Source organism: Globicephala melas, chromosome 3 (genome assembly GCF_963455315.2).
Source record: "Globicephala melas chromosome 3, mGloMel1.2, whole genome shotgun sequence".
Classification (NCBI taxonomy): Eukaryota; Metazoa; Chordata; class Mammalia; order Artiodactyla; family Delphinidae; genus Globicephala; species Globicephala melas.
In genome coordinates, this window is record NC_083316.1 from 48,799,149 (window position 1) to 48,921,044 (window position 121,896).

At 37.3% G+C, this 121,896-nt stretch overlaps 2 protein-coding genes and 1 pseudogene across 8 annotated transcripts; 2 read left to right on the top strand and 1 right to left on the bottom strand.

The window, feature by feature from the left end:
- The first annotated feature begins 37,766 nt into the window (after window positions 1-37,766).
- KIF2A (kinesin family member 2A) lies at window positions 37,767-108,212 on the top strand. 4 transcript variants are annotated; one of them, XM_060295807.2, is made up of 21 exons: window positions 37,767-38,068; window positions 72,179-72,273; window positions 72,787-72,906; window positions 80,453-80,507; window positions 81,492-81,557; window positions 82,178-82,278; window positions 84,036-84,131; window positions 85,877-85,931; window positions 86,321-86,483; window positions 88,578-88,668; window positions 88,768-88,831; window positions 89,414-89,505; window positions 89,870-90,012; window positions 90,316-90,520; window positions 91,257-91,367; window positions 92,392-92,459; window positions 95,746-95,859; window positions 96,893-97,043; window positions 100,260-100,361; window positions 102,787-102,922; window positions 105,209-108,212. In XM_060295807.2, exons 1-21 carry the CDS (start codon window positions 38,005-38,007, stop codon window positions 105,292-105,294), a joined length of 2,178 nt encoding a protein of 725 aa, XP_060151790.1. In that variant the 5' UTR covers window positions 37,767-38,004; the 3' UTR covers window positions 105,295-108,212. The 4 variants fall into 4 exon arrangements, with proteins under 4 accessions (XP_060151790.1, XP_030699838.1, XP_030699849.1 ...); XM_030843989.3 differs by having other exon boundaries at window positions 37,768-38,068; window positions 81,492-81,614; XM_030843978.3 differs by lacking the exon at window positions 95,746-95,859.
- On the top strand, window positions 75,521-78,506 carry LOC115845809 (poly(A) polymerase alpha-like; annotated as a pseudogene).
- Window positions 105,864-119,207, bottom strand: DIMT1 (DIM1 rRNA methyltransferase and ribosome maturation factor). Of its 4 annotated transcripts, XM_030844004.3 has the most exons (12): window positions 118,929-119,207; window positions 118,497-118,570; window positions 117,267-117,353; window positions 115,468-115,529; window positions 115,290-115,383; window positions 115,151-115,200; window positions 113,390-113,513; window positions 113,161-113,253; window positions 112,232-112,296; window positions 111,308-111,371; window positions 109,953-110,059; window positions 105,864-108,430 (listed from the first exon to the last, which is right to left on the bottom strand). In XM_030844004.3, the coding sequence occupies exons 1-12, from the start codon at window positions 119,005-119,007 to the stop codon at window positions 108,388-108,390; spliced, it is 942 nt and encodes a 313-aa protein (XP_030699864.1). In that variant the 5' UTR covers window positions 119,008-119,207; the 3' UTR covers window positions 105,864-108,387. The 4 variants fall into 4 exon arrangements, with proteins under 4 accessions (XP_030699864.1, XP_030699871.1, XP_030699876.1 ...); XM_030844011.2 differs by lacking the exon at window positions 118,497-118,570; XM_030843997.2 differs by lacking the exons at window positions 105,864-108,430; window positions 109,953-110,059 and having other exon boundaries at window positions 110,553-111,371.
- Between the last annotated feature and the right edge of the window lie 2,689 nt (window positions 119,208-121,896).

A 121,896-nucleotide genomic window follows, 5' to 3' on the forward strand; every position in this document is an offset into this window, starting at 1 on the left:
GAAAAAGAAAGGGACTGAAAAAATATTTGAAGAGATTATAGTTGAAAACTTCCCTAATATGGGAAAGGAAATAGTTAATCAAGTCCAGGAAGCACAGAGAGTCCCATACAGGATAAATCCAAGGACAATATGCCAAGACACATATTAATCAAACTGTCAAAAATTAAATACAAAGAAAACATATTAAAAGCAGCAAGAGAAAAACACACAAGGGAATCCCCAGAAGGTTAACAGCTGATCTCTCAGCAGAAACTCTACAAGCCAGAAGGGAGTGGCAGGACATATTTAAAGTGATGAAGGAGAAAAATCTGCAACCAAGATTACTCTACCCAGCAAGGATCTCATTCAGATTTGATTGAGAAATTAAAACCTTTACAGACAAGCAAAAGCTGAGAGAGTTCAGCACCACCAAACCAGCTCTACAACAACTGCTAAAGGAACTTCTCTAGGCAAGAAAGACAAGAGAAGGAAAAGACCTACAATAACGAACCCAAAACAATTAAGAAAATGGGCATAGGAACATACATATTGATAATTACCTTAAATGTAAATGGACTAAATGCTCCCACCAAAAGACACAGATTGGCTGAATGGATACAAAAATAAGACCCATGTATTTGCTGTCTACAAGAGACCCACTTCAGACCTAGAGACACATATAGACTGAAAGTAAGGGGATGGAAAAAGATATTTCATACAAATGTAAACCAAAAGAAAGCTGGAGTAGCAATTCTCATATCACACAAAATACATTTAAAATAAAGACTATTATAAGAGACAAAGAAGGACACTACATAATGCTCAAGGGATTGATCCAAGAAGAAGATATAACAATTGTAAATATTTATGCACCCAACATAGGAGCACCTCAATATATAAGGCAAATGCTAACACCCATAAAAGGGGAAATCAACAGTAACACATTCATAGTAGGGGACTTTAACACCCCACTTTCACCAATGGACAGATCATCCAAAATGAAAATAAGGAAACACAAGCTTTAAATGATACATTAAACAAGATGGACTTAACTGATATACATAGGACATTCCATCCAAAAACAACAGAATACACTTTCTTCTCAAGTGCTCATGGATCATTCTCCAGGATAGATCATATCTTGGGTCACAAATCAAGCCTTGGTAAATTTAAGAAAATTTAAATCATATCAAGTACCTTTTCCGACCACAACGCTAGGAGACTAGATATCAATTACAGGAAAAGATCTGTAAAAAATACAAACACATGGAGGCTAAACAATACACTACTTAATAATGAAGTGATCACTGAAGAAATCAAAGAGGAAATCAGAAAATACCTAGAAACAAATGACAATGGAGACACGACGACTCAAAATCCATGGGATGCAGCAAAAGCAGTTCTAAGAGGGAAGTTTATAGCAATACAATCCTACCTTAAGAAACAGGAAACATCTCGAATAAACAACCTAACCTCACACCTAAAACAATTAGAGAAAGAAGAACAAAAAAACCGCAAAGTTAGCAGAAGGAAAGAAATCATAAAAATCAGATCAGAAATAAATGAAAAAGAAATGAAGGAAACGATAGCAAAGATCAATAAAACTAAAAGCTGGTTCTTTGAGAAGATAAACAAAATTGATAAACCATTAGCCAGACCCATCAAGAAAAAAAAGGGAGAAGACTCAAATCAACAGAATTAGAAATGAAAAAGGAGAAGTAACAACTGACACTGCAGAAATACAAAAGATCATGAGAGATTACTACAAGCAACTCTATGCCAATAAAATGGACAACCTGGAAGAAATGGACAAATTCTTAGAAATGCACAACGTGCCAAGACTGAATCAGGAAGAAATACAAAATATGAACAGACCAATCACAAGCACTGAAATTGAAACTGTGATTAAAAATCTTCAAACAAACAAAAGCCCAGGACCAGATGGCTTCACAGGTGAATTCTATCAAACATTTAGAGAATAGCTAACACCTATCCTTCTCAAACTCTTCCAAAATATAGCAGAGGGAGGAACATTCCCAAACTCATTCTACGAGGCCACCATCACCCTGATACCAAAACCAGACAAGGATGTCACAAAGAAAGAAAACTACAGGCCAATATTACTGATGAACATAGATGCTAAAATCCTCAACAAAATACTAGCAAAAAGAATCCAACAGCACATTAATCATCATTAATGATCAAGTGGGGTTTATTCCAGGAATGCAAAGATTCTTTAATATACGCAAATCAATCAACGTGATACACCATATTAACAAATTGAAGGAGAAAAACCATATGATCATCTCAATAGATGCAGATAAAGCTTTCAACAAAATTCAACACCCATTTATGATAAAAACCCTGCAGAAAGTAGGCATAGAGGGAACTTTCCTCAACATAATGAAGGCCATATATGAGAAACCCACAGCCAACATCGTCCTCAATGGTGAAAAACTGAAAGCATTTCCACTAAGATCAGGAACAAGACAAGGTTGCCCACTCTCACCACTCTTATTCAACATAGTTTTGGAAGTTTTAGCCACAGCAATCAGAGATGAAAAGGAAATAAAAGGAATCCATATCGGAAAAGAAGAGGTAAAGCTGTCACTGTTTGCAGATGACATGATACTATACATAGAGAATCCTAAAGATGCTACCAGAAAACTACTAGAGGTAATCAATGAATTTGGTAAAGTAGCAGGATACAAAATTAATGTACAGAAATCTCTGGCATTCCTATACACTAATGATGAAAAATCTGAAAGTGAAATCAAGAAAACACTCCTATTTACCATTGCAACAAAAAGAATAAAATATCTAGGAATAAACCTACCAAAGGAGACAAAAGACCTGTGTGCAGAAGACTATGACACCGATGAAAGAAATTAAAGATGATACAAATAGATGGAGAGATATACCATGTTCTTGGATTGGAAGAATCAACATTGTGAAAATGACTATACTACCCAAAGCAATCTACAGATTCAATGCAATCCCTATCAAACTACCACTGGCATTTTTCACAGAACTAGAACAAAAAATTTCACAATTTGTATGGAAACACAAAAGACCCCGAATAGCCAAAGCAATCTTGAGAACGAAAAATGGAGCTGGAGGAATCAGGCTCCCTGACTTCAGACTTTACTACAAAGCTACAGTAATCAAGACAGTATGGTACTGGCACAAAAACAGAAAGATAGATCAATGGAACAGGATAGAAAGCCCAGAGATAAACCCACGCACATATGGTCACCTTATCTTTGATAAAAGAGGCAGGAATGTACAGTGGAGAAAGGACAGCCTCTTCAATAAGTGGTGCTGGTGAAACTGGTCAGGTACATATAAAAGTATGAGATTAGATCATTCCCTAACACCATACACAAAAATAAGCTCAAAATGGATTAAAGACCTAAATATAAGGCCAGAAACTATCAAACTCTTAGAGGAAAACATAGGCAGGACACTCTATGACATAAATCACAGCAAGATCCTTTTAGACCCACCTCCTAGAGAAATGGAAATAAAAACAAAAATAAACAAATGGGACCTAAGGAAACTTCAAAGCTTTTGCACAGCAAAGGAAACCATAAACAAGACCAAAAGACAACCCTCAGAATGGGAGAAAAAACTTGCAGATGAAGCAACTGACAAATGATTAATCTCCAAAATTTATAAGCAGCTCATGCAGCTTAATAAAAAAAAAAAAACCCAATCCAAAAATGGGCAGAAGACCTAAATAGACATTTCTCCAAAGAAGATATACAGAGTGCCAACAAACACATGAAAGAATGCTCAACATCACTATTCATTAGAGAAATGCAAATCAAAACTACAATGAGGGGGCTTCCCTGGTGGCGCAGTGGTTGAGAGTCCGCCTGCCGATGCAGGGGACACGGGTTCGTGCCCCGGTCCGGGAAGATCCCACATGCCGCGGAGCGGCTGGGCCCGTGAGCCATGGCCGCTGAGCCTGTGCGTCCAGAGCCTGTGCTCCACAACGGGAGAGGCCACAACAGTGAGAGGCCCGCATACTGCAAAAAAAAAAAAACAACAACAACAAACTACTATGAGATATCATCTCACACCAGTCAGAATGTCCATCATCAAAATATCTACAAACAATAAATGCTGGAGAGGGTGTGGAGAAAAAGGAACCCTCTTGCACTGTTGGTGGGAACATAAATTGATACAGCCACTGTGGAGAATAGTATGGAGGTTCCTTAAAAAACTACAAGTAAAACTACCATATGACCCAGCGATGCCACTACTGGGCATATACCCTGAGAAAACCATAATTCAAAAAGAATCATGTACCAAAATATTCATTGCAGCTCTATTTACATTAGCCTGGAGATGGAAACAACCTAAGTGTCCATCATCGGATGAATGGATAAAGAATATGTGGCACATATATACAATGGAATATTACTCACCCATAAAAAGAAATGAAATTGAGCTATTTGTAATGAGGTGGATAGACCTAGAGTCTGTCATACAGAGTGAAGTAAGTCAGAAAGAGAGAGACAAATACCACATGCTAACACATATATATGGAATTTAAGAAAAAAAATGTCATGAAGAACCTCAGGGTAAGACAGGAATAAAGACACAGACCTACTAGAGAATGGACTTGAGGATATGGGGAGGGGGAAGGGTAAGGTGTGACAAAGCGAGAGAGAGGCATGGACATATATACACTACCAAACGTAAGTTAGATAGCTAGTGAGAAGCAGCCACATAGCACAGTGAGATCAGCTCGGTGCTTTTTGACCGCCTGGAGGGGTGGGATAGGGTGGGTGGGTGGGAGGGAGACGCAAGAGGGAGAAGATATGGGGATATATGTATATATATAACTGATTCATTTTGTTGTAAAGCAGAAACTAACACACCATTGTAAAGCAATTATACTCCAATAAAGATGTTAAAAAAATTTAAAAACAAACAAAAAAGATATAGATATAGATGGAAATAGATATGGATTCACAAGATATTTCACTTTACACGGCTTTTATAATAGGTAATTAACATGAATTTGGAATACATAATATTTTTACTCTTGGTAAGAAAATTTAGAATACTGTAACCTTTTTCAGAAATATCTCTTTTTTGATGGGAACTATGAATGTGGACATGTTTACAACTCTTATTAGTGTTTGAGTGTGCATATTTCAGATAAACTCAAGAAAAAGGAAACAAATTCAAAGGACTTTTGATGCATAAAAATTAAAAATAAGTGAACAAAAAAGATATTTCTTTGCTTTTATCATTTCAAAGATTTTTGATTTTCTGAAAGTTATAAAAATGAGTTACACTGTAAGAAAATATTCTCGCCTTAAATACAAATTCAGATGAAATAAAAATAAAATACTAAAAAATATGTGCTAGATATTCCAAAAATCACTGTCATGTTCAATAACAAAGTTTAATTTGCTTCAATGCAAGAAGGAAAACACATAGTTCATCTCATTCTTTAAAACCTGACTAGTAGGCAAGCCACTTGGCCTAATGTAAAGAGAATATAATTTCTCCTACACAGTGTTTTATGTTGAATCCTGAGGATGCCTTACAATATAGACTACCATTTGTGTTTTCCCTAAACCAAAAAATGTTTGAGAGTGCACTTTTACTGTGGTGTTAAAATTCTCGGGGATATTTTAAAACAAGAAAATACCTTTAGTTGAGCATGTTGATTATATTGCTACTACTGGTATTTCCTAATCGTATTTCCCCCCCTCCACATGCTTCTTCAGTGTACATTTTCTGCTAAAATTGAGGGTCAAAAGAGAATCACATTTCTGGTTCCTGCTGATAGTGTGAACCCAAAATAGCAGCCAATGAAGGCAAACATCTGTGAAAGCTTAGTCAGAGCAGTTACTCACTAGAATATCTCCTAAAGTGCCATTGCTTTTACTCTCAGAAAAAAAAAATTGATGTGCTTGTTCAGTGTTTTGACCAACATCCTCTAATAACCAAAGCAATCTTCTAGGGAAAGGATGTGTACAGAAAAATAACTTTCCCACCAAAACTGAAGTGGGAGGTAATGCACACCACCAAAAGTTATGAGAACTTGCTAGTATAGGCATCAATCAATAAAATGGGATATATAAGTCAGTTTTTCAAATTCAAAACATTTTAAAGAAATATTTTAAGGCCAAGTCATAATTTTCATTGAATATAATCAAATGTATTGATACACTTGGTGGCTTTCACTAGGTAAATGTCACTGGTTAAGTGTGACATGTTAATATTTAAATTTATCAATAATCCATCAAATAAAAAGTTTATTTCTTAGTTTTAAGGATACTGATGCAAGGACTGAATGCAAAAGAAATGACACTAATTCTCCCTTGGAGATGACCCATCCAGGAAAAAAAACCTTGGAAAAGCAAAGCTATAAATGGTGTTAGATTTCCTAACATAGATTCCTAGTGGTGTGGCAAAGTTCCTTCTTAAAACACTTTTGCTTACCGCCTTGTAACAGTGAGGGAAAGCACAAACTGTCCCACCACAGCCTCTAGCAATATCACGATACCCATGAAATCCATTCATTCATCCAGCAAATATTTATTGAGCAAAAGCTTCACTGATTATTAAAATATTATTAAGAAAAATGTTGTAGAAAGTCTTTTTGCTGATTTTTCATACATCACTACTGGATCTGACTGCTTTCTTGTACTTCTAGTAGTGTTACAAACATCCATTTCACTACAGCATCTATCTCATCCTGAATCTGAAATTATATATTTGGATTTCATTATCTTGTGAGTAACTAGGGTCACTAGAAGTCAAATGACAGACACTCTTTGCTCCTGGGCCTTGTTTTGATGCATTTTGCATGGCAAGACCTATCGAGGTCAATTTCTTACAGGCTCTCTGCCTCATATGATTGAATCTGCAAAGAAATCTACTAAAAATGTGGATATAACATTCTTGATATATCTCCCATCCCCATTCTGTAGACTGTGTAATTTACACATTATACTGACCCATTTCAAAGAACTCCACCTGCATTTTTCAGAAAGAACTTTTATTAGAAACTGCTCATGAAATTAAGGGAAGTCAAAGAGGGAGTTGGCTGTTGCAAAAGGATATTGTGGTAGGTAAACTCCCTGAAGATTCGTCCACATCCTAATCTCCAGAACCTGTGAATGTTACCTTTAGGTGAGATTACCCTGGATTACATGGGTGGCCTTAATGGTAACACAAGAGAAATACAGAGGGAAATCTGACACAGATACATAGAGGAGAAGGCGATGTGAAGATGGAGGCAAAGCTTGGAGTGATGGGACCACAGACCAAGGAAGCTGAAGAATGCTAACGGCCACCAGAAGCTGGAGGACGCAAGGAAGAAATTGCCCTTAAAGCCTCTAGAGAGAAGTCCTTGATTTTGGAGCTTCTGGCCTCCAGAACTGAGGGAGAATAAATTTCTTTTGCTTTAAGTGACAAAATTTGAGGTAATTTATTACAGAAGCCCTAGGAAGCTAACACAAGTACCTTTACTCAATTCATCAACTCAACTTTGCTGGTCCTGAAAATTCAATTTCATTAGCTCAGTCATACACGCACTGGTTCTGGATGACTACGTCCCACTAGCCAAATTCACAAGAAATGAATTGAAAAGCAGATTATGAATCTATTCACTTACCAAGGAAAATATACATGTTTTAATAACTGGAACTAATGACGTGCTTAGAATATGTTCTATGTTTAGAAGGATCAAGATTCCTCAGACTCAGGCACTAGACTTCATGGGACCTCATCAAATTAGTCTGGGGAGAAGACAGAAAAAACTAGAAACAATGGGAGAGGTTAGGAGGAAAATGATCCTGCTGCAGAGCGGGTGCCGGCAAATGCTGCTGGAAAATAAAATGTCCAATATTCCAAGAAATGGAAAAAATCGTGTTTGGGACAGGCATGTATAGATATTGATGGGGACAGATCCAAATAACATGACAGTGGGAGAAGCCCAAACAAAGAAACAAAACTCAAAGTCAGGGGGTAAACTCATCAAGGTTCAGGACAATGAATCTGTACTCTACAGAGAAATAGAACCATTAGGACGGAAAGAGAGATTTTAAGGAAGTTGCTCACACAACTGTGGAGGCTGGCAAGTATGAAATGTGCAGGGTGGGCCAGCAGGCTAGAGACCCATAAGGCAGTCTAGAGGCAGAACTCCTTCTTCCTCAGTCTTTTCTCTCAAGGCCTTCAACCAATCGGATGAGGCCCACCCATACATAATGGAGGGTAATCTACTTTATTCAAAGTGTACTGATTTAAATTTTAATCACACCTTCAAAACACCTGCACAACAATATCTGGCCTAATGTTGGACTAAACAACTGGATAACATAGGCTAGCCAAGTTGACACATAAAATTAACCATCACACTGTCTATTCATGATAGGACTCCAGCCAACAGAAAGAGATCAAAAAATGCAGGATCCAGCTCTCCAGAGAAGGAAGCAAGGGAGTGGAGTGAAGAACCCAGAGAAACCAGGCCTGGGAATTATTAAAGATTAGGAAGATAAGTAAAGAGTGCTACGGATTGAACCCTGGGAATATCCATAATGTTTAAAGTGGGGTCAAGTCTTAGATAAAACAGTTTATTTTAAGTTTTACTGTAAAATATGTTTGCAACATACTGACCCCTCTGCATTTGGTATTAAGATGTAGGTGGCTGTCCAGTAAGCCTAGAAGCAGCTGGAACCATCATTCCAGCCAGTTGGGTAAGAGCACAACTTCTGGGTTGTGATGTCAGTAAATACAGGGAGAGACAATCAATATAAATTCTAAAATTCTAAAACCAGAATGACTGCAAACAAATCCAAAATAAATAAGATGATGTTGGCATCTAAAGAACTGAAACCACACAGGGTGAAAGACAAAAATCAGAACTATGTCTTTAAGATTTTGTTGATTGGAGGGCAGGCAGGAAGTGGTGAATTAACATTCCTTTACTTGTCTGAAGTATCACCTATTCCTCTGGAGAGGATGGGAATAGGGGAACTTCTGAGGGTTGCTTGCAGGAGATGAAAGGCGAAGAGCAAAAGTCTGAAGGGTCAACTTTCGTGAGAGACTTTCAGAAACTCTGGATACAAATAGGGTTACTTTGGGGCCCAGGTTAGAAAGGACACAGACCCAGAGTCACAGAGTAGATGTCAACAACATCAGGAGATGGCAACTTTAGCACAGACACTGTCACCAATGGAAATTTCAGATATTTTCATACCTCATTACAGTTGTTGCAGATATCTCAAAAAAATCATTATATTCATCATTATGTACTTTGAAATTATGGTAGTTATTGGATACAATCACTTAATTTAATGGATTGATAAAGAAATCCATGTATTATTTTTTCTCAGTTTTCAGAACTACTTCATTTCTCCAATATATTTGATTTCCTTTGTAATCTTATGTATTTTATTTTATACATTAAAAACATTATTCTGAGAAGGGTCCATAGGCTTCATTAGATTGCCGAAGAAATCTAGTCACAAAAATGAAAGAATCTATTATTCTGTCCAATTTATATTCATTCATTTAACAAATATTTATTGGAACTTACTTTGTTCCATGCACAAATTCCTAAGTCAAAAGTGTTTGGGAGGAATTTGGGGGGATGAGTTTAAAAAGGAAACACAGAACATAGTAAAGTATTAATTTAAACCACAACATAAATGCTACAAAAATAATGACATGACAAAAGCCATGAATTTAGGGACAAATCCATCTGAAGGTTTTCTTAGCACTATGTAATTTGTTGCTACTAAGCTTCTGATTACTATATAATCAGGCTGACAGATGACTAATACTGGGCAGGTCCAAACGTGAATTGCAGTTTAGTTTGGGACTCTGTCTCCCCATCTTTGTGCAGAGTCTTACAGAGTATAATGGTCCTACCTCCCTTTGGGTTGTCTGTCTCTCTGTAGGACTGACAAAAGCTTTATAATTTTTCTCATCTAGACTACAGACACTGGATGGATTAATTACCTAGAAGCTGAGAACGCATTTACTTTGTCTGTTATTCACTTAAAAAATTATATTCACGAGTGGAGAGAATGCACAGATTTTACAAAATGTGAGACGTTTTGATAATAAAATACCTGAAAAGAAAGAGAAGACATAAAAAATGTAAATCTGCCAAAATTCATAGAAATCGCTTTCAGGAGTTGATCATTGATTATGTAAAGGAAATAGAATCATAATTATAATGAGCATTAAATGCTGGCATTGATGAGTTTGACTGAGAAGAGCATTACATCAAAATTTGAACCTCAAAGTAGAAACCAAATCAATGAATGACAAGCCTTCACTAGGCCTTAATGGAAAGAGCTAGTGGCATGAATCACAGTCCTGGCAATGTGAAAAAGCCTAAAGTCAGGAAACATGGAAGCCCAGGGAAAAAAATGAGCTAGGTAACTTAATAGGCAGTGGAGGAGGTTGGTATATGCCTCCTCCTCCCTCAGCCCACGCAAAGGCAGGAATGAACAGAGAACACTAATGTTGTGGAGATCATGTTTCCCTGGTTCTAACGCTGACTTCAGTGGTACTACAAAAAGAAAGGGGAGTGTCGTATATGATAAACAATAAAATAGAAAGTGTTGATTTGGGAGCATTGGAGAAAGGATCTAAGAATAGTCTTCATTCTTCCCAGTCCCTCCCCTCATAGCACAACACACACACGCACACACACAATATCCCTGCTGATTAGAAGCCATTCACTTGATAGTAACTGCTATGGTTTAAATGTTTATGTTCCACCCAAATTCATACGTTGAAATCCTAACATCCAAGGTGATGGTATTAGGAGGTAGAGTCTTTGGGAAATGATTATGTCATGAAAGCAAAGCCCTCACCCATGGAATTAGTGCCTTTTTAAAAGAGACCCTGGGCATGCTGTGTGCAACCCACAGCCAACATCATCCTCAATGGTGAAAAACTGAAACCATTTCCTCCAAGATCAGGAAGAAGACAAGGTTGCCCACTCTCATCACTATTATTCAACATAGCTTTGGAAGTTTTAGCCAAGGAATCAGAGAAGAAAAAGAAATGAGGAATCCAAATCGGAAGAGAAGAAATAAAGCTATCACTGTTTGCAGATGACATGATACTACACATAGAGAATCCTAAAGATGCTACCAGAATACTACTAGAGCTAATCAATGAATTTGGTAAAGGAGCAGGATACAAAATTAATGCACAGAAATCTCTTGCATTCCTATACACTAATGATGACAAATTTGAAAGTGAAATTAAGAAAACACTCCCATTTACCATTGCAAAAAAAGAATAAAATACCTAGGAATAAACCTACCTAAGGAGGGCTTCCCTGGTGGCACAGTGGTTGAGAGTCCGCCTGCCAATGCAGGGGACATGGGTTCGTGCCCCAGTCCAGGAAGATGCCACATGCCGCAGAGCGGTTGAGCCCGTGAGCCATGGCCGTTGAACCTGCGCGTCCAGAGCCTGTGCTCCACAACGGGAGAGGCCACAACAGTGAGAGGCCCGTGTACCGAAAAAAAAAAAAAAAAAAAAACCTACCTAAGGAGACAAAAGACCTGTATGCAGAAGATTATGACACCGATGAAAGAAATTAAAGATGATACAAATAGATGGAAAGATATACCATGTTCTTGGATTGGAAGAATCAACATTGTGAAAATGACTATACTACCCAAAGCAATCTACAGATTCAGTGCAATCCCTATCAAACTACCAATGGCATTTTTCACAGAGCTAGAATAAAAAATTTCACAATTTCTATGGACACAAATAAGACCCCGAATAGCCAAAGCAATCTTGAGAAAGAAAAACGGAGCTGGAGGAATCAGGCTCCCTGACTTCAGACTTTACTACAAAGCTACAGTAATCAAGATGGTATGGTACTGGCACAAAAACAGAAACATAGATCAATATAACAGGTTAGAAAGTCCAGAGATAAACCCACGCACATATGGTCACCTTATCTTTGATAAAGGAGGCAAGAATATACAGTGGAGAAAAGACAGTCTCTTCAATAAGTGGTGCTGGGAAAACTGGACAGCTACATATAAAAGAATGAAATTAGAACACTCCCTAACACCATACACAAAAATAAACTCAAAATGGATTAAAGACCTAAATGTAAGGCCAGACACTGTAAAACTCTTAGAGGAAAACATAGGCAGAACATTCTATGACATAAATCACAGCAAGATCCTTTTTGACCCACCTCCTAGATAAATGGAAATAAAAACAAAAATAAACAAATGGGACCTAATGAAAGTTAAAAGCTTTTGCACAGCAAAGGAAAACATAAACAAGACGAAAAGACAACCCTCAGAATGGGAGAAATTATTTGCAAATGAAGCAACTGGCAAAGGATTAATCTCCAAAATTTACCAGCATCTAATGCAGCTCAATATCAAAATCAAACAATCCAATCCTAAAATGGGCAGAAGACCTAAAGAGACATTTCTCCAAAGAAGATATACAGATTGCCAACAAACACATGAAAGGATGCTCAACATCACTAATCATTAGAGAAATGCAAATCAAAACTACAATGAGGTGTCACCTCATACCAGTCAGAATGGCCATCATCAAAAAATCTACAAACAATAAATGCTGGAGAGGGTGTGGAGAAAAGGGACCCTCTTGCACTGTTGGTAGGAATGTAAATTGATACAGCCACTATGGAGAACAGTATGGAGTTCCTTAAAAAACTAAAGATAGAACTACCATATGACCCAGCAATCCCACTACTGGGCATATACCCTGAGAAAACCATAATTCACAAAGAGTCATGTACCAAAATGTTCATTGCAGCTCTATTTACAATAGCCAGGACATGGAAGCAACCTAAGTGTCCATTGACAGATGAATGGATAAAGAAGATGTGGTACATATATACAATGGAATATTATTCAGCCATAAAAAGAAACGAAATTGAGTTATTTGTAGTGAGGTGGATGGACCTAGAGTCTGTCATACAGAGTGAAGTAAGTCAGAAAGAGGCAAAACAAATATTGTATGCTAACACATATATATGGAATCTAAAAAAAAAAAAAAAAGGTCATGAAGAACCTAGGGGCAAGACGGGAATAAAGACGCAGACCTACTAGAGAATGGACTTGAGGATACAGGGAGTGGGAAGGGTAAGCTGGGACAAAGTGAGAGAGTGGCATGGACATATATACGCTACGAAGCGTAAAATAGATAGCTAGTGGGAAGCAGCCGCATAGCACAGGGAGGTTAGCTCGGTGCTTTGTGACCACCTAGAGGTGTGAGATAGGGAGGGTGGGAGGGAGGGAGACGCAAGAGGGAGGAGATATGGGAATATATGTATATGTATAGCTGATTCACTTTGTTATAAAGCAGAAACTAGCACACCATTGTAAAGCAATTATACTCCAATAAAGATGTTAAAAATAAAATAAAAATAGGGCTTCCCTTGCGGCGCAGTGGTTGAGAGTCCGCCTGCCGATGCAGGGGACACGGGTTCGTGCCCCAGTCCGGGAAGATCCTACATGCCGCGGAGCAGCTGGGCCCGTGAGCCATGGCCGCTGAGCCTGCGCGTCCGGAGCCTGTGCTCCGCAACGGAAGAGGTCACAACAGTGAGAGGCCCGCGTACCTCAAAAATAATAATAATAATAATAAAATAAAATAAAAATAAATAAATAAAAGAGACCCTGAAAGCTTCCTTGCCCCTTCTGCCATGTGAGGTTATGACAAAAAGACAGCCATCAAAGACGCCAGCTCTCACCAGACACTGAATCTGCTAGTGCCTTGATCTTGGACTTCCCATCCTTCAGAAATGTGAAATTTCTGTTGTTTATAAGCTACCAGTCTCTGGTATTTTGTTATAACAGTACAAACAGACTAAGAAAGTAATGTATTACAGAGGTAACTTCACTCTGATCATAACTTCTCTTCCTTTTAAAAACTAGATCAAGAACATATTCTTCCATATTTTTCACGTACAATAGCCTTATATTTTCTATTTTTACTATAATAACCACATTTGTAATGGCAGTCTTAAAACCTTTTAGAGACATTTTCTTTTTTGCCAAAGTACACGAAACAAAAAAGACTAGGTAGCATCAAAAAACATTTGCGTTTAAACATAGGCATTAAACTCTCAGATGCTGAAGTCAGTTATTAGCAAATCTACTACTGTTGTCACCAAAATCTTAGAAGGAAGTACGTGTTATAAAAGCCATCTGAATCCTCCATTATGGCTAAATAATGTAGTTAAAGCTGTAATCTATAGTTAATCTCTTCTGACGCCTTCCTCAATACATCAGCAAAGGAAATTAAAATCTTAAACCCTTTTCATTACATGTAGCAATGCAGACAATGCTTTCACCCTGGCCAGGACAATGTTGTAATAATGACCAGAACATGAGAAATGTTACCCTGCCTCAGACCAAGATTCCAGCCAATCATTTCTCACAATGACACTGAAACTATCTTGTGATTTCATATCAAGCTCCAGAGACTGTGTTGGACCTTGAACAAACTTCGTGTTTTAGAATGAATATGTCATCCCTTAACATTTAAATCTTCATGGAACAGATACCTATTGTTTTGTATACCCAGGAGTTATTTTCCAGGAACTGCCCCCACCCCATTGTCCAACCTCTAGGGTTACAGCAGGTTTTGCAATATTTTTATAATGTGACACTGCCCCCCAAGCATGATCAGTTAGTTTTGGGAGTGGTCACTTGAACTTAAATGAGTCTATTGGTCACTTCCCAGGAATTTTAAAACTGGAACCGAGAGGAACAGATCATCTCTCTCTAGTGGCTGCACTATAAATGTTAACTTGAGAATTTTTCCTACTGGCATGTGGTTTGCAAACAAGAAAACTGGTCTACACTGAGAAAGTGAAGCAGATGTAGAGAGAGAGTAGAGATAAGGGTCACAAGGAGAAGAATTTCTGAGTTTCCTTTTGTGCTACAGTTAGTGTTTCTATTCTTGAGAATCTGGTGCCTCTTGGATTCCATTAACTACTCCAGTTACTTTCCAATAAATCCACCCTCTTTTTATTGTTAAGCTAGTTTGAGCTGGCTTCTGTTCCTGGCACCAAGAAATAAAAGTCCCAACTAATGTTCATTTATTCAATAAATTGTATTTATTTAATATTTAACATAAATTATTCATACTTTAGCTGTTCTAGCTTTTGAATATACAAGTTTCAAAATTTTTTGACTCATTTCATCTAAAGAGCATGTCTTTAAAGTCAGGAAATGCCTTCTAATTTGAGATTTGATGTTAATTTTGTGCTCATCCTAACCATATCTTTAATTATTTAAGAACTTTGCTCATGTCCTCATCTGTTTAGTTCAGTTCAGTTCACATATATTTGGTCATCTACTTTGTGCCAGACAACGTACATGGTGATGTAAACTCAAAGATGAAGTAAGAGATCTCATAATCTAGTAGCAAAGAAATATTTGTAAATTCATGATTGGGATGTACTATGCCAAGTGGTACCACAGAGGTGCATTCAAAAACTCTCTTGTTCAAGGGAGTTTTCAACACTGTGACTAGTAATCGACACATCTTTTTCCCAGCATTCTTCCCCCAATTTTTCTAGATATTTCTTCTTCACCTTCTCCATCTACATAGTGCCTCTTTTCTTCCCTCAAAGGAGTTGAATGTTCTCACATGATCTCATATTTTATCTTCACTCTGGCCATATAGACTAGGAACCTAATGCAAGCTGTGAAAATTACAATGCCCTTGGGATCCAGCCCCCCAGATTACCCCCAGTGAATTTCACCTCCTGTCATTCACACACTTGTGTAGTCTCCTCCCACACCGAATGAGGATGACCTATATAACTATTAGGATATTAAGGAAAAACAGAGTATGACTTCTATGTCTAGGTCATAAAAAATATTACAGCTTTATAATATATATTATTATATATATTATACCTCGATAAAAAATAAATTTTAATAAAAAATATATTAAAAAAACGAAAGTGTTACAGTGTCTGTCTTGCTCCTTTAGATCATTAACTCTGGGGGAAACCAGATACCATGTCATGAGAACATATATATACATACATATATATATATATATATATAGAGAGAGAGAGAGAGAGAGAGAAAGTAATAAGATTTTGAAGGATAAAAAGGTTTCCATGAGGTGGAAGAGAGGTGAGGGAGAAAAATGCTCCAATCCAAGGAACTAGCATATTCAAAGACAAAGAAGTATGAATCGGCTTATTAGGAAACATGTGTTTCCTAGACCACAAATGGCAGAGGTAGTGGTAGGACAAAAAAATTAAAGAGACAATAGAAGCCAAATGTTAAAGAGCCTTGTATACCCTGAAAAGGATTTTAGACTTATCTTACAGATTAGCATTCACACAAAAAATTTGTGCATAAAAACCACTTTCTAAAAATACAAGTTAAAAATGCAGACTTCAGGGTTCCATCCCCAGAGATTCTAAGTCTTCAATAAGGCCTAAGAATTTGTATTTCTAATATGCCATCCAAGTGATTCTAGTCAAACGTGTTCTAAGGACCACATTTGATAAACACCATAGTACAGTGGGGAGCTGCTGGAGGGTTTTAGGCAGGAGTATCACTTCATGAGTTCTGAATTTTAGAAAGATTATGCTAGATGCAGTATGCAAAATGGATTTGAGGAAGGTAAATCTGGATATAAAGAGATTTATTAGAAAGTGTTGTAATAATCCAAATAAGAGGTAGTAGTAGCCTCAACTAAAGCAATAGAAATAGGGATGAGATTCTGGAGAGAAGTAAAATCTAAAATATAAAATCTGGTGATTGGGACAGTGGGGAGGCCAAGGAGAATCCAAGATGATTCCCAGATTTTTTTTCCCTGAGTAATTAGGTGGATTAGATTAAAAAAAAATACATTTGGAAATACAGATTATGAGATTGGAATGTATTTGAAAATAATGAGTTCAGTATGATAGATTTTTAAGTCCAATATGCCTATGTGGGCTTCCCTGGGGGCGCAGTGGTTGAGAGTCCACCTGCTGATGCAGGGGACACGGGTTCGTGCCCCGGTCTGGGAAGATTCCACATGCCGTGGAGTGGCTGGGCCTGTGAGTCATGGCCGCTGAGCCTGCGCGTCCGGAGCCTGTGCTCCGCAACAGGAGAGGCCACAACAGTGAGAGGCCCGCGTACCGAAAAAAAAAAAAGAGTCAAGAATGGGAAGAAGAGCCAGTAAAGAAGATTGAAAAGTCAGGAGAGGCAAGCCAAGGGAGGGGATCCAGAATGAATTAGTTCTATAGTAATTTATGCTGTATTAATACCTCCCGACTGAACCCAAGCCCCACCAGCCTACGGATACAAATCTTTTCACATTCATTCCCAGACTTCACAGGCCTGATCCTTTATCTGTATAGCTGCTATCACCCTTGTCCCTTAAAGTCTTCTTTTCTATGAGCTCTTCAAGATAATATTGTCTCTTTGCTGCCTCTCAATTCCCCAATACCCCAAATCATGAAATCCCGAATAAGCTAAAAGGACTACATTTCATTTATTCTTCCATGAGGTGAAGCCACATTCTCTTCCCTACAAAAATGGGGAGTATGATAGTAGCAGAGACTGCTAATTGTACTTTGATATCCCTTTTGCCTGTTTGTTTGCTGTCCTAGTCCACCAAGAATAAAGGCTACATAACCTAGCTTTCCTTGAAGCTAGATATGGCAATGTGTTTAGATTCTTTCAACAGACTGAGCAGAAGTAGCACATGCAACTACCGGGATATCTCCTTTTCATTCTCTCCCTTTTTCCAGCTGGTTGGAATACTGGAATTACATCAGCCGTCATGGACCACAGGTGGCCTTGGGAATGAGGAGGCCACGGAGACTGATACTGAGATGTACCTCGCAGCAACTTCTTCAATGAATGCTGCTAGGAGTGATGGCAGTAGATAGCCCACAACTCTCAGCCCCCTCAGCTGCAGAGAGCCACCTTGCTCAAGGTCACAGCCATTCCAGGGTAGCCCACATCCATTGACAGATCACCGTGGGAGTATAAAGGCCTGACCATTTTGGCCTAACTCAAGACATCTCTGAGGGATTGGCCACAGCTGCATCACAGCTGGACTTGTTCCTCTGCTCACTCCTGCTCTTCCTCAAACCAACCAGACAGGCCTTCATGTGGCTGCTCCCTCAGGCTGCGGTGCTCTTCGCCCACGTAGTCACAGAGCTAAATTCCTTCATGTCTTTCTGGTCTTTGTTCACAACCCACTATCCCAATGCGCCTTGCCCTGACTCTCCTACTTAATCCTGTAGACTATGTGCCCCACCAACACTTCTGATCCTTTTCATCCTGCTCTACTTTTTCTTTTTTCCATATACCTATCACCCTCTAATATACTATATCACTTAGTTATTTATTATGTTCTTATCTATTTTCTTTACAGTAGGATGTAAGATCCCAACAGCATGAGGACAAGGATCTTGGTTTTGTACAATAATGTGTCCCATGCACCTACAATAATGCCTGGCACAGAGCAGGCATTCAGTAAATATTTGTTGAATGAGTGAATAATTCTCAAGGAGAATTTTTGAGAATTCACTCTTCAGGACCCCCAATTCCAGAAATAGTTTGAAAAGAATTCCTTGGCAGCAGATTCACTAATATTATATATTCTATACAATCCAATAAGAAAAAATTGGTCATGTATTTTTATGGAGTACCCTAAATCACTCCTTTTATAGTTTACATTCATTAGCATTTCATATACACACACATACACTATCTCTCTCTCAACACACACACACACACACACACACATCTATAAAGATTATAATGCTTTATTTAATATGTAAGCCCTGTGATTTCTGTTCCAATGAGATGACCATTGAAAAAGATTGATTTTCCCGAGAATAGGAAACTTAGAAAAAGCAAACCTGAATTTCTCAAGTGTGGTAATCCAGGACAGTTTGCTGGGCTACATGATAGGGTATAGTTACTTCTAACAGGAACCGTCTGTTCTCAAGTACAATTCATTGCAGCTGAGTTTGGAAACTTTGTTTTGCTTCATATTACCAGCTTCTGAAAGAGGTCAGTATTTGTGAGGTTTCAGGAAGTTTACTTTGAAGTCAGCACTCCAATAGAAACATGAACTAGATCAACTGAGCACCCATGGAGTTGGCCTGAGGATTTATTTCTGTAGCTCTGAACTCTTAGGGGGCTTTCCTCTCATGGGCAAGTTCCCTCTTTTTCATTTGTCTTAACAGTTAGCAAAGGTTATCTAAATGTCATTGTGTGAATTAGAAAGATAGTAATGGGGTTATGATTGAGTATAATTTAAACCAATCATTTTTATAAAAAATAAAGAACAATTTTAAAACATTTGCAAGTAAAAAAGATCTTTGACTATGAATAAAATACTAATTATTATTTACTAACTAATTATTAGTTATTAATAAGTGGTGGTGAGTGTTAATTATATTCTCTTTTTGTTTGGGGTGGGTATGTTAATAACTGAGGAGAAAGGTAGATACTCCAACACGGCAGTTCTTTTGTTACCCCTGGAGTAATGTTGCCCTTGATCAATCTACCCCTCACTCATTCTGGCTTTGTGAAGCAAGTAGAGATTGTAATTTTAAAACATTAGACTTAACGCTCTAAATGGAGTTTATCTTTGGGCAACTTTTCTACCCTTTCTGTTCTGCAACAAATAATAAAGATTCATTAAGAGAAAGATTGCCTTCTTTAAAAATGTATTATGAATCAAGATTTAAAGACCTCACTGAACCCCTGTTTTGATCATTTTAATAGCCTCCAACTGGTTTTCAATGAGACTTGATAATTATCATCAAATAGATAATCAGAAAGTCAGTGGAGGGTAACAGTTAGAAGCTGTATTTTAGTTCATGCAGTTATCTTTAGCCTGGTCTCTCTCTTGGTTAAAACCTCCAGGAAGATTCTCTTACTTCCTCCATCTACCATCTTCTCGCGTCTTATTTTCTCAAACTCCTTGGCATTCAATACAGACTTTACTAATCCCTTGGCCTCAGTAGGCAGTCTTCTTCATAAACAATAAATAGCTCCTTGGCCTACTCATTAAAAGCATATTGCAGGGCTTCCCTGGTGGCGCAGTGGTTAAGAATCTGCCTGCCAATGCGGGAGACACGGGTTCGAGCCCTGGTCTGGGAAGATCCCACATGCCGCGGAGCAACTAAGCCCGCGTGCCACAATTACTGAAGCCCGTGAGCCTAGAGCCTGTGCTCTGCAAAAGACAAGCCACTGCAATGAGAAGCCCGCACACCGCAACAAAGAGTAGCCCACACTCTCCACGACTAGAGAAGGCCCGTGCACACCAACGAAGACACAACGTAGCTAAAAATAAATAAATAATTTTTAAGAAAAAGCATATTGCTACTCACAAACCAGCTCCTGGAATATTCCTGAAGTGGGCATGTGTTGCACTGCCCAGACGCATCTTTAAAACCAAGGCATTGGGCTTCCCCGGTGGCGCAGTGGTTGAGAGTCTGCCTGCCGATGCAGGGGATGCGGGTTCGTGCCCCGGTCCGGGAAGATCCCACATGCCGTGGAGCGGCTGGGCCTGTGAGCCATGGCTGCTGAGCCTGCGCGTCCGGAGCCTGTGCTCCAAAAACCAAGGCATTAATTTCCCCATTTATAGGAGTGTTGGCTACTGAGGACTCACAGCTGAATTCCTCGTCAGGCGCTGCCTCATCTAACATCTACTCCCCTCCCCCAGGAGTACCCATAGGCAAAAATTGGCCCACGTAAAGGGGTACAATTGCTCCCTCATTTCAACTTCAGAAACTTTGAAAGACTATCCTAGCTCTAAAGCTATCCATGCAATTGCAGTGGCCTTTGTCACCGCATCACAGTTCAACTCTCCTTCCACCCAGTCCCGTTTCTTTCACTCTCCCAAAGGTATTGATCCCTAAGCCACTTCCCAGTAAATTTCCTACATGCTAATATCTATTTCAGAGTCTGCTTCCTAGTAAACCTGTGACCTGTGAGAATTCTCTTGGTCATAATCAAACCACCACTTTTAGTTATCATTTAATAAAATAAAATTTTGATGGTGACTTGTGTATTAGTCATAGCAGACTAACTTCTGTAATAAACAATCTCAAAATGTTAGTGGCTTAACCCAATAAAAATTTGCTTCTTACTCATCCCATGGTGCATTGCAGTTCAGTGGGGAGAGGGACAGTCATTCAGGGATCCAGACTCCTTCCAGCTTTTGGCTCCACCCTTTTCTAGGAGTTCTGTCCTTCAGCTGACAGATGAGGAAAGAAAATGAGAAAAAGGCATAGAAGGTTTGATGGCTTGAAAGAGTGCACATCAATTCTACTAACATTCCATTGGCCAGAACTCTGTCGTACGGCCACACTAAGACAAGGAAGGCTGAGGATCACTAGCAGCCTCTGCTACTCATTTAAAGAACACCTGTGACTTTCAAATCTTCCATTTTCCATGACATGTGACATTCTTGTACCAACCTTCAACCTGCAAGGACTGAAAATTCCATCTTTATTAAAGATCTTAAAAGATTCATGGTCTCTCCGCTTTAATAAAAGTCTCTGGGGCTTCCCTGGTGGCGCAGTGGTTGAGAGTCCGCCTGCCGATGCGGGGAACACGGGTTCGTGCCCTGGTCCGGGGGCGTCCCACATGCCGCGGAGCGGCTGGGTGCGTGAGCCATGGCCGCTGGGCCTGCACGTCCAGAGCCTGTGGTCTGCAACGGGAGAGGCCACAACAGTGAGAGGCCCGCATACCGCAAAAAAAAAAAAAGTCTCTGTAGGGTGTGTGTGTGTGTGTGCGTGTGCATGTGCGTGTGTGTATGTATCTTTAGCAAATAAGGGATTTTTTAAATATAGCATTTTTAAAAAAACAGAACAGTGATATCATTCTCATACCCAATAAAATTAATGACAATTCTTTAATATATCTAATATCCAGTATGTATACACATTCTGATTGTTCCTCAAAAGTCTCTTTCTGAAGTTCTTTTAATTCCTGGACAGGTACTGATAGTTATGTCATAGTTCCAGCAACTGACCATGACAACACTCCACCTAAACGTTCCTAAAACTCCTGAAGGATCCACTTACTTTTTCTCTTTGAACTGCTCTGACTGCCTTTGTCACAATCACAGCCATGCCTGTTTCAAAACCATAAACTAAACCTTCATGGATTCTCTGACATCAACTGATGTTTTATCAATACTTGTATTTTCTTTTCTTTTCTTCAGATAGTCTTCATTTTCTTAGTTATCACTCGTTTAACCATGGCGCTGGCTAGCCCTTCAACAGCAACTCTTACAAATACCACAAGGCTTGGGGCCACTCCTGCTATCGTTTCTTCAGGACTAACATGATTTATAGGAAACTGCTCCTACATTCTGAGAAAAATCATTTCTTTAAAAAGATTTCCCAAATCTTCAAGTTCAATAATAAGGACATATGTTTACTCAATGACTGGTTCAAATAGCACCTTATATCTTCAGATTGTAGTTGGGATCTTATGTAAAACCAAGTGAGTTGATTTCAAAACGAAACCTTAAATTTCTCATTTTTTTACATCTTTTAATGTAGCGCAAATACTTCTTATCAAGAGATTAGAAAATAAACTAAAATTACCCAAACTGCTTTACATCTTTAGCCCCACCTCTTCTAGTACTTGTTTAAATGGTAAGCTGAAGCTTGATAGGAGATTTCTGAAAATAATTTCTAGAAGCCGACTGGTAATATATCTACTGAGACTATTTTAACTTCTGCTAAAGATTCTATATCCCTTTGGAAATGTGCACCTTAGTGACTTCTGCTTCTGCTATAAACTCTGTCAAAGCACAAATTCAAACCCTAACCTGACATTCATTTCCTGTACATAAGACATGATATTGACAATGTCCTACAGAGCTCAGAACAAGTACCCAGTTTCTCTCCCTCAAAAGTTTGGCTCTGCTTCGTCAACGTTGACTCCATTTTTACCAGGTCCTCACTTTCTGGTCACAAAGATGGTTGCTAACAACTTTGGAGCTACTTTCTTCAGGTCCATTTTCTAGCAGAAAAGTGAGAGTTTGCTTCCCCAATTACTCAAACCAATTCTGAGAAAGGAGACTCTTTGCACCTTATTGGAATGTTTTCATCTATGAACCAATCATTGAGTCAGGGGGATGAAATACACTGACAGGCTTATGCTAATCAGGCCCTACCCTTGGAACTGTTGGAGGAGGGGTCAATCCCACTCAAACCATATAATTGAGAAATTCAAGGTATTACTAGGAAGAAAGAAGAGATTATTGAGAAGGAAGCAATAAATGTTCACTGCAGTACTGAATCTAAAGTGACTGACTTGGACATTCTATCAAAATAAAATATAAAGTAAATTGTAGCTTTAAATAAATTGGTTTTTGCTTTGTCATACCTGTCCTCAAAGGAATTCCCACCGATGTCCCTACCAAGGGTGAATGTCTCTGCATGGTGTTCAAAGCCCAGTATAATGATATCCACCTAAAGATTTTTTTAGTTACTTTCAAGCTGTACATCTCTTATCAGATATGTACCTTCAGTCTCCCTCCCATAAACGTTTGTGATCCTACATTTTTGCGAAAAAAATCTTGATTATAAAAACAGTACATATTGGGACTTCCCTGGTGGCACAGTGGTTAAGAATCTGCCTGCCAATGCAGGAGACACGGGTTTGAGCCCTGATCCAGGAAGACCCCACATGTCGCGGAGCAACTAAGCCCACGAGCCACAACTACTGAAGCCCATGCACCTAGAGCCTGTGCTCCACAAGAACAGAAGCCACCACAATGAGAAGCGTGCGCACTGCAATGAAGAGTAACCCCTGCTCACCGCAACTAGAGAAAGCCTGAACGCAGAAACGAAGATCCAATGCAGCCAAACTTAATTAATTAATTAATTTTTTTAAAAGTCTGAAAAAAAAGAGCAGTACTTGCTAACTTAAAGGTCAAGCAATATAAAAGTGACTAAAGTAGAAAATGGAAGGCCACCATATTTAGAGTGAACATTAGAGGTAGAATACAGGTTATAGATGTCTGGTTGCACACATTACTTGGATTTAAAAAGGAAATCGTGACTTTTACATTTTAACTGGGCTGTCCTACCTGGCATCAAAATGGCTTCATCAAAGTGGTCATGTGAAAAATTCCCTACTTCTGTTTTTTTGTTTGTTTGTTTGCCATGTTTGCTTTCTTCTCTGCTAGCTGTCTATTTAGATCTCAGTCATCTTTCAGGGCCTACCTGAAATCACACCTGTTGATCCCTACTCTCTTTTTAAAACTGAACTTCTTCAATGCTCATAAACAAAACATAAAAACAAAAAGAGCATTTAAAAAATCTTTCCTAACTGCTCTAGTTCTCATTGACTTTCTTCTCTACTTGGAGCCTACACCACACAATTAGCACATAACTACAAATTGTTAATATTGTTTGTTATTGTTCCATATGTATAAGAGTAGGTGAGAAGGATGTAGGTGGAATTGTTTTATGGAGTCCTGGACTGGGGTGGGGACTTACAGAATCATGATATAGCAATGAGTGCAAGGGAGGCATGGAAACAGCTAGTCCTGGAAAATTACAGAAAATTGGGCTGTGAATTTAGAGCAGGGGTCTGGAGCAACTCCTGAGGCAGGCTTTGTACAAAAGCTAGAAGTCAAAACAAGGAAGTATGTCAAAGCCAAGAATTCAGTTAGAGATCTACAGGAATGAGAGAGGGTATATCAGGGCATGGATTAACAATAAAAATGATGATATACTATGCTTAGTTCAAATAATGTATGAAATATAATTGATGTGTAACATCAAAAACATCAAAATAACATCAAAACAACAAAAAAATTGCTCAATTTTACCAAAATTGTAAACGTGACTATCCTTTGGCTCAGCAATTCCACTTCTAGGATGTTACCCTAAAGAAATATTCACACAACTGTACAAAGTGAATGTACTAAACACTGTTGAAAAGAGCAAGAGATAAAAATGGAAACAACCAAAATAGCTATCTAAATGCCAGTTTGCTTACACTTTCCTCTACTATTCACATATACAGTAGAATAATAACCAGCTATTAAAAGAGAGATAGATCTATGAACACTGGCATGGAAAGAGGTCCAAAATACATTTTAAAAGAAACGTTCAAAATAGTATATACAGCATGATTTCTTTAAAATATAAATTACACAGGTATTATTACATATATTTAATGACATTTTAAAAGAATTTTTTCGAAGCATTATCATCTGACTATTTGTATAAAAATCACCTAGAGTACATGTTAAAAATACATATTCCTGGACTTCATACTAGATCTACTGATCTACTACATCATACAAGATCTGCTACTGAACTAGTATACTAAACCTTACAGAATCACAATCTCTGGTGATTGAACCCCAGACTCTTCATAACAATCAGCCCACATGAATCTTGTGCCCAATACAGTTTGAGGATTATTGGATTAATACAGTATTAACAGGGGTTCCACCCAGGCCAGGGAAATTGGAGGGCAAGCAAGGGTGGGGGAGTGTGTGAGGGGTGGGTTGGTGGAGGACCAGGAGTTTTCCCTTTCATTTTACTTTATACTCTTCTGCATTTTAAAACTCTTTATGAGGGAGAGACCTTCAAGATGGTGGAGGAGTAAGACATGGAGATCACCTTCCTCCCTACAAATACACCAGAAATACATCTACATGTGGAACAACTCCTACAGAAAACGTACTGAACGCTGGCAGAAGAACTCAGACTTCCCAAAAGGCAAGAAACTCCACACATACCTGGCCGTGTGGCTGACAGGGTCTTGGTGCTCTGGCAGGGTGTCAGGCCGGTGCCTCTGAGGTGGGAGAGCCGAGTTCAGGACATTGGTCCACCAGAGACCTCCCGGCTCCACATAATATCAAACAGCGAAAGCTCTCCAAGAGATCTCCATCTCAAAGATATGATCCAGCTCCACTCAACGAACAGGAAGCTACAGTGCTGGACACCCAATGCCAAAGAACTACCAAGACAGGAACACAATCCCACCCATTAGCAGAGAGGCTGTCTAAAATCATAATAAGGTCACAGACACCCCAAAACACAACACTGGACGTGGTCCCACCCACCAGAAAGACAAGATCCAGCCTCATCCACCAGAACACAGTTACCAGTCCACTCCATCAGAAAGCCTACACAACCAACAGAACCAACCTTAGCCACTAAGGCAGACACCAAAAACAATGGGAACTACAAACCTGCAGCCTGCGAAACGAAGACCTCAAACACAGTAAGTTAAGCAAAATGAGAAGACAGAGAAACACAGAGCAGATGAGGGAGCAAAGTAAAACCCCACCAGACCAAAGAAATGAAGAGGAAATAGGCAGTCTACCTGAAAAAGAATTCAGGGTAATGATAGTAAAAATGATCCAAAATCTTGGAAGTAGAATGGAGAAAATACAAGAAACGTTTCACAAGGAGCTAGAAGAACTGAAGAGCAAACAAACAATGATGAACAACAAAATAAATGAAATTTAGATTCTCTAGAAGGAAACAATAGCAGAATAACTGAGGCAGAAGAATGGATAAGTGACCTGGAAGATAAAATAGTGGAAATAACTACTGCAGAGCAGAATAAAGAGAAAAGAATGAAAAGAATAGAGGACAGTCTCAGAGACTTCTGGGACAACACTAAATGCACCAACATTCGAATTATAGGGGTCCCAGCAGAGGAAGAGAAAAAGAAAGGGGCTGAGAAAATATTTGAAGAGAATACAGTTGAAAACTTTCCTAATATGGGAAAGGAAATAGTCAATCAAGTCCAGGAAGCACAGCGTCCCATACAGGATAAATCCAAGGAGAATACGCCAAGACACATATTAATCAAACTATCAAAAATTAAATACAAAGAAAGAATATTAAAAGCAGCAAGGGAAAAACAACAAATAATATACAAGGGAATCCCCATAAGGTAAACAGCTGATCTTTCAGCAGAAACTCTGCAAGCCAGAGGGAGTGGTAAGACATATTTAAAGTGATGAAAGGGAAAAACCTACAACCAAGATTACTGTACCCAGCAAGGATCTCATTCAGATTTGATGGAGAAATTAAAATCTTTACAGACAAGCAAAAGCTAAGAGAATTCAGCACCACCAAACCACCTTTACAACAAATGCTAAAGGAACTTCTCTAGGCAGGAAATACAGAGGAGGAAAACACCTACAACAACAAACTCAAAACAATTAAGAAAATGGTAATAGGAACATACACATTGATAACTACCTTAAATGTAAATGGATTAAATTCTCCAACCAAAAGACATAGACTGGCTGAAGGTATATAAAAACAAGACGCATATATATGCTGTCTACAAGAGACCCACTTCAGACATAGGGACACATACAGACTGAAAGTGAGGGGATGGAAAAAGATATTCCATGCAAATAGAAATCAAAAGAAAGCTGGAGTAGCAATTCTCATATCAGACAAAATAGACTTTAAAATAAAGACTATTATAAGAGATAAGGAAGGACACTACATAACGATCAAGGGATCAATCCAAGAAGAAGATATAACAATTTTAAATATTTATGCACCCAAAATAGGAGCACCTCAATACATAAGGCAAATGTTAACAGCCATAAAAGGGGAAATTGACAGTAATACAATAAGAGTAGGGGACTTTAACACACCACTTTCACCAATGGACAGATCATCCAAAATGAAAATAAATAAGGAAACACAAGTTTGAAATGATACATTAAACAAGATGGACTTAATTGATATTTATAGGATATTCCATCCAAAAACGGCAGATCACACTTTCTTCTCAAGTGTTCATGGAACGTTCTCCAGGATAGAGCATTTCTTGGGTCAGAAATCAAGCCTTGGTAAATTTAAGAAAATTCAAATCATATCAAGTACCTTTTCTGACCACAACGCTATGAGACTAGATATCAATTACAGGAAAAAATCTGTGAAAAATACAAATACAAACATGGAGGCTAAACAGTACACTACTTAATAACCAAGAAATCACTAAAGAAATCAAAGAGGAAATCAAAGAATACCTAGAAACAAATGACAATGAAAAACAAGATGACCTAAAACCTATGGGATTCAGCAAAAGCCGTTCTAAGAAGGAAGTTTATAGTATTACAATCCTACCTCAAGAAATAAGAAATATCTCAAATAAACAACCTAGCCTTACACCAAAAGCAATCAGAGAAAGAACAAAAAAATCCCAAAGTTAGCAGAAGGAAAGAAATCATAAAGATCAGATCAGAAATAAATAAAAAAGAAATGAAGGAAACAATAGCAAGGACCAATAAAACTAAAACCTGTTTCTTTGAGAAGATAAACAAAATTAATAAACCATTAGCCAGACTCATCAAGAAAAAAAAGGGAGAGGACTCAATTCAATAGAATTAGAAATGAAAAAGGAGAAGTAAGAATTGACACTGCAGAAATACAAAGGATCATGAGAGATTACTACGAGCAACTATATGCCAATAAAATGTACAACCTGGAAGAAATGGACAAATTCTTAGAAATGCACAACCTTCTGAGATTGAACCAGGAAGAAAGAGAAAATATAAACAGACCAATAACAAGCACTGAAATTGAGACTGTGATTAAAAAATCTTCCAACAAACAAAAACCCAGGACCAGATGGCTTCACAGGTGAATTCTATCAAACATTTAGAGAAGAGCTAACACGTATCCTTCTCAAACTCTTCCAAAATATAGCAGAGGGAGGAACACCCGCAAACTCATTCTACGAGGCCACTATCACCCTGATACCAAAACCAGACAAAGATGTCACAAAGAAAGAAAACTACAGACCAATATCACTGATGAACACAGAAGCAAAAATACTCAACAAAATACTAGCAAAAAGAATCCAACAGCACATTAAAAGGATCATACACCATGATCATGTAGGATTTATCCCAGGGATGCAAGGATTCTTCAGTATACACAAATCAATCAATGTGATAAACCATATTAACAAATTGAAGGAGGAAAACAATATGATCATCTCAATAGATGCAGAAAAAATTTTCAACAAAATTCAACACCCATTTATAATAAAAACCCTCCAGAAATAGGCATAGAGGGAACTTACCTCAACATAATAAAGGCCATATATGACAAACCCACAGCCAGCATCATTCTCAATGGCAAAACACTGAAACCATTTCTTCCAAGATCAGAAACAACACAACTTTGTCCACTCTCACCACTATTATTCAACACAGTTTTGGATGTTTTAGCCACAGCAATCAGAGAAGAAAAAAAATGAAAGGATTCCAAATCGGAAAAGAAGAAGTAAAGCTGTCACTGTTTGCAGATGACATACTATAGAAAATCTTAAAGATGCTACCAGAAAAATACTAGAGGTAATCAATGAATTTGGTAAAGTAGCAGGATACAAAATTAATGCACAGAAATCTCTTGCATTCCTATACATTAATGATGAAAAATCTGAAAGAGAAATTAAGAAAACACTCTCATTTACCATTGCAACAAAAAGAATAAAATACCTAGGAATAAACCTACCTAAGGAGACAAAAGACCTGTATGCAGAAAACTATAAGACCATGATGAAAGATGATACAAACAGTTGGAGAGATATACCATGTTCTTGGATTGGAAGAATCAACATTGTGAAAATGACTCTACTACCCAAAGCAATCTACAAATTCAATGCAATCCCTATCAAACTACCAATGGCATTTTTCACAGAGCTAGAATAAAAAATTTCACAATTTCTATGGACACACAAAAGATCCTGAATAGCCAAAGCAATCTTGAGAAAGAAAAACGGAGCTGGAGGAATCAGGCTCCTGGACATCAGACTATACTACAAAGCTACAGTAATCAAGACAGTATGGTACTGGCACAAAAACAGAAATATAGATCAATGGAACAGGATAGAAAGCCCAGTGATAAGCCACGCACATATGGTCACCTTATGTTTGATAAAAGAGGCAAGAATATACAATGGAGAAGAGACAGCCTCTTCAATAAGTGGTGCTGGGAAAATTGGACAGCTACATGTAAAAGAATGAAATTAGAACACTCCCTAACACCATACACAAAAATAAACTCAAAATGGATTAAAGACCTAAATGTAAGTCCAGATACTATAAAACTCTTAGAGGGAAACATAGGCAGAACACACTATGACATAAATCACAGCAAGATCCTTTTTGAGTCACCTCCTAGAGAAATGGAAATAAGAACAAAAATAAACAAATGGGACCTAATGAAAGTTAAAAGCTTTTGCAAAACAAAGGAAACCATAAACAAGATGAAAAGACAACCCTCAGAATGGGAGAAAATATTTGCAAATGAAGCAAGTGACAAAGGATTAATCTCCAAAATTTTACAAGCAGCTCATGCAGCTCAATAACAAAAAACAAACAACCCAATCGAAAAATGGGCAGAAGACCTAAATAGACATTTCTCCAAAGAAGATACACAGACTGCCAACAAACACATGAAAGGATCCTCAACATCACTAATCGTTAGAGAAATGCAAATCAAAACTACAATGAGGTATCACCTCACACCGTCAGAATGGCCATCATTAAAAAATGTACAAACAATAAATGCTGGAGAGGGTGTGGAGAAAAAGGAACCCTCTTGCACTCTTGGTAGGAATGTAAATTGATACAGCCACTATGGAGAACAGTATGGAGGTTCCTTAAAAAACTAAAAACAGAACTACCATATGACCCAGCAATCCCACTTCTGGGCATATACCTGGAGAAAACCATATTTCAATAAGAGTCATGTACCACAATGTTCATCGCAGTTCTATTTACAATAGCCAGGACATGGAAGCAACCTAAATATCCATCGACAGATGAATGGATAAAGATGTGGCACATATATACAATGGAATATTACTCAGCCATAAAAATAAATGAAATTGAGTTACTTGTAGTGAGGTGGATGGATCTAGAGTCTGTCATTCAGAGAGAAGTAAGTCAGAAAGAGAAAAACAAATACCGTATGCTAACACATACATATGGAATCTAAAAAAAAAAAAGGTTCTGAAGAACCTAGGGGCAGGACAGGAATAACGATGAAGACATAGAGAATGCACTTGAGGACACAGGGAGTGGGAAGGGCAAGCTGGGACAAAGTGAGAGAGTAGCATGGACATATATATGCTACCAAATGTAAAATAGATAGCTAGTGGGAAGCAGTCATATAGCACAGGGAGATTAGCTCAGTGCTTTGTGACCATCTAGAGGGTGGAATAGGGAGGATGGGAGGGAGATGCAAGAGGGAGGAGATATGGGGATATATGTATATGTATAGCTGATTCACTTTGTTATAAAGCAGAAACTAACACACCATTGTAAAGCAATTATACTCCAATGAAGATGTTAAAAAATAAAAAAATAAAATGAAAATAATAAAAAAAGGAAATCAGCTATATTTTAAAATGAAATAAAAATTAAATTAAAAATAAAATAAAATGCTTTATGAGAATTTATTACTTATGTAATAATCTATACCTAGTAGAGATTTTGAGATTTAGAAGATGGAAACATTAAATTTTGATTTTCTAGGTCATGTAAATGAGGAAATACATTACCAGTTTACCTCATTCAAGAAAAGACTATCAAATCAAAGAGTATAAATTTGACAATATAAAACAGAGTTAAACTTCCTTAATTTATTCAACAAATATTTGCTGAGCATCTGTGTTCCAAGTACTGTTCTATGTGCTGAAGATGTAACAAAGAACATTAGACAAGTTTCCTACCCTCAGGGAGCTTACTTAGAATGGGGGAGGAGACAGATGAAAAAGTAAATAATGGAGCAAGGTAATTGCAGGTGGTGTTAAGTTACAGAGTGATAGAGAGTAAAGTGGGGGTGAGGTGGAGGGTAAGGGAAGACATTTTTCAGGAGGTGCTTTTTGACTAAGACTTGAAAGATAACAAGAAACAATCCTATGAAAAGTTGAGCAAGAGCCACAATGTTGATCTGGGGAAGAGCTTGACATATTTAAGGGAAAGAAAAGAACTCAGTGAGGCTAGAGCAGAATGAGCAGGAGTGTGGTACCAGACAAGGGTGGAGAGGTAGCCAAAGCTAGATCATGTATAGCTCTGTAAAGAATTTAGATTTTATTCTAGGAAGCTGGTGATTGATTTTAAGAAGGAAGTGATGTTATCTCTTTTATATTTTAAGTATAACTTTCATATCCTTTGACCTGATATTTTCATTTAGAGGAATTTTCCCACAAAAAAGGTTTACAAAGATGTTCATAATTAGAATTTTATATTGAAGATAACCCAAGAATACAGTGAATGTGTAAGCAAAAAATGATTTAGAAATATATCAAATAGTATGGGAATTCCCTGGAGGTCCAGTGGTTAGGAATCTGTGCTTCCACTGTAAGGGACATGTTTGGATCCCTGGTTGGGGAACTAAGATTCCGCATGCCATGAAGCAATGTCAAAAATATACATATATATGGAATAGTATATGGCTATTAAAAATTATAAGTATATGGACATATGGACTATAAAAACACACTGAAATAGTCATAAGAAGTGAAGTCAAGCAAAACAATTATTTTAAGAGACTAAATCTATAATGAAAAATGTCTTTATTTCCACTGTTGTAAAATGTATTTACTATGGCCTAGCTAGGCTCCACTCACAGTATATAACATATATTTTCAATTTAAAGAAGGAATTCAAACGCCATAAAAGTAAGTATGCATATTAACAAAGATTAGGGAAATAAGGTATGTTTGGGACCTTAATATTTACTGGAAAATTTGCTTTCTGTTAAGTTGATTACATCAAAACAGCAACCAAAAAATCAAGTGCTATCCTTTAACAACAAGAAATATTTCAGGGAAACGTGTTCTCTCTAGTTATACTTGACTTAGACTGAATACATTGAAAAAACTAACACCGGCCGTAGTTTTTTAAAATAATGAGAATGTGTAGCACACCATCAATCATTTTGTTTTACATCGCTGATGCTCCATGACAACTCTATAAGAGTTTACTAAGCTCCCGAATTAATAAGAACTATGTAAGAATATATAAATCATTTTCAACTTGGATATATTACTACAAATGGTGAAAAGACCACCTCCTGTTACTTATGAGCTCATACTCATCAAATTACTGAAAATCTGGTGTAAGGGGAAACCTCTACACTTCCTATACTTGAGAGGAATTCGTTATGTAAATGAAAATTAAGGCAAATATTTGATTAATAAGTATAAAGATTAGGAATACCTCAATGTAGACAATGATGGAATATGACACCACATTATTTGGTATTTCTATATAGATCTAAATTCAATATGGACCCTAAAAGGCTTTGTAAATTAGCTTTGTACCAAAAGCTTACTGTTAATACAATCCAATACACTATCAAAAGGTATAAGTGAAAGTATACTATCAAAATAAGTTTGATAAGTAGACTATCAAAAAGTATACATGAGGACTTCATGAGGGGACACGGGTATACATGAGGGGACACGGGTTCGTGCCCCGGTCCGGGAAGATCCCATATGCCGCGGAGGGGCTGGGCCCGTGACCCATGGCCGCTGAGCCTGCGCGTCCGGAGCCTGTGCTCCGCAACGGCAGAGGCCACAACAGTGAGAGGCCCGCGTACCGCAAAAAAAAAAAAAAAAAAAAAGTATACATGAAAGAATTATAATGAAGAAGATGGACTAGGTAAATAACCAATCAGTGTCTATTCAGTACTCAGTCCCTACGTGGGCAATGTATAGAAAATATCAAATTATGGAAATTCAAGGGTAATCAACTGGTTCTCAACCAGTTATATATACACCTCAGAATCTCCTGATGAGTTTTTAAAAAACAGACCACATGGGCTTCCCTGGTGTCGCAGTGGTTGAGTCTGCCTGCCAATGCAGGGGACACAGGTTCGAGCCCTGGTCTGGGAAGATCCCACATGCCGCGGAGCAACTGGGCCCGTGAGCCACAAGTACTGAGCCTGTGCGTCTGGAGCCTGTGCTCCGCAACAAGAGAGGCCGCGACAGTGAGAGGCCTGCGCACCGCAATGAAGAGTGGCCCCTGCTCGACGCAACTAGATAGAGCCCTCGCACAGAAACGAAGACCCAACACAGCCAAAAAAAAACAAAAAAACAAAACAAAAAAAACAGACCACATTAAATTCCTCCCTGGAAATTTTAAACTGTTAGGCCTGGAGTAGAGTTTGTGCTTACATATTTTTATTAAAATATTTCTTAAGTGCTTCTGATGATCATGGCTGGGGGGAGAATCACCCGGATAGGACCGTCATTATAAATTAGATTGGGTGGAGAAAGCACCATAAAGAAGGGAGACTACAGCTGTGCCTTGCCACATAGAAAGGCTTTAAATAGAGCAGAGTAAGGGACTTCCCTGGTTGTCTAGTGGTTAGGACTCTGTGCTTCCACTGCAGGGGGCATGGATTCAATCCCTGGTCAGGGAACTAATACCCCCCAAGCCATGTGGCACAGCCAAAAATAAAAATAGAGGTGAGTAAATCACTTACTATATGAGCAGAAACTGAGGCAGGAACGGTATTGTTTGGGAGAGAGCAGGTAGGCCATTCTTCAATGAATTCAAGGAAAATAAAGATGGTAGTGTAGCGGGAAAAGCAGGGCGGGGGGTGGTGGTGATGGTGGTAGTTGTGGGATGAATTGGGAGATTGGGATTGGCATATATACACTAATGTGTATAAAATAGATAAGAATCTGCTGTATAAAAAATAAATAAATAAAATTCAAAAATAAGATGGTAGTGTATACTGAATGAGGTAATTACAAGTAAATGTTGACTTAAAAAAATATAATTCAGTAGAGGATTAAATCCAGATTTAGGGGTTAGGAAATGAATGAGTGATGGGGAATCAAGGTAGTGGGTATTTAAAGCAGTCATTTGAGAATTTGGCAGGGGAAGGAAAGTAAAAAATAGAATGGAATTTAAATAGGAAGAGAAGGATCAAAAGATTTTTTTTCCAAGACAAAGGAGCCTGAAAATGTTTGCAGGCAGGAAGAGAAATCCAACAGAGAAGAAAAGAACAAATATTCAGAGCGGGTAAAATTGGGATTTATATCTCCCAGGTGTTTTTAATGTATTTGTTTAAGGACTAAAATATATTACAATAAAATTACACCAGTTTAATTAGAATTAAAATTTAAGTAAATTTAATGGGAATTGGAAACACTGACAACCGAAAAGTCTCCAAAACAGCACAGGACAGAAAGGAGACAACAAAGTCGAAGAGTTTCTGTCAACTGCATCCATTTTCTTCATTTGATCCTAGATCCACAAACTTTGTGTAATTGAGAATAGATGCAAACACTGAATGGAAAACTTCAAGTAAGAAGATGTAGACACGTATGTATAATTTGAGCTAGAACTGGAGCCAAGTCATGCCTCTGCTCTTCCCCAGAGAAGCAGGTAACTGGTTAAGGTGAGTGTTGGCTTCTGCTTCAAATCCTGCTCACTGGCTTAACAGCCTCTTCCTTGGAATAATCTCTTAACGTTTATGTACTAATGACCCCAAAGTAGAGAAAAAATTTTTTTAATCTAGGCCTTATAAAGAGATTGGCTTGGCTCGATGACAATAACTATGATTTTTTTGAAATGGTTTATCAACTCAGGATAGGGTAGGACAACAGCAGCCACTATTAATAGGATATGACTTGATGGAAATTATCCTTAAGCAAGATTATTCTGTCAGTTAAGTTAGGATGGACTCGAGTGGGTAAAAGAATATAGACAGGTCTGTAAAGCTCTTGCTATCCTCTTAAGTGTGAGGTGATGAGGGCCAGAGGCAAATTGCAAAGTGTGTTTAATTTTACATCATTGGATATAAAATTTGAATTAATGATTTGAAGATTACAGTAGAGTACTAGGTTATTTTTTGTAGGGTGGTTTACTTTGTTTTTTAACTTGATTATAAATACAAAGTACTATCACATTTTATTTCACTTGACCCTCATGAAAACTTCCCACAGGGTGCAAAGTATGTGTCAGCAACCGTGATAAAACATAATATTTTATGAAGCAATTTTAAATTTAATAGGTGTATAGCTTGATTTCTTTGTATTCTTTAAAGAATTTGCAAGCAAATAGATGCTGTATACCTCAGTCATCGAGACATCAGGGAATGAGTTCTACTAGACAGAAGCTCAAAGAGTTCAGATAAAACTCTCAAGATTATTAAAAAAAAAAAACCCTGAATCTTGATTTGGTCAAATCTTATTTTGAAACAGAGGTCCTGAATTGAGATTTACAGTAATGTCATTTCTGGAATGTAAAAGCCGGTTATTTTCTAACTTGTCTACCCAGTGTTTTGTTTTGTTTTGTTTTGTTTTGTTTTTGTGGTACGCGGGCCTCTCACTGTTGTGGCCTCTCCCCTTGCAGAGCACAGGCTCCGGGCGCGCAAGCTCAGCGGCCATGGCTCAGGGGCCCAGCCGCTCCGCGGCATATGGGATCTTCCCGGACCGGGGCACGAACCCGTGTCCCCTGCATCGACAGGCGGACTCTCAACCACTGCGCCACCAGGGAATCCCTACCCAGTGTTTTTTTCATAGACATTATTTTTACTTTAGATTGGATCTAAGAAACTTTCTTCTTTTGACAACTATGCCTTTAATATATTCAAGTTACAAACGTAGTCTGAATCTTTCAACAATTCTTTTAGGATCTATTTGACTTGATTACTTATATTAGGTTGAAAACTCTAGCCATTTGCATATATCCACACACGCACTTAACACACATGTATCCAGTTTCCAATTTTTAAATTTTAAAACTGTTTTTAGTTAATATTACAGGGAGATTAACAATGACTAGAGAAAGCAGAGCACGATAAGTGTGTTTCCTCCATATCAAGTCCTAATACTAGAAGCAAAAGTCACACGTTTGGAGGTTTGTTTTACAGTCCTGTAAACATAGTTTCTATGGTCCCTGTCCACATGGCCTTCCTGCTCTGCCAGGATGAAGAATCCCGCTCTCCACATGCTGATGTGGTCAGACTAATCAAGTGACTGCAGGAAAGACACCTTCCTTAGTCAACCTTGTGTCTGCCCTCTGTCCTTGAATCATAGTTACTGGTTTTATGGTCCAGTGCAAATAGTCTTGAACCCTACAGCAGAGACAAGACACCAGCATCGGATGCATCATAAACCGAGCAGCCAAGCCCCCCTCCCCGCCCCCATACCACAGGGTTTCTTTTTGAGTGGTGATGAGCTAAGTCAAAGCCATGAAAAGAGGACCTTCATTCTGACCTAGGGTGGGTGACTCCTCAAAGGTGTTTCTTCTTTTCTTCCACAACTGGATGGGAAACCTTGGGACGGTTACTTGGACAGGCCACCTCTAAGTAGCAACAGAGGTGACACTCTCAGATGAAACACTGAACCCATGCTGTCAATGGCCGACCCCTAAATTCATCCCTCAGCCACGCGCTCCAGCCGGAACGCCCAGAAACCACAGGGTCCTTAATCCATTCCAGCAAGAGCGCCAATTTTTGGGTGCCAGAGAGGCCGGATGGCACCGGGGCGCGGGTTCCTGCCTCTTCCAGGCCGCACGCCGAAATCAACCGAGACGCAGGCTCGCTGCGACCCGTAGAGCCAGCGTTCCGCTCCCTCTGCCGACCTCACTGCGGGCGGGGCCCCCTCGAGGCAGCGGGGAAAGGCAGGCAGACGAGGAAGAGACGCGGGAGGAGCGCTCTGCGCAGGCGCGCGGCGCCCCGCCTCCCCAGCGTCTGCTCCAGGGCGGGCGGCGCGGGCCCTCCCACTTTCGCCCGCGCCGCCTCACGGCCCCGGCCCTCGCTTCACCCCGACGCCCCGGCGTGCGCGTCCTCCCGCCGGCCTGCAGGCCCGGGGCCTCCGCCTGCCAGCCCGCCGCTGCTCTTCGCGGCCCCGGCTCGCGTTCACGCTGTCGCCCGGGCCGGCGCGGCCGCGGGCAACCGCTCCCCCTCCCACACCTACCCCGTCCCCTCCCCGCCTTTTCCGCCCTCGCGTCCCCCTCCCTCGGCCAGCCGCCGCTGCTCCAGATGAGGTGATGGCAACGGCCAACTTCGGCAAGATCCAGATCGGGATTTACGTGGAGATCAAGCGGAGCGATGGTGAGTCTCGCCGCCGCCCCTGCCGCCCGGGCCCCGCATTCGGGCGTGCACGGAGGAGACGCGGGCGCCGGCTGCCTCATTGATTACTCCGCCGCGCAGTGGGGGCGGGAAGGCGGCGGCGGCGGCGCTTTTGTGTGTGGCGTGTGTGCGAGTGAGGCCAGCTTGGGGTCCGCCCCGGGTGCCGCTGCAGTGCCGGGGCGGGGAGGGGCCCTTCGGGGGGCTGGGCCGGGGGAGGCCGGCGGGGAAGGGCCCGGGTGTAGCGGGCTGCGTCTCTGGGGGCGTCGGGCGGGCGCGCTGGCGGGTCCCGGGCCGGGAGCCCTCGCTCCTCCCGCGATCTCCATCCTCCCCGGGACGGCAGCCCGGAGGGTGGGGGCAGCGGGCTCCGTTAGGGTTGACCCAGCCTTGCGTCTCACCCCGGCCTTTTCATTTTCCGGCCTCATCTCTGCGGGGGTGGGGAGAGCGTGAAGACCAGAGATTTCAGTATTTAGGGAACCGACTGCTGGTTCCAGGCTGAGGTGGGGGAGAAAGGCCAACCCCGCTGGTTTAAAGTGTCTGGCTGTCACGTTTCTTCGTCAGTCGTTTCTCGAGCATGCCTCTTTCTTTTTTGCTAGTCCCTTCCTTGGAAGAAGGATGCGGAGCTTGTCGTGCTCAGGCATGAATAAGGGTGCGGGTATAAATGGGGAGAAGTATTCGATAAGCTTCTCAAAGGTGATGAGGCTGAAAGGGAAGGAGCGGGATGAACCTAGTCAGTGCGAGGCACTACTGGGAGGGTGGGGCTGGGGGACCGTCTGTTGATATTTTCATACCCTCCGGAGAGGTTACCTAGAGGAAAGTGTAAGACGAGGCACGGGCTTAATTAAAAAAGCCTAGAAAGCCCTAGGCTTCTGTATCTTTCTGTAGGTTTCTCTTGGGGAAAATGTTTTATGTCACTAGCCAGCCAGGCTTGGAAATAATTTATATTGTAAAGGAGAAACCGCATGGAGGGGGATAAATTATTTTCTTTCAATCCACGCATTGAAGAAAGTAGAGGTGTGTAATATCGAGAGGTGTGCGGTGTTCCTTATACCTTACCTTTAATTTGTGGCTTATTATCATTTAGCCTAGTCGGTGGTAACTGTCGCTGGTACATCCACACCCTCTTGGTTTCTACCAGGTTTGACCAAGTTATGTGAAGCTGAGATTGACTTTCATGTTATCTATGTGATGTATTGGAAGACCTTGTATAGCTGATGATTTTTTCCCCTTCGTTATATTTGACATAATTTGTGTTAACAACTGGAAGCATTATTATCTTGTATGTGAAAAGATGAATTATACCACTTAGAGCTTTAGAAGTTACCAGCAACACTAGTGGGAAAGAGATGTCTCTTTTACTTGGGTTGGGGTTACTTTATATTTTCTCTTCAAATAACTTTTCTTAAGCAGTGCTGTTAACTGCAGTTTCTTTTTGAGGTAAATGCACGTTCACCGTATACTAGCAAAAGCAGGGTTTATATGTTATTTTAAATTTGGGGGAAGGGCATAAAAATGTGTAAGTTCTTTACATTCTAAGCCTTTAACTATGATTATAGGTGTTACTGTAGAATCTATCAGAAGTATGATGATATTTGAAAGGTTTGGATAATTTTATATTTTCTGGGGTAACACCTTTTTATTTAAATGTATTGGACTGGAAACAATTTTGGTTTGGGTGGGTGGTTCTAGGATAGAGGCTTTTAATACTCTTTCTGCCTTAACCTTCTGCCTGTACTAGAAACCCAGACATTTAAGAGCTTTGTGTTCTTACATAAGTGCAAGTAACCTAAAATCACATTTCAAAGCAGTTTGTCCTTGAGAAATAATGGAAATCATTACAATGTATATCATCTCAACTTATAGTACATATTTATGCTCCTCAGATGCATGGTAGAGTTGAAGGTAACAGATAAGCAGAGAGCTTGAAAAGAAGGGAATGATCATTTGCATTGGGTGGTGGTGTTTCACAGTAGAAATTGATGTCTGGGAGACGCTCCCCCAAGCTTTCCCTTTTTCACTTTAAAGAAGCTGTTTTGTTTCTTCCCATTTCTATAGCGTAAGTGTTTTAGATAAAACAGTAGTGGTCATTGTAACAGAAATAAACTTTGTAGTTGGTTGAGCATGAATGTAATGCCTGAGACAGTGGAAACCACAGGATGAAGAAGGGCTGCTAGACTGCTGTTAACTGGTGACTTGATGTTTTTCTGCATGCTTGCTAATGGTGATCCTTGTCCTTGTTTCCGAGCATGCTTCTCCCATCCGTTATGTTATATTAAAAAATATATATTCCCAGGTAACTAAAGTAGACTTGTTACTCTCTTTCAATACCCTACTCAAAACTAATCCCTGCTAAGTCTTCATTGATTACTAAAGCTGGATGGCCAGTCAGCCACTGAATTCCTAAGTCATTAGGAGACTCGTGAGACAGCATATTTCCTTAAGCATTAATATTTGGGTACATTTTTCTTAATATTGTATTTTCAAACTGACCAGACAAGGGGTAGTGTGGAGAACACAATTGAGGGATGGCAGCCTCCCTGTGCCCACTTCAACCAGAGCCAGAGCATTAAGGAATTTTAAATTCCCTGAATTCATCTGCGTATCCAATCATGTTCCTAGCTGAGTTCCTTGTATTTAGTTTTTGAGCAAATCATTCATTATTGGATTTTGGTTTTCGAACATTATTTTAATTAACCATTAAGATGAAGTCTTATCTGGAAGGGAGACCCTTGCCTCTGTGGTCATCCTGTGAGCCACTTCCCTCTCTACCCCCCATGCCCACCACACCTCCTACAGGCCTCTTATTCAAGACTCCCAGAGTTGATTGAAACTGAGTGATCTGTGAAAGCTTGCTGACTTTTTTGGTATTCTAAGATTAGAAGTGACAGAGGTTAGGCTTGGACTCCTCAGATTATCCCTAGCCACAGGAGATAACCTGGTGTGAAATTGGACTGGTTTCTGGATGTTTATTTTCTTGCATGTGCCTTCCTATTATCTTTCTGATTCAGTTTCTTTTTGGAATCTAATGACCCTGAAAACTGCAGTCTTAACTGTTGTGTAACTAGGTAGTTTTCACTGGGAGATGCCCCCCCCAAAAAAAACACAACAAAACACCATGCACTGTTAAAACATTCCTTATTCGTTCTACAGTAGCTGTGACTATTGTTTGGGGGCTGGGGGAGTGACGAGATATGTTTTGCATATTTCGAAGCTGCAGCTATGATGGGATTGTTCTTTGGGGTCTCTTAGTTGCAGGATTGATAAATGTGATCTGAAGAGAATCATACACTATTTCAACCAGACAGATCCTTGGAGATGATCTAGTTCTCATTCTTATAGATGTGGAAACTGAGTCCCAAGTCACTATAAGTGACCTGTCTAGATTCATACACCTTCATACAGTGGCAGCCAGGAACCTGGCTTACATAGCATAGAAACCATACTATCAAGAACTGTGACAGTAGAGGAAGAATTCTCTATTATTTGGGAACCATATCCAGCTTTCTACAGCCCAGTCAAGACGTGGGAAATTGCGTCTCACTCATGGGAAAGCCACTAGAGAGCAGTATTATATGGCCCAATTGTAATGATCCAGTAAAAACTGTTATGGTATGTTTACTAGAAGGTCACAAAACTCAGAATTGTGGGAGAAAAAATATTCCTGTGTCTTAATTAAATGCTGAAAAGAGTGCTTTAATTGAGCATCTGAAATCCAGAGGAAAGTGAAGATTTCAAAGGACCCATCAGGAGTCTTTGAGTTTGGGGCAGGCAATCTTTAGAAAAGATTTCAATGACTTAATTCTCTACGTACTTTGCCACATATATTCTTCTGCTAGTTCATCTTTACATGTCGTTATATAGGCTTTTGGAGAACAGACTGAATTTAGGTAATAAAAATGAACCACATAGCAATATAGTTCCTTTTGGTACAGTTATGTGATTTTGATTATGAAGTGGGTAGAATGGAGGAAATTGTGGACTAGTGATTTCTTTTTACATGGTGATTAGCATGATGGTGGTTCCATATATATATATATATATATATATATATATATATATATATATTTTAGGTCTTCATAGTTTTCCAAATAGGTTATCTAATTGGATCCTCACAGAAACTCTGTGAGGTAAGTAGGGTAGGTGGTGGCAGATTCATTGTTTTATAGGTGAAGAATCTGAGGTTGGATTACTTGCAAGATCACATGGTTAATAAGAGGCATAGCCTGGACCAAAACCGAAGTCCTTTTACTCCTAGCTCTCTTCAAATGCTGGCACATGTTTGCTGATGATGGTATGAAGTTGATCACTTTGTGTACTTTGATTTTCTTTTTTTTTCTTTTTTGAGATATGAAAGCCCCTTTTGCTCAGATAACCTACAATTAATAATGTTGCTTAAATTTGCCCTATTGGTGAGATCAAATTGATGTCTGATATTTTATTAACTATAAGCATTAAGATTCAGCAATCTAAGGCTTTAAAGCCCTTTCCAATAGTCAATCACTTGTTGCTTCCAGAACTACCACAGAAAGAAATCTATATTCATTGCCTAGTCACTTGATTCTTATGACAGAAATTTTGGAACTGTGGGGAAAGGCACGTTAACAAGGTTAACTTGTTTGTGTGTCAAAAATCTAGAGAAAATAGCAAAGAGCCAGTTAAGCTTGTGTCCCTTCAAATAGGGAAGGAGGCACAAGTGTGGAAAATCCAGAAAAAGATTCCTTGAGAGATCATCCAGACCCATTCTTTCTAGTCACAAGTATACTTGTCGTTAATATTACATTAATTTTTTGCAAGGCTTAATTTTTGGAATAAACCACCAACTTTGCTTTTAACACTTCTATCCTGTAACCTAAAATAATCTTTTAAGGTGTTTATTTGTTTTGATATTGTAGTTTTGAGCTTGAGAATAGATAAAACTTTTAAGCCCTGAGTAAAACCAATTTTCGCTCTTCTGGTCCAATTGTGGAGCAATTGTGGGAAGGTTGCTCTTCTATCACACAATAGCTCTTTTAATTAAAGTAGTACTAATGGTATTGTAGTTCCTAAGTGAAAATAGACATTAGAACCTCACCATATTAAATATTTAAGTGCTTGATTACACATAGTGGATATTGTGCCATGTACGAGAACTAAATACAAGTCATGGTGATTGGGATTTGTCTAGTGAAAACTTATGCAAAATGAAATGGAGTATCATTTCACTGTTGGTTTAACTTTTTGCTTCTATCTCCCAAGAGTAAAATGAGGGGAGAGGTGTCCCTTTTAAAAGTTGTGCTTCTAAATCTAGTCCTGGGCTTTCCCATTTTGGGTACTGCTTGTTTTTCTCACCACCTACCTACTGCAATCAAGCTTGTAGTTCAAATGGGCATTTATTAGGGTGTGAGAGTATTTTGGTGTATAGACCTTACGTGATTATGTCATATCACAAAATAATGTGATCTTATAATTCTCTGTTTTCTTATTACAGAGTTAATTAAGTATACTTTTGTTAACAGTCTGTTAAATATAGGTCATTCTGATGCATGTTGGAGATAAAAAAAAGAATAAGATACACATACTTCCTGCCCTCAGAAACAAATGATTGATAACATAGTGTGATTAGTATTGATAGAACTATGCCATTCTGTGTGTACATCATTACCACTTACCTTTTTAGGTTTAGACTTTTTAGACTCTTGAAGTTATGAGTCTGCTGGATGGAAAATACATGTCATACATGCTGTCCTTTTCACCTCCTCTTCCCATGACCAATATCCATTATCTCTCGTGGCATGCTTTCCTGATAAACACATATATTCAGTCTCAGAATTCTTCTTAAAAGACAGCACCACCAGTCCTGGTAGCCCTTGTCAGTCAATCGAAATTGGCATTATTTGTCATTACTGGCCTATTTTCTGTTCTCTAATACTCATTTGAGTTTTGATTTTATAACTTTTAACCTTTGTTTTGATACTTAAAGGAATAAGGTTTATTCCATTTTAAATTTCCGGCAGAACAGTCTCTGGCAGCAGATTCCTCTCTAGATATCCTGTGTTGGGGTGCTTGTAAACGCAGGGACCAAGGAAGCAGACAGAGCCAGCTGATGGTGCTTCTGTGTAATTTGGGAACAGCCTCTTCACACAGTGTGGCCAAGGGACTATGAGAATCAGGCACCTCCCTGGGCTATATTTTACTTACTTTCAAAGACTTTTTCTCCAGGTTTCTATTGGTTTTGGCATTAATTTTAACCAGATTTCACCTATATAAATTTTTTTAAAGGAAGGGTTGGATCAGGATGGGATACACTTCTGGTGAAATTTGTTGAGTGTCTACATTATGCAAAGAATGACCCCTTTGATTAGAACTCTTGGCCAGGAGGTATCTACTCAGCCTCATCCAGATAGCTTGTATCTTCCATACTGCCACTTGAGTTTTGTTTCTTTCTTAAAAAGTGAATCCAGGTGTTAATCTTGATACCTGAAGGGATTTAACATTTGTGCCCTTTATAAGTCAGTTGCTTTGCTAAATCCAGTATCTTGTTTGACTTTCATGACAACCCTATAATGTAGACAGTATCTTCCCATCTTACAAGAGAAACCCTGTGCTCAAGTGTATAAACTACTGTAAGTGTTTAAGCCTCATGAAGGAGAATTTTAGATATTTACAGTATATATATTGGTCAAGGCTATGTGGTAAGTGTATTTTTGGGATGTGGGATATGGATATATTTAGAGAACATATTGGATAAATGTTATGGGAGTTCTGTTTCTAGCCTGGGTAGGATTAGTGTAGTGGTTCACAGCCCTGACTGCTTATCAAAATCACCTGTGGGGCTTTGGAAACAAACAAACAAACATAAACAACTCCCCACCTATCACTACTGGTATCTGGGTCCTTTGCCTAGAGATTCTATTTTAATTGGTCTGATATGGAGCCAGGGCCTCAGTATTTTATTTTAAAACATCCCATACGCTGGTGAAACTTAACTTCACACACTGGTGATTTCAGTATGCACCCAGGGTTGTGATCCATTATTTTAGAAAAAGTAGCATCTCCTAACAGTAATCTGACAAAACCTCATGGCAAGTGAAGTTTTAATGATGGGAGGAAGATGACCAGTAGATTGCCTTGGGGGGAAGGAGGCATTCTAGGCCTGTGGCACAACATGTGAGCTGCAAATGGAGGGCTGTCAGGTAAAGGGCATTTAAAGCAGGCATACCAGAGGGTGATAGATGAGGAAAGGTAGGAAGGAGGAGTAATCTGGGACACCTTATTAAAGACTTGGCAACGAAGGTAAGGTAAGGCATCTTGGAATTAATTTCTAGGACACTTGGAAACTACTGTAGGACTTAATCTCCTAAGAGCAGTAATAGGAGTTAGCTAGTGATTAGTGATAGATTAGAGGGAGAGTAGTACTGAAAATGAGAGCTAGCAAGGATAAGATTGCATTAGTCAAGGAGGGTAAACAGTGGTTAAGGAACAGATGAAATACAGAACACTGTAAAAAGAATTGGTGCTATAGTCAATATATCACTTGTGCTGAATAAAGGGCAGATGTGTTGAAAGGAATGGACTTAACATTTGGGAAGGCTGAGTGTCGGTTATAAAATTTCTTCAATCTGTTTAATCAAGCTAATCCTATTCATGAATACAGCCTAGAGGACTGCAGAGCCAGTGTACAATGTGCTATCAAAGAGCATCCAACTCAAGACTGTTCATAGTTTTTGCTATTAGTATCTTAAAAATAAGTGAGTCTAAGGTATGAGTCACTTCCAATAAATGTTTATATGTAGATCAGGAATTTACTTAAGCTGTAACGCTTTGCCTACTTAAGAAGACTCAGTTATAGTATATTAGCCAAGACCCTCTCAGAACTCCTAGAAGAGATTGGGAAGGAAAAACAGTACTTAAAGGATCTGGCTTCCCGTCTTTAAGGGATGGAGTGTTTTGATTCTTAAAATGCAGCTGCTCTCCTTTACTTCTCCTTTGCTCTTATTTTTGGCCTATTTTTTTTCTGCCCTGGCTTTTGCTTTCCCTTTTCATCCTCAAGGTTCTGAATGTCATTTCAGCATTTAGAATCTCTTAAGTACTATTTGCAATTTAGGGCTTAAAAATGGGTAAGCAAAGGATGAGTAGACAGAGCCTAGTGGATTTTTAGGGCAGTGAAATTATTCTTTATGATACTGTAATGGTGAATACATGTTGTAAATTTGTCAAAACTCAAAGGAGATACACCACCAAGAATGCACTGTAATGTAAAATATGTACTTTGAGTATTAATGACGTGTCAGTATAGGTTCGTTGATTGTAATAAGTGTACCCCGTGTGGGATGTTGATAGTATGGGAGGCTGTGGGTATGTGGGGACAAGGGATATATGGGAAATTTCTGTACCTTCTGTCTAATTTTGACACAAACCTAAAACTGCTCTTTAAAAAAAATCTACTTTTAAAAGGGAGGGAGGTACGCAAACTTCGGGCGTTAAAAGTCAGAGCTAGTCTCGAAATAATGGACCAACTAGTGACAAGAATTTGTAATATTTTAAGAATCAGGATCAACCCAGTAGGGTTGCAGTTAAGGTAAATTTTTGCTCTTCATTTTTGTTATGCTTAGTCTGTTGGCCAATATGAGATACTCAGGGTTTGCTGACAAAATTTTTAAATGAGCTGAAGTGCAATGAGAGGATTCAGATAAGCTTAGCAACTTTACCTCCATCTCTTTACTTTGGCCCATGGACATTTTGAGTTTATAGCTCAAATAGCATGACAAATGTCCAAGCATTGTATTAGAAGCTTCATCCTTGAAATTGGTCAGGGTTTAATTTAAACAAGAGTTTACCTGTTCTAGTTAAACTATAGGTAATTCTTGATGTAAGATATGCATATGAAATCTAATTATGTCATCCTATGAAAAGTGAGTTGGGAATGCAAACAGCATTAAATTTTGCGGGGTGGGGAAGGTAGTTTTTTAAGCCTGTAGTTTACTATGGACTGCTAAAGAGAAATGGATATAGTGATTTATCTATATGGTTTTTAGGAAATTAGAACCAATTTGAGGCCCTAATTAATGAGGTAAGTCTTAGAATTTAGCCACAGACAGGTCTCTGATGAAATACTGCTATTGGTCAAAACTTGCTTATATTTCTACAGTGAAGAAATTGACTTGTCCAGGGTCATACATAAAGTAGCAAATATGAGATCAGAACATAGATTATCTGCCTCTAAAGTCCTGTACATTCTAATTCCTTTAGAGTTCTTTGTGTACTACGAATGTTCCAGGCATTGGAAGTCAGGTCATTAATTACTTTCTTTTTTTCTATAGTATAGATTGCCTTCAGGTGTTTTTATTAATCATTTGCAGCATGACCATTATTATGAGTCCCTTCATCTGATGCCTTTGAGGGAATAGGTACAGGACTTTCCCCTAGAAAAGGCTACTTTGTCAGTTACAACGGAATATTAAATAGCTATTGTACTCAGTGCAAGTACTCTGGCTATATAATTTCTTTTGAAAAAAAAAGTTCTAGGGGGCTTCCCTGGTGGTGCAGTGGTTGGGAGTCTGCCTGCCGATGCAGGGGACACAGGTTCGTGCCCTGGTTCGGGAAGATCCCACATGCCGCGGAGCGACTGGGCCCGTGAGCCATGGCCGCTCAGCCTGCGCGTCCGGAGCCTGTACTCCACAATGGGAGAGGCCACAACAGTGAGAGGCCCGCGTACCGCAAAAAAAAAAAAAAAAAAAGTTCTAGGGACTTTCTTGGCGGTCCAATGGTTAAGATGCTGTGCTTCCAGTGCAAGGGGCATGGGTTTGATCCCTGGTCGGGGGACTAACATCCTACATGCCGCGTGGCCAAAGAAAAAAAAGTTCTAGACTATTCGAGTCTGTCTGCATTGCCTAAGTTTAGGTCCTCACTCCCAGATTTTCCAGAGTTTGGACAAGTACGTACGCTAGCATGTGAAAGAATGCTTCTTATTAGGTGAGCAACTTTATTGTCAGGAAAATACAATATTAGACCTACTTGCTAGGAGTCCACTGGTATTATTGATTAATTGGGGGGCCTGTCTAAGTTCAGTGATCTTTATTTTTATGAAACTGTTCTTTGAAATTGTTTTGGGATAATATGTGTGTTGCATTTTTACAAATTGTTTTCCAGTTATAGGTGATATTGAGAGTTGATTACGACATGGCCCTAGACGTTGGGATGTAGTTTTATTGAGTGATACACATCAGAAAGTCTACAAACAATAAATGCTGGAGAGGGTGTGGAGAAAATGGAACCCTCCTACACTATTGGTGGGAATGTAAATTGGTGCAGCCACTATGGAAAACAGTATGGAGGTTCCTTAAAAACTAAAAATTAACACAACATTGTAAATCAACTGTACTTCATTTTTAAAAAAACAAAACGAAACTGAAAGTAGAGTTACCATATGACTCAGCAACCCCACTCCTGTGCCTATATCCAGAAAAGGCAAAAACTCTAATTTGATGCATCCCAGTGTTCATAGCAGCACTATTTACAATAGCCAAGACATGATCTAAATGTCCATAAACAGACGAATGGTTAAAGAAGGTGTGTGTGTGTGTGTGTGTGTGTGTGTGTACACACAATGGAATATTAATCAGCCATAAAAGAGAATGAAATATTGCCATTTGCAGCAACTTGGATGGATCTAGAAATTAACATACTGGGGAATTCCCTGATGGTCCAGTGGTTGGGACTCAGTGCTTTCACTGTGGTGTCCTGGGTTCAATCCCTGGTTGGGGAACTAAGATCCCACAAACAATGTAGCGCAGCCAAAAAAAGAAATTATCATACTAAGTGAAGTAAGTCAGGCAGAGAAAGACAAATATTATATGATATCACTTATATGTGGAATCTAAAAACCAATACAAATGAACTTATTTACAGACTCACAGACATAGAAAAAACTTATGGTTACCACAGGGGAAGGTAGGGGGAGGATAAATTAGGTGTATAGGATTAACAGAAACACATCACTATATATAAAATAGGTAAACAACAAGGATTTACTGTATAGCACAACGAACTATATTCAGTGTCTTGTAATAAGCTATGATGGAAAAGAATCTGAAAAAGAATATATATGTATGTATAATGGAATCACTTTGCTGTATACCTGAAACTAGCACAATGTTGTAAATCACCTATAGTTCAGTTAACAAGAAAAGAAAAATTCTTGGTGTAAAACTAAAATGTCACTATGGTTTAAAAAAAAGAGATACATTTCTTTTAACCTTACATGCTCTTTTGGGTTTAATTAAGAGCCATTTCTTAACTAAATTAAAATTAAATAAAACTTATTTTCCTCCTACCCCTCATACCTTTCCTTCTTAATCTATGCAGTTGCATCCTTATCTCTCCATTTTCTAAATGTTGGTGTTCTTCAGGGCTTGGTCCTAGCCCTGCAGTACTTCTTGCACAGTATTCTCTCTGGGTGAACTAAATGCTTCTCTTCACTTAAGGCTAGTTGAAGACACATACTGTTTGTATGTCTAATGTATTACTAATTATCTCCACTTGGATAGCTCATAAATACCTCAAATACAGCATGTCCAAAATTGAACCCATTCCCCATTCCCCAAATCTATTTCTTCAGTACCTCTCATTACTTTCATTCACCCTGTTACCCCAGTTAGAAACCTAGATGTCTTCCTTGACTCCTTGTTCTGTCTTGACCTCGTTTCCTATCATCAGGTTCTCTTCACTGCTCAAGTACCTCTTCAGTCCTTACATTTTTCCATCCCTCTACTATACTTTGGTCAGGCTAGCATTATGTCTCATCTGTATTGCTGCAACAAATTCCTAATAAATTCTTAAGGTCTCTCTACCTTTGGTTGGTTACTCTTTCAGAATAACCTTTCAAACATGATCACCTGCTTAAAACTTTCTGATAACTTCCTTTACCTCTCTTACCCTTTGGATAAAAAAACCCAGCTCTGTAACATAGGTTACTGTAGACCCTGAACAATCTGACTTTCCTCTCCAGTCTCATTTCTTGCCACTTACCTGAGGCACTCCAGACACTGAGCTCTTAGAACTTGTACCTAACCTGTCTAACTGCTGTTGCACTTTTTTGTGTCTGTTAAACACTTCATCCTTCTTTGATTCCTAGACCAGGATGGGTCCCCTGCTTTCTGTTCTCTGCGTCCCCTCTATTTACTCTGTCAGAACACTCATGGGACAGTATGATGTGTTTAATTGTCTCTGGTCAGACTCAAGTTTCATCATATCCCCAGTGCCTAGCAGAGGATCTCTACACCCTTAATAAATTATCTGTTTGCTGAACCAGTGATTAAATGAATATGTAGCTGTGCTGTTCTTTCACCACTCTGTCTGTTCAAATTTTGACATTCTGGTAAAAATTGATTAGTGTTCATCCTCCAGGCATCAAGAGTATGACATAACAAAGTATGTGTCATTGCTTTTAACATATACTTTCTTTTTAAAATTTAATTACCTGTTTTGAATAGCAACGTGTGTAAATGTGTACCTTTTCCCTACAGACGGCATATTGTACACACTGGTGCTTCTTAATTTCATTTTCACTTAATAATAACAACAATATCTTGGAGAACCTTTGAGTACATAAATAACAGTCTCATTCTTTTTCTTTTTTTTAATTTTTATTTTATATTGGGAGTATAGTTGATTAACAATATTGTGTTAGTTTCAGGTGTACAGCAGAGTGTTTCAGTTATACATGTACATGTATTATTCTTTTTCAAATTCTTTCCCCATTTAGGTTATTACAGAATATTAAACAGAGTTCCTTGTACTATACAGTAGGTCCTTGTTGGTTATCTGTTTTAAGTATAGCAGTGTGTACATATCAATCCCAAACTCCCAATCTGTCCCTCCGCCCGTTCCTCCCTGGTAACCGTAAATTCGCTCTCTAAGTCTGTGAGTTTATTTCTGTTTTGTAAATAAGTTCATTTCTATCATTTTTTTAGATTCTGCATATAAACGATATCATATGATATTTGTCTGTATCTGACTTACTTCACTTATTCTTTTTCATAGCTGCATTTTATTAGTGATTATATATACCACAATTAAGATTATGCCCATTCTGTAGCTACTGTACAGCTAGTACTGTACTGAATAATCTTGAGCTTATGTCATTTTTTACATACATGATTACATCTGTAGGATAAAGTCCTAGAAGGAGAATTGCTGGGTCAGAGAATTGTACATTTTAAATTTTGATAGATCTTGCCAGTTTGCTTCCATAGAGAGTGTGTGAATTTACTGTCCTATCTGCAGAAGTGCCTGTTTCCTCATACACTTGTCCATACAGTGTACAAACATACGTTTTTGAGGTTTGTTAGCTTGGATTATGAAGTTCATACTGTGCCTATAGAATGTTTTTTTTTTTTGTTCTGAAGCTAAATGGCCCTTAAAAGATAACAGGTTTGGGGTTCCCTGGTGGCACAGTGGTTAAGAATCTGCCTGCCGGGCTTCCCTGGTGGCGCAGTGGTTGAGAGTCCGCCTGCAGATGCAGGGGACGCGGGTTCGTGCTCCGGTCTGGGAGGATCCCACATGCCGCGGAGCAGCTAGGCCCGTGAGCCATGGCCGCTGAGCCTGCGCGTCCAGAGCCTGTGCTCCACAACGGGAGAGGCCACAACAGTGAGAGGCCCGCGTACCGCAAAAAAAAATAAGAAATCTGCCTGCCAGTGCAGGGGACACGGGTTCGAGCCCTGGTCCGGGAAGATCCTATGTGCTGCGGGGCAACTAAGCCCCTGCGCCACAGCTACTGAGGCTACTAGGGCCCACGTGCTGCAACTACTGAAGCCCTCGTGCCTAAAGCCCGTGCTCCGCAACAAAGAGAAGCCACCACATTGAGAAGCCCGTGCACTGCAGCGAAGAGGAGCCCCAGCTCGCCGCTACTAGAGAAAGCCTGCATGCAGCAACGAAGACCCAACGCAGCCAAAAATAAATAAGTAAATTTATTAAAAAAAAAAAAAAGATAACAGGTTTAATTTTTAAAGTGTTTATGAGGTCTGGACATATAATGAAAAACATTCAAGTTCTTGTGTGTGATTATGAGAAGAAAGTGATTTTTTTAATTAAAAAATTTGAAAAATGGACATTATAGTTTTTAACCTAATAAACGAACAGCCTTACTAAATAATAGTTTAGATTGGGAGCTGAATTTAACTGAATACAGTTAAATAGTTTATGCTAATGAAGTACTTGCCTGTATTTCTATCAGTTTGTACTTAGTTAACTCCCTTAAGTAAATTGTCTCGCTATTGAGGGCAGAATCAATAAACTTAATCTCTATAGAGACAGAAAGTAGATTAGTGATTGCTTATGATTGTTAGTGATTATTGGAGGAACGGGAGGGTAATAGCTCAAGGATAACAGGGTGTCTTTTTGAGGTGATTAAAATGTTATAAAATTGACTATGGTAATATTGTAAATATCTGAATATGCTAAAAACATTAAATTGTATGCTTTAAGTGATGAATTGTATGTTATGTGAATTATACCTCAATAAAGTTTTTTTTTTTAAACCTTTTCTTAGGTCAAAATGGTGAATTGTTACTTAAATTTGCATTATTACTGGTAAAGGTGAAGTTGTTTGTTTTTTTTTTTTTGCAAATTGTAATCTCCTCTTTCTAAAATGGTTTTCTTGGGCTTGATTATATGAGTTCTCTTCTTTTTGAACTATTCTTCTTAATCTCCTAAATTCATGCTCCTATCAACTTCTTAAATGTTAATGTTTCCCAGAGTTCTGTCATTGATCATCTCCTATTTCCCTGTGTTCTTTTTAGTTACCTACTTTTGCAAAAAATTGAAGTGTAATTCACATATCGTAAAATTCACCCTTTTTAGGCAACAAAACAAAAGTAAACAAGTGGGACTACATCAAACTAAAAACCTTCTGCACAGCAAAAGAAACGATCAACAAAATGAAATGACAACCTACGGAATGGGAGAAAATATTTACAAACCATATATCTGATAAGGATTTAATATCCAAAATATTTAAAGAATTTAATAGCAAAAAAGAAATCTGTTTAAAAAATGAGCCAAGGATTTGAACAGACGTTTTCCTAAAGAAGACATCTGTATAGATGGCCAACAGGTACATGAAAAGATGTTCAGTATCACTAATTATTAGGGAAATGCAAATCAAAACTACAGTGAGATATCACCTCACCTGTTAGCATGACTGTTATCAAAAAGTCAAGAAATAAGTGTTGGTGAGGATGTAGAGAAAAGGAAACCCTCGTGTACTGTTGGTGGGAATGTAAATTGGTGTGGCCACTATGAAAACAGTATGGAGGTTCCTTAAAAAATTAAAAATAAAACTACCATATGATCTAGCAATTCTACTTCTGTGTATTTGTCTGAAGGAAACAAAATTCTATCTCGAAAAAAAATCTGTATCCCTATGTTCATTGCAACATTTTACAATAGCCAAGATATGGAATCAACTAAAGTGTCCATCAGTGGTTGGATGGATAAAGAAGATACAAGGTGTGTGTGTGTATATATACATAATACACAATGGAATATTACTCCACCGTAAAAAAAGAATGAAGTCTTGCCTTTTGCAACAACATGGATGGACCTTGAGGGTGCTATGCAAAGTGAAATAAGACAGTGAAAGACAAATACCATATAACTCACTTATATGTGAAATCTAAAAACAAAACAAAGCAAAAAACCAAACTTGGGTGCCTAAAACAGATTGGTAGTTGCTAGAAGTGGGAGGTGGTGGAGTATGAGGGGGTAGGTGAAATGGGAGAAGGGGATCAAAAGGTACAAACTTACAGTTATTCAATAAATGTCATAGGATATAATGTACAGCATGGTGACTGTAGTTAATAATACTGTATTGTATATTTGAAAGTTGCTAAGACTGTAGATTTAAAAGTTCTCATCACAAGAAAAAAAATTTGTAGCTGTGTGTGGTGGTGGATGTCAACTTATTGTGGTGATCATATCACAATATATACAGATCATTATGTTGTACACCTGAAACTAATATAGTGTTATATATCAATTATATCTCTGTAAAGAAAAGGAAAAAAATAAAATTCCAGATGAGGGGAAAAAATTCGCCTTTTTAAAGGGTACAATTCAGTGATTTTAAGTATATTCCCAAAGTTGTGTGACTATTATCACTGATCTCAGAACATTTGCATCGCTCCAAAAAGAAACCCATACCCATTAGCAGTCACTCTGCATTCCTCCTTCACTCCAGCCCCTAACATCTACTAATCAACTTTGCCTGTTCTGGACATTACATATAGGTGGAACCATACGATATGTTACCTTTAATGTCTAACTTCTTTCACTTAGCATAGTCTGTGCTCAGAGTTTATCCATGTTGTAGCATGTTTCAGTATTTTATTCTTTTCTGTGCCTGAATAACAATCCATTTTACTTATTCATTCATCAGTTGATATTTGAGTCGTTTACAGTTTTTTTGCTATTGTGAGTAGCATTCACCTACAAATTTTTGTCTGGGCATATGTTTTTTAGTTTCCTTGGGTGTGTATATATATACCTAGGAGTGGAATTGCTGGGTCATGTAACTCTATGTTTAACATTTTGAGGAACTGTCATACTGTTTTCCATGGCTACACCATTTTACCCTCTAACCAATAATATGTGAGGGTTCCAGTTTCTCCACATCCTTGTCAAAACTTGTTACTGTCTTTTATTATAGCTATTCTCATGGGTGTGAATGTGCTTACTAGCCATTTGTATATCTTCCTTAGAGAAACGTCTCTTCAAATTCTTTGCCCATTTAAAAAATTAGGTTATTTATCTTTTTATTGTTGAGCTGTAAAAATTCTTTAAATATTCTGGAAACTGTTTTATATGCATTGCAGATATTTTCACCCATTGCATGGGTTGTCTTTTCTCTTTCTTGATTAGTATCCTTTGAAGCACAACAGTTTTTAATTTTGATGAAGTCCAATTTATCTTTCTTTTCGTTTGTTGCTCTGCTTTTGTTATATCTAAGAAACCATTGCCTAATTCAAAATGTGATCTACTTTTATGTCCTTTTACTTCTGTAGTCCTTTCCATGACCTATATCACCTAAAATATTTACATATGTTCTTCCTTGATCCTAACACCCATTCTTGACCTTTGAACATAGAGAGCAGATTATTTTAGCATTGTTAGCAAGTATACTGCAGTTTTTTGATAACAGGATTAATAAGGCTTTGGGATGTATTGGAATCCTAGTTGTGAAGTCATCTGTCTTTGTCACAAGAGTTGAAGGGTTCCTATTATATGTGTAGGTGTGCATATGTAGTATATGTCTGGGATTTAGAGGAACCATAGTAAGACAGCACAAAATCAAGCATAGAGAGCTACGTGGGAAGTAGAGTTTAAACTTGAATTATGGTAAAGATGATTTATTTTGGTTTGGTTTCTTTCATGATCATATCCTCAATATTATTTTAAAACAGATCAATGGCATGTAGTTCAGTTTATTAAGAACCCTTCCAGCTATACTAAATTGGGAAAAGAGGAAAATAAATTCATAAGAAGGTATTTCTTCTTAAAAAGAGAATGTAAAAACCCTGTAAAATTACATCTGCATACATACTGAAAAATATGGATGAATTGATATATCTGGGATTTGCTTCAAAGTAATACAGTCGTGGTGGGAGGAATGGCAATAAGATTGGCCATGTGTTAAAATTAATGAAACTAAATGAAGAGTATTTGGTATTTATAGTATGTTTGTAATTTTCATAATAGATTTAAAATTTTTAAATAAAAACTTTTTTAAATGCCCCCTCAAACCTAATCTTTCTGTTTAGTTTCAGATCCACCTTCTAGATATTACCACATGGATTTCCTGCTGGTATTTATAATTAAACTCATCAAAATGGAATCCATTGCCTTTATCTCCAGATTTCTATGTTTTCTGTGTTCCTTATATTGGTTAATGGAAGCACCATATACCTGGTTTCCCAAGATAGAAACTTCAGACATTGCCAACTTCCCTAATTCCTTGAAGATTTTTGCTCCTGACTCACTGTTATTCTCTCCTACCCTATTCCTATCATATTTTTTGGTAATTGCATCATTCATATATAGATGATTTTCTAGTACCCTCTCCTCTCAGTTCTTTGAACTGCTTTTCTCCCTCCCTCCTTCACTCCCTCCCTCCTTCCCTCCCTCCCTCCTTCACTCCCTCCCTCCTTCACTCCCTCTCTCCTTCACTCCCTCCCTCCTTCACTCCCTCCCCCTTCCCCCCTCCCTCCCTCCCTCCCTTCCTTCCTGCCAGTGATCTTACCCTTGGCCTTAATTAGCTCACTATATTCCTGACATCTTCATAATCTCAGTTTCAAGCATCCCAGTTTTCCGTCACCATTTTGTCTTTCCAGCATATTCCCTCTAGTATCCTGACTCCACTAATCTTTTAACTCCACCAGGATTTATAATCCTACTACTTTTTATTGTTCCTATTTTTCCCTCATGAACTCACTTTCTAATAAACCCTCCCTTTATATGTGTAACTTAAACTCCTTTGCCCCCTCTCTTGATCGGCAAAACCTTAGATCACTCCCTTCTACATTTTTTAAACCTCATTTCCCTTTCTAGGTTGTCTGAAAATGACTGGAGGGAAAAAATCATAATTATGCTTACTGGTCACAATTTAAATTCATGGCTCCTTTCCTTGAATGAGCAATCATATCTCTAGCCCATTCATTCTTTCCTAGCTGACTTTTGTCATAAAAGCCTTAGTGTTTATTTACTCACCCACACTCTCAGCAGATGACCTTGCTTCCCTTTTCCCCACTGAGAAATATAAGCAATCAGAAAAGAACTTTTACAACTTTTCTGTATCTAACCAAGTACCAGTATCCGCACCTGTAAATCTGCCTGCCTTACTTTGCCATGGATAAACTTTTTCTGTTCCCATTTTAGGCCAATTTCCTTTACTTGTTCACTAGATCCTATGCCTTTTCACCTGTCCAAAATTACTACTTCATCAGTTCTCTCTTTGTGCTGTATCAATATTTTCTTTTTTACTGAATTATTTCCATTGGCATATTGGAATGTTATTTCTCTCATCTGAAAAAGTGATAACTCTTAATCGCACTTTCACTTTTAGACATTGCTTTTATTATACTTGATCTGTTAACAGCATTTGACACAGTTGATTCATTCTCTCTTCCTTGAAATACCTTCTTCATTTGACTTTTAGGACTTTACTCTTTGGATTTTTCTTATTTTTCTCTGGCAAGTTCTTGATCTTCTTTGCTGGTATCTCATTAACTCCCTGACTCTATACATTGAAGACCAGGATGTCTACCCTCATTCTCTTGGTGATCACATCCACTCTCCTTGCCTTAAGTACTGTCTATATCAGTGTTTTTCAAACTTTTTTCATTATTGCCCTTCTCCAAAGAGCTGTTTTAAATTTTTTCCCCTAATCACACTGCCCCATGAAACTTTGATACTACATATACTCTGTATTTGTTTATGTTTAGAGTCTATGACTCTACTTTTCTTTGTATACCTTTTGCTCTAGCCACACTGAATTTGCTATTTCACATTTTACCTTAGTGGTAAAAGGGTTTAAAGGAGTGATTATCTGTTCTCTTAATCCACACTGACCAGGCATTAAAAGTAGAAATTTCTCTGGGTTAGAGCCACTGCCATCATAGGTTTCCATAGTAGAGTGGAGCAGAGATTGGTTGTGATGACAGATTCCTGGGAGAAGTAGTGACATTGCAATCATGGACTGAGATTTTGGCACAGGACGGGGAATGTGCCCTGTTTATCTTTGTATTCCTACTTCCTGATTATGTCCTCTACTATTTGAAAGAGGACATATTAGTCTGCATAGGCTGCTATAACAAATAATGTTATAATGCTTTATAATGTTATAATGTTAAATAATGTTATAATGTTTTTGGCAGCTTTCTGAGTTATGTTTAAATTTTGTTAATAAATATATGCACAGATCTACATTACCTGGGTTACTGCTGTTGGAAATGGTTGAAAAACATTCCAAAATACCCCTAGCTCTTGTTAGGATGTATTTAAGCATAACAGAAGAGGATATGTACATGTAGATATAAAAAGTTCACAGAATAATGCAGCTATATTGGTATGGAATTCCCTTTTGAGTAAATAGGAATTTAAGCCAGAGAGCAATTAGATAGCATTGCTCAATATATGCAGCAGGTTTCTGTGAAAAGTAGTTCTTCAAAACATTGGATTAGTGCTTGCTTCGGGAGCATGTATCCTAAAAGACTTTGGACTGTCAGCAACATGTTATTTTAACACCACCACTATAAAACTTTGCAAATCTTTTATCGTTAAACAGATGAATAAAGGTGTATTTGGGATATTGTGTCACCTAGGAGAATGATCTTTTAATTAAAATGTATTGAGATTTATTTAGTTATTAAACTTTAGTTAATAAACTTAATGAAGTTTTTTTAAGTGCTGTTTTCAAATGTTGGTTGGTTTGTTTACATTTTCACTAGTTAAGCTAGAACCCTAATCAGATAACTTATGATTTTAGAAATTCAGTTTTTATGTTTTCTTTACTAGTGGTTTTGGACACTTTTTAAATCCTCTCTTCCCCCAACCCCAAATATGCATAATAATATCAGGAAACTACAGTGATTTAAAACTTTTTAATGGGATCATGGCCCCTTTGTGACTTTTTTTAAATTATCCGTGTAGGTAAATAAGGATGGAAATTTTCTTAAAAGCTGCATGATGGGCCCTTCTAAATGATAATTTTACCCAAATTGTTAGCGTGCAGTGTGGTTCAATCATTGCTGTAAAAACCCAACAAGATCTGAAATTCCCTGTCGGCCCGGAGAAGCTGGGCAGTATTGAATTTTCACATCCTTTTTCAAAACAATGGACATACGAGTTAAGACTTTGAAAATGTGTAGTTTGTTTACAGTATTAATGACGTTTGTCCCATTTTTAAGTTGTATTTTCTTCGTGAAAATTCTTAGCCGTACCATTCCCATTTTTCAGAATTCCAGCTTTGTATTTAAAGTGTAAGAAAGGAAATGCTAAAACTTTTAAATTTAGTTATAAACAGTAACATCTTAAATGTGATAAACCAAAACAAAAAGGTCTCTATGTTTGGCAAAGTCACATTCCCCAGGGATTTACTAAACAGCAACAGCACTGTTAACCACTGTCAGCTGAGGCATTATTTGTGCCCTTCTCTAATGGCTCCTTGTTCCACCAGAGCTGTTGAAGAAGGTGTGACGCTTACATAGTCCTCGTTAAGGATTCTTTTCATCACTGCTTAGATTAGCTAACAAAACCTGGATATCAGAGTTCGGGAGTGTGACTTCTACTGGATCTGCTGTAATGATCTCTGAAAAATCACTAGATTATTGTCTGTCCTCATTTATTGGTCAGTGGCATCTAGGAACATTGACATTTACTGTTGTAGAGAATATAAATAATAAATTATAAACAGCTTTGAGGTAACTGGCAAGACAAAATGTATGAATATTACTGTGTATTTAAAATTTTTCATTTTCCAAAGAATGCTCATAGTAACATCCTTTGATTGTCATATTCTACTTTAAAGCAGCATTGTGGAAATCTCCATTTTTCCCAGTTTTTTTCCATTGGAATATCTTCATGTTCCTGAATGAGCATCCTTTTAATAAGTTGAAGAAAGAAATTGTATGTTTTAAAAGACAGCTTTAAAACAAACCTCCTTAGACAACAAAAGTTAATTAACGTAACACATTTTGCTATGACTCTACTTGGAAAGATGCACTCAAATTTGCATTCTACACTGGCACTGGTTCTTATAACTATACAGTTGATTTATTTTACTGGAATCAATATTTTATACAAAATTTAAGAAATAATAAGCCTATTTAAGATGGATTTTAATCACATGAAATGAAGTTTTAAGAGTTTTGAGGTTAGTGTGTTTTAAGAAAATTTATCAGGATTCTCTTCTGGTAGGAACTGACTTGGAAGAAAGTGCTTCTTTCAGATATTTATTTACCAACTACTTTGACTTGAGTAAGCATATGTATTTTACTCACCCTCTGGAAGCAACATCATGCCAAGCACTTCTTCTGAATGTGTGATTTTATAATTCAGAGTAATATTTAATTTTTTGTTCTTCCTAGTATGGGTGTTTATACTTTTCCTCTTAGTCCCTGTTTGCAGAGAGGAGAAAACTAGTTTTTATTACCGTTTTTTAAAAAGTCAGTAAAAAAAAAAAAAAAAGCCTTTCAAATTATGCAGTGGTATTCTGATTGAAAACTGAGGTTACTAAATGTTTTATCAAGAATAGATATACTAGGGCTTCCCTGGTGGCACAGTGGTTAAGAGTCCGCCTGCCGATGCAGGGGACACGGGTTCGTACCACGGTCCAGGAAGATCCCACATGCCTGGAGCGGCTAGGCCCGTGAGCCATGGCCGCTGAGCCTGCATGTCCAGAGCCTGTGCTCCGCAACGGGAGAGGCCACAACAGTGAGAGGCCCACGTACTGCAAAAAACAAAAAATAGATATACTAGAGAACTATTTATTAGCATATAATCTAGATTTGTTTTCCTTGCATGACTATATGCACATGAATGACCAGGGACTACTGGTTTATCCAAAGTTTGTGTAAAAAATTTTTAATATTTTTAGCTAATGATATTTATAAAGCATTGATTTTTGTCAGTGTCTTTAAATTTATCAAACTTTAAACAAAAATAGATATTAACTTCTAAGGGTTTGTAAATTGCCATTATAAACAATCACAATTCAAGTTTTATTTTCACTAATCATTTTAATTGTGTTATTCTTTCATGTTTCAGTTTTGAAAACTTTATTTGCATCTTACTATTTTAGAAATATGAAAAGAAAATTTCATGGAAACAGCTCAAGAGGGACTGATAAAAATAATGTTTACTTTTTAAGAAGACTTGTTGCACGTATGCTTATGTATACCTCAACTCTAGGGTAATCAGAAATAGAAAAAAAACATGGAGTTTGTAATCCTAGGTATGTAACAAACAGCTGCAACCTCTGTAAAAACAGCGTGGGTCTGAAAAGAATTGATTGTCACTTTTTCATATTTTTCCTTACCTTCTACCACTATATCCTTTTAATAATGTACATATATTTGTTAGCATTTTAAATATTCCAACTTTTAAATACTTGTAATGATATTTTATTAGTATTCTTGACTGCTTTATTTTAGCTCTTGCCTTCTGCATTTGCAGCCAAATTATACTTTATATGCTAGACAAGGTTTATGCCAGCCTAATTGGTTGCTGGCATTTCTTAGCCTCACAGCTGCTGTGAATTCAGCTGTGAACTAGGAAACATATAATAGGATCCTGTTTTCAAAGACCAAAGGCAATTGTCAACATGTAAAAGTGTTTTTGACAGCTAAATAAATAGATGAGATTTTATGGCAAGTTAAATAGCACCAATAGCAATCTTAAGTAGCCGTCTTAATTTTAAAGATTAGAAAGTCCTGAAATATAGAATGCATATATTTGTTATTTTTGTTCACTGGGGCAAAGGTGGCTTGAATTCAGGTGTTTGTTCTTCTGTTCAATCATTTGTGGGGATTTTTCTTTTTAAAAAATCACTCGTCTTAATATTTACTAACAGATTTTTAAAATTTGAGATACGAACTTTCTCTCTTTGATTTCACCATAACGAAAAGTTGAGGCTTAAATGATGTAAAGATATTTCTTAAAGTGAACTAAACATAAATGGCTTTGAAATAAAGATTATGATTTCAAAATATTTTATATATTTACATTATTTGATTTAGTAGATATTATTTTTATAAATTATCCTGACATCTAAATTTGGGGTGAAATTTACATTTCTCTTAGGTTTAACCATATGAAATTGTATTTTTTTAGGTTAAAAATGGTCAAATATAGACTCTTGATTTTTTTCTTATAGTTACGGTGGTTCTCATATGATTTAATTATATGTAAAAGTCTGTTAGTTCTCAATAGTAGAAACCAAGAGGATCCTGTTTTTAAACAATACATTCATCTCCCACTGAGGTCAGGAATCTGTTCCTAAAAATCAGATGTTTTATGTGGAAAATGCTGCCTGGGAATCTGTTTGCCTTTATTTTAAATAGGAAAAAATTGAAACAGTAGTCATCAACCCAAACTTCCTAACCAATTTCAAAAATGTAACAGACACTATAAATTCACCTACATATAAGTAAAATATTGTAATGTTTAACAAACAAAAAATAAGGGTAACAAATCCATTTCATATACAGTAAAATCTTTCTTCCATTATAATTGCTTTTTACCCATCCTCAATATTTTCCTTCAACATTTTCTTAAATATTTTGGGACTCATTCAACACTGGGGAAAACAGGATGAAATAAATATAAAAGGCTGTGGAAATACATTTAGGACAAGTACACGCTCTCAGCAAGTGGCTGACACTGAGTATTATGCCTGTGTTTTGTATCACTTTGATACTTGGCATGCTTTTTTAATTGTGATTCTGACCATCTATCAGTTATATTTGGAATGTAACTCAGAACTTTTCTTTGCACACTCTTCTTTAAAATGCGAATTGAGTTTTGGCATGGACAAATATAAATCTTTTCCTATTTAAATATTGGCCAAAATATCTTACATTGAGAAATAATTTTTATGAAGTTTGTGTATTAAAAACCAAGAGATGTTCTACTGGGAAAATGATTGGGAGGATGTTCTGCAGGATTTCTCTGTATTTCTCAAAACTCTTTGCAACTGTTTTTTTATTTCACTCTCAACAGATGACATTTTCTACACTAATTTATCTTTACAAGTAGGTTGAAGTAAAGCTGAAAACTTTTAAATCTGTCTCTAGATTTAAGTTTTAAAAAATAGAGTTTTGAAACTAACAGTTATCATTAATTTATATAATAGTGTTGATTTTATATTATAGTGTGAACTTAACAGTTTTCAAATCTCACTTTCATTTTCTGTGAACATGAAATAGGACTTAAAGATGAATTGGCACTTCTGGTCAAAATAGTATAATAAAGTTCATGTATTGGCATCCATCTGCCCCAGACATATAAGAGAAAACCTTTAAAAAGGAATAGTGAGCTCAAGAACAAGATATCACCATGGAGCAGAAATGGATCAGAAATACTGAGGGATGAGTGAAGCTGAGCAGGCAAGGTTTGACTCCTGAAGGATGACTCCTGAAAAATTTGACTCCTGAAGGATGATGGGGGACTAAAAAACAAAAAGAACCAGAGTCAGGTTCACTGTTTGAAGACAAAGACTTGTGGCTCCTCTTTAAAGATGCTGACCAAAAATTCCTGCTGATTTGCTTCCCAGAGGTAAGTTTATAGGAAATTTTCCTCCAAAGGAGGCAGTCCAGTGTCATTAAGGTAGAAATACAGGGGTGATACTCAGCCACTGTGCACTGGGTAAGTCATACCAATTATCTGTGGCTTTATCTGTTCTGATTGGTGATGTATCTCACCTTTAGAAACCAGTAACAGGATACCGAGAGTCAAAGAATAATAAAGAAAATTAGAAAAGAATTTGAACTGCACAATAACAAAAATACTACCTATGAAAATGTTTAAGATGCTACTAAAGCTGTTCTTGGAGAGAAATGTGTAGCTTTAATTGCTTATAAGGAAAAAGATAAAGATGAATGAGCTAAAGCATTCACCTTAAGAATTTAAGAACTAGCAAAATGTGCCCATAGTAAGTTGAAAGAAATAAGAAGGACTAAATGCAGTAATTAAGTATTTAATAACATATAGTAAAGGGGCTCAACAAACCCTTGTTGTTCTTGGAAAAGACAAAATTGACAAATCTCAGGTGAGATTTTATCAAGGAAAAAAAGTTGAAAAATTAGGAATAAGAAGTGATTATCATTACAGATGCCACAGGCATTCAACATAATTATGAAAAACTTTATGCCCCAAATGTGAAAACTTAATATAAATCTTCTAGAAAAATATAATTATCAAAACAGTAAAGAATAGAAAACTACAATAATCCTATATTAAGGAAATTGAATCATCTCACAAATAAAACCCTAAGCCAAGATGGTTTTAGCCAGTGTCTGCCAAACACTCAAGTTTCAAATAATTCTTATTTTATACCAACTATTCCAGAATAAGGTTGGTATGAGAAAGAAAAACTGCTGGCTAGTATTACTCTTGATAATGATGTAAAAATCTAAAACAAAATATTCAATGCAATTCTAATCAGAATCCTAACAGGTAGGGTTTTTTTATTGTTATTTTGTTTTTGGAACTTGACAAGCTGATTCTAAAATTTATACAGATCTGCAAAAGACTAAGAAGATCAAAGAAAATCTTAAAGAACAATAAGGCGAGGCAGATAAGCAGAAGGAAGGGCTTTTCAGGAAGTGGTGCTGGAAAAATTTGTTTTCCATGGAGAAAAAATGGAAATTGTGTTACCATACACAAAGATCAAAATGACAGTGGGTTACAGTCCTGAATATAAAAGGCTTTGTAAAACTTTATTAAAAAAAAACTTTTTATTAGACTATAGTTGATTTACAATGTTGCATTAGTTTCTGCTGTATAGCAAAGTGTATCATTTATACTTATACATATAGCCACTGTTTTTCAGATTCTTTTCTCATACAGGTCATTACACAGGGTATTGAGAACAGTTCCATGTGCTATACAGTAAGTCCTGTAAAACTTTAGAAGAAAATATAAGAAACTGTCTTAATGACCTGAGTCTCAGGAAGAATTTTATGACATAAAAAGCCATAATTGAGAAATATATATATGTATTTGACTACATTAAAATTAAAAACTCGGTTCTTCCCTGGTGGCGCAGTGGTTGAGAATCTGCCTGCTAATGCAGGGGACACCGGTTTGAGCCCTGGTCTGGGAGGATCCCACATGCCGCGGAGCAGCTAGGCCCGTGAGCCGCAACTACTGAGCCTGCGCGTCTGGAGCCTGTGCTCTGCAACAAGAGAGGCCGCGATAGTGAGAGACCCGTGCACCGCGATGAAGAGTGGCCCCCGCTTGCCACAACTAGAGAAAGCCCTCGCACAGAAACGAAGACCCAACACAGCAAAAATAAATAAATAAATTACTAAACTCCTACCCCCAACGTCTTAAAAAAACAAACAAACAAAAACCATCAAAGTCATCAAAAGACACCATAAAGAAACTGAAAAGATAAGCCACAACTTTGGAGAAAGTATTTGGTACAACATATAACAGAAGATTATTAGCAAGAATACATAGAGAATTTTTGTAGAGAAGTAGTAAAAAAATTAAAAAACACATGAAAGGCCCAAATGGCCAAAGGAACTCAAAATAGGCATAACCTCATTTAGTCAGAGAAATTAGAACCACAATATGATATATTAAATCTGACAGATACTAAGTATTATTGTGAATGTGAAGTAATTGCTAGTTGTATTGCAAATCTTTGCAGTTACAGTTACTATAGGAGACATCATAACGCTAACTAGAAAAGTTATAGATGTTCCTACTCTGTATTTCTTCTCATTGTATATTCCAGAAATACTTGTGTATTTGTATCAGTACACATGTATAGGAATGCCTACAGCACCATTTTCCTAACAGCAAAAACATAAAAACAGATGTCCATCAACAGTAGTAGAATAGATAAATTTTGGCATATTCGTATGTAGTGAAAATGAGTGAACATAAATGAGTAAACATAAATGAGTGAACAGCAACTTAAGTGAATCTCGGAAAAATAGTGTCGTCCGAAAGAAAGGTCTTACAAGTAGTGTCTATTTATGTACAGTTTAAAAATAGGCAAACTTTAAATTTTTGTGTGTGTTACATTTATAAATGAAAAAACTATAGAGAAAAGCCACAGTATGATTATCTCAACTATCAGGGTGTTGGTTACTTCTGGTGGAGGGGAAAAGGAGAGGGAGTGGGAGGTTCACTTAGGGAGGGGGACATACGGGGTTTCAAAGGTATTGTTTCTTAACCTGGCTCATGGTGGGTACACAGGTGTTTGCTCTGTTGTTTTTTAAAGTGTAGATGTGTGTATGATATAACTTACAATAAAGTCGATGGGGAATCAGAGTCAAAGGACAACAAATTAGGATGGAGTATAAGAATTTTCTCAAATCAGAGAAATAGGATAGTATTTGGAGGGCCACATGGAAAGATTGTCACAGGTTCTAGGGAAAGGTATTTCTAACACTGATTAGAAATATTTCTAACTCTGAGCTTGTAATTCTGTATCTGTAGTTGTCTTAATAACACCAGTGCATGATTGTAATTAACAGCATAGACTCAGGAGAAAGTATATCATTGTTCCACCACTAGTAGCATCATTTTCCCAGTCATCCAGGCTCAGAATTTTCCTATAATACCTATATGTTATTTATCACTAAATCATAATGATTTTTTTCCTTTGAAAAATCTCATATCTGTCCCTTTTTTTATTTTATTAACACCTTTGTTAACAGGTGATTACCATTTGACTTTTGAAAAAATCAAATTGTAAATTTTTACTACAATTAAAAATGAGATATTTGAGTATCTCAACAGAGCCATATATAAAACAAACAAACAGAAACCTTTAAAAGCATATTGGGAAAATTCAGTCTTAGAAATTTTTTTTCAGAGACATCATTTGGTAAAAATAATAAAGCCTCCCATGCTGCATAGGTACTCCAGATATTTCTAGTTACCTGATCCCCTGGCAAAAAGCAAACACTTAACACTTCATTTGTTCATTCAGATCCAGTCTTTTTATTCATTTCTTATTGCTGGAATTTCACACTCATTTCTTTTTTTAACATCTTTATTGGAGTATAATTGCTTTACAGTGGTGTGTTAGTTTCTGCTTTATAACAAAGTGAATCAGTTATACATATACATATGTTCCCATATCTCTTCCCTCTTGCGTCTCCCTCTCTCCCACCCTCCCTATACCACCCCTCTAGGTGGTCACAAACCACCTAGCTGATCTCCCTGTGCTATGCAGCTGCTTCCCACTAGCTATCTATTTTACGTTTGGTAGTGTATATATGTCCATGCCACTCTCTCACTTTGTCACAGCTTACCCTTCCTCCTCCCCATATCCTCAAGTCCATGCTCTAGTAGGTCTGTGTCTTTATTCCCGTCTTACCCCTAGGTACTTAATGACCTTTTTTTTTTTTTAGATTCTATATATATGTGTGTTAGCATATGGTATTTGTTTTTCTCTTTCTGACTTACTTCACTCTGTATGACAGACTCTAGGTCCATCCACCTCAATTTCACAATTTGTATGGAAACACAAAAGACCCCGAATAGCCAAAGCAATCTTGAGAACGAAAAATGGAGCTGGAGGAATCAGGCTCCCTGACTTCAGACTATACTACAAAGCTACAGTAATCAAGACAGTATGGTACTGGCACAAAAACAGAAATATAGACCAATGGAACAGGTTAGAAAGCCCAGAGATAAACCCATGCACATATGGTCACCTTATCTTTGATAAAGGAGGCAAGAATATACAGTGGAGAAAAGACAGCCTCTTCAATAAGTGGTGCTGGGAAAACTGGACAGCTACATGTAAAAGAATGAAATTAGAACACTCCCTAACACCGTACACAAAAATAAACTCAAAATGGATTAGAGACCTAAATGTAAGGCCAGACACTATCAAACTCTTGGAGGAAAACATAGGGAGAACTCTCTATGACATAAATCACAGCAAGATCCTTTTTGACCCACCTCCTAGAGAAATGGAAATAAAAACAAAAATAAACAAATGGGACCTAATGAAACTTAAAAGCTTTTGCACAACAAAGGAAACCATAAACAACACACTCATTTCTTGTTGGTTGAGTAAACTGGACTATGGTAGAGATAAGCCAACATTTTCTCAGTCCTGCCCTACTAGATGTCTAGAGCTTCATCTTAACTGGGGGATCAGCTGCTTTTGACTCTCCTGACTTGTGGCTTAAGGCTTTCTGGGTGTTTGCATTAGTAATGGAAGTTGTGGAGGTACCATTGTTGAGAAGACTGCTGATACTGGGTGTTATCTCCGTGATTTTCTTTATCCTTTTCCTTACTGATCTCTCTAAGGCTGTCCTTTGAGATTAAAGTCCCTGTGAAATCGTAATCTGTGATCCTAATACAGACATTGTCCCACTGGTCTGCCTCTCCTCACACACTTAGTATCAGTACACTAAGTCACTTCTCCCTCCTTAGGAATGTTGGAATATTGTGTTAGATGCTTAACAATAAGAATGGTGGTGTTGGTCTTGCCTTTTGAAACATGCATGTGCTTTTCTCTATTCTCATTATTGTGGTAGTTCTGTTGGGAATTGCATGGAGACCTCTATCTGTACTCTTCAACAACCTCAACCACAGCCTCTCCATTTCCTACTGGAAGTTATTCTTTATGGTAGTCCATTGTTCAAATGCATCTTCTTTGGAGTCGTTTCCTATTGATGAAATCGTGTCAATGTGTTATATTAAACCACTTCACTTTTCCCAAAACCTTTGTAGCAATAATCTTCTTGTCCCCACTAGTGGGTGTTACTGTTGTGAGGCTGCCAAGGGCGGTGCGGTGGGGGGGGAGTGGCTGTTGGGTCTCAGCCTCACTACTCGTGTTATGGAGATGGTAGCTCCTCTTAGATTGTAATGCTGGATAGCAGGGCAGCTCATGGCTCTCTGGGGTCTACTCTCTGCTTCCATTACCAGTTAAACTCAATCTTTCTCTTGTTCACATCCTGTGGCAATCATAGATACACTGCTTGGATCCCCCTTTGAAAAAAACTTATTCAGCTTCAGGGAGTACATTTAGCTGACAGCCTCAGCTGTTAATATCTTCAAGGCTCCATAGTTTTTGAGCTGAGGCCTTGTGTTTCCTGGGAAACCTCCAGCTAGTGACTGAGCATGGTGTGAGTACTAGGCCCAGTGTGGCACTCCTCTAATGGTCAGTCTTTGCTCTGGAGCTCCCTGATGGGTTGGCCAAGACTGTCAGATCCACATCAAGGTCTGAGGCTTTCTTTGCTCAATCCTGCTTTATGTCCCCTTTCTTTCAGAGGTTTCAGATAGGCATCATGGTCTGAAAGTTTTCCATGACCAGTCCTGTTTCCTTCTCCTTTTATCTTTCACAATAAACCTCTTGTCCTCATAGCTGTCTCAACATCTGCTTCCCAGAGGACCCAACTGACATATACTATTTGTACTGGTTATTTACCTGATTTCTGTCCAAATCAAATTTCAGTGAGCATTATCTGATTTCCCTTTTTTTAATCCTCTTCCTTGAATCCTCTCAGTCTTTTCCAGCTCATCGTTTCCCCACCCCCGACACTTGCTTCTCCTCTAAGGTACACTTAATCTGAGTAAATGGCACCGCGAGTTACTCAGTTGCTTTTACATTTGTCTTTCACATTTTAGTCCTTGACCCACTTAGAACTGTTTTGGAGGGAGGGAGAATACTGTGTGAGATAGGGATCAGTCAGTAAAACTGGAGAATTACCATAGTCAGGGATGAACGAGGTCACAGAGGTAATGAGGGGTCAGATCATGTAGGTCTTTGTTATATGACATTAAAAGGCCTTTGGAAGGACTTTGGCTTTTACTCTGTGTGAGATGGGGAGCCACTGGGAAGTTTTGAGCAAAGGAGTAATCTGACTTAGTTTTTACCAGGAATGTTTAGGCTGTTCTATGGAGAATAGGCAGTAGGGCAAATCTGGTAGAAGAGAGAGAGTAGATGGGAGAGAATTGCAATAATCCAAGATCAAGGCCTTGGTGGCTTGCAGCAAGGTGATTTCCGTGGAACTGGTAAGAAATGACAGTATCTGGGGGTAAAACTCGGGCATCATCATTTTATTTTGTAAAAAATCTCCCTAGGAGTTTCTGGTGCACAGTGAGGGTTGAGAGTCTATGCTACAGTTTATGAATTTTTACAGGGATATTTGGAATTTAAGCCACACAGGCTTCTTCCCCATCAGCTTGATTTAGGAGAGAAGAGAAGCATAGTAATACTAGCAAGTGCTTTTGCATCTGACTGAGGTTCAAATCCGTGTTAGTTACTAGCTGTATAACCATGAGCTTCAGTTTCTTCATTTTAAAAAGGGAGGTAGCCACTTCATAGGTATGTTTGTTATGTTGAATGAACCAATGTAGATTAAATGAGCCAGTCTCTGACATATATGTGCTCACAAAGTAGTAGCTTAAAGAAAGATCTAGTCTATCATGTTGGTAAAAGTATTTTAAACTGATGATGCTCAGTGTTGATAGGGTATGGAGGAATAGGTCCCATTGTTGATGGGAATATAAATGGAGAGCAATTTTCAAATATCTATCAAAATTTCAATCTCCTTAACCCAGTATGCTTCTAGAAATTTTATTTATGAAAACAGTCACACCTATGTACATATACTCAGTGTAGCATCTTGTAATGGCAAACAATTGGAAACAATTTAAATTACTTCTAGTAAAGGAATAAATTATGATGCATTCCTTTTATAGAATGCTATGAAATTGTTAAAATTAATGTTGATCTGTCATGGAAAGGTTGCCAGTACATATTTTAGCTTTTAAAAAAGCACCAGGGCTTCCCTGGTGGCACTGTGGTTAAGAATCTGCCTGCCAATGCAGGGGACATGGGTTCGATCCCTGGTCCGGGAAGATCCCACATGCTGCAGAGCAACTAAGCCCGTGCACCACACCTACTGAGCCTGCACTCTAGAGCCCACGAGCCACAACTACTGAGCCCATGCACCACAACTACTGAAGCTCGCATGCCTAGAGCCCGTGCAAGAGAAGCCACTGCAGTGAGAAGCCCGTGCACCGCAATGAAGAGTAGCCCCCGCTCACTGCAACTAGAGAAAGCCCACATGCAGCCACGAAGATCCAACTCAGCCAAAACTAACTAACTAAATAAATAAAATTTATAACAAAACAAACAAAAAACATAAAAAAGCACCAGTATTAAAGCTGAGAGTATGTACTTAAATCTTCAAAGTTTGAATTTTTAACAAGATTATATTTATTTCTTCTTCAAATTTTTATATGAGCCCATATAGAAAAAATATTGATTGACAGTAACTTCATACATAGTAATACTTATAAACTTATTAGTATTCATATTTTCTTTAAAGATACCGTATGCCTTGTTATTACAATAACATTGTTTTATATACTATATATCTGGATTTTAAAAAGATTTTAGAGCTGTAAATTATTCTAAGATAAATTATAGATGCCTCAAAGATTTAATTTAGGAAATACATATGAAAATTCCATATGTTCAGCATTTTATTACATAATATTGAAGATGCAGATATATAACAAATAATTCCCATTCTTACTTGACTAATAATCAAATGGGTGGGTAAGATGAAAACAGATGAAATAAGTGAAAAAATACACATACACACGCAGTACTCATACTCCTGTGTGTGTGTGTGTGTGTGTATATATATATATATCTGTTGATCTGTGCGATGACAAGTGCATGACAGCATGTGCAATAGTATTTTTTGCAATGTTTATGATAGTAAAAAAAGTTGCACAAACCTAACTGACCATCAATAGGTATTAAATAAGTTGTGATAAACATAATGGAATATTATGTAAAAATGTAAAATATTTAAATCTATAGTTATTAACAGGTAAGATCCACAGTCTATTAGGAGAGGGAAAACAAGTTTAATACATAATATATAACATCTTCTCTGTATAGATGGTAAATACTGTAGTCGTCAAAGAAAGTAAGGGGTGGAATGGATTTAGAGAACATTTTTAATTAGTATTTCCCAAACTTTTTGGATTCAGATTCCTTTTCTTAATAATTTTAAAACAATTTGATCAATTGTACAGTATATGATAGTGAAATTTAAAAGTATTTGTATCTACATAGTATTAAAAAATTGCTTCATTAATTTTTGTTCTGTGTTCTTCAGAATCACTGTTGGCTCATAGTGAGTTCCTGGTCTTGACAATTGGCAAATTGATTTATGGTCCCATAGATAAAATTCATTCCCTAATCCTGAGAATCTGTGGAAATCCCTTGTAAGGAAAGTAGTATCATAGTTTTGTAAGTTTGTAAATTATAAAATTGTTTTTGACAGTATTTAGGAATACCATAATTTGTGGCATTTTAAAAGTGTATATTTTATTCTCACTTAGGCCGAATACATCAAGCAATGGTAACATCTTTAAATGAAGATAATGAAAGTGTAACTGTTGAATGGATAGAAAATGGAGATACAAAAGGCAAAGAGGTATGATCACTGGGTTGAATTTTATTTCTAGTCTTATAATCAAGATTCTGAATATGAAACAAAACAGAAAACTGTATAGTTTAATATAGTGCATGTATCCTTTATCATTCTTGAAAAACTTTCAAGTGATTAAAAAATTTCACTGATAAAAAGGTAGATTCGGGGCTTCCATGGTGGCACAGTGGTTGAGAGTCCGCCTGCCAATGCAGGGGACACGGGTTCGTGCCCCGGTCCGGGAAGATCCCACATGCCGCGAAGCGGCTGGGCCTGCGAGCCATGGCCGCTGGGCCTGCGTGTCTGGAGCCTGTGCTCCGCAATGGGAGAGGCCACAACAGTGAGAGGCCTGCGTACCGCAAAAAAAAAAAAAAAAAGAAAAGAAAAAAAAAAAAAAAGGTAGATTCCTCCTGCATATCTTATGTGATTGGACATTTATTCTCTGTGTATAAATTTATTTGAAAATGAGAGGTTAATTGTCCAAATTCACTCTCAAAATATATGCATTTTATCAAACAGATTGACCTGGAGAGCATCTTTTCACTTAACCCTGACCTTGTACCAGATGAAGAAATTGAGCCCAGTCCAGAGACACCCCCACCTCCAGCATCCTCAGCCAAAGTAAACAAAATTGTAAAGGTTAGTGATGCAAATTCAGAGCAGGGTGTGTGTGTATTTTGGTTTGAAATGGGACTGTGAAGAGTATGTTTAAGTATTTGTTTGCTTTTTTAGAAAAACCTTAATTCTTTCTGCCATCTACATGCGTGTATATACACACATACTTTCAAGGATCGAACAGTTATCTAATTCACAATTATGACGATCATTAGGTAAGATCCTAGAAATTCCATGCCTGATTAGGATTTTTCCTAAGACTAATTGTTTCTTAGGAGACATGGGTCGAAACCATTTGCTTGCTAATATTTGTTGAGTGAATACATATGACTTTGATAAAAAAAAAATGAGTTTCTTATTCATAATAAATTCCCATTTTAATAGTCTTTTGAAATAGTAATTCTGCTATTTACATTTATTAAAAAAATGGGAAATGACAGATTGTAGTGTAACTATTTCTGTATTATCTGTGAAGAATAATTTATCTATAAATTTTAAAACCATGCTATGCCCCCTAACAGTTTTATCTTCACAAAAATAAAAGGCGTGTGATTTTTATTATTTTAAAAGATAATTCCTCTTCCTCTCTATTGAAATGTCTCTGTGTTAAAACTTTGTATCAGAATACAACTCTTTAAATCAGATAGTCCCTCGCAGTTGTTAAATGTGCAATTCTTTGTGTTCAAAATTCTTACTTCATGGACTTCCCTGGTGGCACAGTGATTAAGAATTCGCCTGCCAATGCAGGGGACATGGATTCGAGCCCTGGTCTGCGAAGATCCCACATGCTGCGGGGCAACTAAGCCCTTGCACCACAACTCCTGAGTTTGCGCTCTAGAGCCCGAGAGCCGCAACTACTGAATCCACATGCCACTACTGAAGCCCGCGCACCTAGAGCTTGTGCTCTGAAACAAGAGAAGCCACCGCAATGAGAAGCCCACACACTACAACGAAGGGTAACCCCCACTTGCTGCAACTAGAGAAAGCCCGGGTGCAGCAACAAAGACTCAATGCAGCCAAAAATAAATAAAATGAATTAATCAAAAGTTCTTACTACATTGTTGATTTTATCTTCTACAAAGATTAATATGACATGACTTTAGCCCTATAGGAACTCACTATCTTGCAGGGAAGACATACATAAGCATCCACATATAATATGATATAAACTCAACAATATCAACAAAACATTGTGCTTTTTAAACCATGCATATGACCATAAGACAGATTTTCAATTTATATAAATTCAACATATTGAGAGTCACTGCTTACAGGTCATTAGTTAGTTACCCCTTGTTAGTGGACTGTTTTTCATACTTGGCTTCACAACCTTGAATGATCATCATAGTTTATCCTTCTTGGAATATAATTAGCAACTTTTGGTGTGCATTAGAATCACCTGGAAATTTTTTAGAATATATTGATTCCTAGACCCACTCGCAGAGATTCAGTTTTATTTTATCTAAAGGGTGGCTCTGGGATTTCCCTGGTGGCTCAGTGGTTAAGAATCCACCTGCCAATGCAGGGGACACGGGTTCGAGCCCTGGTCCGGGAAGATCCCACATGCTGCGGAGCAGCTAAGCCCATGCACCACAACTACTGAGCCTACGCTCTAGAGCCCATGAGCCACAACTACTGAGCCCATGTGCCACAACTACTGAAGCCCACGTTGCTAGAGCCTATGCTGTACAAGAGAAGCCACCACAATGAGAAGCCCTGCAGCGAAGAGTAGCCCCCACTCTCTGCAGCTAGAGAAAGCCCACCTGTGCACAGCAATGAAGGCCCAATGCAGCCATAAAATAGATAGATAGATAGTTTTAAAAAAAAAAAGGGTGGCCCTAGCATCAATATCCTTTTAGCAGTACCCATCTGATTTGAACGTGCAGTTAGCACTGAGACCCACTGCATTATTTGATATCTTTTTTTTAGGTGAATAAAATAAAGTCTTGGTAAATAAATAATCGGACCAAAAACTTGCTGCCCTATCTATGCAATGTTGAAGTCTTTGAAAGTCTAATGAAACCTTTTAGTAAAAACCGACAGTGTGCATTTCATAGTATTTTGATGTTTCAGTTTAACAATGGGCTGTAAGTTGTCTAAAACTAGTATTTTGTTATTTACCCCTGACATCCGGAGATGAAGTGTATTACATGATTTTGGCAGGATAGCATGATGATTAAAAAACACACACTTTAATGAAATTACTTAATCCTTCTTTGCTTCACTTTCCTCATCTGTGAAACCAGAATAGCAATAATAATGATGTCACAGGGTTGTTGTGAAGATTAAATGGATTAATACATATAAGGTCCTTAGAACAGTGCCTGGCTCGTTTTCATTCCTGAATATTTTGGGGCAGTGGCAGGATACTCATATAAAAAAAACTTGAATATTGATGACATTAGTGATAGTTTATCAGAAGATAATTTTAGTTTTTCGTCATTAATTTTTTCCCTTTTTTTCATTTAGTTTTATATTATTGTATGTCTACCCACTTATGTTTAATTAAAGGAAGCTGAGGCCATGTTAGGATGAAGGGGAAGGAGGAGAAGTGCTTAAACATCCCCCCACCCCCCAGCCCCACCTCAGTGGATCTTGCCCAGGATGGCAGCGGTTTCAGGGGGGTGGGGTGGGGAGTGACTGGGCGTTGCCACCTCAGGAGACATGCCAGTTCCAGTTACAACGCAGGGATCACCGCAAACACAGCCGCCACAGAAGCACTGTGGCATTACCTCTCCCATCAGCTTAGCAGCCCCCAAGGAGATTGACTCCCTACTTACACAGAAACTGTTTGAGACTCTGAAGCCCTCTAGCGTTTTTGAAGAGGAAGAGGAGCTTTCTTTTTGAAGAGGAAGAGGACTTTAATTTTGGGAAAATTAAATAACCTGGTAAAAGAGTGGATATGAGAAATCAGTGAAAGCAAGACTCTTCCACGATCTGTAGTTGAAAAGGTTGGTGGAAAATTTTTTGCATTTGGATCTTATAGATTAGGAGTACATACAGAAGGTGCCGATATTGTTGCATTGTGTGTTGCACCAAGACATGTTGATCGAAGTGACTTTTTCACCTCATTCTATAAGTTGAAATTACAGGAAGAAGTACAAGATTTAAGAGCTGTTGAAGAGGCACTTGTACCAGTTATCAAACTGTGTTTTGATGGGATAGAGATTGATATTTTGTTTGCAAGATTATCACTGCAGACTATTCCAGAAGACTTGGACTTAAGAGATGACAGTCTGCTTAAAAATTTAGATATAAGATGCATAGGAAGTCTTAACGGTTGCAGGGTAACCGATGAAATTTTGCATCTAGTACCAAACACTGACAACTTCAGGTTAACCCTGAGAGCTATCAAACTGTGGGCCAAATGCCACAACACCTATTTCAATATATTAGGTTTCCTCAGTGGTGTTTCCTGGGCTATGCTAGTAGCAGGAACTTGCCAGCTTTATCCAAATGCAATAGCATCAACTCTTGTACATAAACTTTTCTTGATATTTTCTAAATGGGAATGGCCAAATCCAGTCCTATTGAAACAGCCTGAAGAATGCAGTCTTAATTTGCCTGTATGGGACCCAAGGGTAAATCCCAGTGATAGGTACCATCTTCTGCCTATAATTACACCACCATACCCACAACAGAACTCCACGTACAATGTATGCGTTTCAACACGGATGGTCATGGTTGAGGAATTTAAACAAGGTCTTGCTATCACAGATTAAATATTGCTGAGTAAGGCAGAGTGGTCTAAACTTTTTGAAGCTCCAACTTCTTTCAAAAGAACAAGCATTATATTGTACTTTAGCAAGTGCACCAACTGAAAAACAACGCCTAAAATGGGTGGGCTTGGTGGAATCAAAAATCCAAATCCTGGGTTTCCCTGGTGGCCCAGTGGTTGAGAGTCCACCTGCCGATGCAGGGGACATGGGTTCGTGCCCCGGTCCAGGAAGATCCCACATGCCACGGAGCTGCTAGGCCCGTGAGCCATGGTCGCTGAGCCTGCGCGTCCGGAGCCTGTGCTCTGCAATGGGAGAGGCCACAGCAGTGAGAGGCCCGCGTACCGCAAAAAAAAAAAAAAAAAAATCTGAATCCTGGTTGGAAGTTTGGAGAAGAATAAATTTATTACACTGGCTCATGTGAATCCCCAGTCACTTCCAGCACCCAAAGAAAATCCTGACGAGGAAGAATTTCGCCCAATGTGGGTGATTGGGTTAGTGTTGTAAAAAAACAGAAAACTCTGAAAATCTCAGTGTTGGTCTCACCTACGATATTCAGTCTTTATAGGCAAGCAATAAACAGCAAGATGTTTGAGGTGGACATGAAAATTGCTGCAATGCATGTAAGAAGAAAGCAACTCCATCAACTACTGTCTAATCATGTGCTTCAGAAAAAGAAAAAGTGTTCAACAAAAGGTGTCCGGTTGACACCTCTGAATGACAGCAGGCTCGACTTGTCTGTGGACAGTGATAACAGCATGTCTGTGTCTTCACCTACCAGTGCTATGAAGACCAGTACATTGAACAGTTCTGGCAGTTCTCAGGGCAGAAACAGTCCTGCTCCAGTTGTAACAGCAGCATCTATGACCAACATACAGGCTACTGAAGTTTCTGTGCCACAGGTAAATTCCCGTGAAAGCTCAGGGGGTACATCAAGTGAAAGCATTCCTCAGACTGCCACACAGCCAGCCATTTCTTCACCACCAAAGCCTACGGTCTCCAGAGTTGTTTCTTCAACACGTCTGATAAACCCACCACCAAGACCTTCAGAAAATGCAGCAACAAAGACACCTAATCCTATAGTAGGAGTCAAAAGGACATTCTCATCTCATAAAGAAGAGAGTCCCAAGAAAACCAAAACAGAAGAGGATGAGACAAGTGAAGATGCTGTCTTGCTTTGAGTGGGCATGATAAAACAGAAACAAAGGAGGAACTTGATACAGAGACAAGTACAACTCAATCAGAAACCATTCAGATTGGGCTTCCCTGGTGGCGCAGTGCTTAAGAATCTGCCTGCCAATGCAGGGGACACCAATTCGAGCCCTGGTCTGGGAAGATCCCACATGCGCAGAGCAACTAAGCCCGTGCGCCACAACTACTGAGCCTGCGCTGTAGAGTCCACGAGCCGCAACTACTAAAGCCTGTGCACCTAGAGCCCATGCTCCGCAACAAGAGAAGCCACCTCAATGAGAAGCCCACGCACTGCAATGAAGAGTAGCCCCCACTCACTGCAACTAGAGAAAGCCTGTGCACAACAACAAAGACCCAACGCAGCCAAAAATAAAAAATAAATTTATTAAAAAAAAAAAAAGGAAACCATTCAGACAGCGGCTTCTCTGTTGGCCTCTCAGAAAACATCCAGTACAGACCTTTCTGATAGGCCTGCTCTCCCTGCAAATCCTATTTCTGTTATCAGGAATTCAATAAAACTGAGACTGAATCGGTAAAAACAACCTCAGGGGCCCATAAACAATATCTGCCAACTCAACCTGTTGTCTTCAAATGCTAAGAAAGGAGAATGGAGGGTACAAGACTAGACATGACTGAAAATGGATTTAGGTTTTTTTTGTGACCTCCCTTACTGGACTAATCAGCGCTTGATCGGAAGTCCAGGTTAGTATGTGAAGCCAGGAGTACTGTGATAATTGTGTTAGCAACAGGTGCATTAACTATTTCAAAAAATTACTGCCTTTAAAAAAAAAAAACCTCAAGCTGTGTTTGTATTCATAATTGACATGTGGACTGGGTTTATGTTTGCTGCATTGTTTGGAAAATTTGCAATACAAGCTGGCATAAGAATTCCTTATTCTGATGATGCACTTTTATGTATTTTTTTTTATTAGAAAGTAGAACTAATTTTAGATTTTAAGCTTGATAGATTTTCATTTTTTCCTGAAGAATTTCCTTTACCATTAGTTTTCAAATTGGATGCCATTGTGCAGTGGTGTACTGTTGTACTTCAGAGAAAGGATAAGAGTACATCTAGTTCAGTCCCTATGAAGTAGCTGTAACCTTTAAAAATGAAATGTCAACTCTAGGGTATATATTTGACATTGAAAGAATAATTAGGAGATACTTCGTTTTGATGGGGTCATGATTAAGAAATGCTATATTGGTTTTGTTTATAGAATTGTTTAGAGTGCATCCAAATCAGCGATCAGCCAGCGAATATTTTTCTTTGAGCTTGTTAAAGCTCCACATTCTTTTGCCTTCAGTATCTTGTCTTTGAAAAAAAGGTTTTGCTCCCTCCCCGTTCTTTTTCTTTTCCCCTTTTTGCTTGTATGCATAAGGTAGGACTTCATTCATAAAAAACGAAATGCCAGTATTTTCTTAAGCCATGATGTGAAAGCAGTGACCCTGTGGCCACATGGCACAGAACACTAACTTTTGGTCCCATGGCTGAAATTTTAGGGTGACTAAAAATAATGCCTGTGAAACATGATACCTATCTTGGATGGCCATTTGATCTCTAAATATGAGGAATTTTGTACGCTCCACAAAACTCCTGTCTATAGTAAAGTTGATTTTCAATTTTAAACATGTGGGCAAAAAGGCATTTTCTCCAAGAATTTTAAACAAATTTTGATTTTTAAATGGTTGACTAAAATTTGTCAGTAAATTTTACATGTAGAAACGTTTAAAAATCATTTCTAGCAAGCACTTGACATCTAGTCAGCTCTCTACTCCTTTTTTCATTTTGTTTTATCCTGTCAATAAATAATTCCACATAAGTAAGCAGCAGTGCATTCATCTTTACAGAATATGAGGGATGCCAGATGTTGATAAGCTTAGTTATTCTTTCTTAATCTGGACAAAGCAAACCCAACAGATTTTTCTGATGAGCATGTTTTATGAATCCTCTATTGTGTTCCATTCTATCACACGTACATTTTTCATGTTAAACTGTAATTACTTAAACTCTTCCCCTATCCTTCTAAATTAACTTTCCAAAGTTGGAGTGTAGTCTTTTCCCCCTTAGACTATGCATTAATTGAGGCTTTCTTTTCACCATACTTTGTAATGTCTAGTATACAGTACTTCTACGTCCCATATCTTTGCTCTGCACAGTCACCTTGCCTTTCCTCCTACCACCTAAGAAGAAAAGATGGTCAGACTAACAGGTGAAGTCTACAAGGTGTCTGTGTGTTCTGTGTAGCTTCAGAGTTAAGATTGAAATTGCCAGGTACAGACTTAGTCTTGTCATTTTGTTCACACATTGGGGAAAAAGAATTCAGTTTATTAAACATTTCATGTAACCGCACCCAAGTTTTGCCAAGCTGGGAACTTGGACCTTTTCTGTGTAGTGACTTTTTAATTCTAGTTTTCATAACCTGGAGATCAGACTGTTGGTTTCGCATGATGTACGTAGTGTCTCATGACTAGAGTTTGCTTTGTGTTATAGTATCTGTACTTGTATTTTTCAAGAGCTATTTTGTGAGTGGATGATGTATTTCTCTATTGAAACCACAATAAAAAAAAAAGCAAAAAATAAATAAATAAAGGAAGCTGATTATGATAGACATATATATGAGGAGTAAAGAGAGAAAGTAAAATGAACATTTTCTTTTCTATAGAATCGACGGACTGTGGCTTCTATTAAGAATGATCCTCCTCCAAGAGATAATAGAGGTAAAAATTTACCTATTAATTTTGCCTATTGCCCTGACAAGGTAAATCAAAAGTAAATATTACCCTTGATGTTGTTATTCATTTAAACGTTACATGGCTAATTTTAAGATTGATATCGTCTTGATTTCCCAACACAATAATGTCAGTGATATAAAAAAAATGATTTATAAAGGTATGTGATGAATGTGAAACTCCGTGATATATGCCATTTTGAGGCATCTTATTTACCCAATAATTTTTCAGATTTGAGGAGAGTATTATGAGAAAGAAAGGAATGGGGTAGTAGTTAATTGATTCACAAGGGTAAGTTTAGTCATTGTGATATTTTTACATTATTTTCTGGCTAACAAACTTTCAAAAAATGTCATGGGTAACTTTGAAGACAAGTCGAACAGGTATCAATTGCAGTTAATTTCAGATCTCTCATATGTTTTCAGCTAGGTGATATAAAGCACAGTTAATTTCTTTTCTACTATTCAGCAGTACAGAATGGTCCTTTCTCATAGTGATGTTTCCTCTGTATGTATGGATGCTGAGGCAGGACAGGTGTAGGTATTAGAGGAAAGATTGGAGGTAGAGGGAAAGTCCTGCACTTTCAGCACTATTCTTTGAGTCTTGTGAAAATTTATATTTCTTTGTAAAATGTGATATTTATATTTAACTTAATACTGCTTTTTCCACTTTTGTAACATCCACAGTGGGAAATTCTCTGTTGAGGATTTGCGTATTTGACAAGCAAAGAGTGGGATTTAGAACAAAAGGAGGGTTGCAGGACTTTTATGTTTTTACTTGCTGTATTTCTGAATTGTGTAAGTTTTTCAAAATGAGAATGCGTATAAAATCTGTATTTTGCACACTTACTTTTTAAAAATTACTATTTAAAATCAAGCTTGGCTTGTTTTTTTATAAATTATTCAGATTGAGTTTTATTTATTGAACAGAATTGATTATTACATATATTTTGAAATTTTGTTTCACTTTCAGTGGTTGGTTCTGCACGCGCGCGGCCTAGTCAACTTCCTGAACAGTCTTCCTCTGCACAACAGAATGGTAGTGTTTCAGATATATCTCCAGTTCAAGCTGCAAAAAAGGAATTTGGACCCCCTTGTATGTAAATCATGTATCAAGGATTCAGTCATTTTAGGCATACATGTATTTTCTCTTGGTCAACTTTATAAGTCGCCAAATTACAAACTTAATTGCAGATTTTATTTTTACCATTGTGGAAAAATTTTTTTGTTGTTAGTTTAGTCTGTTAATTGGGTTTTTAAATGTATATTTTGGAGGAAACAATTTATAAATATAAAAATATAACAATGTTTCAGTTGCTTTGAATTTAAAATTATGGCCAGATAATTTTGACAGATGTTATAAAAGAAATACTTATGCTTTTTGATCCTTTCCAATTCAAAGATCTTTGATTCTAAACCAAGAGATGACACGTATCAATATGTTAGAGTCATTTTTCATGACTCTTATTTGTATATTGTCCTGTTCCTAGCTTTGTTAAAGCAGCTCATAAGTAAAGTTCACATTTGTCATAGGCATGTTTTGTCACTGTGTACCTTATTTTGGTGTGTGTGGTAAAATTTCATACATAAAATTTTTGTGTATAAGTATGGTACTCTAAAAAGAAAACTAGGCTTCTACAGCTCATCTGTTTCTTCCAGCACGTAGAAAATCTAATTGTGTGAAAGAAGTAGAGAAATTGCAAGAAAAACGGGAAAAAAGGAGACTACAACAGCAAGAACTTAGAGAAAAAAGAGCCCAGGTTTGTAACAGAAACATATTTTGTTTATGCACCAACCAAGGATTAGACTGTGTCAGTGAAAGTGATTGGCTTATGAAAAAATAATTGAGGCATTCATTTAAAGATTTCAATATAGTTCCTTAAATTGATATTGAGGAATAATATAAACTCTTGGGGAAATAAGTTATCGTAACAGATTTTTTACTACATAAACTTTTCAAGTTTTAGTGGGTATGTGTTAGTCTTAAAGCTTGTTCCATTTTGAATAGTAAGCCATTGTGTTACAGAACTCTAATGGATGTATAACATTGAGAATAATAGGATTTTGGCTTTTTAAAAGGACTAAAAATACATTCAGAAAAACATCAAGTTAAGGTATATGGTTATACTATCCATTTTATTGTTTTTCCATGGTTAATAAGTTCAGCATATCACAATGAAAGGGTGGAAATTCGTTGTGTGTTGATTTATACTAGATGTTGAGAGTATCTCTGATGTGCCCCTCTTCTCACATTTCCTTTAGATAGTAGCAAAACTTTACTAGCAATGGAAAAGTTGCTTAGAAGACTGGTCTTTTATCTCTCTACAGGTCTTCACATATTAGAAATTATGCTATTGTACAAATAATTCCTCCATTGTGCTTGCATAGTATCTATTATATTCTCAGAACTTGTTTCCTGTAATACCAGGATTGTTTCCTTATTTAGGAGTATGTTCAAATGCCCTTAACCATAAAGATGTTGTGTTGTGGAATTGTGGAATCAGTATAATACTCAACCTGAATAAATCAACTTATATCTGAAAGTGACCTGAGAATGACCAGTTGGGTTTTGAATAATGCTTGTATCTACTGATACTTAGTACAGATGCCACCTGGTGTTTCCTGTGGGTACTTCATAATACTTTTACATCTCTTTGTGACCTCTTCTTTACATTCTGCTTCTCAGTTGACATAGTTGGTGTTATTTCCCAAAAGGTTAATTGACAGTATGTTACATTAACAGTTTTGAAATTTAGTTGTACTCAAAGCAAGTCTGCATATAGTATATGGGAAAAAGAACCTGACCTAAAATGTTTAACAATTTATACTCATAGCTAGGAGAGGCTGTTAACTGTTGCTATTTGTATCTTAATCTGAATTTTCTCAGTTTTGAAGCAAAATAGTAAATTGCAGTTAGCATGCAGTAGTTTGAATTTTAAAGATTGAAAAAATTATCTTGGCTTTTGATTCCTTTAAATTCTATGTCCTATTGATTTGGGGCTGTATTATACCATGCCTTAGTTTTTTTTAGAGAGTCATTAATAATAGGAAATAAACATAAATGAATCCATAGTTCTACTTTGCTGAAACACTGAATTAGGAATTAGGAAGAAGAATCTGATTAAATGCATTTTTCTAAGAATTTCGGCTTTTCTAGAGTTCTTTATTGATGTTTAGGATGAACACTGTTTTTGTTTTGCTCAGTTTTCTAGGAGAATTAAGGTATACGTATAACATATTTGAAATAGGTCAAAGGTGGTTTTAATAAGGAGTATTTTGTTTGGAGTTAACAGAAGGCATGTAGACTAACAGAATTGTGTTTTTTAATATGAAAGTGATTCCTAGGCATACTATTAATCTTGAACTCTGAAACTATATCACATCTCAGGTTTGAGTTTGGGCTTGGCTGTTATAAATGACGCAACCTATTTAATTTTCAAACCATATATAACATAAACGCAACAAATACTACATTATTGTAATTATAATAAATGATGAATTCTCTGTCTTCTTACAGGATGTTGACGCTACAAACCCAAATTATGAAATTATGTGTATGATCAGAGACTTTAGAGGAAGTTTGGATTATAGACCATTAACAACAGCAGATCCTGTAAGATTCTTTATTAACAGTTGTTCTGGAACTTTTTATGCTGTAAATAAAAACATGTTTGATACCCCCTAAGTTAATACTGTATTTAGTTCTGTAATTTTTTCTCTCTTTATGGGTGCTTCTTCTCCTTCTCTATTTTAAGAAGATCAAGAAACCGTTGGGAATTCCCTGGCGGTCCAGTGGTTAGGGCTCTGCGCTCTTACTGCCAAAGGCCCGGGTTCAGTCGCTGGTCTGGGAACTAAGATCCCACAAGCCACGTGATGCATCCAAAAAAAAAAAAAGAAAGAAAGAAAGAAACCACTCGCACTTACCCTTATTTTCTCATTATTTCCCATAATTTGATACGTTAGACATGCATCTCACAAAGATAATCCACTTCAAAGCAAGCCTCTGTGTCCTTGGTAGGACAGAGCAACAGTCAAGGATGATGTCAGAAGACCCACTTTCCTTTCTGACCATCACTTATACTTTTATCTCAATTCCAAGTTTGTTTCCTCTTGGCTTGGGCCGTAGATCCCACCATCATTCCAACTTACTACTAATTTATTTTAAAATAAATGTTACTCTGGCTTTTAACAATAAGTGATGGCTGTTGAGGACTGCTGTAAACTAGAAATCTAGTGCTTGAAGAATGTTCTGTCTTATGCACCTCCTTTCCTATTGAAGAATGGGAATTTATTGAACAGGGAATACTTTTGTGAGTAACTTGTATTTATGAAAAATGATCCATCTGACCTAGTGTATACAGAATGAATTGGGTACACAAAATACATCTGACTTAGTGTATACGGAATGTATTGGGTACACAAAATACATCTGACCTAGTGTATACGGAATGTATTGGGTACACAAAATACATATAATACACCTGTGTTAAGGCAGGTGTATTACATATGATTTAATAGAGTAGTTCATAACATTTGCATCTCATATATTTTACTCCTTGCTACCCTTTCATTTGTTTAACCTACATCTGAGCTCATACTTTATGACAGTGACTGGAAAACTTTTTCTGAAAAGGGCCTGATATTTTTGGCTTTGAACCATATGGTCTTTGTTACAACTACTCAATTCTGCCTTTGTAGTATGAAAAGCAGCCATAGACAATACATAAATAAATAGGTATGGCTGTTTCAGTAAAACTTTACAAAAGTGGGTAGTGGCTTGGATTAGGCTTTCAGGCCGTACTTTGCCAATTCCTGCTTTATACTAAATATCATTAGAAGGCAAGTATTGGGAACATTAATTTTATGAAAAAATTTAATGTCTAAGAATTGGCATATTATAAAATTGTTCAAATTATTTTGGCCAATAATCTTCTGAGAACTGTGTTTCTTGTCTACAGCTAGTTATCTTTGCCTATAATTTTCCCTATAATCAATCTGAAAATATGCCACTTGGTAGGAAATTTTACTTTTGTCGTATACAGCACATCTTGAAGTGAATAAGGTAGTTTCTTAACGTGAACCTATTGCTACTAAGAGTGGTGGTGTCCTCTACAAAGTTATTTCCTAGTGGTTTACCAAATGACAAAATAAGCGAGTTTCCATTATACTTAGAATTTTTGAAATAATTGTGTCTGATGGCTATTAAAATTTCTTCAAGCTAATTTGTTTTTTAAGCTTACTTATCCTATTTATGCTATGCATAAATTTCTAAAACCTCGGGAGGAAATATTACATAATTAACTTTTCAGTGTTTTATATACCATTGATAATCACTGGAAAAAAATATTTTATTTCTAGATTGATGAACATAGGATATGTGTTTGTGTAAGAAAACGACCACTCAATAAAAAAGGTATGCTTATTGAGTTCTAATCAAGGGTTCAGTTTTGTCCTGTTTGCAATTTATTTTGATAATAGCAGAAATCAGATTGGTTTGGAAGAGTTAAATGTAAATCATTTCATTTGTACATAACCATTATACAGATTTCTGTGGTTAGGTCTGTTGATGTGATACTGTTCTAAGAATTTTTGCCATTCCTGGCTTTACAGAAATCTTGATTTTTTTTTTTTTTTTACTCTGTTGTTGAAATATTCTGTTTACTTGAATGGCATATTTATGGGATATTTATATTTACAGGACTTACTACTTTTATCGAAATTCTTACTACTTAAAATAATTTTTGTGCATTAATTCAAATACTGTGAAAATTACTGGGTACTGATTTTCATTTATTCTTTTAGAAACTCAAATGAAAGATCTTGATGTAATCACAATCCCTAGTAAAGATGTTGTGATGGTACATGAACCAAAACAAAAAGTAGATTTAACAAGGTACCTAGAAAACCAAACATTTCGTTTTGATTATGCCTTTGATGACTCTGCTCCTAATGAAATGGTTTACAGGTAGGTAAATTTGTTTTAAATCAGAATTTTGTTCTTATACTGTGTGTTTACCACCACCACTGAAACTTATGTTGATCTTGGCATATCTCTCCAGAGGTGTAATATCCTTTTCTTTCCCCCTGAGTTTAAACAAATAAGAATATTTAATAAACATGATCATGAATTTTAACACTTGTTTTCTTTAATGCTCCCCAAATCAGTTTTCATTAATGATTAACTTTATACACTATATAACATACCATATGTATGGATAAGGAATTTCTAGAAAACATTTTCTGTACCTCTAGAGATGGGATGTGGCTATTTTTTACTTTTTGATCTCTGCAGTAGTGAAGAAATTTGAAATAACTGTTATACATCCGTCACTTATTTGTCTGAATCTTTATTTAGCACATATGGCCACTTAAGGAAAAAAAAGTTCTGTAAATCTACTTGCATTTCCCTAGTTTTATCATTTCTAAGCTTTGGAGTAGTTTTAGTACATGAAATTCTTGCATGTTCACATTTTCAACTTACAAACAACTCAAACTTACATGTATTGTGCATTGATATCCCACATTTTTATCCAAATTTAGATTTTTATACATAGTTTGTAAACATTTACTTCTTATTATTTAATAGGTCAGTTTTAGCAGCATTGTTATTTCAGTCTATATTAAATTGTCTTGAGTTACTTGAATGCTATGTTTCATTGCCCTTTTATTTTATAAATTTGACTGGAAAACAGAAAGTTAAAGGGTTAATAAGAATCCTAAGAATTGAAGATGTTATAAATGAGATAAGACCAACTCCACTGGTCTTAAGCCAGTAAACTGGGAGTTCAGCTGTAAAGAAAGAGGACAAAACTAAAGAACATGTGAATGCTAGATAGAGGTATTGTGAAAAATTTGTTTTGAAAGGGAATTATAATTATAAATTGTGTATTTTTTACTTTTTTGAGAACTGAGTCCTGTCCTCCCCCCTCACTCCCTTCTCTGCTTCCATTCCTGTCTCATAAAATATGTCTGTCTGACTTTTGTAATCATTTTCAAGAAATCGCTATAAATAAAAGTATGTTTCTGTGTATGTGCTAGATTTAGTAAACATTTTGTGTTTCACCCTGTATTTATGCTTCTTAATTTTACCAGTATTGATTCTCTCCCCTTTCTCTTATCCTTAACTTTTATGGATTGAGAAGTTAGCCTTTTTTTTTCTTTTTTTTTTTGGTCTGATCACTCTTCAGACTCATTTCCAGTTCTTTTTGCTTAGAACATTTTTCTGCTCCTTTTGTTCTGTACTTTCTCCAGTTGTGCCTTTAAAAAAAAATCAATAGAGCTGTATAAAGTGTTCTACATATATTCTTTTGAAGACTGTGTAAAAAGTAGATTTGTTTTCTATCATGCTTTTAGGGCTCTGCTCATTGAAGTATTTTTTTGTCCCTCCCTACCTTTTTATTTTAACTCCAGCAATGATTATACCAATACATAATATTTGGGCATCCTTTTCCTGAATCAAGACTATCAACTCAGAATTCATTGTCTTATAAGCATAATTTATATTTACTTACTCACATTCAAGGAAATTTTACCACTTTTATACTTGTTTAGATAATGTTTTTGTATTTTTTCCCCTCTAGCTTTTCTGTATTGAGATTACCACTCTTGATTCTGTTTCTGTTGAAACCATTGATACTTTTTTTGGGTTGGGTTGGGGTTTTTAGTTTTGGTTTTGGTTTTCATATCTGTCCTACTTGTCTGGCTGATATTACCATATTTTGTTGTTATTTTTTAAAACTTTCCTACTGTCTTCTATATATTATGTCTTTAGCTCAGTTACTATCATGTTTTTTCCCCTGTCCATTATTATTGTGGCCCTTGTTTATTTCGGAATTATTGCTTGAAAATATGCCTTAAAGAGCTTTAAGCAATCCTAGGACATGGGTATTTAAAATTTTAAATCAGTGGTCAATTGTGGCCTCGCAGTTGATCCCACTGATTTGTTAAAAATCTTGGTATATAAGATTTGCTTATAATAACACTTGATATTAGTTTTATTGTTTATTTGTTTAATTTAAATATTAACTGTATGTTCTGACTGGTACATTTTATTTTTAAGGTTTACAGCTAGACCACTAGTGGAAACTATATTTGAAAGGGGAATGGCTACATGCTTTGCTTATGGGCAGACTGGAAGTGGAAAGACTCATGTAAGTAATTCATTACAGTTACATCCTGGTATGAAGCCAGTTTATTTTCCTTATAGCTTAATTCTAAGACCTAAATTCTATTTTCTTTTTAACATATAGACAATGGGAGGTGACTTTTCAGGAAAGAACCAAGACTGTTCTAAAGGAATTTATGCATTAGCAGGTAACTTCCCTTTTTGCATATTATTTATAATATTCTTCTTGAATATTATTCAGGTGGCTTGGAAATAAGATTTGGAAGTACTGTCCAGAATTTTAAGGGTAACTAATGCTATACTTACTATATATTATGTCAGTTTTAGATTAGCGGACTGTTTTGAAAAGAACTGTGCTTTGGGGGCAAAAATCTTGATTATGTTTGTGTTGTAATCTGGCATATTGTTGGAGCTTAGCGTTTGTTGTTGAATAACTGCTTTGTGAAAAGTTTCCATTTGGTATGATTATGAAAGTAACCTTATTATGACCGCCTATAATTTTATGCTATTTATAAAGATAAGTAGTAGCATTCTCTTCTTGAATATGAAGGAGAGTGGCCTCTAAACTTTAAATGTAGAAAAACTATTGCTACTGTTTTCTTTTGAAAATTAATATCCACTTTAATCTTCATTTTTCTTATTGATACTATCATTCTAGGTAAACATTAGTTGATTAGAATTGCTTTTTAAAAACGGAAAATTTGAATTGCTTTTTTAAAACAATATTTATTGCATCTTAATAAATTTTCTCCATATGCAATTATTGACAGCTCGAGATGTTTTTTTAATGCTAAAGAAGCCAAACTATAAGAAGTTAGAACTTCAAGTGTATGCAACCTTTTTTGAAATTTATAGTGGTAAGGTAAGTGGAAACTTAAAAAAATAATTTTTTGTTTTTTAGTTTTTTAAATTATGGTTAAAAAATGCATAACATAAAATTTACCATTCTAACCATTTTTAAGCATAGAAGTTCAGCAATATTCACATTGTTGGGCAGTCATTGCCACCACATAATTGTTATATGTATTTGGAATATTATGTTAAAGTTCTGTGATGAGATTTTTAAAAATTCCCTTTGAAACTCTTTAATTTCAGTATCGATCATTATTATTCTAATAACATTATTACTAGAATTCTTTGAAATAATTTTCAGACTCTGAATGACTCATTTTTATAGAACTATTCTTTTTTTATTTTTAAAGCTAGCTTTCTTTCTTTTTTTTTAGGTTTTTGACTTGCTAAACAGGAAAACAAAATTAAGAGTGCTCGAAGATGGAAAACAGCAGGTTCAAGTGGTGGGATTACAGGAACGGGAGGTCAAATGTGTTGAAGATGTACTGAAACTCATTGACATAGGCAACAGTTGCAGGTAGCTCTCATTTTAATTAAGAAAGGGAAACAGTTTCATGATCAGTTTTAGATACTTTCAAAAGCAAAGCAAGGATGTTATTCAGCGCATTTTGGACGTAAAATCATTACTCATAAAAACTTTTGAAGTATGCCAGATTAAATTGTATTAATCTGGTTATGTTTGTGTTGTTAATTCAAAATGTCTCTTTTGTATTTAAATAATAAAAACTGAATAGTTTTTTCTTTTTTTAATGAAAATATTGTGGTTTGCACATATAAATTGAACTTTTTACATATCAGAGTGTTCTTAATTACATTGTAGAACATCCGGTCAAACATCTGCAAATGCACATTCATCTCGGAGCCATGCAGTGTTTCAGATTATTCTTAGAAGGAAAGGAAAACTACATGGCAAATTTTCTCTCATCGATTTGGCTGGAAATGAAAGAGGAGCTGATACTTCCAGTGCAGACAGGCAAACTAGGCTTGAAGGTGCTGAAATTAATAAAAGCCTTTTAGCACTCAAGGTAAATAAAGTGCATTTAATTGTGAAAAATCTTTTACTTTTGACTTCATTTTTGTTTACTCAGTTACAAAATTATACTATTTGTTTTTTCTAATAAGTAAGAGAGGTATCAAAATTTAGTTGTTTATGTTTGCAGTTACAGATTTATATTGTACCCAGAAATTTTCTTTACACATATTATTTATTCTTTTTAAGGTAGATAAAGATCTGTTAGTCAGCAGGCCAATTCCATTGCTGCTTAGGGAGATTCCAGAGGGCCTTAATCATTAATCAGTCTTTTTTCTTGAAGGAGGGCAAGGAACCATAAAACTGAGCTAAGAAAGTTTCTCAGAAAAATGTGGAATTTCAAAAGTTAGGCCACTATTATATATCTTCCTTGACTAGCAAAGCAAAGAAAGCATTCTATTTTTTTCTTTTGTAGTACCACTTTAAAAGTTTAACTTTTTACAGTTATCCTACTGCCTGTTACTTCTAAACACTAATCATAGTCTCCAGAAGAATCTTTTGGAATTAATAAAGTAGTCTTTTGGATTGGGTTTTTTTGTTTTCCAAATTTCATTTTCTTGAATTAGGATTTATGGGAACATTTCTACTATGCTGTAAATCTCTTAATAGAATTTTCAGAGCTGATCAGATCTTAAATGTTAGGGTTATGGTAAGAGATGTTTTAAATATGTTCATTAAGATTACTGTTTATAAGAAGTAAAATCTATGAAATTTGCTTTCTTAATTTTCAGGAGTGCATCAGAGCCTTAGGTAGAAATAAACCTCATACTCCTTTCCGAGCAAGTAAACTCACTCAGGTGTTAAGAGATTCATTCATAGGTGAAAACTCTCGTACCTGCATGGTAAGTTTGTTTGTTTTGTTTTAATCGTAAATGAATAATTATGTAGTATATATGGGAAAATTATAAAATACATTAATGACAGTCATTTAAAGTCTATTGTGAGAGATACAGCGATACTTGGAAATGTGGTCCCTGCCCGTCTGATAGGATTATATTGTAGTTATAATGCATTCTACTAATTCCAACATCTGAGTCTCTGTGAGATTGGTTTTCATTGATTTCTGTTTTCCTTGCATATTGGTCACACTTTTCTATTTCTTCATATATCTAGAATTTTGGATTATATAATTTTCATTATGAATGAATATTTTATGGACACTCAGGATTCTGTTATGTTCTTCTAAAGATTATTGATTTTGTTATTGTTGTTGTTGTTATTTTAGCTGGCAGTTAACTTAGCTGAACTCAACTCTTGTCTCCCCAGCTGTGGGCATCAACTGACCTTGAAATCTCTGTTTAGCTCTTTTAGACTTAGCTATGTTTCTTGCAGTCAACCTTGTGTTCAGGGGTCAGCCAGAGATTTGGGTAGTATAAATATATATGTAGAATATGAGTTTCTTCCTCTGTGGTTATTTCTCTTCTGGGACAAACTTCACTTCCCAGCTGCTATGGTGCCTACCTCCAAACTCCATCCTTTAGTTTAACCAGTGAAACTCCAGATTTCTATTGAAGTTTTAGTTGTCCTGTGTGACAGCAGCAGAGTTTGCCCTTAGGCAAAAAAAGTTATCAAAAGTAGGGGCGGACAGTCACTCAATGTTACTCCCTTCTTCTAGGTGTTGACCTCCATTTTCTGCCTGATATTTGATCATTTTGTGGTGCCATCAGAGTTGTTTATATTTTAACTGGAGTTTATAATTATTCTTTGATTATGGGTATGAGATAGTGAATTATCTTGGAGCTAAGGTATCATTAATAACTCTTTTTTTAGATGACCATATTAAAATTAGACCTGACTGAGCCATATGTCAGTATTATTTGTCATCATTTATAACATTTTCTTTACCTTTGCATTTTTCCCCCATAGATTGCCACAATCTCTCCAGGCATGGCATCCTGTGAAAATACTCTCAATACATTAAGATATGCAAATAGGTATGAGAAATGGTTATTTATTTTGAAATTTGAAGGGAATAGAACAATATATGGTTCGATTTAATATCTGATAGGGTAAATCTTACTGCATTGCTCTTTACATTTTCAAAAAAAATTTGCATGTTATTCATTGAAATGATGTCTAGAATCATTTTGTCATATTCTAAAAATAATTGGAAATGTGTTGTGTAATTTGGGAAGACATATTTTTAGTAGAATAGGTCTTAAAATCATAGAACATGATTGTATTTTTCCATTAACCAAGTTATATTTCATAATATTTTACTATATTTAAATCATGAAAATTCTTATTATTATATTAAGACTCAAAAGTAAGTGAGTATCAGGAGCCAGTCCGTATTTCTTAAATTGTTTTGCATATGCTGAAAATTATTTCTGATAATCTTAAATATTATACATGGGGAAGCTAGGGTTTAAGTAGGGATAGCACAGTTCTTTCTGGTGTTCTGTATGGGTTACATTTTATTATTTATGGCAATAGTGTTACAGACGTTAATAGACAATTGCATTATTACAAATGAGAGGACAAAAAGCGTTACACATTATTAAAGCAGTTTATTCCTTATAGTCACAAAATGCCCTTGGAATTTTGGATTGTAATAGGCATGTTTATATTTGTTCCAGAGATTTGTTCCCATTGCTCTTGTTTTGAATGACTATATATATAGTTTTAAATTTGTATTATCACATATTGCATTTGTGATTTTAACCTAGAGATAAAATTCCTCTTTGTATTCCATTTCTAGTGTGGAGAATCTCTTAATTTTGCTAAACATGAGTATTTGTACTATTTTTTTGTTTTAATCACTATGGAAATTTTATTTTTAATCTTTCATTAAAGTATGAAATACATATGCATACAGAAAAGTACCCAAAACACAAGTGAATAATTTAATGAATATTTACAAAGTGAAAATTCCTGTCATCAGACCAAGAAATAAAACATTTCCAGTCCCCCAGAAAATTCCCCATGTGTCCCTTTCTAATCACGAATCCTGAATAACATGCCTAAATCCATTAATTTCTACCCCAAGGTAGCCATTGTCCTGACTTTTGTGGAATAAATTTCTCAATTTTCTTTCCCTCTTTTTAAAAATAGTTTTACTACCTATGAATGTATCCCTGAACAATATAGGTAGCTGTATTTGAACTTCACATAAATGAGATCATACGCTTTGTTCTTTGGTATTTTGCTTTTGCTTCAACTAAAGAGATTTTTAAAAATCATCAGTAAAAACTGTTGGAAAGTATAAACTTATTGACCTTTTGTAAAGATATTAAAAATAATAACTTTTAAAAATAATTGAACTTTATTTTTAAATTTAATACCCTTTAAACTTTGAATTATAAGATTCTAGCTATGAACCTTTATAGTACTTTTTTTTTTTTTTTTTTTTTTTTGTGCGGTACGCGGGCCTCTCACTGTTGTGGCCTCTCCCGTTGCGGAGCAAGCAGGCTCAGCGGCATGGCTCACGGGCCCAGCCGCTCCGCAGCATGTGGGATCTTCCCAGACCAGGGCATGAACCCACGTCCCCTGCATCAGCAGGCGGACTCCCAACCACTGCGACACCAGGGAAGCCCCTATAGTACTTTTAATCATTCTTTGTAGTGAACATTTTTGGTATTGTGGGGTTTTTTTCATTAATTTAAAATGCTTCTTGTTTCAGAATTGTTCATGGGAGAGATGAGGAACAGCTTAGTGTAGTAAAATGATTGCCGTGTTGTAGAATTAAAACCCTCCATGTCTTCAGACTTCTGGCTGCAAAGGAATCCCCCTGATGTGAAAATGCTGTATCTGGTTATTCCTCTAGTTCATTTAGGTCCAAGTAAAATATTTTAATTTATTATCACGTAATGTGATTCATTTGCAACCATTACTAACCATCTAGGACAAATAATTCTGTCTTCTATTTCCATATCTCTAGGAATAAAGATTTTCAACCTCATTTGATAGCTCATTTGAGGAATATAATTACTGCATATAGAATAGTTTAGGTTGGGCAAGAGAGCTTTGAATAGAGGAAAAATGTGTGGTTAGGGGCTAATAGGTATCTAAATTAGGAGATTCTGAAAGAATAAGTAATGGGGTTGGGAGTAAAAAGAGTTATTAAGTCAGTATTAGAAATTTAGGTTTGTCAGCACGTGTGTAAATAAGCTTTCCAAAAGGATAAAGGCAAAGGAATCTGGTATTCAACCTTTCAGAGTAGATATTACCAATAGGTCAAATAAAGATTCTAAATAAAAGGAATTATTAGTTTGATCTATGTGACTATTTTTGATGTATACCAATAGTAATTTCATTTAGTTCAACCTAAGAGAAGTAATGAGAAAAACAGAGAATATGGTTAGTATATTGAAGTGTTTAAACATAAGGTTCGTACTCACAGCTAGGTTTGAGCCTCAGTTATGCCACATTCTCATTGAATGAACTTGGGTAAGATACTTTATTGCTCTGAACCTATTTCTCATCTGTAAAGTGGTGATAATAATATCACAATATTGTCGTAATGATTAAATAATATAATGTCTTAAAATATTAATCATAATATCTGATATATAGGAAGTAATTAATAAATATTGCCTACTGTTATGAAATGGGATTGGCCTAAAGAGGACATAGGGAGTCACAAAAATTGGATCATAAAAGCCATGATTTAGTTAAATATAACTGTCAGAGACATTAGCAAAAGCAATTTAAATTCCATTGCTAAAGGATTTTTTTCACCATTGTTCATCACCTGAATCACCAAACACAGGAAATTATCTGAGTGACTGTTTTCTCAGTTTGTTCAAGGATTGCTTTATAGCTAATACCATTCTAGGTGCATAGGAAAGAAGTTAATTAATTATAAATGGCGTATGCCATTAGGACTTAATTCTCTTGTGTCCTGTTTGAAAAGACTGCAAGAGTGTTGAGGACTCATTAATGCTAATAAAATATTCATGGTATTGACTACACAAGGAAATTAGACATGAGTGGTCATGTAGCTAAATACAGGGCATTTCAAATTTAGGTGATGGACTCGTTAAACTTCTAGAAAGATCATGAGAAAAGGAAGGACTATGGAGTAGGGAGTCAATAGAACAGAGGGGTTCAAAATCCTCTTCACATTGATTATTTTTAAGATAGTGTAAATATATTGTCATAACAACGTTGATCCTTTTCTAAACAAATTAAACTGAGTACTAAATGCAAACTTGAAATGTGCATTGCTGTCTTTACAAGAGCATTTTCTTTTAATTTGTTGCTGTTTTGGTGCTGCAGAGTAAAGGAGTTTGGAATTAGTCCATCAGACATTCCCTTCTCACAGGGTAGTGGCAGTCGCCCTGATCTCTCTCCTTCTTATGAGTATGACGACTTTTCTCCTTCAATTACCAGGTCTACTTCATTCTATACATAAGATGTTTATTTTAATAGTTTCTTTTGGATTGTGCTATGTATACATGTTTTATAGCATTTACTTTCATAGCATATACTTTTGTCCTGAGCCATTTTATTTTTCATTTTCATTTTGTTTGGCAGGTGGTGGTTATACTGCATGATCTTCATTTTTATGTACTTTATTAATTTGCTTTAAAATGTTGATTTAGAATTCAGGCTTCCTTTTCCCCTCTCATCTTTTTAAGGATGATGTCATCTTTGCATATTTACCATTGAAGGATAAACTGTCTTATTTAAAATGAATAGTTTACATTCTTTCTGTCTGCAAGGAAATCACAAGGCTCCTCTTGACTTAAAAAGTGTACCCTCTCCCAAATATGTAAATTGAAGTTTAAGGGGTAAACTTTTTTTAATGATAGAACTTTACAGCTTATAATCTTTATAGATTAGAAATATTTCACATGTAGCTATTTTAATTGAGCCTTCTAACTACCAAATCTGCAAAGTGTATTAAATTCTTTGATTTTGGGGGACTTCCCTGGCGGTCCAGTGGTTAAGACTCCACGCTTCCACTGCTGGGTGTGCAGGTTCAATCCCTGGTCAGGGAACTGAGATCCCGTGTGACACACGGTGCGGCCAAAAAACAAAAAAATCCCTGATTTTTGACTGTGATTTATTTATTGATCTAAGTGCCACTGTTAGCATTTTTCTATTCAGCAATTTAGTTGCAACAAGTGTCTCTTATTTATTTTGAAATACTGAATCTGCATACTTTGTTGATTCTCAATTTGTAATGCACAGTAATTATGTTTGAAGTAATTGTAAAGTTATATACCTAAGTAAATTCCTAAAGCTTCACAGCTAAACATACCTTTAGTATTTCAACAGATTTCAGTTAGATTTGATCTGGAAAGCTGACATCATCAATATTAATATGTTTATTGAATTGCTTTTATATTAAATAGGTTGATATTTCTTGTTCCTCTGCATGAATCTTTGTTAATTATAGATACCTCTTATGTGTTTATAGGGTGAAAGAATTGACTGTGGATCCAACTGCTGCTAGTGATGTCCGTCCAATAATGCACCATCCACCAAATCAGATTGATGATTTAGAGGCACAGTGGGGTGTGGGGAGTTCCCCTCAGAGGGATGATCTAAAACTTCTTTGTGAACAAAATGTAAGTTACATAATATAGTTGTAATTATCTAAGTCATTTCATCCATAGCAGAATAAGTGAAAACTATCATCTAAGTCAGGGATCAGCAAACTACAGCCTATGGGCCTGCCATCTGTTTTTACAAATAAAGTTTTGTTGAAACATGGCCCTGCTCATTAAGACCAGAGGTGACAAAGATTGTATGGCTCACAACCCCAAAATATGTACTAAAGTTCACTGACCCCTGATCTAACTATTCTTTTTTCCAGATTTTATACTGATGTTAAAATTGGGGGATTTTTAAAGTAATACAGGGAAAAAACAAGTTTAAGAATTGTACATACAATATATCACATGTATAAAGCTTAGAACAAGATTATGGACACATGCACATGCATTAAAAGGATTCATGAACTGTATCAAAAATGGAAAAAATCTGACATTTGTTAAATCTGGTTGCTTTCTGTATTTTTGAATGTTTGGTGACATTTCATAAATTTAAAATTCTGATTCCCCTGTTACTTAAAAATAATAATATGTGCCCACTGTATAAGGACAATGAGGTATAAAGAAAGAACAAAAAAGCACAAACACATTTTCACATAGTTATTTAACTTCATTTTTTAAATGTATAATCTATATAGTTTTGTATCATTCTTTTCCCACTAAGAATCCTATAGTGGCATTTTCTTATAATGATAAAGGTAGCATTTATTAGTTGCTTACTTCATGACATATATTTGCTAGGCATCTTATGATCTGGTATAGTCCTCACAATTCAGTGTGGTAGATACTATAATTATCCCTGTTTTTAACTTGACTAAGATCATACAAGTAGTAAGTACTGAAGCCCAGCAGGATTGAAATCTGGGTCTTTCTTATACCAGAGTGAAATCTTAGGTCAGCTAAATTGATTGCTTGCTGCAATAAGATATTCTTTGGAAACAGTATAACTTAAGTTAATGTTTTTGTACTTTCCAGCAGGTATTTTAAAGTCCAAAATATTCTAGAGTAAACAAACGGATATCCTACTTTTTGTTATCATGTTTCAAAATACTCTACAAAGTAGGACTCAATGCAGCAGTTCTCAACCAAGAGTGACTTGGCCCCTCTCCAGGGAAAAATGTATGGAGATATTTTTTGGTCGTCACAGGTGGGATGGTGTTGCTAACATCCAGTGGGTTGAGGCCAGGGATGATGCTAAACATACAATGCACAGGGACAGCCTTCCTCCTCCCCCCAAAAATGTCTGTAGTGTCGAAGTTAAGAAACCTGGTTTAAAATAAGAGTTCTGGGCTTCCCTGGTGGTGCAGTGGTTGAGAGTCCGCCTGCCGATGCAGGGGACACGGGTTCGTGCCCCGGTCCGGGAAGATCCCACATGCCGCGGAGCGGCTGGGCCCGTGAGCCGTGGCCGCTGAGCCTGCGCGACGGGAGCCTATGCTCCGCAACGGGAGAGGCCACAACAGTGAGAGGCCCGCGTACCGCAAAAAATAAAATGAAATAAAATAAAAAAATAAAATAAGAGTTCTGAACTTTGAACCATAGAGGATAAAGACCTAAAAATGAAATCCTGGCGTTAGTCTATCCCCTGTCCCCAAAACGTTTGAAAGAGACTGCAGTTGCTTTTTAAATCCTTAAAGCAAAAAAAAAAATTCCTTAAAGCAAACCCTGCATTGCTCCTAGATACGGTGCTTCCAGAGATATGGAAAACCAGAACAAGATAGGCACTCCCTATAGCAGATCTCTCACATTTTATTCTTGCATCTATTTGGTCTTTGCAGGACCTTAATTTGGAGAGGTTGGCTAGGTGACCAGAACTAATCCAGAGGCTTTAAGCATGACATCATGGGTTCTTGCAACCTCCCTTATATATGAAAGAGTGTGGATTTCTTTCAACTTTGCCTTCCCCAAGGAACTGTCTTGAGATGGTTCAGCATTAGCCTTTAGTTAAGTATTGGTGCATGTGTACATATTCTTATTGCTATATTAAATTTTAACAAGGTAGATTAAAATGGGATAGTGTCCAGGACATGCCCTGGAGATAAAAGTAATACAGGTAGACAAACTAGAGGATAATCAAGTGCATTAGAATTCCATAAGTAGTTGTATAGACAAAAAGTATTCTGAGTGGGCTGCATGGAAGTGATAGGAGTTTGCATAATATCTTGAAGCAGAGAAAAGACAGGACATTCTTGGCTTGGCAGGGAAGTGGGCAGATAAAATGAGTAAAGGTGGTTGACTGTGTATTTACCAGAAGGACAGAGAATATGAGAGAATCATGCCTGCATGTCCTGATTAAAAGCAGATGGCTCTTTTCCCAAAGAAAAAATAAAAAATTCTTTAGCCAACTTGATTATGTAAACTTTTAGGGATGGCAGCTTATTGATGAAAGAGTCAAATAAGTCAAAGTCTACTTATAATATTTAATTTAATGAAAATACACATATATTTAGAATTGTGTATTTTATTTGAAAAATGTTGCTTTACCTACTGACATTTTATAAAACAATTTTAAGGGTACTTCTCAATCACTACAGCCACATTTTGAGGAAATAAATCATTAGATGTTAGAGTTGGGAAGGAAGCTCAAAAAAGAAAGCAAGGCCAGAGAAGTTTGACTTGATGTAGGACCAAAATATATGTTGCATATACATATGTGAGTTTTTGTTGATAAAGTTGTGAATTGTCCATTAAAATTTCTGTAAAAACCAGTAAGTAAATTGTAGAATGCAATTCAGAAATTAAAATTTAGTAAGAGTTGGATCCTTCAGAATACCAATTTGATAGTCACAGTCATGAAAGATACTATGTTTACGTCTCTCTTCTAGTGAAAAGAAATTTAAGACATATATGTGAATTAAATTGTTAGGGAAAGTAAACAACACTGAGGAAATATTTCAGTATATTTCTAGCCTGTGATAAATGTATATTTGAAAAGTTGCACTCCAAAAGAGATTGCTTTTTTACAGTAATTCTGCAGTAAAGCTTGGGATAAGTGAAAACTGTCTCTTACTGATGTGTTTAAGTTTGTCTTACTGAGTGTTATGTTAAATATTTTTGACCCATAAAAAGAAATTGTGGCTTTGCCTTTCATGTTTTGTTTTAGTTGTCTTTAACATTCAAGCATCCTCAATTTCTAAGTTGCATTTTTGTAGATGACACAGAAAAACTACTTTTTTATTATAACATTTAAAATATAAACTTATGTCATAATTTTTAAACTATTTTTATTTTAAGGAAGAAGAGGTTTCTCCACAATTGTTTACTTTCCACGAAGCTGTCTCACAAATGGTAGAAATGGAAGAACAAGTTGTAGAAGATCACAGGGCAGTCTTCCAGGTAAAGTAAGACAGAATCTTTAATCAAATGTTTCTCTAGAAAAATTAACTACCAACTTTTGTAATTCTTTGAGTATCACACTAATCTAAAAATAATACTTGTTTATGTGTAAGTATATGTGTATTTGTAGGGCATATGCCACAGTACGTTTTGAATAGAATGAATGATCACTACAAACTTTCTTTGCAGCTGTGATGGAAAGATCTACTTTATTTCTTCTGTTCTCCCACTTCATTTGCTTTTGTCAGTTGTCCGTTTATAGAGGAGTTGAACTTCTACCCTCCACTACCCCTTTCTTCATGGTAGGCCAGTTTGTTTGACAGCAGTAGGAAAAACTCTGCTAAAGGGTATCAGAACAATTGAGGAAGAGTCAGTCTTTGTAGAAAAGGAGGAGTATTTCAGGAGAGTTACTGTACTGACTGAGCTGTCAGTGGCAGATGACTGAGGGGTATTATATCCCTTCCTATAGCAGTAACTCCTTAGGTATTTATCCCATTGTGTGTTAAACCTATTTTAAAAAACCTTTTACCATACGATCCTCCCCTCTCCCTTTTTATAAACAAGAAAATATTCTGGGGACTTCGCTGGTGGCACAGTGGTTAAGAAAGCGCCTGCCAATGCAGGGGACATGGGTTTGAGCCCTGTCTGGGAAGATCCCACATGCCGTGGAGCAACTAAGCCCATGCGCCACAACTACTGAGCCTGCACTCTAGAACCCGTGAGCCACAACTACTGAGCCCACGTGCCACAACTACTGAGCCTGCACAAATAGAGCCCGTGCTCCCCAACAGGAGAAGCCACTGCAATGAGAAGCCCACGCACTGCAACAAAGAGTAGCCCCTGCTCACCCACGCATGCAGCAACGAACACCCAATGCAGCCAAAAATTAAAATAAAATAAATAAATTTATTTTTTTAAAAAAAGGAAATATTCTGGAGGGTGATACCTTTGAGGAAGTGAAGATAATTTTGAACATATTTATGGAGACTGTACAGTCAGGTTGCCCCCCACCCCCTTCCCACAGTATATAAATCCTTTGTCCTGTTAACCTATATTCCTTCTCTGATGTTGAAGAAATCTTCATTTATCTGTAAACAGACATTAACATTCCTCAGCTCTCGCCATTCAAGCACTTGGATGAAGGTCTCAAAAACATAAGAGAACTGTTTATAACTTCAGAATAGCGTATACATTAAAACTGTTACAGTTTTAGTCAAATCCATATTATGGGAATCTCTTCAGAGGCCTAGGTATTTAGATTAAATCAAAAAAGGACACTTGTAATTTAAGAAAATTGCTAGAACAATATGGACACCCATAAAACTCAGTCAGGTGAGGCTTTCAAACTCAAATTTATACTTGATGTGTCAGAACTAAATTGGTACATTTATAGAACAGTTGTGTGTGCAGCACAATTGAATTGTCTTGGAATCCAGCAGTAGACTTGTGAATGCCTTGTTACAATGAGGTATGCGCCACAACTACTGAGCCTGTGTGCTGCAACTACTGAAGCCCGCGCACCTAGAGCCCATGCTCCGCAACAAGAGAAGCCACCGCAATGAGAAGCCCGGGCACTGCAATGAAGAGTAGCCCCCGCTCCCCGCAACTAGAGAAAGCCCGCACACAGCAACAAAGACCCGACGTAGCCAAACATAACTAATTAATTATTTTTTTAAAAAAGGAATGGTTTCCTTGAAGCATTTATGAATAGTAGTAAGTAGCTACTGTTTAGTGGTTCATTTGACTCTTCTAAAACGGGCTATCCTGGGAATTCCCTGGCTGTCCAGTGGTTAGGACTCTGCGCTTTCACTGTGGAGGGCGCGGGTTCAATACCTGGTCAGGGAGCTAAGATTCTGCAAGCCACACGGTGCGGCCAAAAAAAAAAGGGCTATCCAGTGTTCCCTTACAGTCGATAATATTGAAGAGCTAGTGCGTAGAATTTAGGATTACCTCTTGGCTCAACCACTGTGAGGCCCCAAATAGATACGTTAATTCCAGATGATTTACAAGTTCTGGGCTCCCATAGGCCTCATCAGATTGATCAGTAACTTTATTATTACACCCGTTGTCTCTATTTTAGGGACAGCTGTTGAAGTTTGAGATTTACTATGCTCATTTTGTGTGTGTGTGTGTGTGTGTGTGTGTGTGTGTGTGTGTGTGATTCATTCCCTCCCCCAAACCCCACTCAAAGTAGAGTAATAATAGGAAAATGAAGTCATCTTACTTGGCCTGTCACAGTGGTGTTTGTGTTCAAATTTAAGGAAATATTTCTTAGTTTTACTCTATAATAAAGATGTTTTATGGTTATTAATATTTTAGAGAATACTATCTTGAGTATGTTTGATTAACATGAAATTTATTAATTGGTTTCTGTCTTATAAATAGCCTCATTGGATTATTGATTTTTTTTTCTTGGTCATTTCAGGAATCTATTCGATGGTTAGAAGATGAAAAGGCTCTCCTAGAGATGACTGAAGAAGTAGACTATGATGTAGATTCATATGCTACACAACTTGAAGCTATTCTTGAGCAAAAAATAGACATTTTAACTGAGCTGCGGGGTAATTCTTTTTTCATTTTAGTGTTTGAAATCTGCCTAATATTTGTATGTAATTAGTGGGAGGATTTCATATTGTAAGAAGATATCTGAAGTGAAAATTATGGGTACATTTAACATCTTTCTAGAGGTATTGAAGACCAACGAACCATTCTGATTTTTCTAAAAATGAAACATGAAAAATCATTTCAAGTGCTCTCTAGTCATCTTTTTTTTTAGTCTTTGGAGAAGGTAAAGACATCTTTTGATTAAAGAGGGACAATATATTTTAACAAGTTTGTAAATTTTGTATACCCATTCAGAGTTTTAGTTTGGTGGGCTCATGCTTTTCAGAATTATTTTTCTTGGTTTAGGTCTTTTACGGGTCATCTTTCTTTAGCCTCCTATGTGCATCTCCTTTCTGTGCATATTGTCATGTTTTTCCTTTGAACACTTGTTTTAAAAAATGAAGGGGAAGGTTTCAAAACAACTCTTTCTACTTTGCTTATGAAGGGAGGCATGTGGTTTACCTACATGCCATGGCTTCTTTCTCGGCTTTTTAATTAGCTTATCTCTGCAGTTTCAGATAAGCATGTATTGTATGTGCTTTCTTAGGTTTTGGCAAATTAGCTATCTTCATTTATATGCAAGTAGGTTTCTTTGTGTGTGCATGCAGTGCAACATGAAACCAGACTGAAGTTGCTAGTTTTTAGCATCAGACAAGCTGCTTCAAATTTTTTAAACTAGGTTCTTTGTAAAGTTGGTTATTTGAAATCATATCTTATAGAGTCAGCAGTGACCATTTTGCCAATTTAGAATTGTTTGTGCAGATGTAGGGTTTCTAAAATTTGCTGTTTTTCATGTTCTTCATATTCAAGCCTTGATTTAAAGTGTTTTGATCATTTTTCTAATCTGTCATAATGCACAAGCAGCTTTTTCGGTATGCATTTTATTCAGAAGACAGATCACAATGCATCCTAATTTTTTTTCTTTGTAAGATGTAGCTTTCAACTTAGTTCCTTTCCTTAATTTTCTCAGGATTCATGTATAAGCAAGCAAACTTTGAAGAAATTACTACCTAGATATTATATTATTCAGTCCTTCCTTAGAAAAAATTTTTTTTACCATCCAGAGATAATTTTATTAACATAAGAAGTTTGAGAGCTATTATCTTGTATTACCAGGCATCAAATCCAGAAGTCCTTAAATTCCTTTCTTATTTTTTATTATTTTTGGCTGTGCTGGGTCTTCATTGCGGCATGCGGGCTTCTCTCTAGTTGCGGTGCAGGCTTAGTTGCCCTATGGCATGTGGGATCTTAGTTCCCCAACCAGAGATCTAACCCGTGTCCCCTGCATTGGAAGCCAGATTCTTAGCCACTGGACCACTGGGGAAGTCCCCTTAAATTCCTTTCTAAATTTCAGAAAAGTCAACTTTTTCAACATCGTTTTACTTAGGAAGAGGGGAAAGAAATTGAGATACCAACTTTATATCTCTCCTTTTTTCTGAAAGCCATAATCTTTGCACATTTTAAGTTGGGAAACTGTTGGAAGGTGCTGTCTCTTGTGCATTGTGCGATGCTTACAAATATCGCTGGTCTCTATTGACTAGATGACAGTAGTACCACCCCAATGTGACAGTCAAAAATGTCTGTAGATGTTACCAAATGTCCCCGGGAGGGGAGCGAAAATCACTCCCAAATTGAGAACCACTGTTACAAAAAGATTTCTCATCCTCACACAGCTGTTATTTGCCTCCTCCAATTTCTACTTATGTATTTCTTACTCTTAAGTGACTGAATCAGTACACGATAGACAGTAGGACAGAATTGTAAGGCCAAGAAATGTATGTCCTGTAATTTCCCTTCCCCATCATGCCCTTTTGCAATCCCTGATAAGGAAAAAATGACATGTCTTCTTAAAAACTCAAATAATCTTAAAATTTCATAGTTTAAAAAGGTAAAATAGGAATTGGGAATAGACATTTTCCAATATTGAGAGAAGAAATGTCTACTTTACACACATATATAGCCTCTTTACACTGCAAAAAGGAATTAAAATAAATTAAAATTGAATGCTGTAAAATGTGCCAAATAGAACAGAAATCTGTTGAAGATAACAAAAAAAACCCACAAGTATTTCCAGGAATCTAATGAGTCTGTTGCTATAGTTGAGCACTGTTCTGAGTTTCTGGACAACAAAGAAGGAAAAATCCTGAGTTAATTAAGAGAGCTGATTTGATAGGACCCATAAAGTTGCGTGCTGCATTGCATGTAATGCAAAACTTATTCCCTTGTTCTTTTCTTTTTCCAAGATAAAGTGAAATCTTTTCGTGCAGCTCTACAAGAGGAAGAACAGGCCAGCAAGCAAATCAACCCGAAGAGACCCCGTGCCCTTTAAATCAGCATTTGCTGCTAAAGGATTCCCAGAACCCTCGCTACTGTAACATACAATGGTTCAGCTGTAAGGGCCATTCGAAAGTTTGAAATTTTAAGTGTCTGTGGAAAATGTCTTGTCCCTTCAACCTGAATGACATTTCAATTTTGTGAAACACTCCTTTGTCTACAAGATGCTTCTAGTCCAGGAGGCACAACCAAGGTTTGGGAATAGTGAAGCATTTTGTTTCATTTACCCACATAGTGATTTACTTTTGAAGATCCTTGCCAATTTTATTTTCTGTATGATGAAGTAAGATTGTGGACTTGATCCAGAGGTGAATAGTAGGGGGAAGCCACAGCATTTCCTTTTAACTCAGTTCAATTTTCATAGCAAGACTGAGCAGTTTTAAATCCTTTGCGTGCATGCATACCTCATCAGTGATTGTACATACCTTGCCCACTTCTAGAAACAGCTGTGCTCACCTCTTCCTGCTTTGTGCCTTGACTAAGGCTACTGACCCTAAATTTCTGAAGCACAGCCAAGATAAATTACATTCCTTATTTGTCATTGTAAATTACCTTTATTGTGTGTACATTTTTACTGTAATTGAGACATTTTTTGTGTGTGACTAGATTTGCAGGATGTGCCATATCAATGAATGGAACTAAAGTCTGTGACAGTGGACATAGCTGCTGGACCATTCCATCTTATATGTAAAAAAATCTGGAATTATGATTTTAAAACCATATAACATGTGGTTATAATTTTCTTAGCATTTTCTTTGTAAAGAACTAAAATATAAACTAGTTGGTGTATAATAAAAAGTAATGAAATTCTGAAAAGAGTTTTATCTTAGGATAATACATATATATGCAGTGTGTGTTCCAGTGTGGTATTAACAAGACTAATAGTGCAATTTGATCTTTACCAATACCATTACTTAAGTTGAAGTGTCCATTAGCACCCCAAAATGAACCTTTTAAATGGTACTGTTAAAGGAAATTGGCTTCTGATGCATGAATATGTACATGTACATTGAAAGTAGTCCATAATAGAACTGTTAGTTTAAGCCAAGAATAGACAGTACATAACTCTCTTGAAAAAGAATTTAAGCTAAGAAAGAGATGACTGTGCCTTGAAAGGCACATCTGACCCAAGCTCCAGCCATTACCTAATGTATGAGTTTCACCATGATTTGATGAGCATCGCTGAATTCTCACCAATCAGCTCATCTAGGGCATGCTGCTTTTTAAATGGTGGCACTTATTTTTACAGATTGCTATTCCAAGGAAGAAAACTGGCCACTTTTCATGTAAATATTTTGTTAGAAGATTTATATATCTCTCTAGGAGTTTTCCCTCAGTTCCCAGGATAGTGTCTAGGAGTACGTTAACAAAAAAAAAGTCTCCCAAGGGTGTCTTGTTTTGATTTACTCTAGGGAACTACCAGCTCATTCATATGGGCTAATGGGAAGCTATGAATAGAGTCACATGAGCCAGATTCCCTACTTCACTGTCCACAGAACTCAGAAGGTCGCTGTGGGAATCCTAACACCATGGTGAAAAGCTCCTCTGTAAACTTGAAATCTAGAACAAGTGTAGATTTTCACAGTGTGCTTATTATTAAATCTATGGAATGATCTTCAAAGGACATAGAGATATGTGAATTTACTCATTTTAAAGCACAACAGATAAGTCTTAATTTATTATTTAAATTAGAAGGGTACTATCTCTGGAAGGTCTCCTCAATTTGAAATGTACTGCCTTATACTATAATGGCTTCATTCTGATTAGTATTCAAGGTGTATTAAATATCAGTAGCAGAAAAGATCTTGGTAGTATAATCCATTCCCTCAGTTTTACAGATAGGGAAATCTGAAGGTTATAAAAGGGACTGAAACTCAGCAGTCCATAGGAGGACAGGAAAATAAGAGGGAAAGCTGAATTAAATCTTAAATTTAAATTTTCCTTTAAGGATAGAGATGGTACAAGTGAACTTTGCTAATTAAGTAGTTTTGTGAGATTAAAAAAACCTACTCTTAATTATGTAGTATTTATGTAACAAAAGTGGCTTTGTGCAGTTATTTAAAGAATAACTTAAACTTTTTGGATCTGGATTAAACATTCTTTACTTTCTCAGACTTGAAAGCTGATATCCCTATTAATAATTAACTAAAAATATACATTATTTTAGTTATATAGGAATGTTTTAATATATCACTTTGAAGCCAGATTTCTAAAAAATCTGTTTATGCAAACAACCTATCTTTTCCTTCTAGGTTCACTCAGTGTACCTCTGTTAAAATTTGGATTTTAACTTTAAAGCCAGTGTTGATTTATAAAACCCTTTGAAATTTTAAATCTATGACTATCTCGCCAAGAAAAAACATATAATCTTATAGTTCATTTCATTCTAGTTGAGCATCCTCATTTACAAGTAAGGAATGCCCAGAAGTAATATGCCTGGCATCATGTGGTGGCAGTAGCAGACTCAGGCTTGCCTAGAACCCTAGCCTATTATGCTGCAGGATTGCTAAAGGGGTAGGCAGTGATAGAAATTATATAGGATAAACAGAGAAAGAATGAGAGAAGCAAAACAACATTTTAGGAAACAAGGAAACAATTGCTTTACTGTACACATGAATAACAAGAAAAAATGGTATGGGGAATATGTGACTAAATTAAGCATACTTTAACTTTCTTATGACTTGAAGAACAAAGGCCTAAAGAGCTAAAATCCTAAAAAAAGGTTCTCATAGTAATATGTAACATAGAAAATATTAGTGTAACATCTTTATATAATACACTGTTAGAAATAACTTTTTTAAGTGTAAAGTTGTGCGTGTCTGCGGCTCTTAAACTTGAAGAGTATCATGTATAAATTGGACCCTGCCCTATGTTGTGTATTAAAATCAAACCAAATCCAAAAAAAAAAAAAAACCTGTATAGTTAGAATTGACTTACTTCCTTAAAAATTCAGAGTAATAAATGGTGACAACAGTAGTAAATCAAAAATAGTCAAGCACATAGTGTCCAAGCATAGTTCATCTTCTCAAATTATTAAGAATATATAATTCTACTTTGTTGAGTTTGGAAACTTCTCTTCTGCAGATACCTAAGAAAAATGGATACCTTCTGCATTGAATCCATGTAGCAATCTGAAAAAAGAAACCAAAATGGGATGGTATTGAAATGCTAGTTTGTAGCAAGTAACAGTGCATACATAGTCCCTATACCATGAATTCTAAAACACAAATACATCAGCAAACCTGTGAAGCCCACCCACTCCTAACACTAGTCATTAAAGAAACTTTATTCTTCAACTAAATTTATGAGATGTATATTGGTTAAAACCACATCATTTTGGTGCCTCTTCTGTCATAGCCTGTATGTCTTAAGGCATGATGAATTTAAAATGATCTTAGACCTACACTGTCCCTGGCCTAAGAGGACACTGGCCCTTGTTCCATTTCAACCTGGTAAGTGGATGTGAAGCTGTTTGGAATTAGAGGCAGGAGAGAGATGAATGGCTAATCTCATGTGTCCATTCTTCCTCTCTGAGTTCGCTGTTACTGAGTTTCAAATTAAATACTGCTTCTCTCTGGATACCTGTGTACTTATTAGATCCTAGTTAGCAAACTGCATGTTTAGTAACCTTGAAGAAGATTAATAAGAATGAAGGAAAATAAGATGAAATATTTCTACTTAGACCTGCCCGAGATTATTTTCAGAATGGCCCATAAGAACCATCGAGATGGGTTAAGATATCTGAAAAAGGAAGATAGGTACTTATGAATAATGTTCAACTCCTAGGATTAACATCTAATAAAGACTCAGTAGTACTGCTAGCCTGCCAATAAAATATAAGCGCCATTTGTCTCAATTACATACAACTGTGTTTCTAGCATAGAAAAGTCAAACCAATGACTTTTATAACAATCTACCCTCTTTTTTTATCAGCCTCTAGACCATGGAAGCTTTAAAAATGAATTGGATAAACAGGAAAAAAATTATGGTTTATTAGTTAGGAAATCAGAGTGTTAGTGATTAAAAACAATGAATACAGGTTAATAATTACCTGGGTAATTTGACGCCTTACTCTGCTTTGCTAAGACTTACTTTCTTAATCCAAGGAAAACAAATTTCAGTCTATATTGCCCAGTTAATTATGACACCCTTCTTTTGCTTCAGGTGTGTGGAACTTGCCTCAGTCCACAAAATAAGTTACTGAACCAGTTAGAAATGATAACCAGATATGATTGTAACTAATATTATTTCATACTTAAAAGCTATTCTCAATAAAGAAAAAAGACCCAACTATATATATTTTGATTCTTTTACCTTACAGGCTACTTTGAAGAGACAAACTGTTAAGACTAACTGTGAATGGGAGTTGGGGGAGGGGGCTAGAGGGGAGGAGCATGCACACCACCACACACATTGCCACAGAGGTTATCTCCAGGCTCGGACTGTTCCCCACCACTGTTCTTACAGAAGTGTTCACTCTGCTGCAGCTAACTAGCCTCCGTCTTCTACACCAAATACTATTCCATACCATGGAAGTGCTATGCAATAACTCCCAGGTAGCACCTTATACCACTTAAAAGCCTTTAAATTTCTAAATCTGAAGGTGTCACAGTAAAGATATGTAAAAATGTAGGAAAAGGAAAATGTAGTTACCTAATGAAATCATCTATGTCCATGGAACGGGCCCGCTTGTCACTAAAACCTGTGCTGGTTAGGATTTGCTGTATTTTATCTGCTATGCTGAAATCTTCTGGTATTATCTATCAATATAAGATTCAGAATAAATGAACAACATATCTTTAATGAAGTCACTTTGACTCTTTTTTTTTTTTTTAGTTCAGTAAGTCATAAACAGTCACCTTATCAGTTCATGATAGTTTTGGAAAGCCTGTTTGTGCAGATTAAGACTTGGATCTCTCATTAGTTAAGTGGTTGATTTTTTAGCATATACCAAATACACAGAAGACCTTGAATGAGTTAAATCAAGTGTATTGCCCTTTTTCTTCTTAGAAATTCTGAAATAGTTGTTTCAGGCGTCACAAAGTACTTCATAACACATAAAATAATTAAAACTATAACATAAATTTTACAGCAATTGTTACTTCTTTAAAAGTAACATATTCTTGGTACAAATTTCATTTTACCAGCTAGTTAAGTTTTTCTCATAGATGGCCTCTCCAGCCCTTGAAAATATTTCATACTTTACATCTTTCATCTAAAAACTTGTCTTAATCCAGCATAATATTTCCTATGTAGGTAGATGTACAATGACTTTATTCATAAAATGGAGGTAGCAATGTGGTACATTAAACCATGTAAGATCTGAGTAAAAAAAAACAAAAGAAATTTGCTTTTATCTGTCCGCTCCGTTTAATTAGCTTGAAAGAACTAAAAAGTTATCAAACATCACAGTCATTATATATATGGATATGTCTATGTGTGCTCACACACACAACTAGTTAAAGAAAATGTTGCACAGATAATGTAATACAGAGACATGAGGTTCACAACCAGAAATCTGCTATTTATCTCATACTTTGTTCTAATTATTTCAATTTCTGGGTATTAAAAAAAAGTCACTGAGAAAATAGTAACTTTAAATTTGTAATTGCTACGTAAGCAACAAGCAAGAAGGGACGGCCACAATTCAAAGGCTAGCAAATGGTACACAATTATTTTACGCTGAGTAAGTTACACAAGCTTAAAACTTTGAGAAAATTATGATTCAACTGAATCTTTTTATGGCAAAAAAAAAAAAAACCGTCAGTAAAAGTGGATGGAGTGGAGTATTCAAGGGTGTTCAGATATGTTCTGCAAAATACATAGCAGCAATGACCTGTTAGAATTCAAGTTCTAGTGCTAGTTAGACATGACATACTGTCTTTTAAGGATCCTATGGAATGTTCAAAATTAAGAATCTTGTAATGATATATGAAACAGAATAGGAAATAGAGGGACATTTTAAAACAGAACAAATTATTGAAACAACAGAAACATTTTCTGCTTACGATATTATGGACCGAACAGTGAATTCTGTAGTTTTTTTCCAGTAGCTGTTGCACTGCACTTGACCTGTATTACATAAAGACATGATATCACTATTATTCCCAAGTCAGATTATAAATAATTTCCTTTAAGTTTATTATAAGATTAAATTTACGTTCCATATGGCGAAATTAAGGAACTAAAAAAGGTGTTGAATATTTAAACTTCTGAAATAATCGCAACTACTAATATTTAAAAAGTAAGTCCTGATAAACATCTCTCACATTCTTAAAGAAGTTCTAGACTCCACAAAACATCATCTACAAACATTTTTTTTTCATTGTGGCTTTCACCTTTCTTTTGACCTTGGGCCCCAAATTGCTGCTATATTTTTCCAAGTTAAAATGCCATAAATCTTTTAAAAATGTGGAAGGGGTCCATCATACCTCATCTTTCCAAGGAAAAACTAGGCAGGATGTGTGGTCAGTTTTTGGTTATTTCCCATTTTGCAAACAAAAACCTGATCTAATTCCCAAGTCCAGGAACTTTTCTTCATTAAGTTCTCCTGCCTCACAAAGTACAAAATTAAAAAGATAGGGCTTCCCTGGTGGCGCAGTGGTTGAGAGTCTGCCTGCCAATGCAGGGGACACGGGTTCGTGCCCCGGTCCGGGAAGATCCCACATGCTGCGGAGCAGCTGGGCCCGTGAGCCATGGCCGCTGAGCCTGTGCGTCCAGAGCCTGTGCTCCGCAACGGGAGAGGCCACAACAGTGAGAGGCCCGCGTACCACAAAAAAAAAAAAAAAAATTAAAAAGATAAAAATGTGTCTGGACATGGATCATGTTTATGCTTTAGGGTATCTGTTCAGGAAAAAGGACCAAATTCTAGCACTTAGCACAGTATCTGAAGCACTGATCCCTCATATATCATAAATTAGTAAAATACTTACTTAAATGCAGCAGACAGTGTCTTGTTTTTCCTAACAAAGGTGATCCTTACTAGGCCATCCCATTCCTGAAACAGTAGATGAATATTTTCTTACAGAATATTAAACCTGCCTATACCTACTAGGTATTATTTTGTGTTAATATATAAAAATGAAAGGAGTGATGGAGTGATGAAAATGTTCTATATCTGGAGTGATGAAAATGTTCTATATCTTGATTTGGCTGGCACACATATGCAAAAGTAAGATGCATACTTGATTTTCACACTTCTGTGCACCTCACTGAATATTTTACCCTCAATTTTAAAAATAGAAGAAAAATACATATTTGTTCCACATCTGAACAAAGAACATGGCATTTATTTAAATCGAAGTATCATTTTCAAAAAACTCAAAACAGACATGATTTAGAATATAGCCTGTACAACACACCTAAGTAAACCTTGCAGGAATAACTGACAACCACTCCACTGCCACCAGTTACTGACCACATAAGCAATCACGTTTTTATCCCATGTGATTGCAGTAAGGTTTTACATCACATCATCTGGCTTTCTTCTCTTTTTAAATGGCAGAAATTAGAATTTTGATTAAAAAGTGTTATACTATTTAACACAACTATTTTCATTTTATCTTGTTTTCCATGTCTTATTCAAATAGATACATGTTTTCCATAGCTATAAGCTTCAGCAAATTGCAGTGGCATTCTAATCTTTTTACCTTTTGCAAACATTTTCCATGCTCTTGAGGTCCTCAACAACTATCTTGTGTCAAATAATTCCATCTACTCCATCACAGGGATGTATCATAATTAACACTCTCCTGTTTAGACATTTAGGTTGACTCGTTACCTTTCTGCTGCTACAGACACACATCTTCCAAGTTGGACTTTTTTTTCCCTTTACTGAATGACCTAGTTATTTTAACCTCACCTGAAAATTGATAGGTGGTGGTGGATTCTTAGGTTCTATCCTTACGACACTGGATTCCACCTTGGGCGGTGGTCTGAAGTTATTCTTTCCAACCTATTAATCAGAAAATGTTTAAGGAGTCCTCTCAAAAACAACTTTAAATAGTAATCAAATACGCTTTCCTCCCAGAAGGCACAGCTAGATGCTCAAGGATGAGTTAAGCCACATTACTTCAACAACAGTCACGTACTTTCATTAGATGGTCCACACGTGCTAATAGCTGTGTATTAATTGACAGTCTGCAGTATAACTTATCTCCAGGTTTTGCAACCAGTCGGAGAGCAAATTCTCTTTGAAACATAAGTACAGCACATCTGAAAAGACAGAAGAAAGGAATAAGGAACAAGGTCATTTTCAACTATAAATGTATTTTAACTGCAATGACTTTTCTTAAGTGGGAAATAGAGCAAAGCAATATCTGGGGTTAATAATTAGTCCAGCTGGCCAGAAGGGAGGAGAACACTTTCAACCTGAGCTTTATTACCACAAAATGATCCAGCTGCCTTTGTTTTTCATTGTGTAATGGCCGTAGCTCCAACCCCTTGCAAATGTAAGCCCTCAATGATGAGAAAGTATTTCAGATCAGCACTAGTCGATAAGCCCCTCTAGGAAAACAAAACCCAGGGACTTCCCTGGTGGTCCAGTGGTTAAGAATCTGCCTTCCAACGCAGGGGATGCAGGTTCAATCCCTGGCTGGGGAACTAAGATCCCACTATGCCACAGGGCAACACTACTAAGCCTGCACACTCTGGTGCCCAGGTGCCACAACAAAAGATCCCATGTGCCTCAACTAGGACCCAACACAGCCAAATAAATAAATAAATATTTTAAAAAACAAAACCCAAACGAGCAAAATTGGTTCAGTAGCTGAACTGTATTCATGGGGTGGTAAACATCCCTGTGGAAGAGCTGAGGCAGCTTGTGACATCAGTGTCCTCCTGGTTTAACAGGTTAAGGAAAGTGGACTTTTTATTCAGCAAGGAAGGGGGAAGCTCCTGAACAGGAGAAGAGCATCTTCAAAGCTGGGATTTGACTTTCAAACTTTTTTGACAATAAGTCACACTAAGAAGTACATTTGACGTTGCAACACCTGCCACAAATCTCTCTATATATATATGTTTAGGGAACTCAAACAAAAAGTTTCACGAAACTATAATCACCTCGATGACATGCACTGAATGCCCTCTGATATATTCTATTCCATGTCATTTTTTTCTAAATGACAGTCATGGGGCTTCCCTAGTGGCGCAGTGGTTAAGAGTCCTCCTGCCAATACAGGGGAAATGGGTTCGAGCCCTGATCTGGGAAGATCCCACATGCCATGGAGCAACTGGGCCCGTGAGCCATGGCCCCTGAGCCTGCGTGTCCAGAGCCTGTGCTCCTCAACAAGAGAAACCACCGCAATGAGAGGTACTCGCACCACAACGAAGAGTGGCCCCCGCTCACCACGATTAGAGAAAGTCCACATGCAGCAACGAAGACCCAACGCAGCCAAAAATAAATAAATATTTTAAAAATGACAGTCATGGCTCACTATTTTATAAGTACTAAGGAGTTTTTGACTTGCGATTCAAAAACTACTGGTACAGACTGTACTAGAAACCACTTAGGAGGCCACTGTAAGAATCTAGACATAAGGTAATAAAAAGTTTGACCTGGGCTAATGGCAAGAGCATGAGAAAATAGGGAAAGGCCACCTGGTCTCAGGAGCAGGACTTAGACCACACCTCCCCCAAATAACTCTGGCAATTGAAAAAGAAAGAGAGAGAAAGAGAGAGAGAGAGAGAAGAAGAGAGAGAGAAAGCAGCACACAAATTGGTATTTTCTACAAAACAAATTCTCCAGTAGTTTTTCAACTGAATTAACCTTAATCTTTGGCTGTCTGTGTTCATGGCCTAAACTGTCAATTTTCCTAAGATTTGGCAGTGACTTTGCTCTTCTTGTCACAAACCTGAAGAAAGGTCGGTGCAGCAACAGCTTGAAGACAAAAGGAGAAGAGATCTGTAAGAGAATTAACTAGTTAGTTCTGGGAAAGACACACCAGGAAACAATTTAGGATATATACTGTTCCCTACATTTTGAAAACATACCTGATAAGGCAAATTTGCCACACAAGCATCAAAAAATGGCAAATCTGTTTTCAACACATCACCCACCATTACTTGAAGTTTGCTGGCCAGAGGCCTGATAATAAGAAAAAAAAAGCAATTAAAAAGAATACTGTTTCATGAGACTGAAATGCACTTTAATTCTATTATGTATACTCACGTGCCCTGAACTCTTTTGTGAAGTTCAGCTACTAGCCTTACGTCAAGTTCACAGGCTATTACCTAAATTTAAAAAAAAATTTTTTTTAGGTTAATTATAGAGTATAAATCTTTTCCTGTTATCTCAATGGAAACTCTTACATGATTTAAATGAATTAAACTCCTTTTCCCAATTCTACCATCAATATTCCTTCAATTGTACTCTACCAGCATATTTTAAAGAACTTATTTAAGAGAATTTAATGAAGAGAGTATTTACAAAATGTGGGAATGGGGTTAAGGGAACAACAACAAAAACACCACCCAGAAAAGTAGCCAACCGGACTATGTGAGCGTTCTACCCAATAATTGACAGAAGTATTGTGCTCATATGGCTCCACGCTTTGTAACTCAACTGATGACGAAAAAAATACACAATATGTCTTTGTAGTAAATGTTCTTAGAAGCACACAAAGCAACTGCTCCTGGAATGAGTATATCACTTCTCTCATCTACTGAGATCCAGAACATACAGCACAGATAACTTCTCAAGTAAATGAAAAGGGATGCCAGATAGGCTAAAATTTTAATTTTATTTCAATATAAGCTGAGGTTTTACTGACTTCCAGGAAGACCACATCTACAGAGTAGATATATGTGCCGTTTAGTCTGTTTAGCTCCCAGGTCCATTCTCCAGCTTTCTCTGTGCCTGTAGGGTCATACAGTTCAGCTCCGTTGCCCTTTGACTTCTGGTTGGGATTGGCTACTGAAAGGCAACGGCCTGCTGAAAGGCATTACCGGTGCAAGGGGCAACGCTGAGTATTTCCTAATGTCTGGCCGTGCCTTGCACAAGTTTTGGCAGCGGCTGTGTTCTGCTATGAGTGGCCCCTGTTCGATGGCTCCTGCTCTTACTGCGCTCCGGTAACACACTCCCCTCCTCCTGCCCCTTGAGGTCTTTGGATAGTAACTATTTCCTGCTGTTGCTAGTCCCTAGGTTTTTCACTAATGTTTACTGGTTCCCTTAACATTCCCACATTTTGTCAATGGTCTCTTCATTGAGCTCTCTTCAGATAAGTTCTTTAAAATGTGTTGTCTACTTCCACCAGAAGACAAAACAGTGGTCTAATTTAACTGGAACTAGGTGAGCCAAGAGACAAAGAAGGTACCAGCAGTGGCCAGGTGACACCCTAATCTCAGAGGCCTGTGCTAGATCTCCTCCAAAGTCCTAAGGTCCAATAACTCCAATTGCTGTGCTTTGTTCCCCTGAGCCTAGAGGTGGTAGCTGCTCTCTGTAATTACTACTATTGGGTTACCTCAGTGTTCCCATTTTTTCTCTTAGTCCTCTAGTAACCATGTAACCAATTCCCTATATTAAATTCCCTGTATTGAAATATCCAATGTGGTTTTGTTTCCTGATTGATATACCCCATATTTTCTTTTTCTTTTAATCCATTTTTAAAAACTGAGATACAATTGACATATAACATTAGTTTCATGTGTACAACATAATGTAACATTCATGACCACATAATTACAATTTTATTTTCTTGTGATGAGAATTTTTACTCTCTTTAGCAACTTTCAAATATACTACACAGTACTGTTAACTATAGTCACCATCATGTCCATCATCCCACGGCTTACTTATTTTATAACTGGAAGTTGGTACCTTTTGACCCCCTTCACCCAGTTCGCTCATATTTTCTAAGATAAAGTTTCTAGCAAAGGAGCAATTAATTAAATAGATCTGTAAGCCACCTGAGCTTGCTCACATAGTAATTTCTGATACCAAACAAGAGGATACCAAAATCCTCTTTTTACCTTTTTCGCCTTTTCTAGCAACTTTACAGTCATATTGCCAGTTCCAGGTCCAACTTCCAGCACCACATCAGTTGGTCTTAAGGCAGCCTACAAGCAAGCACAACCACTTTAGCTTTACAGGAACATCTGTAATAATTTAATTTACATCTGAATATCTTTACTCAAAAGTGCTCAGTTAGATCCTATCCTGGCTCCCTTTTTAGAAGATTCCTTCATGATCTATGTGCTTAACAAAATTATCTCATTAATATTAGGTGCAAGTGGAAATCTAACACCTCTCCTAACTTGGGGCAATAGTTAGGAGTAAGAAAAGCAGGAATAGCAGTTCTTTCTGAGAGTTGCATTCTGCTTTCTACCTTTGAAATGATTCCAACAGCATCTTGTTATCAACTCTGTTATCACCAAGTTCAAACTGGAAAGGTCAAAATGATGACCTTGCCTGAGAACCATAACACGTTGTGCCAGTATTTCTCAATTCTACATCCATGTATGGTTTCAGGGATGCAGGAGTATCCAGAAATTTTACACAAAACTTGGTGTCTGTATGCACACAGCTGCAGTTCATAGCTTTCATCAGATGCTCAAAGGAATCCATGAGCCAAAAAGGTTAAAAAGCTAGGCCAACTCTCATTCTGTAAACGACACTAAGTCGAGATTACCTATGTAATGTTCTTTCTACAGCTCCAGGATGCTTCCTTTGCAATCCTGAAAGTAATTTGCACCACCTGTGTTTCTTGTCCTAGCACCCAATCATCCAAAACAATAAGAGAACATCAATAGACCCATACAGGAAGAATACTCCAAAGAGTTTATATGTGGCATTAGCTTCTACCATATAGGCTTCTCTGGAGAACAAACTTCCAAAGGTGTCTGTTTAGACATAATTTTAGGGTCTGGAGTAAATAAAAACTAACAGTGATAGATGGTGCCTAGAAAAAGTGATTGGGAATAAAATAATAATAATCTGGAATCGAACAAGTAGAAATGTTAAGCTAAGAAGTAAATAAGCTACAGAAAGATAAAAGAATTTGGAGCCAGGAGAAACCGAGACCCACAGAAGGAAGCAAATCATATTGAAGACAGCTTGTGAATCCTACACAGTTCCTCAATTCATTCAACAAGTATTTATACAGCATCTATTTTGTGCCAGGCATCCTTTCTGTGCTTAGATATTCCTAAGAATAAAATCAGTAACCCAATAACTCTCTCCCTCTCCTCTTCCACACCCACCTTATCGATAATGCTGTTAACAATGAGAGGATTTTTCAAAACGTGCTGCCCAATCCCCGTGTTGAACATGAGTCCTGGAAGAAAACATGAAATAGCCTTAACTGCCCAACTAAAATCAAATATTGGACCATCCCAGAAAAGAAAGCAGGATAGTTGGGTTAAAGTATGTGCGCCAACGAGAGCCACCAAACGTCACGCTTGGAGCCGGGATGACAGACAGTTTCAGTTCACCCCTTCTGCTGGAAAGGAAGCCAGAAGCTGCGCGCCGGGCCTGCGGCCCGCGCTCCGGGAAACCCGGGACTTGCGCGGCTCCCAGAGCACGGGCCACGCCTGGTCTCACTGTCCCGGCCCAGAACTCCGTCCTCGCCCCGGGTTCGGTCCTGCCGTAAGACCCAACCCGACTGACCCCAGCTCCCTCCCGGCTGTCCCCACCTCCTGCGCTCTTCAGCTCCCGCCGTTGTTGTTGCCGCTCGCGGCACCGGCCGCTCGCCCCTGCCTTGATCTTCGGCATCTCTGCAGGCAGCAGGCCCACAGGCCGGTGAAGTTAGAGAGGACCGGAGCCTGCAACCGCGAGTCACCGAACCACGTGGGAATCGCCGGCCCGCACCAACAGCACAGGTTCTGGCCACGTCTGGGAGGGGCGAGGACCCGCCCACTGGTTTGCTCCGTGGTGCGCCCCCAGAAAGAGGGCCGACCTTGGGGCCCGCTGGCCGCCGGGAACTGAAGTCATAAGCTGGGAGAAAGCCTGGCCTCGGAAGCCTACATATCACAGAAGACACCGCGCTACCGATTCTGGCAGTTTGGATTGGCTAATTTGGAATCGGGGGCGGGGCCTCGCCCCTACCCACACCGAATGGGTTAAATAGGTTTTGGTGTGGTACCTCAAGGTTGTGGAGGAAGTTTAACTTATATTAACGTAGTTAGGCCTGTGGATGCTTCATCAGGCCAGGTTCTGGAATCGCTGAAATCCAAAGAAGGTTTCTTTTTGTTACGTGCCTCGCTCCTGTTTCCCAGCCGATCGTGGGGTGAGAATCCCAGGAACTTGGGAAGAGGAGCTTGCTCCTCTAGGGGAGTGAATTCTCCGCTGCTTGAGTTGTAGAAAGTAACTCTGAGAATGTAATTTTCTAGTTCCACTAGAGCTACTAGTTGCTTCACTTCCTTCTGTGCCACGTCATTAATTTCCTAAACTTTTCCATATTGAGCTCTAGCTGTGTATTAAACACTATTGGCTGCTAGAGATTCAAAGTTAAATGGGAAACTGCTCTTCTCAAAGTTTATTCTACTGAGAGAGTTAGACAAAAAGTCCGAAACTCTGTAAATGTGGTAATTGTTATGCATTGGGTATTGTGATAGGACAATGTATCCGACTGTAAGTTCCATGAATACAATGTCCATGTCTATTTTGCCTGCCATTGTAATGGTTCTCAGTTTTTAATGTTTCTGTGTGTACCTTATTTCCTTGAAGAAACAATCTTTTTATGTTTTTACCAAAGCAGACTTTCCTGCACAATTGATTGTGAGCATTCCCAAGCCTTGCTCTTTCTTTGCTGTAATTCTAATTTAGGAAAAAAAATTGTATACCCTAGTAGCATCTTCAACTACCTCTTTAATTCCACTGATCATTAATTTATTCCACAATTCTGGAGAATCTACAGTGTGCCAGGCACTTTGTCAAATGTTAAGAATTTAAGAATGAACATGACCTGATTGCTGCTTTTAAAGAAATTTCTATCAATAGAGGAAGACATAGCACCATTTGCTGATATCTTATTTCACCATTTCAAACAGTTCTCTAAAATAGGGGCTTATCGTTGTGTTCATTTTACAGATGAGGAAACTGAAGGGTAAAAAAAGAATGTTAAATGTCTTGCTCAAGATCACACAGTAAATGACAGCTGCCTCTTGAACCCAGGTCTGTATTCCAAAGACAGTGTGCTTTAAAAGAGGCATGATATTAGCACTATGGCTAATACTTGAGGAAACTGGGTAACATTTTCAAAATATAATATTTGAGCTGAATCATTAAAAGAGAACCAAAAATTAGCCAGGGAAAGTTTGAGAATTCAAAGGGAACGGTACTAACAAAGTCAAGATATAAGGGTATTTAAGGAAGAAAAAGAAACTTGATGTAGCTGAGAAGTAAACAAGTAATGTAAATAGAAACTTAGGGTGAAGGGCCTCAAATGTTATCCCAAGGAGCAATGGTGGTCACTGAGGAATCAAAATATCCATTTTCCCTCTCCACTCCTCTCCAGCTGTGAGAACTGCTGGAGCTCACACACAGTACCTGTAGGAGACATTCACGGGCTTCACATTTAGCTGGATTCTGAATGCTGCCTAGCCAGCTCTTCTTGAACTCCCTCTAATCTTCCTCTCCCATTCTCCATAAAGGATCTTCAAATCTTAATTCTTCTCAGGCCTCCTGCCCTACCACCTCCCCAGCTCCTTCTCAGCAGAAAACCTTGCTTTTTCTTTTTTTTAACATTTGTTATTTATTACAGTGAAATTGCCTAGTTTCCTTAGTTCAGTCACCTTTCTTCCTTTCTTTCTTCCTTCCTTCCTTCCTTCCCTTCCTTCCTTCCTTCCTTCCTTCCTTCCTTTCTTTCTGCTGTGTTGGGTCTTCACTGCAGTGCACAGGCTTCTCATTGCGGTGGCTTCTCTTGTTGCAGAGCACGGGCTCTAGGCGTGTGGGCTTCAGTAGTTGTGGCACATGAGCTCAGTAGTTGCGGCACATGGGCTTTGTTACTACACGGCCTGTGGGAGCTTTCTGGACTAAGGTTCAAACCCGTGTCCCCTGCATTGGCAGGCGGAGTCTTAACCACTGTGCCACCAGGGAAGTCCCGACCTTGCTTTTTCTTGACAGAAGGAATGCAAGATCACCTCCAGGACATTTTCATCTTCCTGGGTCACTCTTCTGCACACGGGGGTGTGTACAGTGAGTGGTGAGCAAAACAAAGTGGAGCTTACATTCTAGTGAGGAAAAACAGACATTATGTCAGGTGATGATAAGTATGAAGAAAAAAGTAAAGTAGAGGAGAAAGAGATCAACAGGGTGGGTGGGAGAGACTATTTTATGTAGCATGATAGACAATAAGGATGGAAGCCAAATGATAATTTTCTTTAGGAGTGAAATAGCAAGACCCTCCTGGAAGTTGTCACAAAATAAGCCACATAAAACTAAATGACTGAAGTGAGTGTGCACATTTAGCTTACCTACAGACTGAATTGGTGTTTGTTTAGGTATGAACCTTGAGTCACCTATATCCGAAAAACTAGGGCACATGTTACATAGTGGACTGTGTTTCCCCAAAATTCATATGTTGAAGCCCTAAACTCTGGTACTCAGAATGTGACTGTATTTGGACATAGGGCCTTAAAAGAGGTTACTAAGTTAAAATGA

Coding starts and splice junctions, on each gene's coding strand:
- KIF2A (XM_030843989.3), top strand. CDS start 38,005: ATGGCAACGGCCAACTTCGGCAAGATCCAGATCGGGATTTACGTGGAG. Junction 80,508..81,491: donor TCCTCCAAGAGATAATAGAG/GTAAAAATTTAC, acceptor TTTCACTTTCAG/TGGTTGGTTCTGCACGCGCG. Junction 97,044..100,259: donor AACTTCTTTGTGAACAAAAT/GTAAGTTACATA, acceptor TTTTATTTTAAG/GAAGAAGAGGTTTCTCCACA.
- DIMT1 (XM_030843997.2), bottom strand. CDS start 119,007: ATGCCGAAGATCAAGGCAGGGGCGAGCGGCCGGTGCCGCGAGCGGCAA. Junction 117,354..118,496: donor TTAACAGCATTATCGATAAG/GTGGGTGTGGAA, acceptor GCTTGCTTGTAG/GCTGCCTTAAGACCAACTGA. Junction 111,372..112,231: donor ACACTGTCTGCTGCATTTAA/GTAAGTATTTTA, acceptor TATGTAATACAG/GTCAAGTGCAGTGCAACAGC.